At 38.6% G+C, this 144179-nt stretch overlaps 6 protein-coding genes and 1 long non-coding RNA gene across 7 annotated transcripts; 3 read left to right on the forward strand and 4 right to left on the reverse strand.

Annotated features, from left to right (window-relative positions):
* The first annotated feature begins 2762 nt into the window (after positions 1 to 2762).
* LOC140267549 (uncharacterized) lies at positions 2763 to 17203 on the forward strand. The gene is made up of 7 exons (XM_072362868.1): positions 2763 to 3202; positions 9236 to 9448; positions 13276 to 13401; positions 13542 to 13568; positions 14997 to 15023; positions 16424 to 16995; positions 17168 to 17203. Exons 1-7 carry the CDS (start codon positions 3184 to 3186, stop codon positions 17201 to 17203), a joined length of 1020 nt encoding a protein of 339 aa, XP_072218969.1. The 5' UTR covers positions 2763 to 3183.
* Positions 17202 to 36938, forward strand: LOC140267208 (uncharacterized). Its single transcript, XM_072362415.1, has 24 exons — positions 17202 to 18715; positions 19259 to 19390; positions 19635 to 19838; positions 19919 to 19981; positions 20612 to 20650; positions 20776 to 20817; positions 20924 to 20992; positions 21080 to 21115; positions 21196 to 21243; positions 22001 to 22054; positions 22168 to 22215; positions 22312 to 22584; positions 23855 to 23902; positions 23979 to 24017; positions 24197 to 24229; positions 24448 to 24498; positions 25787 to 25834; positions 25923 to 25967; positions 26119 to 26241; positions 26320 to 26355; positions 27285 to 27329; positions 27420 to 27446; positions 30525 to 30569; positions 31985 to 36938. Exons 1-24 carry the CDS (start codon positions 17224 to 17226, stop codon positions 32134 to 32136), a joined length of 3192 nt encoding a protein of 1063 aa, XP_072218516.1. The 5' UTR covers positions 17202 to 17223; the 3' UTR covers positions 32137 to 36938.
* Positions 36939 to 39684: 2746 nt separating this feature from the next.
* LOC140267415 (clavesin-2) lies at positions 39685 to 81520 on the reverse strand. Its single transcript, XM_072362683.1, has 5 exons — positions 80074 to 81520; positions 76428 to 76602; positions 51603 to 51713; positions 51219 to 51451; positions 39685 to 48690 (listed from the first exon to the last, which is right to left on the reverse strand). The coding sequence occupies exons 1-5, from the start codon at positions 80460 to 80462 to the stop codon at positions 48597 to 48599; spliced, it is 1002 nt and encodes a 333-aa protein (XP_072218784.1). The 5' UTR covers positions 80463 to 81520; the 3' UTR covers positions 39685 to 48596.
* A 14953-nt stretch (positions 81521 to 96473) lies between these two features.
* Positions 96474 to 104359, reverse strand: smpdl3a (sphingomyelin phosphodiesterase acid like 3A). The gene is made up of 8 exons (XM_072362328.1): positions 104147 to 104359; positions 103019 to 103232; positions 101293 to 101437; positions 100453 to 100549; positions 99636 to 99799; positions 99279 to 99459; positions 98763 to 98887; positions 96474 to 97101 (listed from the first exon to the last, which is right to left on the reverse strand). The coding sequence occupies exons 1-8, from the start codon at positions 104280 to 104282 to the stop codon at positions 96796 to 96798; spliced, it is 1368 nt and encodes a 455-aa protein (XP_072218429.1). The 5' UTR covers positions 104283 to 104359; the 3' UTR covers positions 96474 to 96795.
* Positions 104360 to 105774: 1415 nt separating this feature from the next.
* Positions 105775 to 107336, reverse strand: LOC140267409 (fatty acid-binding protein, brain). Its single transcript, XM_072362677.1, has 4 exons — positions 107195 to 107336; positions 106916 to 107088; positions 106585 to 106686; positions 105775 to 106052 (listed from the first exon to the last, which is right to left on the reverse strand). Exons 1-4 carry the CDS (start codon positions 107265 to 107267, stop codon positions 106002 to 106004), a joined length of 399 nt encoding a protein of 132 aa, XP_072218778.1. The 5' UTR covers positions 107268 to 107336; the 3' UTR covers positions 105775 to 106001.
* A 19139-nt stretch (positions 107337 to 126475) lies between these two features.
* LOC140267585 (uncharacterized) lies at positions 126476 to 132624 on the reverse strand. The gene is made up of 6 exons (XM_072362898.1): positions 132495 to 132624; positions 131756 to 131808; positions 129659 to 129665; positions 129173 to 129490; positions 128575 to 128736; positions 126476 to 126819 (listed from the first exon to the last, which is right to left on the reverse strand). The coding sequence occupies exons 1-6, from the start codon at positions 132622 to 132624 to the stop codon at positions 126476 to 126478; spliced, it is 1014 nt and encodes a 337-aa protein (XP_072218999.1).
* Positions 132625 to 140715: 8091 nt separating this feature from the next.
* LOC140266674 (uncharacterized) lies at positions 140716 to 141182 on the forward strand. The gene is made up of 3 exons (XR_011907165.1): positions 140716 to 140843; positions 140964 to 141059; positions 141151 to 141182. It is a non-coding gene; the product is annotated as an uncharacterized lncRNA (long non-coding RNA).
* The last annotated feature ends 2997 nt before the right edge of the window (positions 141183 to 144179 follow it).

The following is a 144179-nucleotide window of genomic DNA, read 5'->3' on the forward strand; positions in this document are numbered from 1 at the left end:
CTTTATTAGTCTAAGCAGAACATGTAATACCATAAAGAAAATAAAATATTTAAAAAATAACTCTGTGAGTATGGAAACATTTCCTGTGTCTCATTAATTGTTGATGATTGTTGTAATGCTTTAATTTTTTTTTGGCATTAAGGAATAAAAACACAGGTATTAAAGCTATAAAACTTTTGTGACTAATTGCTCTTTTTTCTTTATTTTAGGGCTGAAGGATAATCCAAAGTACCTGTGTGTCATTGTGATTATAATAGTGGTGATCTGCCTTGTGATAGCCCTTGGTGCTGGATTAACAAACTGAAACTAAGGACACAAGGATCCTCACAAGCCTTAAAGACAAAATGAAAGAGTTGTCATAGTGGGCAAATATGTCTACTATCATTTACACATATCAATAACAACACAAGCCTATTATCATTAATGTTACACTTTTATTACACTATGAATAGATGAGTGGGGGGTGTTTTGAAGCAGGTGCAGGACTTTTAGTTGAATTCTTCTGATCGATGATTTAACATACACACAATAGAGAATATTACGATGATAACAGGTCAGAGGATATGAGGTTTATGGAAGGGGCTGGTTATTTTACAAATGAAGGAAATCAGTGAAGGTGCTTGAAATAAATTTGCTCATTAGTTTAATGGACATTTGCTCCATTGAGGAGCTTAAACCTCTGTATATGGAACGCCTGCTTAAACTGCTTTGGAGATACAAGTTTTGGAACATGTAAATATTTAAATCTGTGTTTGCATGAAATAAACTAAGCATATGTGTTAAAGAATATTATGTTTTGTTCTTTAATGTATATATTTTACAATTCAAAGTAAACACAAGAAACTTGTGCTACAAAGAAAATGGACCAGACTCAGTGAAGAATTCTCTAAATTCAACAATCAACCTTAGCAGCGTTATTATCAGCTACCCCAGCCTCTCACCAATTTCACACCAGTCACAGTGGGGTGGGATACAAACCCTGGTCCGGGTAGGGGGTAGAAATAGAAGAGGTAAAGATAAGTAGGAATGGGATTAGAAGGCCAGTCAAGCAACTCAGTGAGAGCAGTCCACTGAAGTTTTGTTTCTTCTTCTTTTTGTACCCATTCAGAGTTGCCCGTTCATCCACAGGACCTCACAGTGAAAAATATCTTGTCCCAAATGTAGAATGTATATAGACGTATATCCATTAAGTACTTTAAAGAATGCTGTTTGAATTGATAGATAGATATAACTACCATTTTGAATAAATGAATCCTTCAATATTGTATTGATATATTTGCAAACCACTCCGTAACTTTGTGTAATATTTATAATATCATGATTTACGTGATTATTAAAAATAATGATAAAAACTGCTTTGTATATCTTACTAAAAATAGTTTTAGTTTCTCTTGACAGTACTATCTGTCTTCTACATTGGATATAAAAACTACAAAGCACACAATATAATGTATTATCAGCTTCATGGCTTGTTTCTCACTTCAGATGTGATATTATTAGTTCATTATTAATCAGTTAGTGTTTTGGTAACATGTATGTATGTTTTTAATTTGGAATCTAATGCAAAGACCACTGACAGAGATATCCATCTAACAAGACAAGACCAATACAAACTTTTCCCTTTTCTCTGTAATTAAAACTGAAGAGATAGAAAACAAAAACACACCCATGGCTGGCAGAAGTTGAACAATGATAAAGAAAACCTTCTGGACTCATCTAACAGACAGCTGTCACTGCGGCCTAGATCCACCCTTGGGATCTCTGTAAATGGCCGTTGTTGCAGAAAATGAAGTTTCTGCAACGTGTGAATATGAACCTGCTGGTGTGTCACTGCATCCTTCTTTCACAGACTCATAAGCTGGGAGGTAGCGGTCGTTAACCAGGTTTTGGTTAATGGAGTTGCTGATCCATAAATCTGTGTTTCACTAACAGCTGTCTTTTACTGTCAGGTTGAATGACAGGCCAATTAGTAATGGGTGTATTTGTCCATTTATGTTAATGCCAAACTAGCTCAATTATTTAAGACTTAGAATAAAGGCACACATTTGAGAACCTCACCCAATTAAGCAATCAGCAGTTAGCACGGCGAGTAAATGTACAACACAGTAAATACTGCACCTATGAGGTCATAGGGTGTGGAACTAATGCCAATACAATTAACTGATGAATAACTGTGCGAGACAAAGACTACGGAGACAGTGTATAACCATGATACTGTATAAACAGTATCATAATTTTTGCAAGATGCTTGATATGGTTTTCCAATTCCATCTAATAGGCTTAAGGACCTCAGCTGCGCTGTTCTGTGCTATCCTTCTCACCTTTTGATGACAGCTCTTGACAGAGCAGTGGAGATGGATTAGTGAACACGAGGGGCAGTGGGTGGGTGTGATGTTAAGGTTACGCCTCTGGCCTAAAAAGGCGAAGGAGAATACCAGTCGCAGTGAGCTCCTCTAAAAATAACTCCGGGCATGAGGCTTGGAAATATGACGTGAATGTAACAGCACCTAATTAGGTTCAGACTTTTCCAGTTGGCAGATGAATATATTTGACACCAACTAATAGATAAAAAAAGTTTTCATATTTTGGATACAAGTATTAACCTTCTGGTTGCATTTGTTAAGTGTTAGTGTCCATATTGGGGTCATGTGATTCCAGCACCAACACTGGCTGGTGGGATAAAGTTACCTCGAAGCGCTCACTGCTGCTCTCTCTTTCCTCTTTCCCCTCCATCGTCTATCAGTCCCCGTGGTCGAACTAATTCTGTCTTAGCCTGTTGAGGTGGGGGCAAGCTGCTCTATCTACAGTCCAGCCCCAACCAGGCAAAGGGCAAAGACACTGACCACCTAAACTTGCTCTCCGTTTGTCTCCCCAGCCTCATCCACTGGGACGGAAGTCAGCCAGCTGAACAAACTTGCACACATTTGGACTCATCAAGACGTTTTACAATCCAGAACAAGGGAGCAAAGTGCATGGTGAAGCCCTGAGAATGGCAAGGGGAGTAGCATTACCCGCAGTGGTTTAAGTTTTCCACAAAGTCTTGGCACCGGCCACTCTCATTTTGGAATTAAACGGCGGGATTAAACTTTTCACTGGAGTTGAGGATATTGATGGTATTTGTTTTTCATGGCAACATAACCAGCAGAAAGGATTAACTGTTATAAATAAACTTATTTTGGAGCAATGACCGAAACAGTTGAAGGTAAAGTATAATTTTAGGAAGTTGTGTTGTGTGCAGAGAAACAATCAAAGGCATCTAAAAATATGCTGCTATCACGTATCTGCTCTTTGTAATGCACATTTAAGATCTGTGTAACGTCTCCACAGCCATGTTGGAGCTGTCAGCATCAACACTGTGCCTCCAGTTGCATGTAACGATGACAGCTGACACTGTGTGACGCCAATTTTACTTTTCGTCTCTAAATACTGAAAAATGTGTACGTTTAAGCCAAAGGCAAATTGCACTTTAGTTGTAGATGTTACTTTATAGAGAAATATGTGAGTCCCTACAGGCTTATGGGGTCTTCCCCATTGTTTCTGGATATTTTGGTGTGGCTGGGAGATTGAGGCTCTACAACAGCAACGCACGGGTTTTGGGCAAAGTTGTAGAAGAAGTCAGTTATTCAAAAGACTTTGTTGCTGCGGTTGTTAACAAAAATGGCTGCAGCGCTGCAGAAATCAAAGCTGACACATAATTTAAAGGTGAATGGAGAAGTACAGTAGTGATTTTCATCCACCATTAACAGTCGACATTCATAGCTCCATAACTGGATGTTTGAAATGCCAAATTATGCATGTGTGCACCATTTGGACTTCAAGTCACTATATTTTGCAGCACAATTGTGAATCATTTGGACCTGTAAATTGGATGTTCTTTAACTTGGAGTCAGTAACTTTGTCGGTGGGGGAAATAAAATAGGTGTGTCTCAAACAGCTCCTCTTATTTTTACCCTTTTGCTGCTTTTTTGTTAATGGCGGACTTTTTAACATGGCACAGTTAAATTGAGAAAATGCCTTCAACCTTACAGCTATCAGCTAAAATTAAAGCAGGCTTGTAAGAGTGTAGAGTCTTAAATCTTGTTAAGAAGCTGATGATCCTTCGAGAACTCCTCAGCTTCCTATAAAAACAAGATCATTTGTGCATTATATCAGATTGCAAAAATTGTAATAGAAGAATTGACGACATAATCTTAAGATCTGTTTATGTATTTGATCTGTTTGAATATTTTCCAGGAGTCATCAGTCCTGTCTTATGGTTGCACGCTCTCACTGGATGAATGTGGCCATAATAAATCAGAGCAATTCCACCACATTATGAGGGCTGTGACATTTGGTCAAAAACATACAGTAACCTTATGCTTAGATCGATTAGAAAATTTGCTTTTTTCAAGATAATGTTTGAACAGTCACCCACAAATCACTATTTTGTGATTTTTTTTACAATTTAGTGTTACTGTTGTGGATCATTTAAAGCAATATTATCCCAAACATAATGTAATTTCCAAACTTCCTTTAAACTGCTGAATCTCACATGGTGTCCTCTTGGATGTCTCCTGACCTGTCTGGGTGTGGGAGTGTTTTGGAAGCTCTTGATCTTGTTAAAAATATTAATTTGACATATACACAAACATGACACAAGGAACAGATAAATCTGCCCAGTGTATTCTAGGTGGTAAAATAGAATTTTTTTAGGTCATGATTTGCATTTCCCTTCTGTCCAAGAAAGTTTAACTTTGCTCTGAAAATATAAGATGCATGGCAACAGTTTTGGAGTTGGAGTTATAGGGATGAAAACAGGTTAATATAGAAGTGTTGACTATTTGCTTTGTAATCTGCACAAAGAGAAGCAAAGGATAGCTGTGAGTAATAGCATAGTGCAATGGTATATTTTGTTGTGTTTTGGTAGAAGAAGAAAATTTAAAAAGGACATTTATTCCTTGTATTGTTTTTTCTATTACAGCTGGCAGATTGTGTTCAGCTCCACTGGCATAGAGAAACAAACAAGTAGAGTTTGTTTTCGCTTTGTGTATGGTTACCTTCAAACCTTACTGTATTTTAAATTGTAAATGTACAGTCATCCGTGTCATCGCCAACACAGCAGATACAACATAAATTTAAGTTTTCAGCTTGACTAACAGTGCTGCCAGGTACAACCATCTGAATATTTAAGGTCTCTGCTGTGCTTACTTCAGCTACATATGCTGATTAATTCACTATTTTGACTTGACTTCCCTGTATTCTGACTCAGTGGGCAACCACTAGGTTTTTAGGACTGAGCTGTCACGGATACTCAGCGAGAGCAACAGCAGAAATGTTATCCACAGGGTGGAGACAGGTCAGCCATAAAGGGGGGAATCATGCACGGATGGATGATCAAACCTTTTACAGTTTAAAATTGGTTCTAAATTGGGATTGTGTGACTTTGCAAGAGGCCAAAGGATCAGCAGAAAATCCAAACAAGAAAACCCTTGCAAGCAGTTTAAAAAGGGAGCAGGAGAGCAGATTGGACTTGTCCATGAAGCATGACGTTACAGTGGTACCATAATGTGTAAGAGGTTCGGTGAATGTGACGACAATAAGTTCAATACACAGTGAAGATGTGTTACTGTAGACTAAAGTGTTGAATAGACCGACCTGCTTTCAGCTGACACCATCAAAGAGCTGCAGGGTGTCATCAAATTCTGGAGGAGGAGTCGGAGATATTCTATTTCTATTTGATAACTAACACTCAAATATCCTGTGTAGAATATTGTATTGCACTCTATTTTCTTCTATAAATACAACCAGTATATCACAGTCAAACCTCAATTAATCATTTCTACCGGAGGAAAACTGAGCTTGTGTTTGAATATGATGGACGTTGCCCCAGTGACATCACTTATTGGTTTATTAATATAATTTTGAAGTCATAAATTTAGCATTTTAGCTATCAACATCAAGAGATTTTGCACCCGGACACGATGAATCAGAATTTGATCTAATTAAAACAGCTGAAACAATGATTGAGATAATCAATTTATCAAAATGTTTACTGCCATAATAAATCAAGTCGGGTGATTTTACTGCTTTTACAGACAACACTTCACCCTCTATTGGCTTTTAGAAAGAATATAGCTGTAAGGGAACCATGAATTAGCTTCACTACATGGTGATGAACAGCTTCCACTGCACTCAATTTGTTGTGGATTTACACCAAAAATCATAAAAACTAACCAGGACAATGGATCCACTCAGGTCAGTTTGAGCAACACATCACTGTCTAATTTAATGTTACATTCACCTAAGTTATGCAGTTTAACAATAGAGTTTTCTGGCAACTGTATCAAATTTGACTCCCTCAGTGAAATCATACCTGACACACAAAAATCAAACATGCTGCAGATAATTTCATAATCTGTTCATTCTCTCTTTTAGACACAGTGCTTTTTATTTTGAACATCTTCTGTACAAAATGCCTTCGCTTGATTAAAAACACATTTCAAGCTACACAGAATGTCTTTAACATAATTAACGTGTTTTTAGCAGTTGTCAGAATATCTTCTTCTAAACAGAGAGAACTGACTCATCTTTAGGTGTAACCAAAGTGATTAAAGGCTGTTCTATCACCATTTACATGTTATTTTTGAACAGTAATGACTTTACTTTCTCTAGACGAGCAAAAGTTGTGTCTATTAAACTCTCTCCGTGTTAAAACATGTACAGTATGGTGGTATTTTTCAGAACATTAAGTCACTTTACATTTGAATAGGCCTGTTAGAATCAGACTACTGAGGTTAGACTGAAGTGTGTCTGTGTGTGAGTGTTCATGTTTAGAGTGCTGCTTAGCTGCTTGAGTCAGCAGTAACAGAGTAACCTCCAGTAGCTGCCAGCAGTGAGCTGAAAAGAGGCAACAGGTGGCCTGAGCTCCTCTGACATACCCAAAGCAACTTTAACAACTACTCAGACCGGCTTTATGAGAAAAATAATTCCATTCTCTTGAAATTGTTTTGAGAGACAGAAAACTTTTTGTGAGTTAATAGACTAAATAAATTACTGTCATATAAGACTGGGTAAGACTGACCCTGGTGGTTAATATTTACATGCAGAGCATTAGTCAAACTACTCATCTTATTCACAATATTCTGATTATAGTGCGTACATGAAGCTTCACATCAGATGTCCCACTAATATCCCCTTTTACATTTTACAGAACATAGACTGAATATTGATTCATGCCCACATTGCATTCCTCTACTCAGTTGAAATGTTTGCACACGTTAAAGTCTTATCGTATCCAGTGGTGAGAGCAGGGTATACATCAGCCACTTATTTTTCAGTCATCATTCTTAAACCAGCACAGTCAGTACCGTCACAGTGCTTCAAATCTATTTAAAGTTTTCTACAAATGCAAAGTCCTAACCTACCAGTCTCTGCCTTTCAGTGACTAGTACAAGTTGCCTTAATTTAACAAGTTCATTCGGTTCATGCTTGAAATATTTTGTCTTTTAAAATACATTTAAACATAGTTAAAGAACAGAATTGATCTTCCAAAACAAGTCGTACACACCCAGATAACTTGATTATGGGTCGAATCCCTCCTGCATGTAATTTATACATTTAACTAGACTGAAATAGTCCTAAGTGCTCTTTACATGTTCCAAAGTTCCACTTTTTTTGCATCTTTTTGTAAAAACAGCAACATAATTGTTGTCTTATACAGCTGAATTAACAGTAAAGCTGCTCTCATTCACATATTTTTCAGTTTCTTTTGTCAGACTTGTAACTGAAAATCAGCCCATTAAGACTTCATGTCAACTTGCGGTCCCTGAAAGCATTTGGAGACTGTTATCTGACCCACAGATAAAGTTAGTAGCAGCAGAATGTCTTGATCATTTTCCTCATAAAGTCGAGCTGTCAAACATCGTGTGCATGTATACTAGGAAAAGGATGGTGGTCAAATTAAATGGCGAGCTGTGGCTGTACCTTGGCTCTACTGTGCATGTAACAGTTCTAGCCAATTATATTGACATCCCTCAAAGCACAAAGCATCAGCCTAGTGGGGTTTCTCCTCTGCCCCAAAAGTGTGTTTTCTTTTTATTACAACATACTGTTTCTGCACTAAACTCTGCTGGAGTCACTGTTCCCAAAATAACTCCTATTTTGCTTTTAATAATCCGACCTGGCAACTCTGGATCCCCCAGCATTCAATGTACAAGTACAAGTGTATTCATATCTACATAATGTAGAATATGAAATCATTGCTTAATCTGCAGTAATCAGAAAATGCAGTTTACATGACTGTGTCTTATTCAGAGTAAGGTCTTAGACAGCTTAACATCAGAATTAGGCTGTGCATTTACATGTAGACACTGTAAGGAGTCTGCAGAGGATTTAACATTCTTTCTGTCTTACCATTAAAGGTACCTGACCCACATCTTATTTTGGTTCAAGGCGTAGCACAGATAAAGATTTTCAACCCTTTCATGTCTGGCTGGACAAATTGGTAGATCAAATTTTCAGGGTCTAAACTGTATAAAATCTTAGCAGAGGAGAGTCTATCTGAACCACCTCTACCAGTTGGTTTAGGCATGAAATGCTTAATGTGAGTGAAGATTTTCATTCTTGTTATTATTACACAAGATAAATTAAAATGGTTTCTCTTAGCGTGGAAAATAAAGGTTTGAATCACAGTATGTATTCAAACATGAATACAAATGAATGCTAATCCTTGTCTGTATATCATGAATATGCAAGCATGTGAGGCTGATTGACTAGATAACATTACACTGTCATGGAGGTCAAATTTGTTTATGAACAAATTTAAACCATTAATAAAGTCACAATTAATTTTCTTAATGCATCCTCCATTTATTGGCATTCATTCTGCATAGCAGCTCTAAACTTAAAACAAAAAAAAATCACATTTTAAACTCATTCTTCAGTTAAAAAGACTTTGAAAAGCAAAGTTTTAGCCGTTTGTTTGATCTAAGTTGCAGCTACTCAAGTGCTTCTAACAGTAGTGTCCTGAAGTTGTATATAACCACTTCTAAGAAAACTTTACATGTTCGTGTTACAGCCAGAAAAAAACACATCTGCTGCATTTCTCTAAAGCATATAAGCATATATATAAACACATTTGAGAAATCAATGTCTCTGAAATGACCACATTGACATATTTGGGGTATTGGGGCTTATGATACAACAAACGTGTTCTGAGTGGTGTATCTGAACGTGTTTTCTTGTGTTGCTTCCTTAGTGCGGTCGTCGATAACCACCACGATGGTCATCGACAGTAAGAGTGGAGAAGTTGGGTCATCTCCTCCGCAGGGACCCAAGAAAAGTTTTACAGATGACCTCTACTCTACCTTCAGTTCGCCACTGGCTTGGATCTTGGTTCTGGCGCTGATCATAACTTGGTCATGTGTTTTTGTTATTATGTTTGATCTGATGGACTACAAGACCATTACAGGTACAGTAAGAATAGGATTCATTTGACATTTATTTAAAGTGTCCATGTTGCTTTGTTTAGGTTTAAAGTCTCAGGTGGAAGTCAGATTGGCCCAGTCTGACTCAAAAGTAGCTGTTTCTTTGTATGTTGAAAACATGGGGGATTTCTTAGAAATATTGGGACAACTTTGGGGCACCTATGACTCACTTGATGAAACTGAAACTGTCTGTTGATCCAGTAACCATGTATATATACATATATATATATATAAAGCTCACTATGTCATATATGTAAAGATGTGAATTCTATCCAAGTGTGCTGCAATTTTCTCATTTAAGACAATCTTTCTTCCGGCATTACATGTGTCAGATATTCTTGTTTTTATGCTCTTAGATAAACTGAAAGATTGTGTCCCACCTGAGCTAACAGAAAGGCCATATGATTACCATATTTTGCGCACTATAAGGCTCACCTGATTATAAAGCGCACCCTCAATTATGGGGTCCATTTCTGTACTTAACCCATACATAAGGCGCACCTGATTATAAGGCATACTATTATCAAATGTTCTCTGATTGGTTTCTGACCGTAGTGTATGTATTACGTCCCTGTGTCAGCGGGAAATGCTCCGACAGTCAAGGAAAACATCGTCGGTCGTTTTTATACGTATAAACTGCACATTGGTCTGCATCACCCATCTCAGACTGAAGAACAGACTCTCACTGGGACATGGGCAAAAGCATTAACGATGACACGATTCAATCGCAAAGTACAAGCTCGATACAATCCTCACCCCATTCAGAGTGAATGGTTGGGATCCGCCTGACCCTGGATCACACCGAACGCAAAGCGAGCGACGGAAGTGGCCAGTTGCCTTTCATTTCCAATGTACGGAGCAAAGAGGCGCGGCAAAAGTGAACGTGGCGGTGAGCGGCTCGAAGGGAGAGCGGTGAGGGCATAATGCCCCGATGAATGCTCGGCGCTTCCCACGGTAAATTCAAAATGGCGTTATCCGTGACAGATTTTGGAATCCGGTGCACACATAAAGCGCAGCGGATTATATGGCGCACGGCCGTTTTTTGTTAAAATTTAAGGCTTTTAGGTGCGCCTACGGGCGTTTGAAAACAGCATAATCACAAAACAACTTAAACTGTTCATACAATTCTCAGATGGAGTGCTTGAACACTATCTTTTCTTTTTATTTGATTTACATTAACACAAATATAATAAAATGGAGGAATTTTTTGTTTTAAGGGATAAAAAGGTAGGTAAAAGGTAACTAATTTGGAGGAAGGCAAAGATGTTGGGGTAATAAAACAAAGAACTGGTGTCCAAGAAACCCGAGTTTGAATCCCGTCTGCACCAATAACTTTTAAACTCTGTTTTATTTTACATATTCACTTAGGTTTTTACTCATTGGTTGGTTGCGTGTGGGCATTGAAAAAACATGGTTAGGTTTAGGCGAGAAAAACTTCCTGGTTAAGCTAAGGAATCATGGCTTGCCTTCTACATAGCTCTTACATAAATTTCTATTTGCTTCCTGGGATGATGAGTCCTACCCTGTCTAAAATCTACACAAAACATTGTGCAGACACAAGAGTAACCTCCCACTGAAATCCATAACTTTGAAGATAATGTTGAGTGCACAGTTCATCTCCATCTTATTTCAAGCTTATTTCACAGTTTTCCAAGTTGTTTTCTTCAAGAAAGTGAGAGACCAGGTTGTTTAATTTAATTTGGAAAAGGAAAATCTAAATTTCACATCTCTCCTTTCTCACAATCTTTATTTTGTATGTAAATCTTCAAACATTTTCAGCAGTTTTAATGTATTCTTAATGATAATGATAGCTGTACATGGAGCAATATGTTACAGTGGGCCTTGAGAAGACCATATATTGTAATCAAGTCAAGTCCTCAGGGTTAAAATAGTCTCACGATCATTTAAAGCTTAATTTGATATGTTCACTGTGTGAGTCTGGCTGGCTGATGAGGAAAAAAGAAGTTAATGACCTGAGTAAATGCAGTTCTAATTTTAATGATCCACGAATGCAAGACAAAAATAAAGTTAGCAAAATTAGCATCGTACAAATGAGTTTGTTATTTGCCCACGAAGGAAAGTAATTTCACCTTTGGATGCACAGAACACAAAGTTTATAGTGGAATACATCAGTAACTTTGTCTTAAAGATGCTTTAAGTTTATATATTTCTGTCTTGTCATGACTGTTGTTTTTGGATCTTTAGCTTGTTTAACTTTTACTTTCTGTTTCAAACACCTTTTGATATCACTGTGTTAGATTCAAGCTTAATGTCACTTTGTAAGTTACTGATTTTACATGCATACGGTTTGCTTCTGTAACATCACTAAAATATTGGTTCAGTTTCTTATTATTTCAAAAAGCAAAGTCTTTCTTAATGTCTGCTGTGAACACCTACATTCCCCTTCCCCTTCCCCTTCCCCTTCCCCTTCCCCTTCCCCTTCCCCTTCCCCTTCCCCTTCCCCTTCCCCTTCCCCTTCCCCTTCCCCTTCCCTATCCTATGTGCTGAAAGTCTGCTCATTGCAATTGTTTTTCATCCAACCAGGTCATCCACCTCTCATCAGGAAAGTTTTAAAGGATTCAGGGCGTAGAGGCAAGGCACTATTTGCTACTAACTCCTCAGCCTATACCTAAAACTTCTAATTACCTAACACTGATTACAAACATTAGCTTTCAGTGTTAGAAAGTTCTCCCGTAATGTGGATCTGTACTGATATAGAGAGCTGCTACATTAGGAGCTGTTTTCTGTCTGGTAATGCCTTCATGCTTGATGCTGACAGTATTCCACATGACCAGATGTAGAGTCGTGTTAGGAGCAGTTTATCTTTTCCTTTGTAGGAAAGAAACCGGTGATCTGCATGGTTTTCTGCTGTTTCATATGGATTTTATGCTTCCTGCATACTTCTGTATAAAAGCAGGTTCAAATGCTTTAAAAACCCGACAACAGTATTTTGTCTGAAACTAGAAACGATGGGTTTTGGAGATTTGAACTTCAGGTGAGCTTGATTAATTTTACTGCAAACATCATCGCTCTCGATTAGATAATCCATCTGGAAGATAAGATGAGTCAAGCTCCACTGAAATTTCTGTTTTAGTTTTTTTAAAACACAGTTTAAAGCTGTTTCTGTTTTTTTTTTTCTTATTTCCCAGTGTATATTTCACTTGTATCTTATATAGAATAGGTTGCAATAAAGGCTGATGTTAAAGACCTGTTGTGTACAACTTATAGTTGAAAAGGAAGACAGTAAAATAAAGATGACTAGATTTATTTGCACTGGGAACACGGGCCCTTTTTCATCAAAACTGCAAAAACCTCTAATTGACCAGAAATTTGATCCAAGCTCAAATTTAGCTCAAATATAAGCACATGCAAGAGCCTACTTGGGAGATTATATTCAGAATAATCCTATGTTGTTTATGGGTGAACTTTACAGAGAAAAATATAAAAAGATGAATAAGGGTCATGATGACTTTTCAAATGCTTTTTGCACAGCTATATGCTTCTTTATAAGATGCTCCTTGAAGTGGTTAAACTGGAGTAAAATGTACTCCAATTATTGTAAAATGGCACCTGTCAGTTTATAAAATTCAAATTTCAGCTTTCTTGACATCCCATCCCAGTTTAACCACTAACTACATCATTTGGATTTTCTAACATTTCCTCAATCCAGAGGTATGAAAGCTTTGAGGAAATGTTCAAAGAGCTCAGAGACTGAATTTGGATCCAGAAAAAGCAACTTTAATTAAACTAATTGAGTGACTAAAGAACATTTTGTGTTTGTGTGCCTTTATTCATGTCTACGCTCCGGCAGGAGGTCTCAGCAAGATCCGCTCGGACCCCATAAAGGTGGTGAACGATGCTGTTGACGAATCGACAAACCTGGTCACTGCAGTATTTAGCTTTGCTGCCAGCCTGATTGCTCCTGAGGAAGAAGAAGGTACTCTCAGATGCTCAATACAAACGTAGAACCGCTGTGATTATTCCTAAAAAAACTAAGCTTGAAGAAGACATTATTATGTGAGCATGTTGGAAATAATGTTCCAGTTCATTTACTTATTTCCCTCTTTTCCCCTCCAGGAAATCTATATGCAGTGAGGAAAAAAGGTTTGTCTGAACACAGTCTGATCATATAGCCACAGAATAAGAAAGGAAAACACCATGCTTGCAGCTTTTTGAGCTTATTGGTCATGCATTGCTAAAATACATGTTGCTTGATGTATTATTTTTTCTATATGGAGTCGGATTGTACCAATAACACAAACTCCTAATGGAGAAAGCCTTTAAATCCAGTTCATACCTACATTTAGAAATGGTTTAAAGACGTATATCAGTGATTGACTTCTCTGCCATGCGTAAAAGTATTTTTCTTGATACAAATGAATTAAACCAAAATCTTTCTCTGAGGTTTGATGTGAACCTTGCTTCAACAGATGAGATCTTATGGGATGGACAGGAAGCTGCTACTTTTACAGATATACAGTGGTGTGAAAATGAAAGTACATCCTTCTTCTATTCCAAGGTTTTGCAAATAGAAAAACCTTCGGTCATTAGATAAATACAACCTCAGATGAACATCATTTGACATTTTACACAGATTCATTAGTCAATTAAAATTAAGTGTACCCCTTAATTCAGTAGTTATTTGTATGTTATCTGTCTCTGACACTGTTGTGGTGTGTGTGGTCCACTCTTTACAACGTCGTGCTCACACTTACTGATGATCAGTTTATCAAGTGCATTTGATTAGTAGCACCTGGCTCTTACTTCCAGTGGAGGTGGTAAGGATGTTCTTAGTTTTTCACACACTGCTTTTGGTTTTAACCTTAGTTTTTGCAAATAATATTGACATACAGCAATGTTTAATTTATCTGGTTTACCTAATTCTCAGACCTGGTGAGGATTAGAACTATTAATTAGACTTTTGAATTGAAAGAGAATAGCCTTCTTTTTTTTTTTTACCATGGCTGTGTTTGATTTATATTCACTTAATTTAAACAAATCCAAGACGGTTTTATATAGACAAAGCCCACAGAGAGTGACTATTGAAAGATATTCACAAGCCAGATCAATATAAAGTTATTACAACTATTATTGTGGTGGTAGAGCCAAGCTAACCTTATCTATGAAACATCTCAAAGATTCAAGATGGTTGGAGGAGGAGAAGGAGGAAGTGGAGGTGAAGAGTAAGAAACCAAAAGGTATTTGATAAAAAACTTCTGTAAGATAACGAGTCCTGAACCCCACCCCTTAACAGTCGACTAATGGAGGAGACAACTGGAAGTCACAGTCCTCAGCTGCAGTGAAATCAGTGTGTTATTTGTCTTCATGAGATGCTCTAATATAAGAAACTTTTCCTAAAAGAGGGTTGTCTGTTTTTTTTTAATATTTTATTTTACAGTCTATGCTAACTGATCTCACAAAGCATTTAACTCCTAATGAAACTGTGTGGAAATCTAAATTGAAGCATGTCTGTTCCAGTTTAATTTTTGTTGTTTTATTTCTTAATTTTCATTACTTTTACCTGTCTTGCAGGAGAATTTCTACCATCAAGAAGTAAAGGTCTGTATCTCTTGATTTTACTTGGATGCATTTTTAATTTTTTCTCAGTTCTTAAGCTGCAGTTATTGTTACTGCAAACATTTTTTATCATAATGATAAAATGTAAGTTGATGAAGTCCTTTTAATTTATTTTTTCTTAGCAGAAATATATGCTCTCATGGCTTGCAGACATAGAACTGAGTATATTCTCAAACATGAATGAAAATAAAACAAAAAACTTTTTACAAGCAAAGACTGAGAAAAAACATCAAATGTCATAAAAAAACAACAGAAATTTTTTTTTAGATTAGTTTACAAAGAACACAAGGTCGGCCCACCTTAATTGTCCTCAGCACAAGTTTGTTGCTTCATTTTCACTGTTGACATGACTGGAATTAACCCATTTTACTTATTAAAAAGCTGTTTTTTCCCTTTAGGGCTACAACACAGTTACCACATATCTCGAAATTCATGTTTCAACATTTAGCTTTCAAATGATACTAAATGTTAGCTGTCAACATTTAGTGTAAATGAGAGCGTTTTGGTGTGGCTTATAGAAAAAGCCCCATGCAAGACATCTGAAGAGCTTTAAAACAATGTGCCAAAAGCCAAGAGGGGCCACAACTAATGGCAGAGGGCACAGAAAAGGCATGACTAATGTACAATACAACACTCCTGGGAATCATTTTTGTTGTACAGAGGCTTCCACAGTGGAGCTTTTTTGGTGATGCAATGCATCAGTTTATTTATAGACGATGAAATTAAGCCCATGAGGAGAAGAAAATGTGATGGAGGTTATATCATGCCAGGGGCTACTTTGCCTCCATTACTTAAGGCGCTCAGTGTATCAAAAAAAGGAAGAAACCGGAGATTACCAACATTTTATTGAAGAACAGTGTAAAAAAAATGGTTTAAGATAAAGTTTAGCTGCACAAATGAAGGATAGAAGAGAAAGTTATTTTTAATGTGTTTTAATGTGGCCCACATTGACTAAATGTAAACTGCTTTAAAACCTTTTGAAATAGGTTGAAATGTGTTAAAATATGTAAATGTGAAATACCTTGAATGTAAAACAGTGGAGTGTGACTACATGACTTGAAAATTCAATTATCATTGTTTCCATAGGCTGTGCAACTAAATATTAGTTAAGTGACATTGTTGCTGTTGTTTGGACATTTCAGTGTAATATTAAGAATTTTCTGGTATTTATTTCTAAAGATAAATTAAATTCTGCCACTAAAATCCAGAGGACAAAGTTTTTTAGATGTCACGAACCATATTTTTATTAAAGATATTCTTTCAGTGTCGCTCAACATTTTTATGAGAGGAAGAATTGATGCAAGAGTGTTTAAAGATCTGATTTCTACATGATTATTAATGCATAATGACTGCAATTATTTGAACTTGCTGCATTCTCACAGTTGTAGGGATGCAAGCAAAGAAGCTGCCAGCAGTTGAAGTTGAAGAGGAGGAAGAGGAGTTGGGAGAGGAGGAGGGAGAAGAGACTGACGAAGTGGAGGCTGCTGGGGAAGAAGAGGAGGAGGAGTTAGCAGAGGAGGAAGAAAAACTGGAGGAGGAAGAGGAAGAAGAGGAGTACGAGGATGAGGAGGAGGAGGAGGAGGAGGAGGAGTATGAAGAGGACTATGAGGAGGAGGAGTATGAGGAGGAGGAATATGAGGAGGAGGAGGAGTATGAGGAGGAGGAATATGAGGAGGAGGAGGAGGAAGAATATGAGGAGGAGGTGGAGGAAGAAGAAGAAGAAGGGGTAGATGAGGAGGAGGATGAAGCTGAAGAGATGGGGGAAGAAGATGAAGAGGCTGGAGGAGATGAAGAGGAAGAGGAGGAAGAAGAGGAGGAAGAGGCAGTAGCTGAAGAAGTGGAGGAAGAAAAAGAGGAGGAGGATGCTGGAGGAGCAGTAGAGAAGGAGGAGGAAGAGGAGGAGGGGGAGGAGGAGGAAAAGGAAGATGAGGTGGAGGAGGCAATAGTTGAAGAGGTGGATGAGGAAGAAAAGGAGGAGGAGGAAGAGGAAGAGGAGGCAGAGGCAGAAGAAAAGGATGAGGAGGAGGCTGGAGGAGTGGAAGAGGAGGAGGAGACAAAAGCTGAAGAGGTGGAGGAGGAAGAGGAGGGAGAGGAAGAAGAAAAGGATGAGGAGGCGGCTGAAGGAGTGGAAGAGGAGGAGGAGGAAAAGGAAGAGGAGATAGAGGAGGCAAGAGTTGGAGAGATGGAAAAAAAGGAAGAGAAGGAGGAGGCAGGAGGAGTAGATGAGGGGGAGGAAGAAGAGGAGGAGGTTGAGAAAAAAGAGGCAGAGATTGGAGAGGAGGAAGGTGAGGAATTGGGAGAAGAGTTGAAGGAGAAGGAGGACCATGATGAAGATGAAGGGGAGGAAGAGGAAGAAGTACCTGCTGATGAAGAGGAGGATGTTGTCACAGCAGAGGAGGAAGAAAAGGATGAGGTAACTTTGGGGGAGGATGAAGACAAACATGAGGAAGATGAGAAAAAAGCTGACTCAGCTGCACCAGAGGCTGAAGATGATGATGAAGATGAATTGAAAGAGGATGCAGCTGAGGAAGTGGTGGACAAAGATGATGAAGATGAGGATGAAAAAGAAGAGAAGGATGCTGCTGATGAACATGATGATGAAGATGAGGCCCCTGAGGAACTAGTTGCTGACGAAGAAGTTTCTCCTGAACCTGTTTCCACCTCTGAGGATGAAGAGTCAGTTCTGTCTCCTGATTCTGAATCTGATGCAGCCACTGATGTCACAGACAGCGATGAAGACATAACTCTGCCTGATGAAGATGATGAAAAAGCTCAAGAGGAAGATTATGAAGACTTAACCAGCGATGATGCCTTTACTGACACCTCAGACACCAGTGAATCAGCTCTTCTTTCAAGTGAAGAAGAGGAAGCGAAAGAAGATGAGGACGATGAAGACGACAGCTTATTCGAAGGTGTTGCGACATCAGATAGCGATGATGTCATCGCAGAAGACACTGACGATGATTTCAATCTTGATCTTCCTCCTATTGCAGTTGCAAGTGAGGATGAGGAAGATGATAAACTTGCAGAAGAGGAAGAACCTTCTCCTTTACCGCTTGTCGAAGATGATGATGAAGACCTGGATGAGGACATAATAGTCGCTGAAGACACTGATGAGGACATTGATGATGATCTGGACCAATCAGATGACGTTTCTGTGGCATCCTCTGAACACTTTGCAGATGATGAAGATGAAGAGGAGGACTTTAAAGAAGATGACTTTAAAAAAGACGTCCTTGTTGAGCTTGAGGATGCTGAAGATGACGATGATCACGACAAACCTGATGATGTCACTAAAGAAGACCTTGATGATGTTAAGAAGGATGATGAGGAGGAGGAAGCTGACATTCCTCCCTTTGCAAGCTCAGACAGCGGCGTCCTGGGTGACGAAGACGACGACGACATGGATCTTAACAGTGATGAAGAGTCTGTTGGAGAGACTCTCTTCAGTGATGATTTCTCCTATGAAACAATTGATGAAGATGAAACAGATGATGAAGATGTTGATACAAGTTCATTGGAGTTTCCCCTTGATGAAGAGGAGGAACAAGAAATCAAAGAGACATTTGTTGACACTGATGAAGATAAAAATGAACTTGAAGATAAAGTGTCAGAATCTTTAGAAGATGAAGAAGACGAAGATGATGATGGTGTTGATGACATCTTGCTGGCAGGTACTTCAAGACATAAATTATATAATTAAAAAAATTAATAAATAGCAATTTACTGCAAAAAAACCACAAAACATATAGAAAAACAGACCAAATCAAACGAAGGGTCAGAATATTCAGAGCTAGAATTTAGGTGGGAAAAAACTACAAAGTTTTCAGAAATGTTTCTCTTTTTCTCAGTAAAAACATGAAATGACACAAAATATTCCTCCAAATATGTTTACTCTTAGGTTGCTCTTTAATTACATGGCCAGATTAAATTGATAAAATGACACAAATGGCAAAGGTCCAGAGAAACACAAGCAAACAAGAGCCCCCAAAGCAAAAGCAATAACCAGGAGCAAACAAAAGGCAAAAACTAGGGCTGAAGGAACCGAAGGACCGGAAAGTTTTATTTCACTGGGTAGAAATACATATAAGTATACAATATATACTGAGATAAAGATTATTAACTACACACCGGAGAGGAAGAATCACAGCTTAAAGATTAAACCCAGCCTGCTGTGATGCTTATAAATGTGTATTCACCGTCTTGTGTATTTGAAGCTGCCGCTGCAGCGGCCTTCACTGCCCAGGAGGAGGCAGCAAAGACCGAGGAGGACGACGCTGAGGAAAAGGATGAGCTCATAGAGGCTGATGATGAGGACAAGGTGGAGGAGGGCGAAGCAGAAGAAAGCGGTCGGTAGCACATGATCATGTGGCTGCTGTGGGTCACAGTCTGTTAAGCTAAACAGTCTTCTTACAGATTAGAATGAATACAAACACAAATTAAATCATGAGACACATTCCTTGTCTTTACAGAGCAAAAACATATTCTTAAGATTTGACCAAAAGCTTTGAAAAAGTATTGAGTGAATTTCTGAGTTCAGAGTGGCTCATTCATCCACAATGGTTCAACTCGTCTTGCTGCTTTCACCATCAGCTAGCATCCATCCCGCTGCTCTGGAGGAGGAAGAGGAGGAGGGAGAAGCTGAAGAGCCACTGACTGAGCCCCAGAAATCTGTTGATGAATCTGAAGATAAGAGAGAGGAGTATGATGAAGATGACGATGAGGAAAAGGCAACGGTGGATGTGATTAAACCCGTCCCTGAACCGGAGGAGGAAGCAACAAAGATGGAACCCACAGGTCAGAACACGAAGAAGACTACAGGTGTTCTGTCTTACTTGTTTTCAGTGTAACTTTATCGTTGTGCTTTGGGATTTCAGTGTGTCCCTGTATGCACTCTGCAAAGATCAAAGAGTCTGCCGCCAAGACGACAGACACAAGAGGTTCGTGCTCATCTTACAACATCAGACAGACTTTACAATATTTCTAATTTACCACACGGCCAGAAGGAAGACCTTTTTTAAAAGCTGGAATGGAGTTTTTAATCATCAGTGTTAGTATTTCATATTTGACTAGCAGAGATCGGTAATACATGAGAGCAGCTTTGTTTCAGTTTACAACTAACTGAAATAGTAACTGAATAAAACAGATTGTGCAGCATTAAAGGAACACTGTAACAACATGTGCTTGACAGTGGATTCTTGGTCTTCAGCACACACAAAAATCATAAATATGGGAATCAGGAAGATGATCAAATACAGGACACTTGTGCTGTCTCATGTGATGCAAGAAGAAGTGCTTTCTAGATTTATAATGCCATGCGTGCACATGATTCTCTCATCACGAAATGTTACACATGTTGAACCTGATTTCTACTTCTCTGAGCCTTAAACTGCTCTAAAAATGTGTGAATAGATGCCAGCTTGTGTGTAGGTTAAGGCATACACATAGTTTTTGTATGCATGCATCCTTCATGCAGTTGGCTCCTACTGTCTGTTGATCAGTGCTAGAAGTAGAACACTATGTTTCATCATCCGCTTTGTAGCGTCAAGACTTTGATCTCTTTTTTTCAGATGCTCCCAAGAGGGTTTCAGCTGTGAGACGGAAAAAAGGTAGAAAAAAACCTTTGATAATGAAGTCTTAAATAAGTCCCCACCTCTGGATTGGGTTTAAGGAAAGCCTTGACCCTCCTGGTCTAGTCCTAACTTTATTCTTATTTCTTTATTCTCATTTCAAGAGCAGGAAGCTGTCAAGACTGATGAAAAGCCCAGTAGGCAAGGTAACACTGATTTTTGTGTTACCTTTTCATTAAGAACAACGTATTTCTCAAAGTTGACCTTTTTCTGTGCTGTAATAACAACAATCACACATTTACTCACATCCAGCTCTTCCGAGGATTGCAGGTCTGGAGCCAAAAGGCAGGAGGATCAGAAGACTCGGTCCTCTTCTCAAGGGTACTTCAACAACAAAACAGTTCCACAAGGGTTGAATGGAATTGAATTGAATTATCATTAATGGTTTGTATGTATATTTTCAAAAAGCCAAGATAAAGGAGAAGAGCAAGGCCATTAAAAAAGGTAAAGTACCCCACGTTCATGCAAACAAATGGTTTATTTCTACAGCACAATAATCACAATTCTTTCATATTTGCTAACAGAGACAGAGACCAAAAAACAAGAAGAGGTTTCAGAGACTGCTCAGGAAGGTAATAATTTTGATTGTGAATAGTTTTTAGAATAAAATGCATGAACATATGAGTCATTCCGTGTCCATATGAACTATTTTTTTCATGTTTAGTTGTAATTTTTTATATACTTTTTATGCTTTTTTGTATACTTCCCTTACACCATCTATGTGTCTTTCTCAAATAAATACATATATTTGATCTATTTTTCTGGTGAAAGGTAAATCTATATGAAGGAAACACACCACACAGTTAGTTAATAAATCATACTGAGAATTTTTCTATAGAAATTATATATAGATTTATCCATTAAAAGTAACTGCGGATATCTTGAGTAATCTTATGGTTACCACATCTGGCTAAAGTCTAAATGAAATGTGCCAAACTGACGAGTGATGTAGTCGATATTTCTGCCACGCAAGCAAAACTAAGGTGTAAAACATTTCTAAGCAGCATTTTTTAATTAAATCAACTTAACTTGCAGAAAACTTGCAGAAAATGTTGATGTGACACATTTCAGTACGAGACAAACATGTTTTTATCAGACGCATTTATCAATATGATTAGATAAAGTGATCTTTCTTTTATACCTCATACCTCATTTAAACAGTAGTTTAACAGTAGCTGCATGTTGATAAATTGCTCCCTGTGGCTGTGATATGTTGGATTTCTCTGCCAAATAAATTAAATAACAATAGAACTAACTCTGAATGACCCACTTAATTGATCCTTTGTTCAGAAGCAATCACATTAACTCCAACTCCTGTGTTTTTTGCAGTAAGTCCTTGCAGACCTGCACCAGTTTACTGCCCCTCCCCACCCGGCTGGTATGGTAAGTATTTATGGTAAGAATTTAAGTTGAATGCACTGAAGTGATATCGCACATTTGAATGTGATTGTGTGCTTCAGTGATGCTTTAAGATTGAAGGTATTTTCATTTTTCAGTTCATCACATAGTCACAGACAACCCCTACCCTCCTCCGACCATGACAGGTATTCCCACTGACGTCTCATAGGCTTTAAGTGGCTCTTACTGGGACCAGTGTGATTATAGATTGTTCTGCTTCTTCTTATTTTTCTCATTTTCAGCTCCGTCTGCTCCCGTTGTGACTGTCCATCCTGCAGCTCCACAAACACAGCCTGTGTTTCAACAGCAACCTCCTCCACCGCTCATGCAGCCGGTGTATGTACAATATCAACCATATCAGCCGCCACCGCAGCCAATGATGCCACCTCAGCCAGAGCCAGCTCAGCCGCTCCAACAAGCCCAGCCTGAGCAGCCAGAGGCCTCAGAACCAGAGGCTCAGCCTGAGGTCCCGACTCCAGCTGCTGAAGATCAGCCTGCTGAAGCTCCAGTTCAGGGTAAGTAAGAATTTCAGATTTACTGTCAACAACACCTCATCTGTACATTTTCAGTAAAATACAATCATTTAGATGTCACCCTCTTGGTCAATATAATATCAGTTATTCACTGTATATCTGTTATTTGTGACAATCTTAGCGATGTACAAACACCTTTTCAAACAAAACGTTTGAAAGTTTATTTTTCAGATAAGTTTGTATAGCTGCACATTCAGGACAAAATAATTAAATTAAATGATTAAACTGACTTATAAATGACTCAACGCGGTCTCACAGTAGAAAGTAAAACAGCTACGTTGGTCAACAATGCAAAATGTTGTAAAATGACTGTTTTCAGGGCTCAAAAACACTTGCACGCCTACGTCTGCCTTTTAAATGGCTTTAAAAATGTTCCATGCTTCATTTTCAGTTTACACATTGGAACTGCAAATGTTGTAATTGATATTGCACAGATATTAGTGCTCAGAAATGCTTTTGCAGATGTAGGACAGCTGTGTTACTCTGCAGAATGTAACACAAGACAACTGAGTTCAAGCCCAATATGCTTAAATATTCATGATTACATGGTTACAGATTGGCTTCTTGTTGTCTGAACTCTACCCATGCAAACACCATTTCTGTACTTTTATTGTAACCATACTATGTTGTGCACATGTGGACAAATGTACATTACGTCATGCCAAAGAAATAAGGTATTTAACAAAATTCAAGTGTTGAACATGACATCACACATGTGTATAATACAAAGAAAACTTATAAAGAATCTTTCCATCGCAATCTTAAAATTAGTTGGTTTATTTTTGTTCATTTGCATCACGACCTATCAAGTATTATATAAGTACAATAATATTCAAATTACTAGCCAACCGAACTTTTATTAACCAGCACATCACTCTGTATTCAAACCTAGGGAAATAAATATATCCGTAGTGGCCTACATCATGTCAGCAGACTTCTTGAAGTGGATTTAGTTTATACTTGCAGACAAGTCAGTCACTTTCTTGCACTTTCTAGTGACCAAGCTGACAGACCGAGGAGCATTTCCTCATATTCTTGTGAGAAAATGAAAAAGGCAAAAAATATAAATCAATTTTAATTGTATAAAAAAATTTCAATGGTAATTTGATTATCTACTTTGTTCCCCCACATTTTTTTCTCGTTGAAAATTTGAGTTGGTGAGTATTACTCAGTTTTCCCAAACCTCTGATTAACTGGATAGTTAATAAGGAATTTTAAAATAAAATAAGATTTCAATTCTTTGTTCTTTAAGAACCAAAGACTGTTGTGGAAGAAGTGAAGGCCGCCTCCACTAAGAAAGGTAAAAACTATATAATGAGTTAGACTTTAACACGTATATTTGCAGTGAAGAATAATCAATATTTTGTCACTTTTAGCTGCAAAGAAGAAAACTAAGGCTGCTGATTCTGTAAAAGGTACTGCTTGCTCCTCCATTTAGACTAAATGCTTAATTTGCCAGATAACTGAGATATTCCCCATAACAAACTACGGCTGCAGCATATAACAGTGATATACAATGACACAATGTGGTATGAATGCATTCATTAAGGAAAATTTACTCTCCATGGTCATTTCACTGCAATTATCCCCTCAGAGCCTGGAGCGTCCACCGATGAAACAAAGAAAGGTAATTCATGTTTACAGTTGGGTAATTTGGTGTTTTCACCACCGTACCCTTGAGTGTTGTTAGAAAAACAAAGACATTTAAGCTGTGCTTTGTTTTAAGTATGCAAACAGCTTTACACCCTTGATAAAAAATATGTAATGAATAATAAAATAATGATGAATTCTGCATGTTAGATATTCAAATTTGCACATGTATTAATGATGTTTTTGTTTCCACAGACCTGGCTGCAAAAAAACAGAAAAGCAAAATTCCAGCAGTGGCTAAAAAAGGTAAAAGACATGATGGCAGACTGTGTGCAATCATGTGAAAAAGAAAAATGTTAATCCACTTTCAGTTCTTACATGCTGTTCATCAGGAAATCATACAAAATAACCTCAGATTAACAACAACACATGCAATATTACACCATTTTATTATTTATGTAACAAAACCATCTACACCAAAGTGCAGAAGCAGTAAGTGAAAAACTAAATCCACCCTCACTGCTTTCATTTAGAGCTTTCAGGTGTGTGTTAACACAATGCCAAGGAGGAAAGACATCAGCAATGTTCTTAGAGAAGCAGCTGTTGCTGCCCATCAATCTGGGAAGAGTTATAAGCAGAGGTGCTCATGTGCGACCAAAACAAAAAATGTGCGCCAGATGAAACGTTGTTACGCTCATTTGCGTACCTAAGATTTGGGGATAGATAGTTACGCAATATGTAGCACAGGATAGGCCTATGAGCCGCTGTTTTAGAACGTCGTGAAAATGTCAAGGAAGCGAGCTCCATTAAGCGATTGCTTTGGCGTTCCTCCACCTGCAAAGAAATGTCAGACTGAGTCTGAACAGCAAAAGGAAGCAAAAGTGGTTGCAGGAGGTTAGCTGGCTTCAAAATGATGAACGCACAGAGATGTGGTGCAGTATATGCAGTGAAAATCCCACTCTGGTGGACAAAAACGGCGCCTTTTATTCAGGTCCCAAAAACTGAAGCATGCCATGACATTCTGGGGGATAACAGAACCTTAAGCGCATTTGGTTTTCGGTGTTAGAAAAGTAGATATTGGCACATTTTTTTAAATGTGAGGACCAAGCAACAACCCTCGGTTCTCCCCTGAGAACAAGACCAAAAATCTTCTGTGCACCCCTGGTTAAAGGGCCATTTCCAAACTAATTGGACTCCATCATTCTACAGAGAGAAAGATTATTCACCAGTGGAAGTTCACTCTAAGGTTAAAAACCCAGGAGCTACATCTCAGACTCTACAGGCCCTACAACGTATATTATGAGCGGCTAATCCTCAAAAGATGAGCATGTTATGGGATTTTATTAAATCATTTCATGCTTGGTTACAGCATCTGTTTTGTATGGAGACAATTTTAAAAGAGAAAATTAAATCTGTAGCTCCAAAGAAATGTACCTCTCTACTGGGCCAGACGGTGTTGCAGAATTTGTACTTCTTAATAGAATTAGATACAGACAACAACAACCCAATTTGATAAGAGAGGGAGAAGCTCGTATTTTACTTAGAAGATAAATTATTCAAGCTGCTAATCACAACTCTTCCCTCATTATGTCAGAGCCTGCAGCTGTACAACAGAAGAGGAAATCAACGTCTGAAAAAACAGGTAACAAACACACACTGACATTTGCATAAAATCAATCATTATTCAAGAGACATGATTGAAAACTAATTGACTTTCTTCCACTTTGAAGCATCAGCTGTCAAGAGAAAAGTCAAGGCATCTAAAGATAAGACAGGTGAGAATCGCTGAATCAGATACTGTAGTTGGCCGCAAACTTCTTTTCATTCATCTCAGTGAAGTATGTTTTCAGTTTAGCGCATGCAGACGCTAAACCACAACTGGGTTCAATTTCAGTTCAAATGACAACATTTATTGGTGTTATGCAGATGCAGATTTAGAGCCACATCCACAGCCGATAAAACTGAGACCGAGACTTGAAGTAGACAAGAGGGCGAATGTAACAGCTCAAGCCAAACATGAGAAGCACGTCAGATCTGCATCTGAGCCAGGTATCTAATCATTGCCTAATATCATTGCCATGGCCTGAAAGCAGCGGTTCTTAATGCTGGTGTCCTTTTTGTTTCTAGCTAAGACAAGAACAAAAGCAGTGGCAGAGGAGAAAAGTAAGTTTCCGGTTGAATTCTTATACAAATTGTTGTGTTCAGCTGATCACGAATGTGTGCACTAAATGACACGATAATCCATTCAACAACTGAAGAACTCTGCATTAGAAAAACAAATGGTTAGAAAAACATCTTGGTTTGGGCGAGAATGAGGCGAGAACTAAAGCAGGATCAGATTTCTCTGTTCAGAAAATGTTTAACACTTAAATTGCAAGAGCAGGAGAAGGCTTTGAATTCAAAGTGTGGGAGTGGAGTCTTTAAATCCAGTGGGATCAGGATTCAAAGAACAGTTACTCTTACAGGACTCCTCTGCAAATCTTTAAAACGAGACTATACATGATGTCTTGATAACTTCTTCTATAAAGAACCTATTAGTGTTGTTGTAATCCATGGTCGAAGTGATGGAGGTGGATGCAAATTTTGGAGGTTTGTGGGTGTATTTAATAAGTAAAATAACCAAAATTAGTAAGATTTATCCTGTGGGGAACATTGATATCTGTTCAAAAATGAAATCCAACAGAACAGCAGTTTTATTTTTAAAAATCTAGCGAAGCTGCATTGCTTTGCTGGCTTGTGACTCATAATAAGTCACTTTGATATATGTGATAAGGTCAGATAGTGTAGAACCCACACTGAAAGTATAGGAAAAATATTCTTTTGTGCATAGGTTGCTCTGCCGTGCCCCGTGTCTTAGTCATGCCGGCAGTTATAGCAGGTGAAAGATGTTATGTAAGATGTTTTTAAAGCAAATGTATGTATATCCATCTTGGAAACAGACACATTATTTGATTAAACAAGCTGTTTTATGGATGATAAAGTTCTAATTAGGGAAATGTCCCACTGCATTACACTGAGGGAGAATTATGTTGCAGAAAGCCGTCGTTACTGTGAGTTATTTGGTAGTCTGGAATAAGTCTTCTCTGTCACAGGCAAAGCTGTGAAGGCTGAAAAGAAATCCATCAAAGAAGCTCAAGGTATGGACTTTGAATAGAATTAGGAACTGAATCTCACATGTGCCGATTTGACATTGATCAGTTTCTCTTTTCTCTCTTCTTGCATTTTAGATAAAGAGAAACAACCACCACAGGCTCGTAAGTATGAGAGCGTGAAAGATATCCATCTGCAGCACTCTATCTATCGTGGCTGATGTTTTCCTCAAGGCTTCATTAATTCAAACCTTTTTCTGGTGGATGATATCACCTGTGGGTCTGAATTACCACGGTTTATTGTATAAACAGGTGGAAATCTCTAACTGGTGCCCTCCTGAGTCGTTGTTTTGTTTTGTAGAAAATTTCTTGATGAGACTAAGGTCATTTTACGCTTATTTTGCTGTTTTCCATTTCCTACAGATGTCCCCAATATGCGGAACCGGAACACGATACTGAGCTAAATGCAATTTGAGTCTCAGAATAGAAATCTATTATATATGAATATAACTTTACTTACATTGTTCATTTTGATGCACCAGTCTATAAGCAGTGTTCAACTGTTAAAACTGGTCAAGATTGAGCTGGTTTTAACAGTTTAATTTATATATATTAGGGCCGGGTCTCCGTTAAAAAAAATGAATCTAATTCATTAGAGGCTTTGTAATTAATTAATAAAAATTAATCACATTTTAATCGCATATAAATATTTGACCTGAGGACAGTGAGAAGCAATTTTTTTCACATGAATTTTAGTATACTATTGAATAATGACTGAATACATAAGCTTAAGCAATAAAACATTGTCTATTTATTTTCAAGGTGGTAATTAATCAAACTGGCTCTTATCGATGCTTCCATCCATCCGTCTGTTTATTTTAATTGATTTTTTTATGCCTTTTAATGGACAGGACAGATAAAAAAAGACAGAAAGCAGAGAGAGGGGGAATGACACGCAATAAAAGGTCTCCCGATGCGGGATTCGAACCAGGGCCGACAGCAGCGAGGACAGTAGCTTCTATACACGGGGCGCCTGCACAACCCACAACTACGCTACCGAGCACCCCAGCTGTTTTTCAAAACAAAATTTCCCATCCACGGGGCCAACAAAAGCGGTCTCATCAGCTTCTTCGTTCATGTTTGACTATTGTTCACTGTGGTTTGTTGTTGTGAAGTCATGAACGTTAGTTGGTGCTCCAGTATAATCGGTATGCCTGAAACTCATCCAGTGAGAAACTTTGAAAAATAAGTGCGATTAAAATGCATTTATTTTTTTAACGCGTTAATTTTATGTAATTAATTCATCTTAATTAACGCGTTAAAGTCCCGGCCCTAATATATATATATGTATATATATTTGTAATTCCTTGAGATTCCCACCTTTTGAAGCTTCTTGAATTAAAAGAAATCTTTAAACCAAAATAATTCAATTAAGTGCTTGTAAAATGCGAAATCACCTGATGACTCACAGAACAGCACACAGTGGTGTTATTTATGGATTTTCTGATAGTAAAGCTTTATACCGTTTGTTTGTTGTTAATAGAGAATGGGAGAAGAGCCTTTCCTGTAAGGCATGAGGTATTCAGCCAGACTTCACTATCTTTTCACTGCTTAACTCAATATGAGGAGATGTTTAATGTCATTAGCGACGTAAGTGAATAGAACTTAATAAGATGAGCAGCTTTGGTGATGTTCCAGGCTTTTTGAGCACCCTAAATTACTGGTACAGATTATAGATTTATAGCAACAATAACTCTTAAATGGATAGATTAAATCCATGAAACAAAACTCATTAATTTGAGGTATTAGTGTTCTGTTCATATTGAGTCATTCAGTGGATTATCAACACTGCCCCCGAGTGTCCCCACACCCTCCTAATATCTAGAAAATAATAGAAAACTCCAAAACAGCAGGAAGGATCCAACAGACTAACATGAATGGAACACGATTGTTTTATCAGGTTGTGAATCACACCGATACTTTTCCTAATACATCAAGCCAAAATGTCTCCTGTGTGAAAGGTCGTTAAAAACACTTCTTCATCTTAATATCAGGATAGAGGATAGAACAGATTTAAGAACAATGGTCTGTCCATTGTCACCATGACAGGCCATTTCTGTTGCACTTTTCACCAACTATGAAGAGGTTCACCAAGAAACATGTTGATTCATGGTGTTTAATCACTGCATTTAAGCTTTAATGCATTCACGAGAATCAGCATTTGAAAAATGACTGTTTAGTTTTTACAATCCAAAGTTAAAATGCTGTTATTTTATCTGCTGAGCGCCTCAAACATTTTGGTGAGCTACACCACGACTGCAGAAAAAGATTCAAAAGTTTTCTTCTCTCTTTTTTTTTTTTTAAAAAGTGGCACAAAATCAATAACCAAGTGCAACAAATATAAAGAAAGAGGCCGACACAGAAGCCTTGAGAAGCAAGTGAGGGAAAAAAGTCCAGATCTACACTGTTTTGTCATCTGTATTGATTAAATTTCTTTTGAAAACACGCTTAGAACAGTTAAGGCTTTCCAGACACATTGATTTATTAATTTCTTCACGGTATATTTTAGGTTGAAGCCCAAAACACTTTTCGGCCAGACAAGGCTTACGAAAACACTGACTCTGATAGAGTCTCCTCTAACTCTTTCAGCCCTGATTTAATTACAAAGATTCAAAATGTTCATTTAACCTTTATTTAGATTGAAAATACTCAAAGACATGGTAACACGGCCGTGTTATCAGTGAGGTTTGGTGCCTAAACCTGAAATATTTCACTGAAGACATTTTTAAAGAACACAGAAAAATGATCCTAACTACTGTAAATATTTCACCTGTTTTTGAGTTATAAATGCTGGAGAAAAACACAATCCACACTTAGATTTAATGGCTTCTGTTTTATCAGTGCTTCAGCTGTCCCTGGTGTTATCTTGATAATGAACCAGAAAGCAGACAAATAGACAAAAACTACTGGCCTTTGCGTGAAGGAAGAATTTAGAAAATGGATCACCACACTTCTTTTCCCTCATTTCTCAGGGCTTCTGAAGAAATATGTGAATTTCTAGCTGTGGAATTAAAATTTTTTGGCTTAAACAGAACAATGAAAAAGCAATGCAAATGGAAACCACCTCACCTTCATTATTTCTCTTCCTTACAAGCATGTAAACACTTCTCCTCTGTCTTTTCTCTCTTTAACACAGCCACACATATGTCCTATAATCAGTGTGTTTTATTTTACTTCTCGTAGAAGAGTCTGAAGCTGAGGAGAATATAACAGAAAAGAAGAAACCAGGTAACAGTTGCTGAAATCTAATATTATAATTTTTTAACAATATCAATCGTTTCTTAAAAGTTGTAGAAAGCACGTAGGTGGATATATATATATAGGACTGTGCAAAAGTCTTGAGCCAGCCACCTCTCATTTCTTTATTCACTGCCAAGCAAACAGGTGCAATGATTTACTGAGACGTGTTTGAGTTTGTACAATTCTTATAACTCTTTATTCTCCAACACATCCTGAACCCTCTGAGACGAGCTTTCTACCATTTCTTTAAGGAGTCTTCAGGAATAGTTCTCCAGGCTTCTTGAAGGACATCCCAAAGCTCTTCTTTGGATGTCGGCTGCCTTTTGTTCCGTTCTCTGTCAGATGATCCCACACTGCTTCAATAATGTTGAGGTCCGGGCTCTGGGGAGGATTCATCCCTCCATAAGACCTGTTGCCACTGATTTTCAGTCCACTTCTTGTGTCATTTGGCATAGCTCAGCCTTTTCTCCCTGTTTCCCTTCCTTAAGAATGGCTTCTTGACAGCCACCCTTCCATGGAGACCATTTCTGATGAGGCTTGGGCCAACAGTAGATGGATCAGCTGAAGGTCCAGATGCATCTCTCAGGTCCTGTCAGGCCTTTGCTGGATTTTTTCCTCTTTCTTAAGGACATCACTTTCAGATCCTGTTCATCTGCTGTAGATAGTTTTTTAGGCCTGACACTTCTTCTTTTGTCCTCCACTTGTCCAGTTTCCTCAAATGTTTTAAGGACACACTGCACACCATGCTGAGATATGCCAAGTTTTCAGCTAATAGCTCTTTGGGAATCACCTTGTTCCTGCAGAAATCCCATTTTCTGTCTGTCAAACTGTGTTTTCTTTGCTATTTTTCATAGATGGGAACAAATGATGTGTCTCTGTGACAGGCTGCTGGTAACAAAGTACCTAAAGATACCATTTAAGTTGGTTTGTTGCTGAATTGACTGTTATGGTTCATCCCTTCAGTCAGGTGATTTTTTTTTGCTTGAAAGATTCATATATCCCTATTAAGAGGTTTAACAGACCGGGTAAAACCACATTCTACCAAAATGGTCAGGTAAAAAAGCAGCCAATGTCCAAAGCAAAACTTTGACAGACCTTCAGAAAGCCTGGAGAACTGGAGCACCTTAAAAGATCACAGGACAGGCTCTTTGGAAGCAAAATATAAAGCAATGAGGGGTTGCTTGAGAATTTTTGCACGGCCCTGTTAATATACTAGTTTTAGTGATGCTGCTATGATCAAAGATCAGTGCAGTCTCTTTTTCTTTTCTTACCCTTTTAGACCTGATTATGAAAATGGGATAAAGTTTGGGCTCAAGTCCCTTAATTACGATCAGAGGAGTTGTATGTTATAACCTGCCTAAACGCAGACACCCATTGCCCATCTCACTCTGCTGTCTTCTCAGGCCAGAGATACTTCCAGTGCATCTATGTCCCAGGGAAAAATGCACAGTACCCTTTACGGCCCTTCACCCCAGCCATGTCCCCCGCCATGTTGTCCCCTGCGTTCAGGTCGATGCTGGAACAGCAGCGAGCAGCCAGAGCTTCGGGGCAATAGGACAACCCAACTCCTAATAGTGCTGCATCTCCCTTTCCAGCAGGAAGAGATGCTTGAATATTTGGCATCTTCTGTTTCAGAAGACCGCCATGGGCAGAAATGGAAAAACGGACAGAACTATTTTGTCTTTAATTTAATGATGTATTTATTTGGTGGTTGAGCTCCTGGGGTTGCTGTTAATATTTCCTCCGCTTTGGCTTTTCTCTTTTCGCCTCCAGCACTTGTCACTTCCATGCTTTTCTTGTGTCATAGTTATAACAACTTACAGTATAATTCGTCTTTGAATTAGGTTATCATGAAGGTTAATCATAGTGTACATAATGCAAAGTGGTGTAAAGGCTCACTGCACATCAGTGTTTATTCTTTTAATGCCACATTTATTTTAAGGTAAGAGGTAATAGCAACTACAGCCATAGTAACTATCATAACCAATAAGAGGCAAACTTTTCAACTTCTTACTATTAAAGCATCAAATCATTTATAATTGGAAAAGACATCCTGAGATGTTAGCAGAAAAGTTTGCAAAGAAGCCATAAAAGTAAATAACCTGTACTGATTCATGACATCAAGCATCACTCTAGTTTGCATGTTAAAACCATCTGACAGTGCAGGGTTATCTGAGTCCTAAACTGAACTCACAATCTTACTGCCGTGACTTCCCCATCGCGTGCTCATTTGTGCTGCTTTGCTGTGCATATTAGCATGCAAATGTTGGAGTGTCAACTCCCAGGAGCTCCCACATTGATCCCAGCAGCATCCCTGTCACTGAACATCCATCAGTCTCGTCGATATGTCGGCGCAGGATGATGAGCTATGAGACGCCTTCCTACACACAGTCGAGAGCTTCTGATTTTCATATGATTTACTTTTGTTAGTTTATAGTCTTTTCATTTTCAAGATAAATTTCACTTGTTTTCATGCCACACTGTACTGGACAAATGGAATTAAATGTATATTATCACATGCACTGTCTGACCAGAGGTGACACAAAACAGCAATAGAAATACGGAGAGTTGTAAAAATACAGGAAAGAAAATACAGGCTTGCTTCAATGCAAGAGGGAATTAAAAAGATTCACATACTTTTATGCATACATAAAAACATTAGAGAGTAGATGTAGAAGTTGGCAAAATAAACCGGATCTTATGAAGAAGTAAATTCAAATAGAAATAATGGCACCAGAGACAATAGAAAGGATTTTTTTAGGTTTGTATACGAGATAATTTGGAATAGTTTAAGTTCTTGTGTGTCACTCGAAGCAGTGTCCTGCAGACTGTGAGTGATTGGCCTTTATTATAAGCTTATTTATTATAAGGCCTTTATTAGATGTAATAACAAAAATCTATGAAATCTTTTCTTATAAACCAATGCAACACTATCTTAAGCTGTACTACTGAGAGATAGTCTGAGCGTTGAAGGTGACTAACACCTTCTGTGGCTCTGTCACAGCCACAGTTGTTCTAGCTTGGCGTGTTCAGAGACAGGGAATCGGCGTGGGACAACTTTGAAGTGACCAACTCAGGAGACGCTGTGATGTCTGCTAGAGTGAATGAATGTCATTAGCATTCATCATCAGCTGTTACATTTTCATTTACCTCAGTCCTTCATGGCTCTGGTTTTGTGGCGTAGCAACTAGGCTGCCTCATTGGTGCTGCAAGACTGTTGCTGAGCACCACCAGCAATTATCTGTTGTTGTCTTACTCAGCAGAGCCCTGATGTTACTGCAAAAGAACCAAAATGGGATTCTAGCTGGAGCATTCATCCAGTTTGTTCCATGCTGATGAAAAACCATTGGATATGTTTTCTTCCAGGTTTTTAATACCTGGTCAACTGACTTAGAACATTTTTGAACTATGTACTAATGTTTGAGGGACAGCAGCGGAGTGGTGTTGAACCACCGATAGCCGTGTGCTTATGACTTTTCCGGGTTACTCCGAAAAGATGCGTTCAGACAGAAAGTGGATCAAATTTAGAGGCAATGGAATACAGAGTAAATTAAGGTGAGGATGCATCTTACTATATCTTTCAGTGATATCACTCTTTTTAAGGTAAATAGCAGAAACTTTGAGCTGCCTTGGTTGGCAAATTGATTTTGCTTTGAAGTTTATACCAATAGCTCAAATCTGTTATTGTCTGTATAGACACTAATAACTGCTTTATATTCAGTCCATCACTAATGTAAATACTGATATTAAGTAAGTTGATGAACTGATCAAATGCAGATAAGATATTTGCTTATTGTATAAAAATCACATCGATTTAGAGCTATGATATCTTTAATGTGGAGTTTGTTGCAAACTCTGGTTTAATAAGTCTAACACTGAGCGTGCTTAAGGAAGCCCTTCTGTTTTCCTATAGATCTGAGAAATTGAATAGGGGAGAATCATCACGTGTCATTAGTAAATGGGATCTGGCAACCTGTGAATGTGTTAGTTGGAATGGCCTTTCAAACACACCTACAACGCCATGTTTGCTTAATGTGTGAAAGAGACACGTTGCTGTTTGATTTTTGAATGCAGCAGTCTGGTTGTGCTATTTTGCTGTCTGGAGTCTTTTAAAATGTATTTAAAATAGTAGACAGTAATTAGACTGTACAGGTGTGGGTACATACTATAATTATGTTTTTAATTGTTATTACTAGTGATTTAATGTAAGTTACAGGAGGACTATCATCTCATGTAAGGGAAATTGATAAGAAGGAACATGAAGTAATCAGACTGCAGTCTAATCTGATGTTTGTTAAAAATGTCATGTCTTCACACATACTCATGTGGGTGTAGAAATTGGATTGAAACTTGAATACACCGTGTTTTTAAATACATGTGTTTGACTGATGCTGTTAAAAACAATTGACCTGCTTCTTCTGTATGCATGTCACTCGTAGGCGTTATCGCTGATCTTCACTTTGATGGCTCAGTGTTTTACTTTTCTTTCAATCTTTAATTTCCTCCTTAATCTGTAGTTCTCTGTAACTACACAGCAACTTTATCATATTTATTAGACAGATTGGACTGTTTCCATGTCCATTTCAGACCAGTTAAAAGCTCCAAAGAGTCTGTTCAGCTGTGAAACCTCTTGCATACTTATTCCATTGTAATTTACAGCTTTAATCTCTCATTGTTACAACATGCTGTTCTGCCTCCCACTAAGCACTTGACTGCTTTAAATGAATGGTCCACTGATAAGTTTTTGACCTCGGGGGTGTGCAGAAAATCGAAAGTTCGTGAATCAGTGTCTGATTTTTTTGTGTTAGTTAAGCACAGACACAAAAATGCTCATAAATTAAACCGGCTTATATATTGATAACTGTGTACAACAAAAGTGGATCCAAGTTGCCACAGCAGGATTAGATTTTTGAAATCTTGAAATATCAGACCCTCTCTATTTCCTATGATGTCCAATGCTGAAGTTTTGTCAAACCTAGACTCTCTGATGCACAATGTGGGCTTCTGTATCAACTCGTAAGGCATTGGCTTCTGATGCGTTGGCAGGAGTGTTTACTTTTGAACAAGCAACAACATCCTGAGAACACTGCTGGAAAAGGAGGTGGAGGAAAGACGCAGGACACGTAAGATTCCTGTTTCACACTACCTTGGGATTGCTGCTTTTTCACTGCTTGTTTTCAGTAATTGACTGTTTTTGCAAGGTTTTATTTAGTTTGTAACTTGGTTGGGTTTAGATACTAGAATGACTTGGTTGAGTTCATGAAAAGATGTGAATCCGGATGTGACTTTGACACGTCATATCTGGGGATTTCATGCTGTCATACTCCTTCCTTCCTCCTAGGAAAAGGGTGACCATCCATCCATTTTTTATACCCGCTTAATCTGTTGTTTGGGTTGTGGCAGCTGGAATCTATCCCAGCTGTCATTGGGCGAGAGGCAGGGTACACGTGAACAGGTTGCCAGTCCATCACAGGGCCACACAGAGACAAACAACCACCATTTTAGAGACACCAATTAACCTAACATTAACCTAGCAAGCAGGAGTACCTGGAGAGAACCCACACATAGAGGGGGAGAACATGCAAACTCCACACAGAAAGGACCCAGCCAGAAGTTGAACCTGGAACTCTCTCGCTGTGAGGCAACGGTGCTAATCACTACACCACCGTGCAGCCCGGCAATAAGCATGTTTTTTCAAATGACAATCAACACCTACCATGTACAATGTCACCGTGCAGTGTTTCACTTTTACACTAGCATATTAAGTGCTACTTGTGTTATCTTGTGTTATCTTGTGTTAACAGGCTACCAAAAAAGTCGTGTGAAAACCATTTATTCAAATAGATTATACATCTGAAAACCTGCTCAGATTTTCTAGTATGACATGTTTCTTGCTGTTTTCTAACCTCTATTGAGGTTAGACGATTTAAATGCAAGGTTTATGCCAGATTGGGACAATTTCTCCATTGCTGCTGTTTCTGTTTTCTGATGCTGACTCATTCAGCTTTTCCATAGGGAGCTTATCTCAGGTTTGTTTTTGTCATAACATTTACAATATCAGTTAAGAAATGATTCAAGATTTCATGAACAGTAGAATTACAGCAATAAGAGTAAGAGGTGAACGCTGTATTAAAGTTGCTTTGGAGAAAATATTATTTAAAAGCAGAACACTTTGAGGTTGTTTGGTTAATTTAGAAGGTTATTGTATTTATTTTGTTAATGATTTGTAATGTTTTATGCATGATGTTTCCATATCAATGAGGAAAGCAACACGTATTTCAGTTGTGATTCACACATTTTTCTAAAGTTCCACATTAAAATGAACCTAATTCGAAATAAAAGATGCAGATACTCAGATGTTGCACATATAATTGTTTTATTTGTTGCACTCTGAAGACTCATAACTTCACTGGGTCACTCAATTATAGCTAAAGAAAGTTCTCCAGTTTATGCATTGAAAGGTGACATGTTTGTGAGTTTAAAATTCAGACTAATTACACAGCAATGAGAGCAATATTTACAGCTATATTTAAGATGAAGTACTTTTAAACTAAGTGTTACATGTAACATAAAGCAGATGAATTTGATTAATGAGGCAGACAGGCCGATTCAGTCACATTTCAGGAGCCATTTAAATGCCATCTCAAGCCTCTGAAATGTCACGGTGTGACAGACAATGCTTAGAATGTCTGCTGTGAAAGGTGCTGAATACATTCACCACAACGCAGTTTCTGTGTCATAACATGGATCAATATTTTCAGTTTGTCATTATCTAGAGTAATTCCTTTACAATTATTCTAGTTTGTTGACATATTTCAGGTTAAAACCAATTTACTGAGCAGATGTTAGAAATACATGTGAAATATATCTAGTTTCTGCCTGAATTACATTTCTAATAAAGATAGAAAAGGTACTTTTATTGATTATATTAAACACTTAACATCTGTACATAATTAAATAGAACACAGTATTGAGCAAAGGTCTCACTGCTAATTTCTTTATTTACTGCCATTAAACATGCAATAGGTGCAGTGATTAAATGAGACATGTGCACACTTAAATGAAAGTATTTTAGTAGTTTGTACAGTTCTTATTTGCCTTAAAGTGAATATTTGGTCTGAGCTCCTTTATTCTCCAACACAGCCTGAACCCTCTGAGACAAGCTTTCTGTCATTTCTTTAAGGAGTCTTCAGGAATAGTTCTCCAGGCTTCTTGAAGGACATCCCAAAGCTCTTCTTTGGATGTTGGCTGCCTTTTGTTCCGTTCTCTGTCAGATGATCCCACACTGCTTCAATAATGTTGAGGTCCGGGCTCTGGGGAGGATTCATCCCTCCATAAGACCTGTTGCCACTGATTTTCAGTCCACTTCTTGTGTCATTTGGCATAGCTCAGCCTTTTCTCTCTGTTTCCCTTCCTTAAGAATGGCTTCTTGACAGCCACCCTTCCATGGAGACCATTTCTGATGAGGCTTGGGCCAACAGTAGATGGATCAGCTGAAGGTCCAGATGCATCTCTCAGGTCCTGTCAGGCCTTTGCTGGATTTTTTCCTCTTTCTTAAGGACATCACTTTCAGATCCTGTTCATCTGCTGTAGATAGTTTTTTAGGCCTGACACTTCTTCTTTTGTCCTCCACTTGTCCAGTTTCCTCAAATGTTTTAAGGACACACTGCACACCATGCTGAGATAAGTTTTCAGCTAATACTGTAGCTCTTTGTGAATAGAGTCTTTGAAGCAAGCTGCCAATAACAAAAGTGTCTAAAGATATGATTGAATGCCTTTAATGCAAAAGCAAAGATAAAACATAACAAAAAACCAAACACATTCCTCTGAAAATGTTCTGGACTGAAAATGAGTTAAAAAAAAACTTTGCAAAACCTTTAGAAGGCCTGGAGAACTATTGCCAACTATTGAACTAAGTCCACTTTAAAAGATTACAAGCAAATTCAGCTGCTTGAAAGTGAAATCAAGGATATAGCTCAAAACTTTTACACAGTATTATAGCAATCACGGAACAAGCACTGGATTGAACCGTGAGAGAAAACACTGAGTCGAGTAAAAGTTAAATACTTTTACACCCACATTTGCCAACCTCCTCTTTAACGATGCTGAGAAATAAAATGGTGCTAATAGGCATGTAGTGGGCAGTGATATACAGCGCTTGCAGCTTCGGTCCATAAAGATCTATTCCAATAGCGTAAATCAAACTAATAGCTTTAGGAATATGTTTATAACCACAGATGCATCTCAAACATTTTCAGCTGTGTGATATGCAGGGACTGCTGAACAAAGACTTTCAAGGATCCAGTAAAAAGTAGAATAGAAGATGAATGAATGACACCCAAAATATTTAACTACAACAGCACAAAGATGAACTGAAAGCCAGAAAAAATAGGAAATGAGGTGACTAATGACTGATTGACTGCAGGTGTGTGAGGCAGGAACAGAGCAAAGGGATGAACTAAGGTAAGTACTCGCAACGTGTTTCAAAGTGACACAGGAAGCGTTTAACATCACAAGAAGTTCCTTATAGAGGGTATGCTCCCCTGAGAGGCCAAATATTTAATGTGACACCATCTACCGTGGTGGGATTGGGAGTTTTAAAACTTAATATCTTCTTAAATTAAAGGCTGCTGGTCTCAGCATAGATCATTTTGACCTTCTGAAGAATTTGTGTACTATGGAAATTCATATCTAGCCAAAAATGAAGTTTCTTGATATATTTATATGTACCTATCTTCAAATTTCCTTAATTTAATAAAAGGCTGCCCTTAAATAAACATACTAAAAATAGAAATATTCGTTGAACTCTACCAACTCCTCTATAGATTTATAATTACTCTATTTATTCCAGGTGTTATTCTATGGCCTTATTTATCTATTAATAAATTCATTTATCAGTTAATTAATCCATTCATTCATTCGTTTATATAACAAATGGAGAGTATGAGGCTGCAAGGTGGTGTGGGGCTTCGCACCATCACCTTGTATAGAACCTGGATTTTTGATCCCTGCAGTGAGGATTATTTGGTCTAAAACTCAAATAGTAAAGACAGAAGTTGTGAAAAATACCTTAAGACATAAAAACAAGAGAAATAGCACCAGTGAGGAAATCTGCGTGTCCATATTTATTTTGATCATTTACATTTCAGCAAATTGTCTTTGAGGACATTTATACATTGAACACCTGCTAATTGAACAGTTTTTGCTCCTATAATATACTGTCTTTCCATAATAAGTTTGGTCTTCCTACAGCTCCTACCTCAACTATACAATCAAAGAACATTGTTATGAAAATGAAAACAACAAACTGAGATCAAAAGAGTCATTCAGTGTCTTCAGAGCACAAATACTTACTGATTGGAAACAATACATTAAATTCCAAAAGGAAAAAGTGGCTTTGGCTGAAATAGTAACAACATTAGTCAAAGTCAGTGAGAAACAAATTGTTTTGTCGAAACCAGATCATAAAAAATAAAGCATATGATGGAGAGTTTCATTCCAAAATGAGGCATTATTGTGAAAAACTGATCTATAAATCAGAAAATACATTTATATCAGACATCGACTGCGGAAATGTTTTTCTGTCACCTTAATTTGGAACAAACTCTTCATGCAAACATTTGTTTAACCCGGTCTGTACAGTGCACACATTGTCATGGCTGACAGCTTCAACTAGTAAAAAAAGATAAATATGTAGTGTTTATGATGTCTGGCAAACTCAGAGGCACAGGAAAGCAGAGGGTATTTATTGTACATCCATGACAGCAGAAATGTCTTTTCTTCTTTTAAATAGCCTTATAGAGTCAAACCCCCAAGCCAGGTAAAAGCAAACCATTCATATATATGATTTGTATAATGAGATTGTTCTCTCGTCCATACTCTGCCAAACAGGCAGTATTTGCATGGTAATTTGTGTGTTTAAGTCTGGGGAAAGTCCTGGAGAAATGCAGCTTGTTGAACTCATGGAAGCTTTGCAGTCTTATCATTAAATTGTAGAACATAATACGTTTTTAACCATCGTGGAGGTCCAGTTAAGAATTATGTGTGTGGTGAGAAGAGAGAGAGAACAACTTTTAATTAAACTTTGTACTTTGGTGGTCAAAATAAAGAGTGTGATGCCACTTACGGTGTTGCTTTTTTAAAAAAAGTAGAGTTGTGTGAAGTACGTACTGTAGGAGTATTTATCATGAAAGTCTATCTGCAGTAGACGGCAGTCTCAGTTTGGAGAATTGGGGAGCGAGTCTTATGGGAGAGATAAACTAACAGCTAGTCAGAGCTGGGACAAAGAAGAGCAAGGATTTTCTAGATAACCTTTCATAGCAGTTCAATCTGTCCATATCCTTAAGCATGACTGATGATTCCATCCTGTAATGTGCAAGTGGCATGAGGGCAATATGGCTCATGCAAGTGTTTCCACATCACAGCTGTCATCATAGTCACATCTATGGTTTAAAAAGCATTTGGGATTCTCTTTGTGGGAAGAATAAAGGTAGAGGTGTTTAGATGGAGCAGCTAAATGTCATGCTTTTAACCATGGACCAACACATGGTCCGTTAACTGTGCAATAACACTTTACTGAGACACATTTTTCTCACTTTCTGGTTGGATTTAGACAAAAACATCAATTTGGTAACGTCAGGAAGTGACCGTGGTTTGAGCAAAGCTACATTCTCGATTTGCAAGGTTGCCATGGTTACTTGTAAACACAACACACTATGATGAAACTTTGTCATTTCTTGATTGTCTTTAGGCTGTAGCATCACTTGGTTAAGGTCAGAAATCTTGGTTAATACGTGGTTAAGACTGGTGGTGGATAATATGGGATTAAAAAAAGCCCATTCTTTTTACAAAACAACATCGATGTCACAGATGGCATTTATGCTATTCCAGGCTTTTCAGTTAATTATACTGTCTTCTAGTGGGAATTTTGGGATTAGACCAACAGAATTGTTGGTCACAGTCAAAATTTCTTCCTGTTTCTCCAAGCTGAGAGCTCTCTGACTGCTGCAGGTAAGACGTACAACCCCACTTCAGCCCAAGATACCGCTTTAATATCTTAGATTTACTTTAAAAACAATTAACAAGATGGACGTGTCTTTATGGAGTTAACAGAACTCACAGGGGTGAACTTCATCTGGTACGTGCTTCGCATGCTCATTGGGCTTGACCTCAATAGACAATTTGAAAAGAAATTTCAAACCAATTACTGAGGACCTCCAGGATGGCTGTCAAGAGTGTTTTTTAAGTAATCTACAACGCTGAGTCTGTTGCAGCTGGTGTCTGGGATGTATCCAGCAAAACTGGGATCCAAGAACCAGAAGGAGACACAACAACATAGAAAAACATTCAAAATGCTGAATTTTTAAACACTTCATATAACACATACATATCTGACGCTTGTGTAATAAACAAGGTCGATAGCAATTTTAATAAAATGCTGAAAAAAAACTTGCATGTGTGGTTAAGCACAAAGCATCATCCAATAAAGTGTATCTGTAATAAAATTAAAGACCTTTATCTGTGTATCCACAAATACTTTGACTTTAAGAACTATCAGCAGGAGTGAGACTCAGTTTCATTCGGTGTAGCTATGTTCAAGCAGTATACAGATGTTTATTCATGTAAACGTTGTATCCTAAAAACTGGAAGCATCTACAGTGGCTGTGTGAGCGTGTGTGTCCCTGTTTATGGGAGTAATCTTTACATTTCTTCCTCCTGAAAGTCTGACTGGTTTTTCAGATTCTACCACCTCTGTGTGGGTAATATAACACAGAAAAATACATCTGAACGGATCTTTAACGGACTGTTACAGATGTGTGCACAAAATCTGCTTTTACATACACCCCGATTGTGTGACTGGTTTAACAACTGTTAAAATGCAGCAAATAGCAAATTAATGTTAATGGTTTTAAAGTTTTTTACTTATATTTTTGAAGACTGACACCTTCCTCCCAGACGCACACTTTGTGCACGGGTGATAACTGATATAATCTGATCAGGATAACTTTCGGATTGCAGATCAGACTCCAGAATGATTTTATATCAAGACAAGCTTTACTTCAACACTGGTTCCCTCATTATATGTCAGACGTGACAGGATTGCTAAAAACATAACAAGGATCAGTTTTCTGTAAGTTGTTATTGACCCGTTTAGCATCTGATCAAGAGGTTTACAATTGAGCGTTTCATTCATATGTAAAATAGTATGAAAGTATGACATGTTGAGATTATTGTTCATTTTGACTGAAGATGCAGAATATATAGCTTTATCCTCTTTAATCCTCTCTGTGTTATCTGCCCGTCCTGAAATTAGTGAGCCATATGTAACAGATCACCGCATAGAGGTAATTACATGTCAACTCAACCAAAGCTTGCTACATCATGAAGCAAAACCCTGCAAATCCCCCCTTTTTTAATGTATTTGTAAATTTTCAATTTTGTGATTAATTTCTGAGCTATTTTGCTTCATCTTTCACATGGAAGACAAATGGAAAGATCATCTTATGCAGAATACATTTTTTTTTTATTTTAGGAGATCTTTACTTAGAAACATCTAATTTTCTTCAAATCTGGTCAAATTAAAGTTTAGAGGAGTTATGAAATATGATATACCTAAAAAAAACATCTTGATGTGTGTCATGAAATGAGTAAGTTATGGTGAAATTTATCAGTCAAAAAATCTTCTGTTAACCAGTGGTGTCTTTTAAAAAAAGTACTTTCCCTGAAACATTTTCTAACAACTTTTATGCATTTAATGGGGTTAATTTACATACTATTGGCATATATTTAGGTGTGACCCAGCACTGCCACCTTTGACTTTATATTTCTGACAAATAAAGTTTTATACTGACCTTGTAGACCAAATTGACATCTGTTAATATAACAGGAAAAATATTAAGAACCCTTCTAAGTACTCATTTTTAACCTTTTTTTAAGGTTGCTCAATGATTCAGAAGAAGCCTACCCTCTTTAGATGTAGCTGTAACTTAATGAATAATTTAGACTTTGTTCTAATATTCTGAATTTCAACATTAAATAGATAGATTTTCCACAAGGAAGAATCATAGACACTGAACATTTAGGATAGGGAGGTCTTCAAAAGAAATGGTTAAATTGACATGGGATGGGCTGGATGATCGATGTGAAACAGAAATCTTAACAGATGTAGCTTCACAGGATTTAATAAAAAGGGAGAATTCAGTGAGACATCACTCTGGACAGGTTTTTAAACAGTTTTTTGTGGATGCTGTCTGCTGAGGGCGACCGACAGATTACATATTCAGTAAATGTACAGCATCACCACCACAGATAATCATCTCAGTAACTAAACGTCAGTGGAACCAGCGTGAATTGAAGGGGAAACCAGGGCAGAGCCTCTGAGCTGCTCTAAGTGGGGTTGACATGTCATGTACGCTGGTTTGATAGTTTAACATTCCAGCTGTCTGTTCTGGTTGCAGCCAGCCACCTCTTGCCTCCTGCCTGCCGGCTTTTCAGTGATCTGCTTGGCTGTCTATTTGCCAACCTGATTCTGAGCTGCTCTGTACAGTCTCCCTTTTTGTCCTTCTTAACATTCTGTTGTCATACCTGTGCCCTTAAAATGCCTGTGGTGAATGCTTGATGCTGAAGAACCAAAACTACAATGCCAAACACCTTTAGACACCTTCAGATAGTTTTTTCATTTAATAAGCCTTTATGGGAAGTCAGTGTTATCTAAAAAAACAGTGAGAACCAAACATAAAGTCTGTGTCATTTAGACATTTTCGTTTATCTACAGCATACTGTAGCAGTAGCTTGTCTAACTGCTGGGTTTAGATTACAATCTAATTATAATAAAATGATATACTCTAAATATCAATAATCTGAAATAAAGGTACAAATAAACTCTAAGTCATTTAAAACCTCTGTACAGAAAATATTAAGAATATTTTACAACATGCCAATCATGTTTACAGCCCAATCGACTGGAATCCAGTGTGGAATAATAAGTTCCTCACTGCAGATTTAAATATCTGCAGGTTTGTTGTATTCAGGTGCTGTTAGGGACCTTTGACAATTTTAAAGGAACTTGTGGATTTTTCTTGTAAAATAAAAAAAGATCGAGACTTTTCTGCATATTTTAAATCATTTATCTCCAAGTTACCAAGCGAACAAAGGCCCCCAACAGATGCAACATGACACACATCTGTATTCGTTGGTGAATTTGCTCTCGTGATGCTCTGGAACAAAGCATGATACACACTGTCCTGAGAACACAAACCCCTTAGCAGAGCCTAAGATTTGATCTATTGTTTAACCTAAATTCAAACTAGGATTTACAGTGAGGTGGGAGCTTTATTACAACGTATATATTCTCTGCATTTAAATAAACACAGCATGAAAGACGAAAACAATGAGTGCTGTGGGGATCTTCAGATAAAGGAGCGATGTGGAGACCACGGAGCAGGCAGAATATTTTAATGCTGCCTCAGTCATGAATCATGAAAACTGTGTGAGATAGACCGATCTGTGGCCAGCGGGACTATGTACCCATTTATGCTAATAGTGGACCATATATCATACCGCTTTTTTTCACTCCTAACTTGTAGAGAAGCTTGGTCTTGAGTGCTTGGCATGTGTTTTTGTCACACAGACAGGCTTATGATCATGTCTTGATGGGTTTTACGTCATGGTGGGTTGGCATGCTGCTGTGCTAACCCAGGACAGACAGGAGACACTTGCTGCAGAAGATATCAACGGCTGATTTAAAATTGCAGGTGTAATAAAATCAGACTTGGACCACTGAATTAATCTAAATGGAACATAAACTGCTCTTAAAAGTCAGCTAATTGAAGTTTTACTGCAGATCCTGTAGAGTCAGTGTGAGATTTCCACATCAACAAAAGAGTCAAATTTAAGAATATTGTTGCGTGCGATTTAAAAACAAAAAACAACACGACTGACAACACTGACGGGGATCCCAATGCAGCATCAAATGTAAAAATAAAAGCTTGAAAAACATTTTATAACACAAAACCTTCCGCCGCTTGTAAAGTTTGTAGAGCACTGATGAGGTACAACAGCAGAACAAATATAAACGCTCACCTGAGAGATGGCGTGGTAAAACTTATGCCGAATCCATGGATGCTCATGCAGCTAGCACAAATGATAACAACAGACAATATAAAGATGCTAATGAGAAAGACTTTTCCCAAACATAACTCAGCCACAACCTAACAAGGTCAAAGACATTTACAGCATGTTTTTACCCAATTTATTGCTGAAGATTTATGGTCTTACAGTGAGTTCGAAAGTGATGGCTGCTGTGGCATCATACATATTTGAGTCGATGGAGGCAAATAATAGTAAAAAATACTTAAAGTAAATCTGCGCCAGACCAATAAGAACTTTCAAGTGCATTTTTTCATGCTTTTTTCAAGTGCTGTTTTAGCACAGGAAATTCTGTATTTGACGGAAGTAATTCCATAATCATCAATAGCTTGTTTTCAGTTAAAGAAATGTTAAGAACTTTTTCAGAATGCATCAAATAGCACCAAATCATTCTGGACAAAAAAACGCGTTTTCCCTGAATCATACTGCACTCCATGTATCTAGATATACATTTTAGAAAGGGACACACACACACATCCCTTTATGAAGATAATTCAACTCAAACTATAATGTTTTTCTTACTTGTTTTCCCAGAAATTTTGTTGCCTAAACTTAACCAAACAAAGACTGTACTATAAATACATTTACATGGCACAACTAAACCAAATTAGAGTGTAAAATGCATGTAAACATGTTAGTCTGACGACCACAATCGTTTGGAATCAAGCTTCTCAAAACTGAATTAACAAACCCAGATAATGTGTCAGGGTTTGAATCACTCTTAGACTCAACTAGGGTCAAATGGGAATAGGTGCTCTGTACATGCTCCAAAGTTGACTCCTTTTGTATTTTTTTTGTTTCTTTTGTCAGATGGCTAAACGTGTCAGAAATCATGACTGAAAATAATTAATTAATAGTTAATTCAGCCATACTTACATGCATGATGATCTCCTTCAGAGAAAATATTATGTTATTTGTATTTATATTCCACACTTATAGTTTACTGTTTTTGCTACTTTTTTTGCACATAATAGCATATATTTTATGTTTTATACTTTTCATCCTCATACTTCTTCTTGTATTTTCTTATATTAAGACTTTTATTCAGTGTTTGCTGTTTTATTTGAATATTTACTGTGTTGTTAGGGAGACCGAGAGTCAGGAATATGTACTACAAAATTGACAATAAAGCTGACTTTGACTTTGGTTAAACTCCCCTGCATGTATAATGGGAAAAGGATGGTGGTCCTGTGAAATGGCACAATCGTAGCCTTAACTGTGCACACATCTAAGCCAAATGTGATGCCAAAGGCTCCTGACCAAGAGTTAGCATGAGACAAGTTGGGAGTGAAAATGCGTTGGCACGGCTTGTAACTGTAAAAGCATTACACCAGACAATGACAAGTGCTCTCAAACTCCACCGGGGCCTTTTAGGAGTCAGCCGCTAACAAATGATTTAGTTAGTTTGTCCCTGAACACTGAACACACACACACAAAAAAATGAAACGTGAGTTTTGTTCCAGCTCTTAAAAACTACAACTCGTTAGCCTAATGGTGGTGCTGGGGTAAATTTCTCATGAGATGATGGCACATGAATATTCATAATTATTCTAGCATGGGATGCAGCTGAAAGCTCAAGTTGTAAATGTCACACTAGAAATACTAATATTTGATTTTCAGGTGCATTAAAACATTATGAGCTTAAATAGATGCAAAAGGAACTGAACCGTGTAATATTGTATAATGTACATGTGATTTCTTGTAAACAACAAAACACAAACAGTGCAATTAATTCCTAATTCTATAAATCTTATACTAACATTTTAACCCTCAAGAAATTGGAGCTGATGTTATACTGTTGTTTTAAATAAACTGTTGTTTAATGTCTGACTTTTTAGAGGGTTGTTATCAACAAAAATATAGTGAATGTGTCACAAAGTCACAGAAAAGAATCAAACCTTATATTTCTGGCTGCCCATTAGATTCTGAAAACACATCTTTTGGTCATCTTGTGCCAGGCAAACACATAATGATGCGAGTTGTTGTTCAAGAAGGGCCTGCAGCTTTGTACTTTTTCTAATGGCGGGAGAAACCACTGCATTCTGTGATATGTGGGCCAAAAAAGAAAGCAAACGGCTGAAGGGGAAAAAGCAGATGATTCATAGAGCCAACTCTTACCGTAAAGGGAGGTTTGCTTTTCCAAGAGATAACTGGAGCGAGACTGATAGTATAGAAACTATTTTCACAGCAAAGAGGCCAATTGTCCTCTGGAAGCAATAGACGAGCGATAAACTCCTCCTAAAAGCGGTGCCTTTTTGCACGTTTAGGTCAAGGAGGTTGAACGAGCTCATTATCACGTCACGTCTGCAGATTCTGAGCCATCCTGCTTGCACATATGGAGCATCTTCCTCAAATTACTGCACGAAGAAAAAGAAAATGTGAGATCCAAAGGGCTCTTTGAATTATGATTGGCAGTTTCTTCACATCCTTTATCATCTGAATACTGTACAACTGTGAGAAAGACTGTCTTCACACGTGTGTGGCACCTTCGCCATTTGTCCTTTTTGCAGCTTTGCTTGCTCTCAAGTCGCATCTTCCCTGCTCCCCACTGAATTGTTTAAAGACGTTAATTTTCAGTTTCAGGAATTGGCACTTGACATGTAACTAAATAAATAAATATACTGTATAGAACACCATCGGTAGCTTTTGGGATGCCTTTCGGTCTGAGAAAACGTCCCTTTTGTCTCTGGTCGTCTGCTTTTCCTTAAGTTCAAGAGAAACAAATCCAACAGCAGCGGCGGCAGCATTTTCTGGAGGATGGGGTTTTTGCAGGGGCGTGTGTCGCTTCCAGTATGTGCAGAAGTAAATTAGTGTATCTGTGTGTGGAAATACTGGTTTGTGTATGCGTTTGATCTGTTTATATGCAGCTTAGTCCAGCGAGAGTAGCGGCTGCATGTTGTCTTCTTCGCTCTTGACTTTGTCTGGTCTCTTCAGGACTCCTGGTTCCACCACTGACTGAGACCTACAGGAACACAGAACACAACATTTTTGGTTCTAATAACAGAGACATATCCAAGATTTAGTCATTATGACTGTACTTCTGTTTTAATGTCAGCTGTAAAGTGCACAGATAGGTTATCCTCTGTAGTCATCTTGTTGCAGTTAGCCGCTCAGCCTCCGGTGTCACAGCATCAGCAAGTTCCTGATTATAAATCTAGTTGTGCTGTTCTCTTTCTCACAGATTTAACAGCTGTTGACCTCACTTTGTGTAAGTCCTTGAACTTATTTAATGTAAACTAACAGAGATAGAGAGATAGCTGAAAACCGGCTGGGGTGCCTGCTGAGGCTGACACTAAATGTCATTATAACAGACAAAAAAAGCAGTGACTGTCAGGGTTTGTATTGATCTGAAATATCAGATCAGTGCAGCTTGCAAACCCTCTCTGATCCAGGCAGTTCTTCTTACAAAAAATCAATATTTGGCAGTTTGTCCAGGTGTAAATTTTAGATGAAATACAACATTTTGGACAAGAAGAAAGTATATAACACCATTTTCAACTTCTGACAGTATATTATGTACAGCTCCAATGCCCGTATATACTGTTATTGATTAACTAAATTTTGTAAAAGTTATGCACATTATTTCTTTTCTGTAAATTAAAGATGCTATTTTCTACATTACTTAATGAAAATGGTGAATAAGTTACTTGAAATGCAAGAGTCATGATATGTACTTAATTTATGCTTCGTTGCTCTTTCATGTAGATAATTTTTTAAAATAAAGTTTAGTGTAAGTCTGAGTTTTTGTGTTTATTCTGTTTTCATTAACAGCAAAACAGTTAGAGTTAGCCTCAACACTACTGTAGATGCAGATTTTGATATTAGTAATTAAAAAGGTGTCTATATTCATAGCTCCAGGGAACTGGAAATGCAGCTGAAAGGGTTTTTAACAACAGTGTCATTGTCAGATAATTAATTACTGACTAATGATTCATCGATAATTGGGCAGGTTGTGCAGCCCTGCAGTGACAGTCTGCTGTCTCAACTCAGGGTCGTTTGCATCACATAACATGAATGTGTTCGAGTGAATGAGAGTGTTTATGTCCCACAGTGAAGAGATGATCTACTGTCAAAGGGAATTATATTACACAGTGGCCTATAGGGGGGAATGATACAGCACGAAATGTCAAACATGCTCAACAACACTGAGCTAAAGAGGTCTTTACATTAAAGAATTCTTTTTTTTTTCCTGTTTTAATGTCTCCAACTTGATTATCAATTGATAAATGTACTTATTCTACTTTCTGCAAGGTTTCATTTCGTCATATTTTTCCACCTTTTAAATTCAAAGGAGAGTAAGATAAGACATTTTTACTCATGTAGTCAACTCAAGTGTACTCAAGTTAAGAGAAAAAGAGACAGAAGAATGAATCTATGACAAAGAATTAAAAAAATACGTCTTTTTATGAAAAAGTTTGCTGTTGCTCAAACTCGTGACACATTTTAAAGATAACTTGCCTCTTAATTAAATCGTCTTCTTTTGTTTTACAAAGTTTAATATTTTGTTCCTTAAAGTTAACCAGATATAAAATCTAACAGAAAGGTTTCACTAAGTTGTAAACCTCCCCAAAACAGAAGATCGATGAGTAAATCTAGATAAAACGTCCCTAAAACTAATGAACATTTTAGTCAAACACGTCTAAATCTAAATCAAAAACTGCCTAAATGAATAATGGCACGATACAGCCGATGTCGAAAGGAAAGGCCAGTGAAGACCAGTGCAAATCACTGTTCAATTGATCTGATATTTTGCTAAAAGCTTTGCATGGTTACGAATAAAGATGCAGTAGAAATATATTTATACCTGGATGAATTGATGTGAAACTGGTGCTTCTTCTTTTTACAGTCTGGTAGAAAGGATGGATGCTTTCAAAATGAATGGTCACATCACAATGAAAGTGAATGGTTGCTAAGATACAAAGGATGGGTCAACTTTCTCCACTTTCCCTCTATGTTTATCTATTGCTTCTTTTTTCTATCCAGACCCACATGGGTCACACTCATCTTGGATAATGTTTGCTAACATCTTTTTTTTATTATAAAATGAATGAAATAAATATCTAATTGATACAATAAATAGTCAAATGGAACTAATTAGTGCATGTTTATCCTCATCAGCTGAGCCAAAGATGACAAGAAGACCATACTGAGATAGAAATCTACAAATTAGCTTTATTATTGTCTCATTTGTTTACTCTAATTGTGCAAAGATAATCTGATTAGATTCACAACGTACTGCTGCTCTGCTTAACACTGACACATAATGAGGAGATAACAGTAAAGGGTTTGGACCATGCAGCCTCAGTTAAGGACATTCTACGTAGGTTTAACTTCTCCAAATTAGGGCTTATATTAGTTTTAAATGCACTATTTAGTCCTGAAATCTGTCTGGTTCCATTTGGAGGAGTAAAGTTTGGAAGTCAAGTTAGAAAAATACTACACAGAACACATTTCCTGCAGAAAAATCAGTTCAACAGAGGACACACTGACCTCTTCATGGTTTTTGGGGACATGTTTTTCTCCAGGTCTCTCTCCAGGTCTTGCACTGACAGGGTGTAGGACTCGGGACAGTAGTCCGTCTCCTCATCGTAGGCGTGGTCAAGCAGCGTACGAGCCCACGTGCCCATATCATACGGCGGCATCATCCCTCCCAGCTCTGATGGCAAGATCTCGGGGTGGATGAGCTGATGGAGGCTGTTCAGGTTGTTACCATGCATGAAGATCTGCAAAAGGAAGATGGTCTAGATAAAGAGCATGCTGCAGGAGAAGCTGTGGCATTACTGTCTCATGTAACAATAAGACCAAAATAAAGGCATGTTTAGCTCTGTTTAGGTATTTCCAACAACGTAAATGTGGACAAATCTCTCGACGTACCCTCTTCCTGGTCTTGTCTTTGAGGAAGGGTCGAATGACAGTATAGAGAGCGTGGATGTACCAGGGCTGGTTCACAAAGTGGATGCCTCCAAATCTGGCAGGAAAACTGTCCTGTTGGAAACAAGAAAAGAAGAAATTAGAGATGAAATTAACGTTCCAGGCAATAATCCCGTGATGACACGTGTTTCTCAAACGTGTGGAACGTGGAGGTAATGGGGAAATGAGAGACTAATTCAATTATCTATAATGATGATTACACCTCCAGGTTGTTTTTATTTTTCAAACCTGTTTGTGTAGGGCTATAGAAAGGGCGTCCGTCATCAGTAATATTGAAGAAAAAACAAATGACACTAATAAGAATAATGTTAATAGTGGCACAGATGGTAACATTTTTCATCACCTGTTGTTTCGTACAGAAACGTGTTCAGGCAATGTGATGTGATTTTTTCAAGAATATTTAAGTCTAACCATCAAGCAAAACAAATATTGTCCAGCACAATTCCTTGAAAAATAAACTTATTTTGTTTTCAGATGATTAGCAGACAGACAACAGCCAGTTTCATTAAATATTTAACTTAAAATATCCAAATCTCCAACCTGAAAACTGCTTATGGTGTAAAACGAATAAATGCTCCTCTGACTCCAGCCTGCTCTCCATTCCCTGCTCCCGACTCCGCACCTTCAGGGATCGGGCCTTCAGTTTAGCCGCACCCACCCTCTGGAACTATCTCCCCCCAATACACAATGGCCCAACTCTGGACACTTCCAAAACCCTCAAAACTCATCTCTTCAACATGGCTTTCAACCAGTAATCCCCTTCATCCTGTCTGTGGTGTCTTGTGTTCTGCTTGTTTGCTCTATATAAATTAAAGTTATTATTATTATTACCCAATTTACCAGGATGATATAGTTTTGTTCAGCTACACCAAGACTGTCATCTGAATCAGAAGGATTAAAACAGCCTTTTCTCAAACAGAAAAGGCTTTGTGAGTTACAGTAAACGTAAAATCACCTCTGTGAGTTTCCTGTCCCTTTTCATTAGATTAGTTTTGCAAATGGGCTCTAATCTCATAGTCAATAGGAAATGGTCTGGTCTATTTTGGAGTCACAAGGCCTGAGGGAAATGAATCCGTCTTCGGGTAGGTTAGTGTGTGGTATCTGAGCCCATTGCAGTGTTTCCTAGAAGGCTGGACACAATTATCATAATTACAGTCATGATTTGGCTATGGTTCAGCAATGTGGCAAGATTACATTATGACATAAGAGCTGGCTGATGAAAATGGCTTTGGGCAGATAAAACCGTGGCACTGTGTGAGAGAGAAGGAGACAACGACGGTGTCTGAGGTCATGTAGGGTGTCTGCATCAGGATTTGACTGACATGAATCATCACAACCAAAGTCGCAGCAGGAATATCGCTTCAGTAGGAAAGAAGTTAGCTAACGGGCTGTACAAAGTCTGGCTATTTGTGTTCATATTTACATGCAAACTGGTGTTTCCATGTAAAGTGAAAGTTTTCTTTCTGAAGCAGCCTAAATTTTCCATGTTGAGAAGAAACATCACAACTTCTGCGTAAAAGTTTTTCTTTTGTTCTATACAAAATCTAAAAAAACGTAATTTCTGTCAGGTTTTATGGGACATTTTTAACATTTTGTCACATAAACTTACAATCTTCAAGCTAAACTAATTAAGAGACAAATTAACCTTATAAAAAAAGAGAAAATCTAAATATATTTTCCCCCTTATTTCAGGTACCCAAGGTGCTTGTGGAGATACCCCAAACTTTTATCTTACAAAAATGATTTCACATATAGATAAGACACATTTTAACAGTGTAGATATGTTAAAATAGGCTTACTTAGACTGACACCGACTGATCCTATACAAATACTCCTCCTCCCTTTAGGATTAAACTATGAACTAAACACTGTGTCAGATACTAGTGTTTTTGGTCAAATGCTTGTCAGACAGCCCTTCCTGCTCTCCGCTGTTAGCTGCCTCTGGGCTCCTCTGCCCCGAACCTCTGGCCTGGCCTCTACACCGGCAGACATTTTCACTTTGATGAAGGATGCATTATACATGAAAACTGAAAATGGATTATGAGCTGCAGGCCTTCTGTTACAGTGGAGAGACTAGAGGGGGGGGGGGGGGGGGGGGAGTGGTAGCAGCAGCAAATGCACTGATTTGCTTTCAAAGGTGAAGTCTAAAGAGAAAAGAAGATAAGAGGTGTCTGTGTGCACATGGAGGACGATGCACTGAGAATAACAGGAAGTGCTGTAAAGAATATCCGTGGGAAACACGGTTGGGAAAAGCTGCTGATACAAGAGTGTGCATGTCATGCCTATATTACATCCCCCTACGCCAGTGAAATGTGTGTGCCCATCCAAAGTCTTCCATCCAAACACGGAGCATTACTTGGGTTTCTCCCTCACCCAAAAAGCGTCTCCATTCTTTTCTGCTGAGACTCCACAGTGAGAGCTGGCATTGCCAAGTAACAAACCTAAAGCAAGTGAAATTGCATTAAAAAGGCAGACTTGGAAACTGTGGAAATGAAGGAATGTGTAGTAAAGCAGCAATGTGTCCATGAGAGCATCTTTTTAGATTTCTACAATAACTTGTTTATTACAGCACATGACATTAAAAGCTCTTGACCTTCTGACATTGGATCTTTTTGAAAACTCTGGGAAATGTTTATGTCTTTTCATAAGAAGTTCACACGATGGATCCGCATTCAAACATGAACGTGCATCATTTGATGCAACTGACTTGCCTGAAGGTGGTACTTTCACGTCTGTTGATTTCTTATCCTGCTCTGAAGGAGGTTAGGCTTCCAGCATAAGTTGCGATGGAGATACACTCGTTACACAACATCCTGCTTCATAGGCCCCTGGATAGAACTGGCTGGGGACAATCATATCTTTATGAATGTGCCAAATATGGAAAATAATCACTCAAAACCTAAAGAAATGCGAATATTAAGTTTGACAATTCAATTTGTGTCATCATATATAAGCTGAAACATTTATTTTTTATCATAATTTGTTGATTTGTTTAAACTCCTTTTGTTTGCCAGGAATCCAATTTCCAGGAGCAGAAGTAAAAAAAACTATTTGATATGTGAATAAAAATAGTTTTTAGAACCATTATAATGTTTGAACAATACATTAGAAAATGCCCAAGCAAAGACAAACAGGTCAAACAAAATTTAATGGCAATTAAATGACAGATAAATGGATTAAAACCTTAAAATAAATCTGTTTTAGCCACTTAGTGCATTTGTAGGAGGATGGGTTAGATATTTATTCTCCTCTTGTTTTGACAGAGTAGAAAAATACAGCATTTTTAAGAGCACTTTTAGGTTGTTGGCATGTAGGAAGCTTTAATATTCAATAGATGCAAGCAGCCAATTTCTAAGACCACCCAGTCATAACCACTTCAGCATTTTCTTTGATGTTGGGCTACTGGGAGGCAAAAGTCGATCCTAAACAAATGAGTAAGAGAGGAGATCTATTTTTGGATTCCTGCTGCAGGTCACTGCTGAGTATGTTCAGAAACAGCAAAAGGCTGAAGAAGATTACAAGCGACAGAAGATGAGGGTGAGTCTGCCTACATCAACGGGACAAATGTGGAACGGATGAGACTTAAGTGTTTTTTCTTTGCTTGTTTTGGTTTCTTTGATTTATGACCACTACATTTATACATTTTGATGTTTACTCAACCCCCTGCTTGCCCTCCTGGGAGCCTGTGGCTTCATTAGAAATGATTTTCTTTCCAAAGCTTAGTAAAAAAAAAAACAGCATCCACCTCCAGCTTTAAGGCATCAAGCGCTCAGGCAGATTTTCCCCCAAATCTGACCTGGGGCTGCAACCTGCGACATGATTTTAAAATCTGCCAATCTTGTGGGTGATGTTTTTTTTCCTTTTACAGTAATTATAGGAATGACTAAGAATCTTTTTTCACATATGAAAATAGGTGCTGGAAGGGATGAACTCTTAGTTTTTGTTTAACTTTTTCTGGCACACCAAAGATTCAGGCTGATTACGTATTGGTACAATAAATCGTGCACCTTGACCAGACACAACTGCCCCCCTCCCAACTCCCCCACTGGCCATTCATATCTTATTTAAGTTTCACACCAAAGTATGCTTATGTCACCAGCCGTGTGACATTTCAACAGAGGGTAAAACTGTGCAGGTGTCACACTCCTCTGCTGGCCTTGCAGTTCCAGTCTCTGTGCATTTAATGGGCTCAACTGGCTGCAACTGCAGGTGTTGCTATCATGCATGTCTGGTGAGACTTGAAGGGGTTTTCACTACCTTTCTTGCTACTTTCCTGCATTTTATAGACTTTAACTTGGTTACATTCTTCATGATGTGTCCCAAAAGGCAGGATGGGACATGCATGGGGTCTTGTCTGGGATGTGTGGAACATTTTATTTATTTCTTTACTTTTTGTGGAAACCAATACGTTTTTTTCTTTGGTTTCAGAATGACCCCTGGAATAGCTGCATATTATAGTGTAGGTGGTGCTGCCACCTTGCTACGTGTACGTTTCTTAAGTAGTGTTACAATTGTTGGCTGCTATTTGAATGCTCATGCCGCATACTTTAAATTGACCCGTGCTTTTACTATTTTTGTCTCTTTACTGTCTCCTAAGCAGACCAAGCTGTGCTATGATTATTACCACTGTGTGGAGTGGCCTTTATTATATATATTAACATTATATATAATGTTAATAACAATCTAAAAATAGAACAGTTCTAGTATCTTCAGTGGTGAACAGCTCTTTTTTTTTTGTATTCTTTCGTGATATCTAGTCTGCAATGACAATGGAAAAGTGGAAGATCCGTTTTGAGATGTCTACATTAGATTACCGTCTGTCAGAGAATCTATTTTTAAATACTGCAGTTTTTCGGGTATTTTAGGAACCTGCAGGCATCTTTGGTCATCCAGAACAAGTCTGCTTTCTGTCCACAAAGTTTTGAATGGTTTGAATGGTTGAATAAAAGTCTGCTTTTATTTTTTTTTTGGAAATCATACATATGATACAATCTCCCACATAACTTCAGGCTTTTTAAAAACAGAATTATAAGATTTTCCTGTTTCCTGATGCCTTACTCCAGAAGTTGTAATCGCTACAATAGAAAACATAGCATATTTAACCGGAAAGACTAAAGGTTTTATAAGGACTACATTTCAAGGCTCCAAAATGACCAAAAAGCATAACCTTTAAGAGAAAGCAAAGACTTAATTTAATGTCTCAAAAAGACATCTAAGCACTTAATACAGCAGCTGACACCTGATCCTGAGTGAATGACCAGATTAATGACTTGAAAGATAAAGGATTTACAGTAAAACAGTGTAAATCTGTTCACAGATATAACCTTGTCTCACTGAATTAAATGCTCTTCAAAACATTGCAATCTCTTAGTGTTTGACATCAGATTTTCCCCAAAGCAAAACCAAATTTACCTGCAGTGCACATCTTGCTGTTCACGGAGAAACACTTCGGAGTGTGACTGAGAGGATTTGGGCTGTAAAGGTATTATGTAAGTGTCACTTTGGGTGAATATTTAACAACTGTGGTGATGTACCTTTCTCAAACAGTCAGAGATGAAGGGAAAAGCCTGAATGTGACAAGCAGCAGGTACACGGTTATGGGATTTATTCTAATTTACATATTAGGCCATCAAAACACTGCAGGATAATCGTCTATGGGCACTTTTATAGAAACCATGTCAGTCCAAAATGCAAAGCTTTCTCCTCATGCATCTATGCTGTTACCTATTTTTCATTTCTGATTTTTTACCCTCTAATCGAATGCATCAACAACACATTTTCTTTTATCTACAATAAAAATGGTACAATCAAGAGATTCTTTTGAAATGGTAACCACTGAGAGGTTTGGAACTGTGATTGGATGTAATTGTGGTGGAATTGAGGCCCCGCAGCTCAGCAAACTCTTGAAAGTGAAAATAAGTAAACACAAACCCAATGAGGCAGTCTGTATGTGGTGTGGATACAATCAACAATCCAGCCCGTACCTCCAAAAAGAGTATAAAGATTTCAACACATTCATAATTTAGTAATCTCAGAAAGAGCTCCAAACACACATTAGTTCAACAGTAAATTCCAGACTTGAGTGCAGGACAAGTAGCAGAAGGAGGGATGTGCTGATGTGTTTTTGAAGTGCTTTAAAGTCCAAGATTGAACTCTGATTATACTTTATATCATCAAATGTACACAACTGGCTAAAAATGAAAATGTTGCTTTGTATCAGCTGGACATTTAAACAGATGGTGAAAATCTTTTAGTGTTGTGCTTCCAGCTTCTTTCTGCTAATAGATCAAAAAAGTCTTCATTTTTACACCTTAGAAATACGTGAAGGCACAAAAATGGCTTTATAGATGGATCTTTTACTTTCTAATCAATGGTTTGCAACAGTCTTATCTTTCATAAATGTTTGCATCTTATCATAAATATAATGTACATATATCTGGTCATAATTCTGCATAAAGTAACATTAGTTTACATAAACTTCAGGAATAAGATCTCCCTTACATGCTATTTAAATTTAATGAGCAACAGCCACACTGATGATAAAATGTGAGGAATCTTAAAATAACTTTTTTTGTTTCAGGCTTTGTTTTAAAAGAAAAATATATGCACCTGCATCATTTTGGGATTTTACAACTCTCAATTACTGCTGTCTGAATTGACCTTTGAAATCCAATAGTGATGAGGACAAAAGGCCATGGACTTTAAACTGAAGCTGGCAAAGGACGCCGGGTCAGATTTCAGTCAAAGCAGCACATTAGAGGAAGGTGAGTCAGCATCTGAGGCCAAATACAACAACATAGTAAGTACTTGTGATTTACATATACTGTAATCTGACAATGGCAATGAAACCCAAACAACCTTTATATTATTTATATAATAAAATAAAACCAATTACTTCCTCTTGGAGCATTAAGAGCTAATCGATTAAACACTGAAATTGATCCAAAATAAAACTGCAGCAACAAGAGAGGAGGATAAATAATAGAGCCTTTTTCAGGATGACAGAGACGACATAAAAGACAGCACTGACACACCAGCAGGACGAGGAGGAAGATGGATCACAGCTGTTTTGTGGTGGGCGCAGCACATATTTCATGGCTGAACCTCCTGAAGTCGTAACATCAGGTCGCACAGAGCTACATTCATTCATTATTCAGTTTATCAAAGAGAGCTGTGACAGCTACACGAGAGTAGGTGAAAGTAGATGATGGGACCCAGATTCACAACATCCCTGAGTTAATGTTCACCTCCGAGGTGAAATGCAAGCTCACAGGCAGCAAGATCAGGAGTATATAAAACTTTAGCTTTCACTCACTTCAGCAAACTAAAGGTACATCTCTGGCGGATATTATGGTGATCCATGAAAAAAGGCAAGAAACAGGTGTTGACAAGGCATGGAAGATAACCAACACATGGAAAGGAAAAGGAAACAGATACTGTGGCAGACAATGAGAGCGAGGACATAGCAAAAGATCTGAACTGACAACAAACCCTTCTGATGGAAGAGGTAGAGCGAGAACACAGAGAATGGAAATCCACAGAGGCACATCAAAATTAAGGAGCATGACACAAGTAACAACATGCATTTAATACGCAAAACCCATAAACCTATAGATTATGTGCCATAAATGCCAAGAAAGCAAACAAAGAGTCAAAAGAGGCCTCTGCCTCACAGGGCAGATAGGAAATAAGAATCTATTCGACATTCAGTATTTCTTGTGGATAAAATGCCTCATTTATGCTTATACAGTTTTAGAATTAAATCATTCTTGCAATGAAGCCCCTGCTATCTATGATTGATGCATAAAAAACCTTAAATGTGTCAAAATGATGTCAGATTTTGAGTGAAAAATGTTGTAAAATCCAGCGTTAGTCTATCAATGCTCCACCAGCATGCAGCTGAAGCTGATATAACAAAGTCTGACATGTGCCGTCTACCATTCTCTTTGTGCCTGAGTTGTGGTCATAAATCTTCTCTCTCCGTCATGCTTTTTCAGTCTTTGTGCAACACATCAGGTTGATGAGCTCCCTCTATACTCTGCTCTGCTTCTGTCATTTCCCATCCACACAAGGATGAGTTAACATGGCCTCAACAGGGAAAAAGTGAGTTCATGGTGGGGAAAAGATGACATCCATTGAAATGCATTTTTTCAGGCTTTTAAAGTGTAGCCTCCAGTGATGACATCGTTTGCTATCTATATGCCAGGATGTCAGAGTGGACTTAAAGTTGAACTTCAGAAGAAGGTGAAACTTCCTGTGTGTAACAGAAAACTGTGACAGATCTGTTCCACTTCAAAGTAGGTCAAACCTCTCAAACAAGTTAAAAAACAAACCAGGTAAATTAAAAAACCTTGGTCTCCTTGTCTTATTTCTCCAGAGCCTTTTATCCAATCTGTCTACTCAACAGTCCCCTTCCTCCTGCTCTTACTCCATATCAAGTCAATACATTTTCCTCTCCGTCCGTACTCCCAAACCTTTCAGCCAATCAATTCAACTGACATGCTCTCTGATGCTCAAATCATTTCAGTTATCCCATCTGTTCCCCTCTGGGGCTACATTTTGCTTGTACAGAACATTTCCCAATATAGGACTTTTACTTGACATGATTGTTCAGTGACTGTAAATGTTGTATACAAACAGACCAAACTGAAAAAAGCGTCTTATATGAATAGAAATTGGATTTAGGGAAAATAACAAAAGCAAAAAACTATGTATTCCAATAATTAAGTGTACTGTATTTGAAAAACCTGCACTTTTGTGGTTCTTCCTGTATTTGTTATGAGCTTCTTTTATTTTCAGCACCTTTAGTTTGACACGGGTTAAAGTCTGAGTATTTGTACATCGATTTGGGAGTAACAGATGGACAAGCACAGTTGTAATAAGAATAGTTATTGTTGGATTTATGCCATCTTGGCGCCTGATGGATTAGTGATGCGCAGGCACAAAAACCATGTGTACTCTTTTTCCTACACACAAATAAATATCTGTGGGCCCCATTTTCAGAGGAATTTAAGCCTTATATGTGGTGAAAATGGAAAAAGAGGTAATATAGTCTAACATAAAACAAAACAGAGAATTTCTCAGAGTTTTCTCAGAATTTTTTTCTGATCTTATTTCTTACTGTTAATTTCCACCCATCCATTTTGCCAGTCCATAACACGGGCAATGCAGAGGCAACCATGACAGAATTGAACTACAGCTATTGACATAATTAGAAAAAGCAACACCTGAGTCACCGCAGTGCAGGGATGTCCAAAGTTGGTCCTCAAGGACCAGATGTGGACATCCTGCAGTAGTGTGTATTCTGTCCTGGAGCCAACAGAGGAAGCAGTGGCTGGCGCTGGCAGTAGCAAATGAACAATCTTCCGGCTAAAAGTGTGTAGAGATTAGTAATAATTTGTGAAAACGCAGTAATTACAACAATAACAAAAGCTCCCTAGCTGTGTTAATGTGTGCAGCCTGCACATTATCAGCAGTGACATCATAATCAGTGTATGTTTGTCTTATTATCATTGTTAGTCAGCTGTTTTTCCTCATAAAAAATTAAAACAGTTAAGTTAGATTAAAATCAAAGGAACCAGGGGTCATTGAGCCAAAGAAAATAAAACTCTGCCCCCTTGTGGTGACAACTTTTGAATGCAAAAGCTACAAAAAACACCTTTAATTGTCTGCTGGAAATAACTGCAGTCTTGAGTAACGGTTATGCATCAGGAATACTGCTTTGGCGTTTTCAGAGGACCTTGCTAATGTAACTTTAAGAAGACAGCACATGTTGAGAGATTGCTCCGATTTATTGGCACAAGCTGATAATGCATCGTTTTAGGTTTTATGGGACTGCTCTTCTACAGAATGAGGAACTGGGTCTACAGTAGCTTTGTGTGAGCTGATGCACTCTTTGCCTCTTATTTTTAATCAGACCATTTCTTTTCTTTCTTTCTCTTTTTAGTAATGTGCTCTGAGCTAACAGAATTGGTGTTTCGGTTGCAGAGCTGAGACTACCAAATCTTTTCTACTTTTCTTCTATTTACATGTGGTAAAATCCTGCCTTTTTTGTGTTGTTGATTTCATTGTGACATCTATTAAGTTGGAGCGTCTTAATCCACTCATGGCTAAAATCTGAATGGGAATCTGGCTGCATATGTACGATTTTATAAATCTGGTGACAAGATACACAATTCTGCCTTTGTGCTGACACACAGTTTTATGCATCTGACCCTTGATGTGTGAGGTTTTGAACACTGACATTAGACAGTAATAATAACCTTTAAAGTAACAATAATGCCTTGTTTGTTCTACATTAAGTTGCATTTGTGCACCGATTCTGTTTAGAGGTAAAACATGGACAGTGCATGAAGCAGGTCGACATTTTGGTTTCAGAGATTATGTAGACATTTATTTTCAGTTCAGAGTTGTTCTGAATCCAGATAATAACAATAATCTATCATGTCATATCACATTCTTCCTTTGGACTGCAGAGACACAAGAACCAAAAATGTTTAATTACATTTTGTGATTGCAAGTTTAAGACTTTTCTAATAACACTTAATTACAGCTAAACAAATCAGAGCACATAGAGCATAATACAAGAAAAAGTCTTACTGCAAATACTTAGGGACCTTTATCATTTCTGTATCAACATATCAAAATAGGTGTTAGGTTGTAAGCTGTTTCTAATGGTAGTCACCATCCTGTTTAAATCACAACGCAGCAAGTTTGACACAAATGAAGAGGCAGTGATCTCTTGTACAGGTTTCCCAGGTTTCAAAGGTAAGTCTACATTTTGCTTGCTGCTTGAAAATCCCCCTGAGAAAGAAGGTGACGTCGACCAAACTGCAGCCTCTGAAAATACTGCAAACTTTATGAACTAACACTGAAACAGCAACTAAGTTTTTTTTCCCCAACCAGGATCACAAGTGAGTTTAGATTAGTCCATGTTTCAGCTGGTTTCCCCGTAGAGTGCTTCCTCTGACTGATTAAGTAAACAGGCAAAGCTGCCAAACCTAACATTTGAATGCCCTCACTGCAGTGCTTCTTTCATGTAGAGAGGTAATCAGGCAGGTTTAGAAGAGCTACTTCACAGAATTCAATAAGGGAGTAAGTGAAAATCTGTTTTTAAAATATTTGTAATAGGGTGCTGACTCGTTAGTCTGTGCTTGTTTGGTTGAGTTGACCCGCATGTCCAGATTGTGCCAGGCCTCCACAGATCTTGTCGTCCTGCCAAACAGACTGAGGGAGGTGCAGCGACAGAGGACTGGTCATTCTGCCCAGTTCATCACTGCACCATTATTCCTGAAGCATCTGAGCAGCAATTTATACACTGATAATCAGTGTCTGAACAGTGGGGAGGTAAAAAAAAAAAAGGCTACAATTTGCACCAGATAATAACAAAGAAAGGAAAAAGGAAAAATGTGGATTTTCATCTTAGGTTCAGTTATAGAAATAACTGCAGCCTGATTAGTTTTTGTATTGTAGCAATAAGTGGTATAACATGCATGTATAACTGTTAGAGGTGTGGAAATTTTTTGGTTCTAAGATGCACTGGAATACAGATGTGGATGACTCTGTATCAATGAAATTGTAGAAAAATAGTCAAAGGTTTGCAGCCCACGCAGAATTGTGGTATACAATTGCGCATATGTAATTTCCCTGCCTTAGAGGAATAATAAAGCCCATTTACATTAAACTGAACAGCTGAAACATTCCAAAGAAGAAGAAGTTAGGCTACATAGTTCACTTGACTGAAATTCCACAGACTGAGAGATATGGCAGAGGAAGGAAGAGCTCAGCAGAAAGTGATATAAAAAGTAAATATGGACACAGATTGGATGTTATGAACCAACCTTAAGCAGCAACAGGGTGTGATGCACACGGTGTGTAAAATCTACATCTCCACAATGAAATACTGCGGTACTACAAGTAATATAAGGAAATATGTGAGCTGTATCCACCCTGACCAAATGTCAGCAACCTCAAAGAACAAAACCACCAACTAATCTAACAAGTGAAGTAGCCATTGTTTGGATACATGGACTTCTATCACGACTGATTAATCCGTAACATACAGCATGTACTCTGGTGTGATTGATTGTGTTTATTAATGAAAAGGTCAATATGTGCACTTATAAAGTAATTTTAGAAGACATGACGCTGAAATGCATCGAGATGCATCGAATTATAAACAGGTGAATTGCAACTGAGTCCCATCTGATATGCCCAGTCGTTTGCCTTTCTTCTCTTGGCCAACTCTTAAAGCACCGAACACCACACTTTTCAGTCAGTTCAGTGCTTTTCTACATAAAACAGTTTAACCGTGAATGAGTGGCAGACAACTGCTCTTTCTCCTGAGCCACAGCCACCCCTCTGCAGGAGGCTAATTTCTGTGTTTACTTTCAGTCAATCTCAAAAACAATCTTAAAAATATTTTTTTTACCCTATACACAGCCAGCTGTACAAATAACCAACCAGACACAGTAACTATAACCTTATGTATGAGAGCTCCTTAAAACAGGCTCATATGGTGTTTGTTCATGCAGGAATATATGGCGAATAATTTTGTTCAATGAATACGTGACGAACGGAGGTTGTGGAGGGTAAAAATGGTGTCCATGACTGTATGGTCTCATTGTAAAAAGAAGGTTTTCTTAGCACTGATAATGAAAGTTTTCCAAACCTACCCAAGTAGTTTTGGTTTCTAAGCCCGACCCAGTGATGTTATTTTCTAAAGCAAATAAAAACAGCTTTTTGATGTAACATGTAACCAAGGCAACCAGCAAAAAGGTATCAAAGACGATGACAGTCCCCTTGGCAAAAATGTTTCAGTAAAGTGTTCACTTTACAGCTCATTCACTCCGGTAAGGACGTCCATCGTACTCAAAGTTGTTGTCCACGTCGTCAAAATCTGAGAAATATCCTGCCATGTTGCACAAAACTATCAGCAGCAAACTCCGTGCAAAGTTAGCCGACTGTCACAGGGCACGGAGTAAATAAACTGTGCTGCAGCAGTGTGCATCGATGACGTCATCCCAGTAGACGAGTGTGTAGAAAGCCCTCTATAAGCCCCCCGATAGCCGCCAATAACAGCAAAGCAGCAGCTATGACCTAACAGAGCAATAGTACACATTCATTCTTTCATTCTTCTTAAAGTATTGGTGAAATAAAGACAGATAATGTCTTATTTAGAGGCTGTATGGTCAACACCATGTTCACTCGTTATTTGGATATACGCAGATCTCAAGTAATCTAAATATCTTCCGAAGGAGGCCGACTTTCACCAAACTGCTCTCGGTGAGTAGATGAACATATTTCATGCCAGAAATAAGCTCTAGGTTTAAAAATACCAGAGTTCCCCTTTAACCTAATTTTCCTGCATTCATTTGCTGTCTTGATTATATGCTTCAGATATTTAAAAAAAGCCAAATTATAGGATGCTTACAAGTGCCCCATCAATTCTATATGAGAATTATCATTATAAGGATAATTATAATAATTCAGTAGGTTGGAATCAATGTTCTTGAATATCAGACTTCTTCCTTCTTATTAGCAGCTATCTAATAAAGTGTTCAAACATTTTGAGCTGCTTCCTAAGAAGATACAGGAGGCCACTCTCAACCTCTTCATTAATATTCTACAGCCATGTTGGCACAGTTTTCACGAAAGTACCAGTTATTCTGGAGGGGTCTGTATGTTACATAACAATGCTAATGCGGAGTTAATCCACAGGGAGTTCACTAACTGGAACTGTAGTCTACTGTATATGTTAATGTGGTCTGAATAGCTGCACATATTCAGGCTTTTTTGGGGACAAACGCACATCTACAGAAAGGAAAGGAAAGGAGCACAAGTATTAAAGATGTTCCAATATCACAAAATGTTAACAATAAAACATACTTAGAATTGTTATTTATAAATTAAAGATTAAAAATTAGCAATTTAGTGTTAAAAAAGCCATACATCTGTGAGAAATAACTGTGCAGGCATCAGTTCCACAGACTAGAAATGTACAAAATATAAATAACAGTTAAATCTATATAATATGATATAATAATAATAATAATATAATATAAATATAAATAACAAGCAAACATTTTAAAGCTGCCTTAATCTCATTTAACCATTGTTTTCAGTTACAGCTGTTTGTATTTTGGGGCTTCACTAGATTATATATCCCTCCTGGCCTGGGGACGCCTCGGGATCCCCCAGGAGGAAATGAAGAGTGTCGCTGGGGAGAGGGACATCTGGGTTTCTCTCCTTAACCTGTTGCTTCTGCGATCCAAACTTGGTAAAGCGGGTGACGATGGATGGATGGATGGACGGATGGATGGATGGACGGACGGATGGATGGATGGATGGATGGATGGACTAAATTCACAGTTGCATGATTCACTTTTAAAGAAATACATGTTCATCTGATATCGACTGTTAATGCTATGTTCATTCATTCCTGAAACAACAAGGCATCTGTATCTGATCGTCAGCCTGAGCTTCTGGCTCACAGGGATCTTTTACCGTTTCTTTTGTTATTTTTCAACTTTGGCCATTTCAGATATGAACAACTTACATTATGACATCAGATCATGGTTAAGGGGTGATATACTGATGTGCAGCTTTTTTCATGATCGCCATTTAGTTCAGTTGATGCTAAATGTTAATTAGATGTTAAATTTACCTAAATGTTATTACTTTTGCATGTATTTAATGTAGCATAACCAACATTTCTAAACCAACCTGATGATTTGCTTTTTCAGATCCATCATGGATCTGATTTTGTGTTAATCTACATATTCGACTTAAATTGTTTTTCTTTAAACAGATTAACCTGCTAGAGTAGGTGGCCTTCAGAAATGACAAGACCATCAGTCCATCCTATAGCAGTCAAACATTTAATCCCAAAACAAAAAGGCTTCAATCTCAAGAGCAAAAATCAGCAACACCAATATGGTTAAGATAAAATGGATAAAAGACATAAAATATAAAGGATTTCTTCTCTTTATACTGCTTTTGTGTCTGACAATAGCTTGTCCGTGCAGGGCCTGGAACAACACACACACACACAATACATCAGCCAGTTACATGACTCATACTGATTTTACAGTATTTTGTGTTGCATCAACTGCTGTCACTTAATCAGCCGTCCGTGAGCTTCTGTGAGAAAAAGAAAAACGACAGAGAAACACGGGGATGTGCGTCTTTGTCTCGGCACACACAAACACAGAAACACCCAACAAAAGAGAGCCCATCATGAGGAGAGGGCAGAGCAGATAGCGAGGCAGTATGACGTGTTGCCGTGGCAACGTAGCGAGGGTGGGATGAAGCAGGAGGGAGCCAGGGAGGGCGGAGGAAAAAAAGAAGGAGGGGGGTAAGATGAGGCACACTGTGTCTTGAAACTGTCTGCTGATGAAGATAATGATGATTCTTCTTTCAGGTGAAAAGCAAGAAAAATCATTTTTAAAGATGTTTTGGATGATTTGTTTAGATTTTGAACTTGATTGTGTTTCCACAGATGAGCCGACTTTTTGGTGATGAATAATTGCTGCAAATACCGGTGAATCTGTGTGATTACTGTGTTCATTTTTAAACAGAATGAATAATTATCTCAGTGAGAGTTGAATGCTCTGGCTGCTGTCACTCCATTTAAGCTGCTCTGCCACTATTGTCTCTGCTGAAAAAGAGATGGAGTGGCTCAATTGAGAGTGGGGAGAAGGATAAAAGGGGGAATGGGAGGGTGATGATGTTAAGGACAGAGGTGGGGGAGGGTGAAGAAAACAAAAGTAAAGAGGTTTGGGAGGCCAGAGAAGAGGGAGGAAGAGCAAAAAGAGCAGATGATACGTCACTGCTTACTTTTTAATCAAATTTTTTCTCTTACAGCCTAATTTGCTTTCATACCTTTTTAAAATTTCAAACTTACATGGTGACGTAACCTTGGAGGTGTAAAACTTTTTTTTTTTAAACAAACTGATTTTAATCTGACAAAGTTTGACTTATGAAATTGTTAAATTCATGCCCAGATGATTCATCCTCTGAGAATCATGAATATCTGTACAGAACTGAAATCCATTAAAGCGTTGGACCAGCAGCACACTACCACCATGTTGCCATAAAGATTTCCTCATTTACGCTTTTTGACTAAACCAGTTCGAGTACTGGTTCACAACTGGTGCTAGAACCAGCTCTTAGTTGGAACTGGAACCAGAGATCTATGGAGTGAGAATCCTGCCAAAACCTAGCAAGCAAGCAAAACATGTTTCACTCGCGCCCAACGATTCACAAACAAACTTAGTGTGGTTTGCAAAGAAACATATATCTTCAATTGCAAAAAAATGTCCTTCAAGTACAAAACTAAAATATTTCAAGTATGAAACAATTCTACAGTGAAAAACTGTCACATCACTTTTGGGAGTAACTTTCCGCTTTGCAGATCCGTAATCAAAGGCAAACTGATTCGTGCACAAATGCCTGTAATTCGCCCTCCACAACACCAGGTGGCGCTGGTGATTGAATTTAAGGACGACTCCGCCATTAGGAGCTACCATTTCTTGGCCGCCTTTCTGTCGCATGGACTCTGGCGCCTGCTCTGACGGAGGAACGCTACTGTGATGGATTCATATAGCGTTGTTTTGTACTTAAAAGATTTTAATTTTGTACTTGAAAGATTTTAGTTTTGTACTTGAATAAATATGTTTCTTTGCAAACCACACTAAGTTTGTTTGTATTATTTATAGTATTCTGAATTTTTTAATAACACCACAGTGCAGGGAGACGGTTGTTTCAAAGATTCACAGATTAGTGATCGTTTCTTTTTTCTTCTTAATAAACCCAGTTTTAAACAGCGGTCAGTGTGAACACTCAATGCTGCTGACCAGCATTCTCAAAAGCAGACCGGTATTTATAAATGCTGATGCAAGCAGGATTTATACATGCAATTTTGAGTGGGATCTGTAAACTTTAGCAACATTTCATTGGTCTCTGTAATCCTGCCCCCTTCCCCTGATGTAAGCAGTTGTTTTAACCGGACAAACAAAGAGCCGGCGCTGCTCTAATCCCAGTTTTTTGGAGCTGGAGACGAACCTTTGGTAGTCAAAACAGAAACAACTGGTTCTAAGTTTGACACTGGCTCCCAACCAGCACTGGAACTGCTGTGGTGTAAAAAACCCACTGCTGCCGGAAAACAGGGATGTATTGATGTGTTCAGTCAAATAATGGCCTCAATTAAAGAGGCTTTAGGTTACTGACAAAGCGTGACCAATGCTTTATCAATAGAAGCATAAATCTTTCTGGATCAATATATTTTCTTTGCATGTGACTACTGGCCACACCAACCAACCAACATAAATATATGACGTGCATTGTCTTCGCCTTGGAAGTAATTTGGATTGTTGTATCAATAAAAGACAAGCAGAAATTTAGAATAGCCATCTTATAATAACAGTGTGGCAGCATTATAAATATGTCATATTTATTGGTATCAGTTCAGCAGATAAACAAGATTTTGGTTTTGACTTGAGAGAAACTTCTCCGCAGTCAGAGTACTTTTTTGTTGATTTTCCACCAGCTGGGATTAACTAATCTACCACCTCAGGCCGACAAATAAAAAACAAACATTTAAAAACAAGAGAAAAACCTAAAAGTGATGCAAACAGATCATTTGATCTGATCTATAAAACAGAGAACTAAAGACAGAATATCAATGCTGACAGCAGCATGAAGTAGCAACACAGGGTGATTGTTAATACAGAGTCTGCTGGGACTAACTCATAAATTAGGCTTAACAGCCCATTTTTATCCATCTCAAGAGGCATGCAACTCCAAGAATTCAGATAGGACACTTTCAGTTATACTTTGACATATTTAGTCATGCATTTCTGTTAAAAAAAATCTTACAAAGTGTTTCATAAAAGTTTTCAAACCAGGTTAAACTACATAATACTTCATAAAAATTCAATAACTTCAGTGTGTTAACACTAGTGATCTGTTGTTCATGACTTGTACGTGCAAAGGAATTAACGTGTAAAATGGCTTTAAATATTTAATAAATGATGAGCTTTGTATAATTTTTTTCCCCTTAAAGCAAAAAAAAAAAAAGCATACAGCTGTTGCTTTTTCCCCACAAGCACTAAAATGTGACATTAAGAGGTATGGCAACAACAAAAACTGAACTGCTAATCTAGATCACCATCAAACTCTGCACAGCTCACCCCTGAGTCCAGCATGATCTGTCAACACATATGAGCCAGATCCTGCTAACAGACAGATGAAAGAATATTACTCTGGGTCACATCAAAATAAGGACACACTGCAGATTTAAATGCACATGTTGCACTGGTGTTGTGTTCACTAGCCCTCTGCAGTTGGTAACTCAGGAGACTCAGGACAGCTCATTCATTCATCTGAGTGGCAGGTAGTTGATCTGCGGTCAGGTGGTGTCATGCTGTGACAGATCACCTTAACAAGATGATGTACAGCCCTGAACTCCTGAACAAGACGGCTCTAAAACACGAGAACGCTCCAGTCCACTGCCACGAATAACAGCTTGTATATAGAACAAAACATAAAACTTCAAGCATAAAAGAATCAATCACAAGAGGAAGAACTCCTTTCATATCTAGATCAGGTTTTCTGTTCTTTGAATTTCTTTGTCTTCATTAATCATGTAAAGCACTTTGATCTGTTGTATAAAACAAAGAATCTTTTTGCCTGCAGAACACGAGATATTCTTGCTTTTATGTTGTTCAGAATTGATTCCTTTTCTACAGTCTAAGCTTCTTTTGTTGTCTGTGGGGCTGTTTTTTGAACTCCTGAAATGTTGGCATTTTGAGGTTACATTTTTTAAAACATGAATAAGCATCAGAATAACATGATGATATCATAACTAATACGTACATTTTAATAATGGCTCCTCAACATATTTGCCAGACAGCACAAATAATGTTAACAGATAACTTCGAACATTGCTTAAAAACCTTTTTTTTTTTTATTGTTTAGAGAAAAAAACAAGACTTTACATACTTGAAACGTTAATCCCTCTGGAACATTGTAATCCTGTAGGATTATAACCAAATGGGTTTGGATCCCATCATGCACAGTGTCTCACCTCCTGTGTTTTCCTGGACTCTTCAACATAATCTCTTTTTATGAGAGCAGAAGAAGCGTACATTTAATGCAACTGGTAAAATGATGTATGTACTGCATTGTATTTATTGTATGTGAAAGATACTATAACTCAAATCCCAGACAGAGCAGTCTGTCCGCTGCAGAAACATTGAAGCCGCATGTTAAAACCAAGGTTCATCCTGAGGACACAAACTCTGTTGTGTCAGCTTCCAAGTTTGCATTCAAACCTCATTGCCCATGACAGTTTCTACTGTTTCTTTTTCTCAACAGTAACATAAAACGCCAGTCAAAGCAGGATGCTGCATCTGACAGCCCCTGGAACCATACGTCAGATGTCTTGAACTTGCATTAGATGCGACCACAAAGTCAAAGACGGTGCATGTTTGAGATTAATCTCTTATTCAAACTTAGGTGAGGTGTGATATCAAACAGTAAAGTTAGAAACTGTGGCCATGACAGCAAGGAACCCCACAGACTTGTGGTGTTTTTCTAGAGTGCAAACAGACAAACATTTAAACTCTACTGTGTCTTCATCAGAGTCAAAGTGAACACAGAATAGAGGCTGGCAGTTATAGGTGATTTTAAACAGGTGTGTAGAAGCCATAGGGCAGGTAATTGTACCTCATTACAAACTTACTGGACAGCCAAAACACTATTAATGTACGGCACGGTTAGTCATGTCCTCATTAAGTGTCTCATTTTAAGATGTCTGTCTTTTATCTTTGTATCTTTTGTAATTTTTGAAGAATTTGTTCCTTTGTCTCTGATGACACTACAGGTGTGTTCTGTGGATACTTACAAACCAAGACCCACCCTTGTTCTGGCTGTCCAATAGGCCTGTAATGATGTTTCACGAGCTGTCCAATTACTAATGCACACCTGTGTGGGATTAACTATAATTGCCTGCCTTCATTTTGTGTCCACTTTGACTGTTGAAGACGTTGAATCAGGAGTCTGTTTGCACGATTAAAAACTGCATAAGAATCAGTGAGCTCCAGCCCTCTTTTATTTTTTGATAGTTGATGATCAGCTAAGAAGCATCTGATTTAATTGCAGTCTGTTGGAAGCTTCCTTTTGCTCTCACAGTCAAACCAGAAACCACTCTGTCATTTCCTGCTTGGGTTTAGACTAAATCTTCCCATCTTCCCAAATCAAAACTACCTGGTTTGAATGAACGAATTTCCTTTTCCCAATTCACATGCAATTGCTCCCACCACTACTACAGGTTGCCTATTCCTCAAGCAAATATATGCTGCTTAAGTCTGCCTGAACAAATGCCACCTTGGATCGTATTTTAGAGGAGGACAGTCTAGTCTTATTAGGACCTCTGATGTCACTAATTGACACAGTAGGAATGCCTTAAGCGTGACTCAACTGCACACTGGCTAAACACAGAAAAAAGCTTTATTTCCATTAAAAAGCGGACCCTTAAAGCAAAACAGTGTTTTGCTTTAAACTGACGTTATTATGGTGACAATCCCTTAACATCTTGCACGACTCTCAGTGAAACTAACAATTTTAGAGTCATGACTGTTAAGGCACTGAGAACTTTGCTGTCAGTTTCCTATTCATTGCCTTGTAGCTACAGCTGCAAGTTCTTGACTAGTAAACCTCAAAGATTAACCTTCCGCTCATCTCTTCCCATGTTCTCAGTCTATTCACTGACTTCGTGCTTAAAGACAAAAATGCCCCAAAAATAATCCTAAGAAAAGAACTTCCAGTTGGGACGTAAAAAACACTGAAGCCTCAAGGAGCTGCCAGCAGGAATCCAGACTCAAGCTCACGTCTGCTGTGATCTTTACATAATACTGAGCTGCAAATTAGGATCCCAAGGCATGTGGCCTACATGCTATTTGTATTTGCTAAAAACCAACATTGTCAGGGTAACCATGACATACTTTAAATCACAACCGAGGCAGTCTGAGCAGCAACTGAAGAGCGTCATGCAACTTTTTTCACGATGCTATAGACCTGTTCTCCTTTTTAAAGGATTATACAAAATGACCAATCACAGTTTGAGTTAGGTTATTAAGCATATGCCACTTTAACTAATCTTTAGAGAGCAGAAAGAGCACAAACAGCTCTTCAGAAATATAACATAAACGTACAAGACAAAAACACCTGTTTGAATAAACAAAATGAAGAAGAGATGAATGCATTTTGCTGTAGCATTCACAAATGCTCACACCTTAAAGTTTTATCAATATATTTCTCATGACAACTGATCGTATACTTATGTCAACAGATCAGTAATAACAGCACAAGCCGTGCCCTACAGGACAGCAGTGGGCCCTGCAAAAACTACTCAAGAGGGCCTCAAAGACCACAACAAATAGACTGAGGGATTCATCCAGCCTCCAAACTCCCCAAACACCAATCTGATGGCGTCTGTCGGAAGCAAACCACAAAGATCCCTTTACACATTCCACAGGATTCCCAAGCATCTCCACTCAAAGCACTTTTGGCAGCATAAGGAGGACGTATTTAATACAGGCAGCTGGTCATATTGTTATGGCTGATCGGTGTATGTTTGTTTTGACATCACATAATCCTCTGGAAAAACTGAAAAATCTTCAGAGATTAAAAAAAATCAAGGATGGCAGCAGCAGATAGAAAATTGCTGATGCACACAAAAGATAACTGAGTGCTGTGGTCTGTGTAAATCGGCCATCGCGCTACATCAAACCCTTGTGCAGAATAAGCTCTGCACGGCTGTCCTGCGTAAGCGTGATTCTGCAGCTGTTGAACGCTTCATAAGCAAACCTGCTCTGACTCGATGTCGCTGCTCAACAATCAGATGTCTCTATGTGCGTGGAAATGATTCAGACCAACACGCCATACAGAAGCTGAAACTTCAATACAGAAAGCTTTAGCTATCTTTTATTTCATTCAAAAAGGACAACATGAACAAAAGTTCCTTAGGAAGACCCAGTGTAACAACGGTTCATTCAAATGGGGTTAACCTTCAAGCCTACTTGATTCTACTCAAGAGATAAACACAGGTTTATGAAAGACTGAACAATTTCCAATAATAGATGGGCGCTGTAGCTTTCAATAAATATGTGTTTACAGGAGACTATTTTCAACTGAGAATTAATGTAGATTTGGGGCTCTAATGGATATTCACAGCAAGAGGATTTGTATGTGAAACTGAAATAAATTGCAGAGCTTGTGCTCGAGTTATAAAGGATCTCAGTGAGGAGGCCTGTTGATGTGTTTTTAATAGTTTGTAGATGAGAGTGAAGCTCCATATCACAGAGCAATGAGATCAATTTCTTATCTTTACATCCTGAGGAAAAATAACTTATTGCCCGATCCCTGATGTTTTAGTAACATGCTTTGTGAATTTTATATGCCAAATCAAATTTAATCAAATTACCCTTTTAAACCTGTTCCCCTTGTCTTCTGCACCCACCAATGAGCATCCATCTGAGTGGGAATGACTCAGGGCTCAGCTAATAGCTCCCATCAATAATTCAGGCTCTAATCTGTGTCTATAGAGGCGTCAGAGATGTGTTATGTATGGACTCCTCACGGTGATGCACTGCTTGAATATCCTGTTGTTCCCTCAGTCTGAAAACCCTGTGCTGACTGCATAAAACTAATATTTACAGAAAGTGGAGGAGGTGAAAGAAATATCCCGCTAATACACAAATAGAATATTTATTCAAGTCTTCTTGGGGCTTCAGTTAAAACAGATTAACTGAAGACAGTTTATTGCTCAGAAATATTTACATCTTTCCCTGTAACTGAGGAGCACTTTACAGTCTGTCCTAAAAACAAATAAAGTGAATCAATGAACTATTTAACGATATAACTGTCTTTTACTGCTAATTGTTACACATGCGAGAATCATATCATGAAAATATAAAAATAAATTATTTAATGTTTGTGGTAAATGCAGCATTATTTTTCATGATATATTGTAAATTTTAAGACATATAAGTATTTAAGGATTCACAAATAACCAGGTCAAAATACTTCTTTGAGTAAATTCATAATAGAAAACTTCAACTTTGAGACTTCAAAACTGATCAGTTTTCTTCAATCAAAAAATATCTAAACTGCATCAGGTGACAGGAACTTCCATAATTCAAATAGATCTGTAAATAAAATCCGACTGAAAATGAACCGCTTATTATTGAATGTTTTAAGAGGAAAAGGAACAGGTTCAACAGATCTATAGAAATGTCTCATTCAGTGCTGATAATCATGAAAGATCTCAAAGATCACCGGTTCATAGAGCTGATCTTTCCCCCCTTGCTGGTTTTATTTTAGCTCTTTTTACTTTTGTTAGTTTCTTCAAACTTTTGAGCAACTTAAAATACATGAAACAAAACCAAAGTGCCCACATTAGAGTTGACATTTATTAGCTGTTGGTGCAATAAAGGCAATTTGTACAGAACCAATATTGTAAGATAAGTGACCTGATAGCTATCCTTATTGTTACTGTTTCACATCCATAATTGGTAAAGTTTAACATTGTTGTATGTTACTAAAGAAATTTTAAATGCAAACATCTGCAGTTGTAACTGTGAAATGTAAATTGAGAGTAAAATTCACGCAGGATGCAGCCGTGACAGTTTGGTATCCATCAGAAACGCATCAGATAATCCCTCAAACCACTGCTTCTTACCAGATTCCTCCCTCAAGAAACACTTCTCCTTAGATTTCACGTTGACTAATGGAGCCCAAAAATAAATTGGCAGATGATTCATAGGTATGTTGAGAATGCAATAACAAGTCTTTGTTCACACACACGCACACACACACACGCACACACACGCACACACACACACACACACACACACACACACACACACACACACACACACACACACACACACACACACACACACAGAGCAACAAGCAAGACATTTCCTCTCAGGATTGGCTGATTATCAGAGGATAGCTGCACTTTCTGCCTGCAAGTCTTTTCCTCCAGTAACTCATTTCTATAACGATATTAAAGGTGTCCTGACAACTTAGAAGACTAATGTGTTTCCATGCTGTGCAAAATCCTGAATAAACCAACACAAGTCCAGTGAGCAGCGTCACATTTTTCTTAACTTCTTTTGTTAATGCCAGAATAACCCCTCACGTCACAGGAGGCCAGAACTAAAGGAAATATTGCTAAATTGAGGCAGTGAAAATTCCCTTTATTTGCTTTGTATACCAGCCAAATAGGGGTAATCAGTACATGTAACCAAAATGGAAATGTCATTATTCCTTTCTATTGCGCTTTAAACAAGCTCACAGCTTTAGCACAGTGCTCGACTGGTTTTTAAGTGGTACGTTTGGAGTACAGAGAGGATAATGGAAGGGGAGCTGGAGGTTTGTCATCCCACTTCAAGAAGAAAAAACAATACCATGAGTGGGGTAAAGAAAGATATCTAGCTTTTTCGTCATCTCTGAAATAAGGAGAAATGAAATAGCAAATGAAAATGACAAAGCTTTTAGCTGCAGTGTCAGCTAAATTCTGCCAATAAGAAAAAAATGCAACATTTCCATGTGTAAAACACAATAATTATCAGTCTATATAGCAGTCAGTGATGATATGTTCATATCTTGGGATGAACATCTACCCTTGAAGTTAAAGATACTTCTGTCTGGCACAGGCAACTCCTGAGCAACCCAACAGAATCAGCAAAGCTTTCTGACCTGCAGCCCCTCGATGGCCAGCCTCAGCATGCTGGGGGTCAGCTTGGACGCCTGTTTGAAGGTGAAGTTGCTCCAGTCGATGATGAGGATGAAGCCGTTGACCTGCAGCTCGGGATCTTCTATCATAGATTCCAGTGACAGTAAAATTGCTCTTAGTATGTCCACGAACGTGTATCTGGGAAAAGTTGGACAAAATTTTGATTTGTTAGCACATGGAAGCACATGGCTTAACAAATTAACAGAATAGCTGGGCAAGAATTATCTGAAAGGATGTGATGACTGACAGAAATAATCTAAGCAAAGACAATGAATTGTTCCTTGTGTGATTTATTTAATACATAATTAATTGTTTCAGTTGTTGTTTCAGAGGAAAATGTCAAACATTGTCTGGATATAGCTTCTAAAAGGAGGTTTGCTACCATATATAATTACAAAGTCACCATCTTTGGGGTTTAGTTTGACCTAATTCAGTGGATCATGCTTTTTGAGTGCTTCAGTTAAACAAAAAAGATATCTTACATTTGTCAGTTAAGAGAATAATCATTAGTTTATAGCCTGAACCAGGAGCCATCATGTTTTTAATCTCATGAAAGAGCTGGAAACAGTATCTGCTAGCCAGGCTGACAAGGCTTTGTCAGTAGAATTTACTGATAACCTCCCACACAGTTTAATTTAGCCTTAAATCAATTAGGCCTTAGATCCATGTTTTAATTGCTTCTGGTGCTCACCATGTGGCTACTGGTGCCACTAGACGTGATTTGTTTCTTCAGTGCATCCTTGAGGATTTTCATCCACCTGATGCCTCAGATTACTCACTGTCCTCTTCACTTGTCACGTCTATTTGCTCTTTCTGTCACCTCCTGTGGCCTTGTTTTCATTCTATCTATCTTTCATTTAATGTAATTCAATGTAATTTGTGAGATGACAGCCGACTGTCATACAAATATATTTTACAACTTTCTGCATAGTTAATAATAAAAAATATTAAAAAACCCTCCACCCTGAGGAAATGGGTTATTCTGTATGAGTTACGTGTCACCGACAGCAGTGGTTTGGGAGGTGATAAAAAGTTAGTGTTGTTTTGTTGTCCCTGTTTTTGATACAGAGCAATGCAGTAAATCTATGATCAGACCCAGTAACACCGAGGACAAGGGTCAATGTGTCTCTAAACTCTGGTTACCTAAACACTAAAACTGGCCTGATCCCTTATTAGAGCAGGACAAAATCATGATCTGGTCCTACTTATACCTTTAACCTAAGCCTAGATGCTAATCCTGATCAGACCACTGCAGAGTATGTGCTGTGATTTATGAGATAGAAAAGCACAGGACAAGGTGGAAGAACGGTGATGCAGTCAAGTCTTCAGTCAAACAGGAGGAAATAGCGCAAATGTATCCCAAACAGATCATTGATGACATGTAATTTCAATACAGCTGTATCTAATAGAACCACTAACTCATAATTTAAAGTTATGAAGGTACCAAATATTGTGAAAATATAATAAAACAGCGGTAGGTAACTTCCCCTTAATATTGCATATGTAATTTCATTCTCTCCACTTGATTTCAGACCTAAACCTTTTTGTCATTCACAGCCTTTTATTTGATTGCTTTAATTACCAAGTACTTTGCAGAATGAAATTTTTACCATCAGTGAGCAACGGTTTCTGGATTATCAGTGGTTTCCAACCTGGTGGTCAGGGATTTGTGATGATTTGAGGATACAAAATAGCAAAAAGCATGGAATTAAGCCAAGAAAGCAAGCAGCGCTTCATTTCAAGGGATCATGAGATAACAAGACTGAAGGCAGACAGCCATGCCGGCAGCTGTGTGATGCTGTGCTTTGGCACACTGTTGCTTTGAGAAAGTAATTTTTTTATATTTAACAAGTGTAATGTGTATTCTCAATAGTCTCAATCTTTGTTAGATACATTAGCGTTTGTATTGCAAAGATCAATTAGAAAATAGAGGTCCAAATAAAATGAAGAAATATGGTGTTTGTTTGTAAATCCAAGAAGCAGAACATTCTAGGTATTCTAACATTCAGATTGTGGTTAAACTTTGTTTGTTATGACGGAGACAGACGTCAAACTATGCATCCTATGGACCTGTGCACTATGAATATCAGTGCACTTTCTTAAGGCAACCCCTCTTACATTTAATAAGAAAAAGAAGTCTTTGTTTTTAGTCACTTAAACATTTCTACATGTATTGAGATTAGCTATGACACAGAATCCTGGTTCAGATAGTAACAAACCCGTAGTAACTGAACCACCAGAACCCCCAGAGATACTGAGACGTCATCTGTCAACACACTTCTGTCACTGGGCTGTTTGGGGATTTGGGACTCGCCTCTTAATAACACACTGGATGAATTAATCTGAGTATAATTGCTCTTTAAATTGAAAGGCAAAGATTCACTCTATATCTTGTAAGAATTTTGCACTTTTCATATTACCATCAATCTATGCAAGCCAAATGCAATAGGAGGATATTCTCAGCCTTTTTGGTAACTAATGAGGTTCTTCAAAGTAGAATACTGTCACCTGCTCTTTTCAGTTTGGATCTGGATGATTTAAGAAATCTAAATTAATGTAAGACTGGACATATGATGGATAATTGTTTTATTAATCTTCTGGTGTATGCTGATGCCTCTGTCACTCAGTCTACTTATACTGAGGACTTACAGCAACTTCTTAGAGTCTGTGCAAGTTATTTTATGCTGTATGGTATTTGTCTAACTCTACAAAGAATGTTGTCATGATTGGTACATCAAAAGATGACAAAAAGCTGAATTTTTAAGTGTTAAATGTGGTGAATGAAGTCAGATACTGGGTCATATCATCAGGAATGATTTACATGATGATGATGATGATGATGATGATAATTATGTCAACCATCAGCGCTGTAAATCATAAGCACTAACAAATGTGCTGGCAGATCTTACTGTTCTCTTAATATAAGTAAAGTAAGTAAAAATGAAAAAGCTTCAGAGGGCATTTCATGATTCATTCAGGAGCCTGGTCATGCTCCCAAAGTGGACATGTGCAAGCCATATGTTTGTCTCAAGTAATGAGATGCATGTGTCGATGGATAGGTTAAAAAATGCAGTCATAACAGCCTTAACTGTGCCAACACTTAGTGACACGAAGTATTCTTCTTGCTTTTGGATGTGTGCTGCCAACTTTGAGGAAGCAGTTTGAGAAAGGCTCTTTCCTGTTTCAACATGACTTCTTTCAAAATGCATCAAGTCTGAAAGAAAGACTAAGTCAGAGAAAACATTTCACTGGACAGCACCACTGAATTGCAAAGCCAGTCAATCTCGTCTATCAACTTTCAGACTAAATAGGTCAGTTCAGCCATGACACATGGATGATCTGTTCAAGTGTCCATAAACATTTATCTTCTTATGTACGTTTCTTTCCGTTTTGGATTGACTACATTATTATAAAATGTCCACAACTTGTTAAAGATGGTCGATGTACTCTGGTATCAAGAAGTTTTCTGATTAACAGTAACTGCGTGGTGCTGAATGGACAGCTCCACAAACCAGACTGATATCCATGGATTTGAAAAGGCTGTTTTCTACTTTTCATTATGGCCTATTTTCCTTATAGCGGAAAAGACCAACTGAAATATATTATTACCTGCTCTGGTCCCAGTTGGCAGCGAACAGGACGAGTATTTTCCTGCCGTATCTGTCTAGATTCGAGAGGACGCCGGGGAAACCATCCTTCAGGGCCTGTTTGATGCCCGGGTCAGTGGCTTTCAAGTTCTTGAACATGTCCAGATTTTGCTGTCTGTACTCAAAATACTGTGCCAGCAGCCGAAACGCTTCGAAGTGGTTGAATTTCCTCGCCCGGAGGAATCTGAGGATAAACGCGTCGTCTGTCCTGAGGAAACCGATGTCCGGCCGGGTGATGATCATGTCCCGGACCTCTTGAATGTCCTGGTGTAAAGTCTCTGGGTTTTCTTTCAGCTCCACCTTGGCCTTCTCCAGGGTCTCCGGAGAGAGGCCAGCCTGTAAGTGAGTCATCTTTTGCAACAGCTGTCTCTCCACAGGAGATCACACCACACCAGCTTCCAATACAACAGAATAAATTGTTACTTCCGGCAGCAACAGGGCTGGAAAGTATACTAAGTGGTTTTCTTGATGGTTCCCTGATCAGTAGCTGACTTCAGACGGAGGCCTGCTGCTCTGTAGACGTAATCCACCCTGAACTGACACAGACGTTGATTCTATGATGCTCCTATGATGCATTATCAACATATGGGCCATTTACTTTTGCGCACTGAATCGTTTAAATTCCACGTCCAAAAAACACAACAACTTTATCATAATTTCCCACCGTGTATATAATGAATCAAGTCCTTCAGGCTGTACATCCAACCTGCTGATCCCGGTGGCCTGAGCTCAGAACCGACAAACAGCCGCTTCCCTCCATGTCAAAGCCTCTCCTCTCTTCCTCTCTCTGTTTCTGTGACACAGTGACGACGACAGCATCACCGTCTCCCCGGCGTCGCTCTCGGCGGCCAGGCAATGCGGCACGAACCTGAAGCACCTGCTAGATCATCGTCATCATCATCAAACCTCCGCCTTCGCAACGCATCTCCATCCGGCTGGTGCTGGTGGCGCCGCCGATTTCGCCGCTGGTTTCCCGTCTACATCCCAGCTTTGATCATCACTCAGCTCGTCATCTACAATTTGGTTGTGAATTTAGATCATAAGTAATTTGTTTAAAAAAGCCTCAGAAGAGGGTATCCAACAGCACAGGTGTCCGGCGAGGTTTTGTTCCCCTCCTGCCTCTGGTTTCAGGGCTTTGAAAAGGGGTGGGGTGGATGGAGGGGGATTACTGTCTCCGCTCCTCCTGCTGCTGTTGCTGCTGCAGCCGTCTGTTTGCTGGAAAAGTGACTGACATCAAGAGTGTGTGCTCCGGTCGGTGTATGGACACCACCAGCGGGGGGAAGGGAAGTGGTGGGAGGAGGGGGTGGAGTATAAGATGAAAAGGCAACAGAGATTCCAAAAAAAGGATGCGAGGATGAAGAGAGGGAAAGGTGGTTTAAAGATGGAGAGACAACTTAGATGGAGGGGTTATGGAAATGTACGAAAGGGACAGGGGAGAGAAACCACCCAAATGGAGGGAGTGGAGGACTACCAGTGAAGGTAAAACCTGAAGATGGGGGCGTGGACTCTGGGTGTTAAAAGCCTGAGGCAAACTTGGGGGGCCCCTGTGTCAGCCTTTTCTTTTCTATTTTTTACTTAAAGCACCATGTGTTTGGAGGATTTACCCTCTAGATCTATCATTCTCTCGATATTCCTGTGGACCACTTTTAGTCGCAGACTAGAAAAATATGCTATGGTAAGTTTTCTGAGTGTTTTTCATGAGGATATTTTATCTTTAAAGAAATGTGAATTTCTCAACTCTTAAACAAAGAAAGACAAATGACTATGGATGCCAACATTTCATGAACAATGAAGGTCAAGTTGTATTTGAATCAACATCACTGGCTTTAAGTTTAGGACCTGAAATTGAGGTTACTATCCCATATACCTCCAAACTTTATAAAATGCTTGACATTTCCCAATTTCTTTATAGAAATCTATCAATGTTTTTAAGCACAGGGGGAATTTGAGCTGATGTGTGTCACAGTCTGCTCTGTCACAGTCTATGTCATGTCACAGTTTTTGTTTACTCAGGTTATGTTCTAGTCATGTTTTTCCCCTGTCACGTTCGGTTCACTCACGTCACCTGTCTCATTGTTCACAGCTGCACCTCATTCACTGATCACTGCCTTCACAGTATTTAGCTTCCTGGTTTCCTTTCAGTCACTGCAGAATCCTCACCATCCCTTCATGCCACAGAAAGCTATGTTTGGTTTCCTGCCTCATAGCGTTGTTAAGTTAATCATTGTTATAGTATTTATTCCATAGCCTTGTTTTGTTTTCACAGTCTTGTTAACTCGCCTAGTTAAGTATTTTTGATCCAGCTCTGCCGCGCCTTTTGTTCCTGCTGTTGCTCCCCGTTTTGTGGAATAAACCTTGCTTTTTTTTAACCAAGAGAGCTGCATCTGGGTCCCTCACCACCCGTTCCTGACAATGTGCTCCAATGTTTTCAGACCATTGGGAAATATCCAAAATACATATTTAGCTGCCAAATCAGCTCTTGTTTAATGACATTAGGCCTTATCTATATATTTAAAACATACAGTATAACTAAAGAAGCTTCATGGTGATATTCTTCATCTGTATCTTTAAGGTCTGATCGAGAAATACTGACTTCAGTTCACAGAATGTAACAGTCCATATCTTATTGTAACCTAATTTATACAATATTATATTTCTATAGCTGTAAATAAAATGTACTTAGTTAAACTAAGTTTTGCCTTATTGCATTTGACAATATTTTCCTTTTTAAAAAATACCCTAAAGGGTAAATCCCATAAAGTAGCAGCATGAGTGCTGATAGGCAGCTTTTCTCAAGCTACAAAATCTTATTCTATGAGACAGGTGTTTTATTCAACATCTTTCCTGTTGTTTTCTTGCCTTTTTTCTGCTATGTCAATAAAAAAGATTTATTAATTTATGTCCCACAAACAGTTACAAGAATGTATACAATAAACTTCCTCATTAGGCTTATGTACTGTCTATCTTATGAGGGCAAATTTGCTAAAACAAATTTGGGGTTTGTGTCGTCTGAAGGTTCCAGGCTGGTATGTGCGAGAATACTTTGACATAGCATGGAGATGAAGGGATAAAGCAACATAAGAAGTAGATCGAATGAGTTCAAGATGAAGGCTGACTGCTGGTCCTAGCCTAGGATGGAAAAATGCACAGACTAAATACCAGGAAATAGCAAAGATCTGTTTTTTAACTGAAATTATGATGGCCAACTATAGTATAAAACAAGTTGGGATGGAGGGAGCTTGAATGAACAGAGAAATTTGGAGAGGGAAAGGGGGAGGAACTGACACCTGCTCAGCAGCCACCAGACAGCTGCACTTTAACATGCCGAATTAATTTCTATTGTTTCCGCCTACTTATTTCTCCCCTGGTTTACTGCGTCAGTATCTACTGTTGAGTGTTCAGCCCAGTTACCTTCATTGCTGCCAAATAAATCAGCATATTCATGATATTTCTCTAACAAATGAAGCATGTATAAGGTGCATTTAGTGGAACTAGAGCGCTCAGTTTTTGTGTGTTTGAAATCTACTAAACCTGGAGTCAGTGAGGGATGACAATATGAAAGATGGCTTGAACACATCTGCTTTAATATAATTTTAATAGGTTAGTGCAAGCATGTTCATGTGTTGATAAAGTTCCATATATTGTAGAACACTGTAATGGTCTAAGCCAAAAGAACCGCTTCCCGGTACTGTATAGAACCGTGATGTGTTACTGAATGGGCCAAGTGGGCACAGGGTCAGGGGCCCAAATAATCGATAGCCTGTTGAGCTTTAAATCCAAAATAACATGAAAAAAGACACACAATGTCAGCAAGCAGAAGCAAAGCAACCAAAATAAACAGCAAAGTAAAGGCACACATTACCAAAAAAGACACAACAGAATGCTATAAAGATGACACATTTACAAAGAAGAGCTCAATTACTCACTGTCAATACTCAGAATGACTATAGAAAACGGCAGAGACACCCAACAACAATAATGCAGATGTCAAACACCAACAGAAAGAGACTAAACAACCAGAAAGAGACACAGAACAGCAAAAGGGGTAAACGTAACTGCATGAATTCACAAGATGACAACAAACAACCACAAACAGAAACACCGTGAATAATTTTTCTGTATCCTAAAATATGAGTTACCTAGTGATAACAAATGTCATTATGAGGTGGTGACTTATGACCAAGCAACAAGGCAGATGAAGGGGAAGTGTGGGAGAGTCATAAACTGAGAAACAGGAGACACATTCAAGACTGCAACTGAGCAGATGTTTTTCAGGACAAATAATGACCAAAACCCAACATGACTGCTGCATGGGAAACATAACCACAAAGACTAAAAAGAAAAGGTGCAAACAAGGAGGCACAACCAGAGACAGATGCATAATGGCTATAAAGGGACAAATATGCACAGAGACAAGAGCCATTTTGCTCCTCTGCAGTAGGAGTGAGGTCCTATTGAAAAATCCTCCAGACACATATAGAACCCTGATACACACACCAACTTCCCATCCTATCATAGGTGTGCTTTTATTTTCTGATTAATGTCCTTTGATCTCTAAACGGTTCGGTTCAGCATAAGGAAAGGAAAGCCATGTCAGAGTACCTGATCCATTCAGTGATCCATTTAATGCAGTCAAGCCTTTAATTGAGGAATTCATTTTTAGAGCACACATTTCCTACTGAATTAAAAACAAATTAAATGACCTCCCACTCACGAAGATTCAAGGATGCTCTGATGCAGCACAAGCTCTTTCAGTCATGTCCTTGTTTTTCTGATTTTATTTATTTATTCATTTTTCTGTGCAAAGAAATATTTTTCTCCCAAATATTGTCAAGCCATAAAAGCATCAACTGGGCAGTGGGTGGAGACCTAGGTTTGGATAACACAGCTGGGGGATGGTAAAGGATAAACCCTGAAAGAAGTGGAGAGAATCTAACGGGCCCCCATGGGAGGCAGGGCCGGTGGCAATAAGTGCCCTTAGCTCTGATGGGCTACTGTAGGAGCACATTAAATGAATTGTGCACTTGCATTAGAAATTGCCTCTAGTTGTCAGACACAGCTGCCATTTTCTAAAGTGCTCACATAATTTAGTTTTCAGTCTCTGAAGGCCAAATTCACGATTAAGAAATGACAACCAGACCTGCAAAGTTCAAGCAGCAACTGTCCAGTTGATTCAGAGGCTCTGCTCATTCTGCACACAAAAAATGATTGTGCCCGTCACGTAAGTCAGTTGATCATTCATTCCAGTCTGATCAGAAAAACATGCTTAGCCTGTAATGTTGATAACAACCGGCAACTAGGCACACATGAGATTTCTAGTCTAAACATTTCTGATGTGCAAACATGTCGGGGACAGTGCCAGAATGTGGTGGAGGGAGGCTCTTGCTCCCTTGTCAGAAAAACATCTCATATTAAGACATTTTAGATTCAAGACCTGCAGTTAAAACAAACAAAAATAACAAAACAACGACTCACGGTACAGAACATATGTACACACACACACTATAAAGGAACAGATTAAGTAAAATTGAGCTTGGGAGCTTTTGTTTGATAGGTTTCAGAACACAGAACCAAACACAGTGGTGTCATAGCGCCCTCTGCTGGTCAATATGCTGTAAGTCAAATTTGCTTGAACATTTATAAAATACCATAAATTCAAAAATAATTATAGTCATTCAACGAGGTCCAGAAATCTTTTAAATGTGACACTAAGTTGAGTTATTTGTATGCCACCAAAATAGGCTTAAAATGATTCCATCAGAAGGCATTCAAGTGCAGATTTTAAACTTTTATTCAAGAGGTTGAACAAAAATGTTAGGGTTGGGCCCATTAACGCACTATTTTTGCGTTAACTAATTAATTAATTATCGCCGACAAAAATTTGTCTCCCATTAATGCAGTTTTTATTATTTATTATTTCTATTGTAAACGTCTGTTCCACACTGGCTTTTATTTTGAAAAGGTCCATCGTGAGCCTAGTATGTTACTACTGCGGAACTCACAGGAAACAGTCAGAAAAGGAAAGAATGGCGGATGAAGCGGGCTAAACAAACACGGAGAAGGCTCTGGATCTTTTACATGGCCATTTTCATTTCAAAGTTCTTCCAGACGGCGCAGTCGACAGAGCCAAAGATATTTGTAAGCACTGCAGCGTTGAAATGTCTTATCACCGGAGTACTTCGATCATATGACTGCACAGTTCCAATAAAAGTGCATTATTTGCTAGTTTTGAATTCATTATTGGATTTTGCATATAATAATGTGATTAATTGTGATTAATCACAGGAAATCATGCGATTAACGCGATTAAAGAATTTAATATTTGTCCAGCCCTAAAAATATAAGACAAGTATACGTAATTAATTCCACAGCCCCTTCTTTTCTCAGGCACAGACGTAAACTGATGAAAAAACATGATTGCCAAGTGTTCATTTTTGATACCATTGAGTCATTTTCAGGCAGCCTGCTGTAAATCTTGACCTGCAGTAACTCCTGAGTTGCTTTCGCACTGTCCATCTGTAATGTGAAGCACAGTTCAACCAGCTTTATAATTCAGAATCAATCCTCCTCCTGCTTCTATCCTCTGTCACATCATCAATAAACATTACTGACCCAGTGAGGCAACGCATACCATCATGCTGCCTCCTGGTGATTTACAGACTATGTTGTAGCTTTGGACCATGAGATGTTCAAAGCCCTTTCAATACTTTTTGTTTCGGTTATAGGTTGATTTTACTTTTATCTGTCCAAAAAAAATGGCCTTTTTTTGTATTAGAGACTTGAATGGTTTGTACCTTGTGGATAATCCTCTATCTTAGCTCTCAAAGTCCTCTTTTCAAGGGAAACTTGAACGATAATATGTCTACCACTTGGGATATTTTAATCACCTGCCTGTTTGTTGTGAGGAGGATCCTGGGGTTAATTTACCACTGTTGTCTTCCAGGGATGTACAAGCCATTTTATATTATTGAGCTCAAAGTGTGCTCAGAATAAACTAAACTGTTTTATATGCTCCCAATGTTTCTGCTCTTTGAGTTTTTCTTATTTTTTTCTGCTTAGGTGTGACACGGTTCTTTAATGTTGAAAGCTCCTTTCACTGCATATTGTAGGTGTACAGGAAGAGCTTCCAAGCGTAAATGTTACAGTTTTAATCAACAAATTCACACTAGCTTAAACCATTAGGGAAAAAAAGTTCATGAATCATGAATGACCCAAGTCAAACATCCAATGACAGTTTAAGACTCTGAGAAGGAGATTCTGTGCATGTAAAGAGCTGTAGTTGGGAAAGTGTTGCTCCAATTTGGATGTGAAAACCCCAAAATAGAAGCTGAGAGTTTGTATTTTAATTACTGTAACGTAATGTAATATTGCAGTTAGCTCTCAAACCTTCACAGCATTTCCCTTCATTGTGACAGAAACATTGTTTTGCTGCAAAGGAAGCACCCCCCCCCCCCCCCCCCCCCCCCCCCCAAAAAAAAAAAACAACAAACCACTGGTAGAACTGCAGATGGCAGCATTGGAGCATTAAAAAAAAACTATATCTGAAAACCTCACTTAAGTCCTTTACCAGAAAGAAACGTTGAACATACCAGGATAACTTGTCATTGAGTCACTGTGACATATCTACGTTAATCTAGAGCATTTCTCACTATACACATAACACACATGCATTGGCTTTAAGATATTCAACAGGTTTTAGACTATAAATTAGGTTTAAGATATTTTCTACCCCTCCTTTTTACAAAAGTGTACAAAAATTTGGAAAATCAACACAACGTCCCAACGTGAAAACAAAGAAGGGATCAAGGATGGGAAAAGAGGGAATTTCTGGTGAACTGCCCTCCCCGTCTACCTCCACTGAGCCCCAAATGCAGATGTTTCTCCACATGGGGTCGGACCACAAGGTCAGTACAGTGCTCATCAGGTGGAATAAAATGGATTGTAAGCCCCACAGTGATCAAAGACACTGGTCAACACGCCACACCCCTCTACCCCTCTCCTCCTGCACAACCCTCCCTGAGGGCAAATCCACTGACCCCTGCCAACAGAGTAGACAGGAGGGGTGGAGGAGAGCTGGGTGATTCACGGAAAGAGGGAAGAATGGATGTATGGATGAACAAGATTAAACATTAGGAGTTATCTTAACATCATTTCATCAGGGAATGAATATCTGTTGTAGGTCCTTGCAATATGTCAGGATAGGAAGGCTTAGCAGGAATGAAAGAAATTAATAGTGTAGGTCAGTTTATTTAGTTATGGAGATTTGGTTTATCAGTTTATATTTGTCAAAGGAAGTTAAGTTCATTGACTGTTTAGATGGATATGTGACACCTTAATTTGTTAAAGCAGATAAATGTTTGAGACTAAATTTAAAACAACATAAAAGGCAAAGAGAGCCAAACCCTCCTCTAGAGATTAGGACAAAGCTTAACTGCAAAATCTGTGTAATTTACATAATATTTTCAAGTATGAGCCAAATCAAGGTATTTCTTTGTCAGAATCGATGTTGAAATCCATTACACTGACTGTATCTCACAGCCTCGGTCACAGCACAGCTAGCAGATGCTACAATGAAGCTCTTTGCCTTATTTAAAGTAAATGTGTCACTTGCAGAGCAGCCATTATTAGATTGACAAGCTAATGATTTACAAGTAATCAAAAGTAGTGACAAGCAATGAGACCTATATTTTTCGTGAATTGGATTTCAAGCATTGGCAACTTCTGCAGAACTTGGTAGAGATATGAGTCAGTCATTTGAATCAGGTGTGTCCCTGCAAGAAGATGTAAAACATGTAGGGCAGGTGTGATTCAAGTTTAACACACAAACAGACGTAGAAATGAAAAGTGGCAAAATATAAAACTTACAAGAGCTCTAAGGTAGAAATGAAGACTTAGATCTGATGACCAGCAAATGAAAGTGTGGTGCTAAAAGTACAGAGTGGGGTAATGACAAAGCAAAGGCAGGTGTTGTAATAAGCAAACTGAATCCAGGTGCATGGGGCGAGCAGGAGGTGAGACAAAGTGTGAAAGCCTTACTTGTCAGAAGCTACAGATAGAAAAGGGAGAGGAAAGCATCAGTGGAGATGTTTAACCCAACACCTGTCAGTAGTATGTGATCTGTGTCCATGTTGGTGAGGTTACACCCAGCAGGTAGTTAGATGGGTTCGCATAGGGTGGATTATGAGATGTCCTTGGCTCTAAATTGACAAGCACCCAGCATGAATTGAAAGAATTGTCTGAACCCAAAAAGTCTTTTATATGTAAAACTATTGTATTAGAACTGTCACTGCTCAGAAAGCTCCAAATAATGCTGGAACGTATGCTGCTTTAGTCTTTCTCCTGTAAAGAATTCCACACTCACCAAGCGTTTCATAGTATGAAACATTTCTTTTATAGGGAGGAAATTGATACTCCAGTTTTGTACAATATTTTCATTTATTGTTTCTCAAACTACTGTTTCATAATAGCCCGTCACATACATGGAGTAGATCCAAAACACTGTAGTATAATGACACACATTTCTCTTTTGTGCTCATTCATAAATTCATCTGCACCAGAACAATCGGAGCTTTGTGCTCTGGTACAAAAGATTTACTCCAGTGGGAAATGTACAACTCACATTATGGGTTGAAATTTTAATTAGAAGTGGAGACTCAACAGTGCAGTCGAGATGTCAATAGCTGGCGTTCTTCCAACTCGTTTTCTGAAAGTTCACATACACACATGCAGTAACACAGCCTTCGAGGAAAGCCCCTCTTCAGCTCTAAGGAGTTTTATTCCACAAGGGTTAGGTATGGTTTATTGTAATGTTTTTTCAGTCTTTAAACGAGTTAAACTTGGTTTATTTTGGATTAAACTATCTGGTCTTCATAACTGAAGCTTGCTGGGACATGGAAACATTTCGTCATGACACACAAATTGCCAGTAAAATTGAGTTGTTACTCTACTTTACTTATTAGTTAACATTTACTCACATTTAATCACAGTATGGATAGTGTTCAAGCATGCTGGAAGATTACACCCAGCTGTCACTCATTCTAAAAAGAGGTAATGGAAGCTGCCCCTGGAGAAATGGTCTTTGTATTATGAAAACAACGGGTGCATCTACTTGGGAGGATGACATATATATATATGATAGTGAGAAATTTTGTGAGAAAATGTCTAGTTTTAATCTGAGGTGTGATAACCGAAAATAGTTGTTTTAGAGATGCAGAAGCCACTAGATTTGACTTTTCAATATTTACAAATGAGCATTTTATCAGGTAAATGCGAGCTTGTGGGAAGGCTAGGAAGACACACAAAATCTCAAAATTCATTACAAAACCTTTGGGATTCGTGTGCCTCTGATCGTGGAAACTGTGTTGTCAGGAGAAATGGCACAGAGTAGGCTCTCCCGTAGCAGACTGGTCCACAGGGAGACGCTAAACCAAGAGAGAAGACAAGAAAAAGCTTTGATAAAGAAAAATGTGGAGCACCATCTTCAGGGAGAGGCATTGGGGTTGGGCGCACTGGAAGTTGGGGAGTAGGATTAGGCAGGGACCAAAGTGTTCACAAACTTTAAGATCTTGATCCTGATAGAGGGTAAATGAAGGATATGATCTGCAGTAATGCAGCCATATTACTAAAGGTGATGAGGATGGAGTTGAGCCAGAAAGCAATCTACATTCCAACCACCACCTAAAGTCATAAACCTGGCATAATGACCTTTAGCTTCAGGCCATAGTGTAAGGAGCTGTGAAAATGGTGCTTCTGGTACATAATTGTGATTCCCTGAGGGCGTCTTACTTTGGAGGTTTTACATTCATATGCAGCTGGAAAGAGGTCCCAGAGAAAACCCAGAATTTTGTGAAAGAATTACAGCGTGGCTCCAGCACCCCCCATGACCCTGAGTAGGATAAAGTGGGAATGGAAAGATGAATGAACTGATTAAATATTGGTCAAGTGGAAACTTTGGCCCAACGATGGAATCAAAAGAAAGGGGAAGGTAATCATCCCAGATACATTGGGGTCATCCTGCTTAACAGGGTCATTCCTGCTTATTTTGGCCTCCCTGAAAATCAGAGGGTGGACAAGTTGTGTTAATGTGTTTGTCTGCATGAAGAGTCATTATGTAGTTCCACCTTAAAAATAAATCTTCAATGATGTAAGCAGACATACTACGCTGTCAGAAAATAAAGACAAATGGACATCGCATGTTTGTACAACCCAATGCAACAACAGTATACACTAAAGGAAGACAAAAAGGGAAAACTAACTAACATAAAATCATAAAAATAAGTAGAAATTGTTCTTCTCGTCGTGCTTTCCTGCTCTCTTCAAATTACCATTTTATTTGGGTGGACCCTTGTCCAAGTTGGCTCTACAATCATTAGAGTGAGGTAATGTGTTCTGTGGAGTCTGATTGGGTGCTGGGAAACTGCCTATGGTGGTCCCATACAAAGGAAAGATCTGGGGTACAAGGGGTTTAAAGCAAACTCCTGTCTGAGAGTGGACCCCCACTAGTGTACACACATGTACACACACATACACTACCCTCAGATTCCCTGTTGCTGTCGCTGATGAAGGAGCCCATTCATGCCCTCTGACAAATTACTACTGAAGCATGAGACTAAAGAGACCCCCCCCTGCCCTCTGTCTCTGTCTCCACCTCGCTCCATTATAGACTGTGTGAGAGAATATCACACAGGAGAACAGAGCTATGAAAGGAGCTTTATGTTTAGCTGCTCTGGACATCAACAAAACTCTGCCAGTCAAGTTTTGTCATGGAAATGTATTGTTAGTGTACCATAGAACCTAAAAGCGAGGCTTGGTGTTTATCTGAAAATAGTAAATATAACTGAATTTGTGACGCATGTTTAAATAATTGATTAAATAGCTTTCAAAGATGGTGAAAAAAAATCAATTATACAGACTGAAAGCTGTCCTGTCCATACTATGTCTGGCTGTCCCTAAGCTTTGGTGTTTGCAAAGAATGTTTCCATATTAGTTTCAACTGGGAGAAAACAGGATTTTAACAAAAAATGAAGAATTTTTCATTCGTCCCCATCTAAAGTTATTTCTTTATCTTATGTGGTATCTTTGTTAGATCAGCTCTGTCTTACCTGCACATGATGTAGCTTTAGGGCAGAACATTTTGTTGTGAAGTTGAATCAACGCAAAGTTATTCTCTCTTAATAATTCCACTTGTACTTAAAAGCATATCATGACTAGAAAAGTTGCATATTTATGGACAGATCTAAAGTGAATGTAAAAAATAGCACTAATCACTTTAAGTCCAGACGAACACAGCGTTACACTGAAGGATTAGACGATGTCCACAAGGAGGATGTGAGCTGTGGTCACAGGTCACTGCTGCTGTTACACATGAGGAAAAAGGTTAAGTTGCTGATGTACGTGATAATGCAACAAATAATACACAATATACAGCAGTTATTCAGCATGGCAGAAGCTGTTTCAGTGGTTTCTGAGTTAGATACAGTGATTGCATCCTCATTTCCTACCGCTGGCCCATCGGTTACCAGCACTGGTGTATCACTGACCAGATCGGATGGCTGGCTTTAGCGAGGATGTAACCTCCTGAATAGCCATGGTAATTTGCAAGTAAAAGATATCCTCCTTCAAACCTTGGGAAATTAGCTTAAAAGTGATTCATGTCAAGTCCACGCAAACTAGTCTGATTAGTGACTATTAGGGTGAACCCTCAATGTGAATGTTTGTAAAGAAAAAAGTTTTGACTTTTGTTGGTTTCTTAACATTATTCAAGTGGGGAAAAATGCATCCGCCTTTAGTAAAGGATCATGAGAGGCTCTAATTAGTAAACCGAAAATCTTTTTTTAAGTTTTACGTGCAACAAATCGGCTCCCAATTAATTAACTTTATTAAGATAATCAGAATCTTCTTCTTAGTAGATCGTGTTTAGCTCTTTAAGTGATTAGATTTGCCACAATCAAACTGAAAAAAATGCAGTAAAAAGCACACAACTTTAAATTGAATAAAGTAGGTGACAACTGGCAATTAAACCTTAAGAGAGGGGCAGCTTTTAAAAACGTGAAGATGAGAGGGATTAGGTGAGCTAAAAAGCTGAACGATAATGGTTATCTGAACCATGCACACACACACAGATTCCAGCTCCCCAGGAGAGAACTGTTGGATGGCTATACTGTCCTGACAGTAATCCTCAGATTAACTGGTTGTGGGCCTCCACCAGCCAACTGGAACAAAAGCAGAAATCTATGCAAACCTGAACATGTGGGTCAGTCAGCCAAACAGAGAGCCGGCCAGTCGGATGATCATTTAAGAGGACAGACAGTTGAACAGCAGCGAACCAGCTTATAAAAGGGATTCTAAAGTCCTTCAGCTACTGGATCACCTCTCTTTCACCCTGCAGATATTATTTCTTTCATATGGAAGTCACAGCTTTTTATCTTAAAAAGGTTGATGCAGATTTACAAATGTTCATTAGCCACTGAACTGGAAACTTTGACCTGATTATGTTTCAGTTTTCAGGTCAAAGCCTCCAATTAATGAAAAGTTAGGCAATTGCTTTGCAAATTACCTGCAGAAACAATACAAATGCATGATAAAACATTCGACTGTTATAAAAATTGCATTTGTGACATTTAACTTAAATCAGCAGCATCAAAGTCATGGAAATATTTGTCAAAAAGTCCCTGAACATAAGAATAATGGGGCTTCTGAAGGGCTCTATTAAAAATGGGGGCATTTTACTTGCATACGTTGATATGTTTCACAAGATTAGAGGTAAGATATGTGACTTCTAATTACAGATGACATAACATCAATCAGAACCATGACAACATAGTACCATACTGAGAAGTAATTTGGTCACTGCAGTACATAAAGTGTGCTTGAAAATCTTTAAAGAATCATTTTTAATCATTCAACAGAACGTGTGTATGTTTGAATAAACTGAATGTACAGTTAAATAACTCGTAAGAGCTACAGCAGCAGCAGTCTGTCAATGCACACTGCTATTTGCTTCATCTACTTGGTATGTCAGTAGTCGAATAGTTGCTAATAATAGTGACCGAAGAGATGAATCCAGATGATTGGGCGCTTTACACCCGTTACCAGGGCGATGGAGTCCTCTCCATCACCATTCTCGCCACCAACTCTGTCTCCAAGGTTACGTTCTGGCAGAAACTGAGTGGAAGGAGGCCAGGGTTGGACAGGAATAACAAAAGCAGAGGGGGCACATGAGGGGAAAGAGTTTAATGCTCTAAGAACAGATTCAGTGCTAAAGAATATTCAGATAATCCAGAATCCAGATAAAAAGGAGTTTTAAAATATCTTATAAATACCAGTAAACTTACTGTTTTATCATGACTAATTTAAGCTATGATGATGTAGATGCTGCATGTCTGGACTTCCCTCTAACATAGGTTTCAATTGGTCCTACATTGTTTCATGAGATCAAACTGGTCCAGTAATCTGAGAAGTATGAGGACCAATACTTCCACACACCACTGAGAACCATTATAAAGTAGATTGTTTTGATGTTATGAAGAAATGTGACCTAAAGACACAGTATTTGGACACGGGACTGTTGCATTACAAAATAAAAAAAGTCTGGCAGTGAAGCAGTAAAAAGTTCACTCAACATTTGGGGAGGGAGGCAATCAGACAAAAGAGTCTGGAGGGTGGAGGACCGGAGGAGAGGGGTAAATGCTTAAGCTGGTGGCTGAGAAACGAGAGTACTTTCTGGAAAGTTTGAACAAGAGAAGAATAAGATGGGGGGGCTGATAGTGGGAGGGAGTGAACTTGAAGCAGCACGGTCATATGAGGTTAGTTGTTGTTGCTGTGTCTCCCCTGCAGACACAAGTTTTTGTGCAGCTTTGTAAGTTAGAGACTTACAAAGTTTTCTTTTTTCAAAATTGAATTATCTCTGCAGAGACACACATTATGGTTTAAATGCATAAAGATCTTTATTTAATACAAAAATATACAACATTATTAAAGTCATATTCTCTTTGATATGTAACATTGCATATATTCCAATATCTGCAGGCTGCTTATCACAAAGCAATTGACACTTTTTGTACAAATTAAATGTACTTCTTCCACACTTTACCATAAACATCTCAAACTTTGTTCCAATCTGTCTTTAACAAGCATGTGCTTTGGTGACCTTTTAGTATCAGCAGTAAACGCTGCATCATATCAAACTGAGTCTAAGAGATTAATCTCTGCCCTCAGACATAGTAATGATTTCTCAGCACTGTCAGATGATCATCGTTTAGCAGCAGTTAGATCATTCAGAGTATTGCACCAGTTTCCATTCTGACGGCGTTGGGTTACGTCCCTTTATCAAGTCATACTTGTGTAAAAAGTGCAACGTTTTGTCTGTTCATAAGTAAGCACCTCTGCATGATGCTTGCTACAACCAGCACCAGCACCAAAGGTTACTGTAGGTGCATTTCAACATTCAGCACCCAGAGGTTAAAAAGCCCGGAGCATTTTTACAGGAGCTAAAAGATCCTTCAGCCTCGGGTCTGTTACATTTCCACTGCAGTCTCGGGTTTAGGGTGGATTAGGCAAATTAAGCTGAGGTTAGCGTCTGCACAGCTAGGATAAATGACTTGACTGTATTAACTCAAAATCTGTCCATACAGCATATAACTTTTATGGTTGTTTTTTTTCTGTGCCTTACTTTCTTATCACGATCGCTGCTGCTGTGGTAGCGTTGGCAGTGCCCTGTGGATCAGATCAAACATTTCGATGGGGTTTTGGATGCTTTTCTTCATGTCTTACTTATTTGTGTCTCTCCCTGGTTCCTAAAAAAAAGGTTCCTGCGGTGGAAATACAGTTTTTGTGTGACAAAATGGCAGAAGTAGAACGGATTGGAGTTAAGATAAAAGAAGGTTTACGTGTTAATAAACTTACACGATGGATTAAGATGCTGCAATTCATTCTGCAGAAAAGACCTCAACTGAAGGACAGCACTTTATAAGCTTATTAAGGTTATCCCCTTATCAGTCACGTGATCTAATAGAAGTGTGGGGAGGTGGATTTCTAAGCAGAGACACAGCCCTTTGCCTTTGTTTTATTCTTTATATGAATTTTGCTGATATTTTGGGTGTTTTCCTTTGGCTGTAGTGGGTGTTTTGACACCCACTTAGAAAATTAGAAAAATGTTAACATTACTGTGTCCTCCCTCCACGCTGGAGGCCGAACTCAATTACACATACAGGCTAACTCGGTAGAAAAAGGGACTTTCACATATAATTCAGCAATGTGGCACCTTCCCGTGGAGGTGTGCTTTAGATTCTTTGATTTATCGCTTTGTTCTGTGACTGGCCCCAATATATTTCTTAGTATGCCTTTTATCTCTTTAAGGACAAATATTAACGAGGTTAGCATGAAGTGATTTCATGGAAAAGTCAAAACTGAGCAGGTGACAAAATGGAGAATTCTTTTTTTTTCTTTTATAGAAAAAGATGAAGCAACTGCATCTCTGTATCATCAGTGTGTGTGAATATAGTATTTTCCTCTATTTGTTTACTGCCATTTATGGTCTCAAATGCATATATAGGTCAAGATTGATCAGAAAAAGAAAAATTTGTCTGATATTTGGGCTCAGTGGAGACTGTTCATGGCATTTCCCTTTTTCCCTTTCCGATTCCAGCAGAATTAAGAAATACTGTAAAACAATCAAAACTTTTTGCTACCATTCTCCGTTTGCCAGACATCTGGAGTGGGATTGCTGGTCCAGACAGAGCACAGCACACACCTGATTGACCTTACAGCTGCCACCACAGGTTATACTACTGTTATAGTTGACCATGAAGTGATTGAAATATTTTTCAAAGGCTTTTGTCTGCGGCAGCCAGAAGCTCAGGCCCAGCTGAAGCAGGCTTTGTGGATGGAGGTCAGTCAGTCCAAAAGCCTCAGTCATGATATATTCAAGCCTCCAATCGGATCTTTGTTTCTCGTTGGCTTCCGTCAGATTCAAATAGTACTGCCAGATATCCTTCAGAGAGAGAGAAAAGCACCAAAAAGCAGAGAGGGAGAGGGCAGAGAAAAAACTTGAGTCTTTTTGAAAGCCAGAAACAGTTTTTGTGTGCTGATTGACACCGTGATTAATCATCACCAAAGACTTGTTGATTCTGTCTTTCAGCAGTGAGATAAAAGTTGGAGTCTGTGTTTGAGTGCAGCATTTTTGGTTGGACCTACAGTTGCCATTACGCTTGCCAGCTTCTCCCCTTTTTCATCTTTCTAATGCATCTTTACAGACTGAAAATTCTGCAGTTGACCCAAAACGCTGCAGCGAATAATAACGGATACTGTTAACAGAGATCATATCCCTCCTGTTTTAGCTTCTCCACATTGATTCCCTGTAACAACTACAACAGAACTTAAAATACCTCTCATCATGACAAAGCCCTCAATTACTCTCAATCACCAACAAGAGCACCTCACACTCAGACTGCAGGACCGTTTCCAGGACAACAGGAGGCAGAGATTTTAGTTTTGAGGGTCTTTTGTGTTGTACTAAATGCTGACAACCTCTCTGCTTTAAACGCCAAGCTTCAGACATATATTTGGTTGAAGAGCCCATTTTCATGTCACTGATCTTTTTGTGCAGCACTTACATCAATATGCTGGTTTTGGTCTTTTGTATACTTTTAAAAGCACTAGTTTTCAAACCTAAACTGCTTTTTGCAGTCCTTTTTCTTAAAACTTGTTGGTTTATCTGTCAAACTTTTCAGACTATATTTGTAAATCCTCCAGAGTTTATCTTGCAATAAGTTTAGACAAGTGATTTAAATGTCTTTAAACATGTTTTATAAGTTGATTTGATGGTATTATGTGTGTTAGATGGAGGTTTTGTGTTCTTTACTGGTCTGGGTCACAGCTCTTTGGTCTCATGAAAGTTCATTTCAATGCAGAAAGATACACATGTTAGCCCGGTTTTTTCATTGGAAGCCCAAGAACAAGCTGGAGAAATCGTTTATTAAAAAAGTATTTATTAGTGGTCACAAGTAGAGTATATTGCAGCGCTGGACTCGGAGTGCCAGAGCTCCCGCAGGAAATCCGTCAGGCCGAGCCCCGTTATCCGGAAACATGTCATATTTATATTCAGCTTTATCTCACAGAAGTTGTTTTCACACTTGTCAGAGTATAATTGGCCAGTTTTGGGTGACATGCTCATGCCAGCTGCTGTCCTTGTTGTGTTCTTTGGATGTGATAAACAATGTGTACCAGACCTATCTGCCCTAATAGAGATATTTTGTCTGACCCAGTTGTTTATGTCCTTCTAAGGTCTTGGACCATTTAAGGTCATCTGTTGTGCAGTATGAGCAGAGTGGAAAAGTACCAGCTAGGAACATAGGTTATTTAGGAAAATACAGAATATGAATTTATAATGTCTAAGATCAAAGCCAATTATAACACACATTTCAGACAACAATGTTGTTTCAGAAGTTTGTGATATTACAATGTCAGCTTTGAGGAAGACCCTGACTGCACAGATCCCTGGAATCAGCTACACTAATCCTACCTTAAAGATGTTATTTAGCAGTGACGGGGAACCAGAATTAATTGTCCATGAGTACTAAACATCAGCTGCGACTGAATATGAACAAAGTTTTTTGGTGAAAACAAGTATGAGTTGATGGTTTTGCTTCTTACCAACAGACTGTAGTCCTTGCTGTTGTACAGGTACATGCGGAAAGCTGGGTTATTGGAGAAGGGCTCCATAATGTTTTTGATTGGTGTAACAGCCGGTGACACAAAAAGAGAATTCACTGGTTCACCTACAGAAAAAGATAGAAAACAACAGTTGAACAATTGGAATAAAAAACATAACGAAAGCCCTTTTGTAACACTTTTGCAACAGTATGTTCTGTCATTGTGTTCACTGGGACACAAATCCAAGCCCCATCTGCTGCAACGTTACATCAGTTTGATCAGTGTGTTCTTTTCTTTATTCACACCAGACTTTAACTAATCGCATTCCCATCGGTTAAAGCCTGGATGTTTCCTATGTTGATTTCTGAGCCAAAATGAGTTAAATCCAGACATGTAAAATTCTATCAAGTCAAATCTCAGCCTTAAGTGAGATGTCTGTGGTTGGAGACTCATCCATCCCATCAAAGTCAATGTGATTCTTTCAACTCAACACGACCAAAGTCACACATTTGTCACCTTGTTGGTCCAGCAGCACCATAATGCTGTCTCTGTGGGTGTGGCCGTAGAAATGTCCTGCAACGACACGGCTGAACTTCCTGAAGATGGTGACCAGCCTCTCATTGTGGCGTTCTCTTATAGCAGTGGTGTTTCGGACAAAGGGCAGATATCCCACTGGCACGTGGGCTATGATGTATACCTCGAAAGAGAAAATCTGATCTTTTAAATGTACTCCACGCACATTCAACATTTTGATTCATGTGTTAAAATAAATAAATAAGTGATGACTCGTGAAGGTGTGCCGATTATTAGCGACTTTAACATAATCAACTCAATAAGACAGGGTTCACAGAAGATAGACAGAACATTTCATACCCGCTCCAGGCTCTGAGCAGCCTTCTCCAGAGTTTTCTCCAGCCACTCAAACTGTCCCGCTGGGTCTGTCATGTTACTTGTAACTTTATCGGGACCATAGTAAAGAATTGTGTTGAGACTAACCAACCGTAAACCAGGCTTCACCAACTGGGAGTAGAATCCACCTACAGGAACACACCAAAGCACAAAATACCATCAACCAAATGATGTTATGAGACTCCAACATGCTCACATTACTCATGTTAAACATTCAAGAAGGCCAATTAACATATATTGTGGTTAATTCAATAATTGATTGCCCGACAGAATTTGAACTGAACTGTTTGCCCTGTCGACATTGAACTCAATATCTTTGGAATGTTTTAACAAAACAAGCAATGAAAAGATGCCACATTGCCTGATTCCTCACATCTTACAGAGTAAGCAGCAAAGTGAAGGAAGAACTGACTGATTCATCATTTATGAAAACAGATGTTAGCTGCGACTCTGTGGCTTACATTGGGAACATTATATGTCTTCCTTTTTAGTACAGATGTCTTGTTTCACATCAGCTTCTTTTGAATTCCAACACAGCAAGTTTGTGTTTGAGGGCTTAATGGTAAAATCAGCAAAAGATCTGTGGTTTTCTCACTTCCTCATGTCTTTATGCACAAACCTCACAGTTTACATACGCAGTATGTGGGATTACATTCATTTAACTGTAAGCTTTAAAGTAGTGAGAATGCAGTCGGACATGAATGCACGTTAAAAATGCAAAATGTGTCGATTTAATGTATTTAAACCACCGTCTGTTGATGAGTGATAGCAGTAAATCTACCCTGTGAGAGGGTGAGCAGAGCCTCAGTCTGTAACCACGGTTTCCAGAGCTCGGCAGCAGCTTTGTAGATGGCATTAGTGGAGTCTGGCATCTGGTCCTGAAACAATGATGCAAACACTTAACATCTTAAGTGACTTTCAGATCCTGTTCATCTGCTGTAGATAGTTTTTTAGGCCTGACACTTCTTCTTTTGTCCTCCACTTGTCCAGTTTCCTCAAATGTTTTAAGGACACACTGCACACCATGCTGAGATATGCCAAGTTTTCAGCTGATAGCTCTTTGGGAATCACCTTGTTGCTGCAGAAATCCTATTTTCTGTCTGTCAAAGTGTGCTATAAATAAAAACAGGAACATACTATGTGCCTTTTGAGAGATTATTTAAGATTAGCTCTTTGCTAAATTTGCTAATTTTCAGTTGGACTGAAAAAAGACTGGACTGAAAATATGAGAAAAAGCAGTCGATGTCCAAAGAAAAACTTTGAAAAACCTTCAGAAAGTCTGAAGAACTACTGTTCAAGACTACTTTAGAGGATTACAAGAAAGTCCCTTGGAAGGAAAAATATAAAGAAATGAGGTTTAAATAAAGACTTCTGCACAGTAAACATGACTATCCAGCTGCATGTTATGCCAACATATCATAAAGCTGAGATTCAGCACACATTCAACAGCAGTTATGAATTGGTGAATTCATAATTAAAATGAATTTCATATCATTTAGATGCTCAAATAGCAAGTAGTTTACATTGGGTTTAAATATTTTAATATTAGCAGAGTGATAACAGAGGTCATTTTTTACCTTCATCTCTGAGCAAAGCTTCACATAATTCTTGCCGTACGTACCTGTGGCCAGTAGTCATGATTTCCCAATGCAGGGTAGACTGTCAGGTTGGGGAAGTGCTGTCTGACTGTCTGGGTCATATTACTGATAACCTGGATCACCATCTCTGTAGAAAGCTCGTCTGGAGGGACATGAGGTGGACTGTCGCTGTGAGAGAAGCAGCAAAGAATCCAGTGTTAGAAGCCAAATGAGCCACAGACAAGCTGAAAGACATTAATATTGATTTAGTTTAGTTTGATGCTGTGAGTTCAAGTTAAAACAACATTGTAAAAGATCAATTACATTTGTTTAATAAGGTCCATGAGGTGCTTCACTCAAAACCACAGGGGACATCATAAAGTGGGATTGTGGCCACAAAGGAGGAAGTGATACTTCTGTTTGGTTTCATGCATGAAAACACTTTGTGTCAGAGGAAATTCATTGACAATCATAAACCACATTACTGCCTCACATCTTTAACTATCCTGGGAGTGGTGTCTGGGAGATTTCTCCGACACCACAACGACATCAATGCAAAAATACAAGTAAGATGTGAGCCGAGGAAAAGACGCGTCTTCCAGATGTGGAGTCTTTACCGGAAAATGAGGCTTGTGCCAGTCCTTATACTGAATGACTGAATTACTGAGCCTTTAGAGAGAAATGGATGGCGAGAAACTGGAAGAAAATAAGTCTAAGTCTGAGTCTAAGTCCAAACCTTCAGTTTAAACAAGAGTTCGGAGCTGTCAGAGGCCTATACTGGCAGCAACAGCAGGTCTCGATGTCATACCATCAACAACTGCAGCTCTGTTTCATTGACCGACTCTTTGTTGCTTGTTATAAACTGTAACAGATGCCTCATCATCACCACTTCAGTAGTTTTTTCTAACCATTTCCTAACAGTTTGAACAGAGATGTTCCCAGATGTTTTCTGTCAAACAAAAGATCGGCACATCTGTTTGAAACACATGTTTCCTGGTTAAAATAGAGATAAAACTAATGATGGAGAGGCAACATTTTGCTTTTCAGCTCCAAAATTACTTTGATTTAGTTAGTTTTAGTTTGAGGAACCCTTCTGCAAATAGTGTTGGATAGAGCACCTTGAATTTTCAGTGAAATGCTTATGTTACATAACAATCTTTCTTCATTAATCTAGTCGCTTACATTATCCACAATGAAACTCAACCATCAGCAGGTTGGACTGAGTTTGTTTGTCTGCTCAAACATGAAAGTATGAGGTGAATTTGCTCAGTCTTGATACACTAAAATAGGGCTTTGTTCAGCAGTTCAGGCAGTGTTCAGAGCTTATTTTCACTTAATAGTATTAAACATAAAGAACAGTTGAGGTTGATGTAAAAGCTACTTTTTTTAAGCAACTTAAAACTGAATCATATTACTGTTGAATTTGAACTCGATGGTTATAATTCTGGATGAAACTGAGTAACAGTAAAGCTAACATCTGCACCACATAAACGGTCATCCATTTCTCTGTTAAACAGACAGAACATCAAATCACCCTAAAATGCTCCGACCTTCAAAGAACATCCTCCTCAGCTTTCTGCTCCAAATAATCCAAAAACACAAGTACTGCATAAACAGGAAGTGAAACAACTGACATATTTTACTGTGAACTGTTTCAACTGCTTTGCTGACTGACTGAAACTGTTGTGTGTTCAGAAATAGTTTTGCATCAAGGCAGCGTGACTAAAACCTTGCAGTCAAACCCTCAAAGAAGAGGAGGCAAGTACTGACCCGGTCCATATGATGAAGTCCTGCGGCTGTGTGAGCGGCGCCATGTTGGAGAAGGCCGACTGTATGAGGCTGTAAGGGGAGTCGCACAGGAAGTCTCCGTATATCCCGGCATGGGAGGCAGGGACTCCTTTGGAGGAGAAACAAACCTTTGTGGGGTCTGGGGCCAGGTGGTAGGTGGGGTCCAGGTGGAGGTCTGTGATGTGCCAGAACCTGCCTAAAAAGATGCCAGGTGGTAAATAAGGATTAAAAGGCTAAAGGACAGTGACAATAAAAACTTTACTTGTGTAAAATTGATTAAATTGTATGTTTTTGTTTTTTTTAAAAAGCCCAGAAAAGCTTTGAATCTGGTTTTCTGTTTTAGGGTTTTTTTTGTTTTTTTTTAAGGGTGGGCTGAATTAATTGATCATTGTTTGGAGGGTTTCTTTGTGCAGATGTTCTGATGTCTTGAGCTCTAAGAGGCAAAAGTAAGAAAAAGAGGCTGGAAGCAATCGACTTCATTGAAGAATATTATTTTATAATGTGACAGGAACATGCAGCTTTGCATGCAAACGATGTAAAAACAAAGAACAAAGAAGCCAGTTCCTTTTTAGAGCCTTATGTATGTACAGAACAACATGTCGACTTCCTGGTTTCTTTAAAGTTCTTTCAGGCGTCTGGTGTGAGACCACCTCAGTCTGGTATAAAGTAGTCATATTTGATGGCAGATAATAAGACAAACTTTTGTCATTCAAATTGTGAAGGTAAACATTCAATTGACCTCTGTAACCCCCAATAAGTAGGGAAAAGAAACAGACTTCGTTTAAAAATCTACCACTTTATTACGTTTTCAACTTTGGCTAAACAATCTGAAATTTTACAGTAAATTATAACGCTTATTTTACATCAACAGTGCCTTCGTGTAAATTCGGCTAACAAGACACGAGTCAAACAGAGCGATATTTATCAAAAACATCTTTTACTATTGGTTGAACTCGCAACGAAACAACGTCGTTTATCCTGCAAAGTAAATCCGGTCAACTAAACTAAACATTTCGCAGCAGATCACTACAAACGCAATCTTTATATAGAGTCGCAAGATGCAAACACACGGAGTTCTGATCAGTGAAAATAGTCGGTGCTTCCTCTCACCTGTTCCAGGCAGGTAGCTTTTCCGAGTCGGTGCTGCAGAGCCCGGAACTGCTCGGCAGCTCAGCAGCAGCAGCAACGAACACAAAATGGGTTTCATGACGAGTTCGAGCAGACAGTACGATGTATCACATACCATTTATATGAACTAAAGTAGATATATACAGCAGGTCCTTCTTCTCAGAAATAAACAGGAAGTGCAGTGGCCAATTGATCACGTGACACCTGAGTTCTGGCGCCTTCAGGGGGAGGAGCTTGTGAAAACGGAACCTGTGTGCAAGGTGATGGGAGGTAACCGAGTACATTTCTTCAGGTACAGTAATGAAATAAGACAGTTTAGTACTTGAGTATGTATGTACCTGTCATACTACTGTGGTATTCCTCTATGTATTTTAGATATTGCACATATTCCTAATTTATCTGACATAAACAACACACAAGTCAAAGCTTTACCTTATAAACATTGGATTTTTATGTATAAAATGAGAAGTAATATAACCTATAAGCCTATCATAGGTTTAACCACTTAGTATTGATGGAATAATTTCTCTACCTCAACCAATTTAAATCTAAACTATTATCTGCTGATAGGACTGATTATCTGCCTCATTGTTAATGATTTGGGTACATTTGGTTAACAGGTATACTTTTACAATATCAGAATTCTCAATATCTGACAAATATTTAATGGTGTAGTAATACTAATTGTTGTATTCATAAATACTTTGAAAACTAATTAATATGATACCCTTTGTGATTTATACAGCCACCTTCTGTCCTATCTTATCCAGTAAAACTAAAGTATGTTCAGTTAATCCATGTCACACAAGAAACTGATTTTCTTCCTCTCTCCTATTATTAAGAGAATTCATTCAGTTTACACAAGACAGTAAAAAACACATGCCTTAAATCTGTCAGTATTCTGTAAATAAACTGGTTTTACAACACTATCATTCAGTATATGGTAAAGTCAACATTTATTCTTGTAAAAAAAAAAAGATTTGCATTTAAAACAATTGCTTTCAGAGGTTTTTGAAGACAGAATTAGAAAAAGGTCCACCCAAAATTGCTCCAAAAACACTACATGGCTATAGTAGCATCTATTTTGCAGCATCAGGTCAGTTATCCATCTCTGATTTATCTTTTTACACCAATAATGGCAAATAGAATTCAAGCTGTAATGCTCCCAGTTTTGATAAATTAAATAACATTTACATTTGCATCAACCGAACATTTTCTGATTTTCTGTGGTATTCAAATCAGTTACTAGTTGACCAACCGTTTTAAAGCAGAATGATAGTTAGTTTGGAGAATTGTCTGTGTTCAGGGGATGAATGTAAGTCATATATGTTTTAGCTCAATTTTTGGTCCTCACCAACTCCTGGAAAACTTGGACTTTATGGTAAGTCTCTAACAGCAGAGCTGCCCAGAAGAACAGCAAATGCTAAGAAAAAATTCATTTAGAAATAAGATATACATTTTTTTACTTTTGATGGAACAACATGTTACATCTTATGACTTATAGCCTTCTCTTCTGTGTAGAAGTCAGAAGTTATACTACAGAATTTTCTCCAAGTTCACATTGAACAATTGATTCATTTGAACAAAATACAGCAAGGAAGAGACAAAGATTAGTTTTCTGCATGTTTTAATGTTTATTTCATGTTCACATAGGGTTGCAATGACAATCAATCCATCATGACAGAAATGTATTCATATAAAAAATCTTACAAAACATGTGCAGCTTGCAGGCCTTGTACATGTGGAGGAGGATGAAGTGCAAAGAGTAGCATACAGTCCACAATAATTATAAAATCAACAGTTATTGGCCGGTTCGTGATGCTGTCAGTCTGAGCACTCATGCCTTCTCATATGAACGCACCGAATGGATATCTTCAAAGGTCAAATTCTGCAGGAAAGAGAAACAGTTACCCAGTGAGTGTTCATTTTCTTGCCAAAACATTGAAAAAAACCTCAGGACAGATCTAATCTGGGAAGGTTAATCTACAAAAATGTCAGTCAAGCTGTTCGTTGTTCTCGCAACATGGAAAAAAATAACATTTATATCACATTTTCTTTATTTACCATCTTACTTTTTTACATGGAAACATTACTGATATATCAAAATAAGAAAGTTGTGGCGAATGAAGCGTTGAACAACAATTAAACTGTCAGTGATTGGTAGGATTGTGAACTGGTATGAAAATGATTTGCTTGTTTCATCACAGTAATTCCATAAAACAGTTTTTTTTATGTTGGTATATTTAAATAATGCGTAATAGAAAGATAGCTGATCATTTTACTGGATAATCATTTTGGCCTTAGTCTACTTCAAACCTTTTGCTTTTTTAGTAAATCTACTCAATTAAAGTCTCGTATTGTGAAAAAGTCAAACAGGATTGGAATCAGAGGTACGTGTGAGCTGCATCCGTCTCTCTTACCATGACCAGCTTGCCATCCTTGATCTCCCTGACAAACTTGGTCTCCTTGCCGTCCCACTTCTGGACGTGGACCAACTTGTCTCCCTCCAGAGTCACAATGGACTGAATAGAGAAAGATAGAAGGAGGCTTTCAGCATGAGACGTGGAAAATTGGTGCATTGTCATGCTGCCATATGTTGATCCAACGCAACTTAACTTCAGAATTTCAATAACTGGACAACAAGTGGCTTTTGCTTTTCTTCAATTTCATACACGCTCCTGCATCTTATTTCATATGTATAATCATACGTTTAACTGAAGTTGTAACCCATAGTTTTAGTCTTTTTCTTACTTTGCAGTTCCTGTCATCAGCTGTGGTTTCGTCAAATTCCTCTCCCAGTTTGAAGGAGATCTCAGTGTTTTTGAAGGTGCTCTGGGTGCGGATCACCACCTTGTCTCCCTCCTGGCTGATGATTACAGTCGGCTTGGTCACATTACCGACCTGCCTGGTGGCAAAGCCCACACCTGGATAATGGATAGAGGGGACATATTGTTGTTAGCAGCCTATTTTACGACATTCTTACATATGTGAGTCAATTAAAAAAGCTCAGAGGGAGAGGTTTTTACTCACCAAGTGCTTTCATGTACTCATCAAAGTTCTCACTGTCGACCAGTTTCCAAGTAGCACAGAAGGCGTCGACCATGGTGAAGGTTTGCAGAGGGCCAAAGTTATCTCCAAAGCACACTGAGAAAGCTGCAGCTTTTGCAAGTTTATTCCCTACAGTTATTATTCTGCCTCTTATTATTATGCATGCAGGTGGGTGGCACCAAGCATCCTATTGGCTCAGGAGATTTTCACTAAGTTGTGATTGGCTGTTAAATTGGGTCACGCTGTACACCAGCAGAAGGGAAAAAAAGGATTAGGCCATTTGTATGCTTAATGGTGTAATTACTCTCTTTCATGGGTGTCGGTTGGGTTTGGTGAGGTGGTCCCTGCCATATATTGTAAGAAATTCACATCACTTACTTTTTGTTTGCATTTAATAAAGATAAAATTAATTTGCTAACAATTTACAGGAAAAACTTCTTTCTGAGTTTATACTTTGTTTTGTGTCCGAAAAAGAGCATGTTGTCTGTAATTCATGAGTGAATGAACATAAATGGGCTCAGAATTTTGTGGATAATGATACAGAAGACTAGCAGAACAGACTCAGACTGCTCATTTCTGAACGAATCCACATTAATGTTTCAGTTAATTGTTAATTCACTCCTGGTCAGTTGGTGGAGACGGACCTTCATGTGTGTGAAATGTGTCGTGTAGGGGAGCGTCACTGAAGCAGAATCCCTTTGTTTGACAGCCTTTTGTCCTTAACTGCCTTAAAACTTTGCCCCCAAGTGCAATTTGTTCATGCTCAGCACACACACTAATTACTGAGGCTAAATGTCTGCATGCGAGACATCTGTGTGTGTGTGTGTGTGTGTGTGTGTTAGAGACTGAGGAAGCTTGTTCACACAAAGTAAATGTATGTAAAATAATTTCTGCTTCAATTTGAAATCTTATGAATAAAAGAGGCAAACTGTGGCTTCCTCATCACAAGTTACTGATGTCCATATCTTCACGTGTTCATGATTCAATAACAGAATTTTTACTAAGGAAGTTTTACTGTGTTATTTTTAATTTAATCTTTTTTTTCAGGTGTCTTTCAATAAAGACTTTTTAAAAATATTGACTTAGTTATACATTTCAGATATATTTTGTACTTGCTGCCTGTTTTTGATATAAAATAAATATTTTACAGTCATTCACTTGTAAGAAAGTCTCAGTCTGGGTACACATGTTGGAGAGTAATCTTTTAATTTCCTCCTTCCAGCTTTTGTCTTGGTGATACCTCTATGCATCACTTCTGGTCTCTTGGAGAATATACTAAATATACTAAATACAGTGTAATAGCTAAATATTCTTTATTTCCACTGCCTCTGAGATGTCCAGGGTATGAACTTAATCTACAGTAGAATGAGTTACTAAATGTTGCTCCAACTCCTCAGGATTTCACCCAAAAGACAATAAAGAAGCCTTTTTCACCATATAATACGACACCAAAAGGTTATGAAATGAGATGGTCGCCAGTTGCACATGTGCACGGGTATGTGCATACTTTTGGCTATAGGGTGAATGTACAGCCATGACCCCTGCATGTTAAAGGATCTCTGGTGCCACTCTCTGGTAAGACATAGAATAGAAAGAAAAAGGTTTGAATCTGCTCTGACTGTATGTTTTAGATTGATGTCCTGCTGAATCAGTGTTCTCAAACATCCAAAAGCTTCTTGTTGAGCTCCTGAAAATTCTTGTGAGCAAATTATGTTCTGCTCATTCACTGCTGTGGATCAAAACCCACTTCTGTTAAATCTTCACCTTCTTGAACTCCACAGAAAACAAAGGAAAACACCGGGAACTAAAACAACTACTGACAATGACATTTTCCTCCCATCTGTAATGTTTTCAAAACTGAACACGATTTTTGATTCTGATTCTTCAGAGACAGTTTTACAAGATGAATAAAGTGACTGAATATAAAAAAGATTCTGTCTTATCTGAAAAATGTGTATATAGTTATTCACTTGCTTTCAAAAGTTTAAATCCACTAAAAAAGGTTTCTGTGGTTGTTCTTTAAATGGTTTGAAAGTGACTGTAAACAGGCCCTAAAAAATCCTTCCTGGTATTTTAAATCAGGACTGGAGGGGGGCAGCTCAGCAGCTTCTCTTTGATATCACCACATATCAACAGAATATCTCTTGATCTGAAAAAAAACAGTGTGATTAAATAAGTAGAAAGTCGTGTGCCTGACAATGTCCAACAGGATTCAATCTACTCAAAAAATTCAGTTTTTGTAAAGACAATCTGAGGTCAAGCAACACATTCATATTTTCCTCCTGCATGTTAATTTCATATCTATGTAAAAGAAAGACCAAGTGGCTACAGGGTATGACATCAAGAGAAACATTGTGTTGGTGTTTTAGTGGTTAGAGAGGTGTTTGTTTCCATCAACAGCTTAAATTGTGAGTGAGAACAGCTCTTTTATCTGTGCATCTCAAGCTGGTGAAGGACAAACCAGCACCTGTACGTATGATGCTGAAAGACATGAGAGTAAATGGAAGTTTGCTTAGTTTTATAGCTCATTTAATTGGATGCATATTAAAGAGGTATGTTAAAAACTTTTTCTTGAACTTTTATTAAAGACAAACAGCACGGAACAACTGTCTTAAAGCTTGATGTCATGGGACACTTTGTATCTGTGGTGAATGAGGTGTTAGTTTCTGGTGGCAGCTAAACTTGTCTGAATGGGGTGGTTTCCTTTTTAGATTAAAACTTCCTCTTAAATGGTCAACATTTGGCATCTCACTTAAGACGTCAAACCATGCAGTTAAAAACATTTGCAGCCAAAGACAGTAAACATTGGTAATCTTATTTATTAAAGTTATCAATATTCAGTTAATTAGCAGATAAAGAGGATTAAACAAGCGTTAAAGAATAATAAGATGTATAAAATATAAAACATGAGGAAACAGTATGCAAAGTACCATATTTACTACAGTGAAGCTTCTCCTATTTCTCAGACTCTCTATCTCTAGAGGATCTCAGCTTTGTCGCAGCTACATGTCTCAGAAAGCAGATGCTGTAAAAGGTGATCTGCACCATGTGTGCTGTATCAGCCCCTCTAAAGCTGGTTTACGGGCTGTATTCACACTGTTCAAACCTTTGTTACACATCCTGTCAGTAAGATACTGTGGTATAATGGGAGTTAAAGGTGATCCACTGAGAGCCTGATTGACATTTATGTACGGGAGGCAGCTGATTCTATGACAGCAGCATAATAATTGAAAGCAGGCCATGATACTGCACCATCCAACTCTGTTTGCTCAAGACTGAGTAAAGGTGAACAATGAGAGCTGAAAGTATGCATTTTTGCACCAATTTAGCATGTCTGCTGTGTGAAAACGTCTAATGCACATAGAAAATGACAGAATCTTTCACAAAGATGATATATAATGTAAGTTTTTTCTATATATACTTTATGATACTCTACACATTAACATTAAAAGTATATGAGCAACACAATCAGGCAGCATTCCTATTGAAGAAGCAACATTTTATTACTTTGGTTAGTTGACGGTAATATAGATGCTGTTTGGATCAATGGAAACTCCAGCAGAAGAAGAGGTAGCTCTCACAGTGCTGTAGGTCACAGAGTCGGGGACCTAGAAGGAAACATTGCAACACAGACATTAACATTAGAATTTCAACAGGTCCTCAAACCCATACAGAGTGATGGCTAATTTTCTCTAAACTGCTGCTACAGATGAGAGATGCACTCTGTCTGAAGGCATGGGCATGTTCCAAGATGTCAACGCTGACACTCATTGGGCTCAAAATGTAGAGGTTGATGTGGAAATGAAGTGATTCAAGGAGTATGAGACAGCATTTAGTTTACACCCATCTCTTTTATCGTCAGTACAAGATCCAGGCAAAAAGAAAACAATTACTCCTCTGGATGGAAATTAATGTTGTGACTCTCCATGAGCTGATTAAATGCATGTTATAAATAAAGCTAAAGGCGGCCCAACAAAATATCGAGCGTATCACAGCACTTATTTAAGACTATAAAAGACGTTTGTACCCTAAGTCATGAAAGGTAAAAGCAAACATACCCTGATGCATTTGAATAGAATATCTGGCTGCAATTAGCATATTTACATGTTTGGATGAAACAGGCTTGAGAATTTTAATAAAAGACCAGTGCTTGACGACTGTTTAGCTCAATGATGGATCTACTGTGCTTAAAGGATGTTTTCCAGCAGTGGTAGAGGGAACATGTTACTGGTTTACCAGCAATGCTCGGACAACATTTTGAAAGCTATGCTTTTGCAGCTGCTATTATAATATATTATAATTCTCACCCGGCTTTTTTTCTTGATTTTCTTGGTGTAGCTGATGGAGGCGTAGGAAACCTCAGGATTATCCTGCACAGAAAACACAACAAAATTCCTGCTCAGTGATGGATGGATGGTGCTGCCTCTCACACCTGTTGATGGAATCAAATTAATTTCCATCTTTTAATCATTAAAGATCATTCCTCTTCTCTGAATGACAAAAACCCAACTCTAACTTTGCTGTTTAAAATGAGGAATTTGTGAATATTTCATGATTCAGTCGTTCAACTCACAGGGTTTTCTTCCTTCTTCCTTTCATTTCCTGAAAAGAGAAAAGAGTTGAGTTAGTCTTCCACATTAAGAATCCAGTGATAAACATCATGTTAAGGCTGGGGAGGACTGGATCCAGAAGCAAACAGGAGACTGAAAGGCCGAAAAATGGATTTATTTAGGGAGGGGAGTCATGATGCCAGTAAACGAGGAAAAGATCCAGGGTCCAGGGAAGCGGGGAAGGAGGCTCTGTGTTCGGGTGCAGGATCCGAGGGGAGTGGGTCTCGTGTCCAGGGGATTCCGTGCAGGGGTGGAGAGGCTTGGAGGTGGGCTGCTGACTGGTTCGGTGGAAGGCTGGACGGGACACTGACGTCAGGCTGGGCGCTAGAGCAGGCATACGCACAACACTGAAAAGAGACAATTATCTGGCACAGGAGCACAGGAGAGAGCAGGCTTTAACCGGTGCTAGACTGATAATCAGCCACAGGTGAGAATGGTGAGAGAGCGCTCCTCCAAGGCGTCCAGCCTGGAAACAAACAAAGAAAACCAGCCAGCACCCAGGACCAATAAAAATATATAAATCAATAAAAGCAAAATCATAATCACCACACACCATCTACATAAAAGGAGGCCAGATGAGAGCGTGTATTCATCTGAACTAACAACCTTCACATGTTCTACTTCCTTCATTCAGGTTATGATCAAGTCATTCTCTAGTTTTTCCATCACTGTAAAAGTCTGATTCTCAAACACTATGTTAACACTTGTTATCAGCACAATGAGAGAAGTGATCTCATCACTAATGAGGCTTTAATCAGTGGAGGTTCTCACCTTTAGTTTTCTTCCATATGATGATCACCACACCAACTATTAAGAAAACGGCGACACCCACAGACACAATAACAGCCCACCATGACTGACCTGGAGGGAGAATTAAAGTTGGAGTAAAGTCAGTCGTCCTTCAGAACATGTCTGTGAATGTCAGACTGATATTCAGACTAAAAAATGAGAGATTCTGTCACCGCTTTGTTGTTGGGATGGATTGTTGGTTGTAGATGTTTGCTTGTCAACTGATGTTGCTGTTGGTGTTTTTGTCGTAGCTGTTGATGTTGTCCATTTGGGTCGTGTTGCTGTTTTGGTTGTTTTTCTTGATTTTGATGTCATCATCGACTTTGTTGTGGTGGTCAGTTTTGTTGTTGCTGTTGTTTTTGCTGCTGATGTCACAAATGTTGATTTAGTTGTTTTTTCATCTTTACCTGAAGAAGAATTAAATGTAGGAAAGAGTTTATGAGACCATGATCTGAATAATTTACCTTTAAAATAACAGATTTTAAAGAATGACTCGAGAACAAAACTCCACTTTGTGTCTACAGCGATCTTATTCCAACACAGAGCAGAACAAAGTGACTTTATCATTGTTGTTGTATCGTTGTTGAGAGAAACACAACAAGAGTAAAATGAACTTCATCACTGTGATCATAATTATTGTGATGTTTCAGTGTGTTGTTCTAACAAGACAGTTTGAGCTGAAAACTTTATGATGTAAATACTCACTGTTAAGAACAGACAGATCAAACCATGAGTCTGGTCCTTGTTTTACTCCTGATATGAACTGTCTGCAGGTGTAACGACCATCATCCTCATCTGTGACCTTCTTTATAACCAGAGAACAGTTCTCTGTAACACTCAGTCTGTCTGATTTAGCTGCTGCATCTCTGTGAATCTGTCCAAGTTCAAACAGCACTACAGTTCTCATCTTATTACCGAACAACCAGGTATTTCTCTCACAGTTCTGCTGATAATGTTTCTCACTGTAACAAGGCAAAGAGACGTCGTCACCAACTCTGACTCTGACAGAGGACAGATGTTTCCTGTTTACAGCTGTTGACAAAAACAGAACAAAAAGTCAAATATTATATTAATTCAAACATAAATATTTTGTTAATAATTAATTTCACAATAATAAAACAATAGCAGTTGTTTTAGTTTCCTAAGACTAAAGAAAATTAATTATCAAAAAGAAAAAGAACAACAAAACACTGCTCTCTCAGTTAAAGGAAGAATACATCTAACAGTATTATTTTTATTCTTGTTCTATAGATTATTTATTTTAAACTGAAGCATCAGCTTCAGAAACTTTGTTCATCTCTTTTAGTTGAGCTCCTATAGTCAGTCTCACTTTGTTTGATATTTAAGATTAAACACACGTAAAGTACATTTATTAGCATATTTTTCATATAAATACAAATAAGAAAAAACAAGAGCGTCCAACTGGTTTTAAGGTATGATGCCAGACAACAATTATTGTGATAAATAAAGACTGAACTGATTCTTTAATGATGTAAATACTCACTGTTAGTAACAGACAGATCAAACACAGAGTCTGGTCCTTGTTGTTCTCCTGATATGAACTGTCTGCAGGTGTAACGACCAACATCCTCATCTGTGACCTTCTTTATAACCAGAGAACAGTTCTCTGTAACACTCAGTCTCTCTGATTTAGCTGCTGCTTCTCTGTGAATCTGTCCAAGTTCAATCAGCACTACAGTTCTCATCTTATTAGTGAACAACCAGGTATTTCTGTCACAGTTCTGCTGATAATGTTTCACACTGTAACAAGGCAAAAAGACGTCGTCACCAACTCTGACAGTGAGTTTTTGATAACTTTGCCCAACAGCTGCTGCTGTTAACAAAAGACAAAAAGGAAAGAAGTGTTCAATACAAACTGCAACATGACTGTTTGTTTTCAGAGTAAGGATAATTTTTTATAAAAACACAAGTTTGTGTCTCAGAAAGTAAAGCTTTCAAGGTGCTTTGAGTTAATATATTTAACATGTTTAATTTGTATCCTTACCTGTAAACTGAAGCATCAGAATCAGGAATAAAGACATTTTAATCCATCTGAATGTAACCATTGTGATTCTCTGTCTCTCTTGTTGTCTCATTAACAAATGACTCAGTCTGAAGGGATTTCTTCTTTAACATGAATACGTTACCTGCTTCCTGTGGTTTGTGAGGCGTCACTTCCTCTTTGTGATCACTGAAATCATTTTACCATTTCTAAACTTCATGAAGATATCAAAGAACTGTAAAAATGTAGAACTCTGTAAAATCAGGATCTTCATTGTACCCCTGAAGTTTTTATGTTCTATTTATTCATTTTCTTTGAGCTCACTGATTTTATGTTCTGTGCTGGCCAGGAACAACCAACTGGCTTAAAGGTTAAACGTCATGTGACACATTGCGCTGGTGTATCTGTGGTTATCGACGTGTTAGTTTATCTTTGTAAGTTCATTGTTTGAATGTGAGAACATGACTTTTTTTAAATGGTTGAACTCTAGCTTCTCATTTCGTCAGTTTTTCACAGCAAATACTAAAATCACCAAGCAAGTTGTGAGGATTTGTTCTTCCAAAGCATGAAAGAAGAGTAAAAAAATCTCACAGATAAATAAACTAAGGTTCAACTTGTTTTTCACTACAGGGGACCTTAGATCCATTTTTACACATTGCTGTGGTTTATCGCAGCAACAAAGAGGTCCATGTTAAGCTGCTGCTCCTCCCCTTTGGTCGCTGAACAGACACCTTAGTTTATCAGTGAGTGCTTACATGTAGCGAGCTGGTGTTGTTAGAGCGGTGTATTCAGGTGAGCTGGCTCCCCTTCACGCTCACGCCTTCACCTGGTGGTGTAAAAAGGGCTTTAAGCAGCCGGAGGAGAAACCAGCAGCAACACATATTGATAAAAGGCATGAAAGTGAACCATGAAACTTTCCATTGACTTTATATTTCTTTAATTGCTTTCTTCTTAAACATGAATACGTTCTCTGCTTCCTGTGGTTTGGGAAGTGTCACTTCCTCAGATTTCGGTCACTTGACGTATTAATCTTTGATTTCATCGTTCTAATTTGGTCAGATATGTTTTTAACATCTCAACTTTATGTGTTTGATGTCCTCATCGAAGCTCTGAAGGAACCTTTTCTGACAGCTGAAGGGGTTTCTGTTAAAATATGGAGACAACAGCAACACAACTCTGGAAGTTTGACCTTTGACCTCAGTCTCACTTAAATCTGATTTAAGCCACCTCAGGAACAGGAGAAGGCAAGCCCAGCTGGACCCCCTCTGGATCAGAAGCAGGAAGAGGTGCGCTTGGCAGAGCCACCTCAGGAAGAGGAGAAAGAAGGCGAACCCAACTGGACCCCCTCCGAAGCAGGAGCAGAAACTGCCGTGGCTGCAGGCTGTGACATGGCGGGCTGTGGCTTTGGAGGCTGTGACGTGGGAGAGACGAGGGAAGAGGCGCCCTTGGCCACCACCTGTGCAGACCCCAGACCATAGAGCTCCTTCAGGGCTGCACAGTTGACCCTCTCAGCCTCCTCCTGGATGTATGTCACATCGGTCCCCATCTTGTGGACAGGCTTCTCAAAAAAAAAGTCAAGGTTATTAGTCACCTTTAATTTTTGAAGAGGGCCGGAGTCTTGCCCCTCGCAGGTCCAGAGGGCACCGACCAACTCCCAAAACTCCTCGATATCTGCCGGGTCCATTCTGGCCAGATCTTCTGTCACAAAGGGTTAGCTGTGGTTGCTGTGGAGGTAGGACCCGGAAGCAGATATATCAGAAAAACTTGATTTATTTTTAAACACAAACAAACAAACTATCCAAACAAAAGTCAAAACAAAACATGACATGAACTATGACTATGGGATCTATGTGAACAAACTTTAAATGACCAACCTGAACACATGAATGACGGTGACGATCTGGCAAAGTGTTAATGAGAAACCTGGAAACTAAACACTGAAGGGAGGTGATTAGAGATGGAGTGCAGCTGAGAGGAAAAGCACAGGTGAAGTGAGTGAGATAAATGGCAGGGCAAGAGAAACTAAGGAAACTATGGCAAAAACTAATGACTTAAACATACAACAAAACTAACAGATGTGACAAAAGGAAACTATGGCAAAACTAGTGACATGACCAAGAGCTAAAACAAACAAAATAAACAGGAGTGTCTTATTGCTGTTCAGTTTTAAGTAGTTCTTGTCCATCCAGGCTTTTATGTCAGAGAGGCAGTTTTTGATGGTGGAGAGGATGACAGGGCAATGCATTTGGTGGAAATGTAGAGTTGGGTATCATCTGCGTAGCAGTGAAAATGGAGTCCTGACGCCTGATGATATGATTGAGGGGAAGCATGTAGATTCAGAAGAGGAGGGGGCGGGGTACCAAACCTTGCGGAACACCATGGTTAACTAGGTAAGTATTGAATTTGCAGTTGTTGACTGAGACAAAATTGTGACGGTTGGACAGGCAGGAGGTGAACCAGAGAAGTGCTGTGCCAGAAATGCTAATTGATTGTAGGCGGTGGAGGAGGATGGTGTGATCAATGGTATCAAATGCAGCAGAAAGCTCCATGAGGAGGAGGATGGAAATGGAACCAGTGAGGAGGAGATCGTTCCACTGTGTTGAGAACGAACTCCAGATTTAAATGTTTCGAACAGCTGGGAGGAGTGAAGATGTGGGGAAATATAACAGAAGAAGAAAGAAAAAATCTCCAGAATTTCACTGATGGATTCAGACATATTCAGCAGATCTACAGGGGGAGCTTTGCACTTGGAACAAACCCTGTTTTGGACATGAAAAATCCCTGTTGGTATTTACTAAGCAGGTGCAGAGGTGGCAGGTTTGTGCCTGGAAGGTGTGGACACTAAGATTAAGCACCTGTACTTAGTTTACCTTTGAGGGGGCTGTGATCATTGCTGTTAGAGGGACACACAGGATCTCAAAGCAAAATGATTAATTAAAAGATAAAATAATAAAAAGATTAATTATTGTGTCTTTAATCTGCAATTTGAGACAGTTTTACATATTTTTTTCTGTGTAAACACATCAGTTCACTTCATAATCATAAAAAAGAAAACCACCAGCCCTCTGCTCCTGCTGCTGTTCCCACACTAATACAAGTTTACCTGCTAATAGAAACAAACGCCTCTCTAACCACTGATAGAAAAATGTATCACATGACATCATACCTGAAAGCCAGTTGGTCCGTTTGTTCACTTTAAATTTATCAACATGGGAAACGTTGGTAGTCATGAAAAATAGTCTCACTTTCACACAAGTTTAGCCACAATAAACGCCTCTTTATCACCTCTCTACCCACAGATACTAAAACACGATGCACCAAACGACATCATACCTTAAAGACAAATCCTGTTTGTATTTCTAAGTACATAGAATTTATTAATATTTAAATAAAATCAGATTATATATGAGCTATTAGCTGTGTTCCAAAATCTTGAGAATTAACCTAAAGGATCTGTTCAAGTCCTATTTTTATCTTTTTCTTTTCATCTTGTTATTCTGCAAGAAAAAAGCCTGCAGTGAATACTGTTGGTCAGGCATCAACTTCTCTGGTGATGAGGAAGTGACGCCTCACAAACCACAGGAAGCAGAGAACGTATTCATGTTAAAGAAGAAATCCCTTCAGACTGAGTCATTTGTTAATGAGACAACAAGAGAGACAGAGAATCTCAATGGTTACATTCAGATGGATCAAAATGTCTTTATTCCTGATACTGATGCTTCAGTTTACAGGTAAGGATACAAATTAAACATGTTAAATATATTAACTCAAAGCACCTTGAAAGCTTTACTTTCTGAGACACAAACTTGTGTTTTTCTCAAAAATGGTCCTTACTCTGAAAACAAACAGTCATGTTGCAGTTTGTATTGAACACTTCTTTCCTTTTTGTCTTTTGTTTACAGCAGCAGCTGTTGGGCAAAGTTATCAAAAACTCACTGTCAGAGTTGGTGACGACGTCTCTTTGCCTTGTTACAGTGTGAAACATTATCAGCCGAACTGTGAGAGAAATACCTGGTTGTTCACTAATAAGATGAGAACTGTAGAGCTGTTTGTATATGGACAGATTCACAGAGAAGCAGCAGCTAAATCAGAGAGACTGAGTGTTACAGAGAACTGTTCTCTGGTTATAAAGAAGGTCACAGATGAGGATGTTGGTCGTTACACCTGCAGACAGTTTATATCAGGAGAACAACAAGGACCAGACTCTGTGTTTGATCTGTCTGTTCTTAACAGTGAGTATTTACATCATTAAAGAATCAGTTCAGTCTTTATTTATCACAATAATTGTTGTCTGGCATCATACCTTAAAACCAGTTGGACGCTCTTGTTTTTTCTTATTTGTATTTATATGAAAAATATGCTAATAAATGTACTTAACATGTGTTTAATCTTAAATATCAAACAAAGTGAGACTGACTATAGGAGCTCAACTAAAAGAGATGAACAAAGTTTCTGAAGCTGATGCTTCAGTTTCAAATAAATAATCTATAGAACAAGAATAAAAATAATACTGTTAGATGTATTCTTCCTTTAACTGAGAGAGCAGTGTTTTGTTGTTCTTTTTCTTTTTGATAATTAATTTTCTTTAGTCTTAGGAAACTAAAACAACTGCTATTGTTTTATTATTGTGAAATTAATTATGAACAAAATATTTATGTTTGAATTAATATAATATTTGACTTTTTGTTCTGTTTTTGTCAACAGCTGTAAACAGGAAACATCTGTCCTCTGTCAGAGTCAGAGTTGGTGACGACGTCTCTTTGCCTTGTTACAGTGAGAAACATTATCAGCAGAACTGTGAGAGAAATACCTGGTTGTTCGGTAATAAGATGAGAACTGTAACACTGATTGAACTTGGACAGATTCACAGAAATGCAGCAGCTAAATCAGACAGACTGAGTGTTACTGCGAACTGTTCTCTGGTTATAAAGAAGGTCACAGATGAGGATGTTGGTCGTTACACCTGCAGACAGTTCATATCAGGAGAACAAGGACCAGACTCTGTGTTTGATCTGTCTGTTCTTAACAGTGAGTATTTACATCATTGAAGAATCAGTTCAGTCTTTATTTATCACAATAATTGTTGTCTGGCATCATACCTTAAAACCAGTTGGACGCTCTTGTTTTTTCTTATTTGTATTTATATGAAAAATATGCTAATAAATGTACTTAACATGTGTTTAATCTTAAATATCAAACAAAGTGAGACTGACTATAGGAGCTATAGGACTATAACAGTGAGTAACTATTAACAGTGAGTATCATAAAGTTTTCAGCTCAAACTGTCTTGTTAGAACAACACACTGAAAATCACAATAATTATGATCACAGTGATGAAGTTCATTTTACTCTTGTTGTGTTTCTCTCACAATATCTCCATCTTCAGCAGTGACTGAACAGCAGAACAATGATAAAGTCACTTTGTTCTGCTCTGTGTTGGAATAAGATCGCTGTAGACACAAAGTGGAGTTTTGTTCTCAAGTCATTCTTTAAAATCTGTTATTTTAAAGGTAAATTATTCAGATCATGGTCTCATAAACTCTTTCCTACATTTAATTCTTCTTCAGGTAAAGATGAAAAAACAACTAAATCAACATTTGTGACATCAGCAGCAAAATCAGCAGCAACAACAAAACTGACCACCACAACAAAGTCGATGATGACATCAAAATCAAGAAAAACAACCAAAACAGCAACACGACCCAAATGGACAACATCAGCGGACAAACAAACATCTACAACCAACAATCCATCCCAACAACAAAGCGGTGACAGAATCTCTCATTTTTTAAAGTCAAATCTGAATGTCAGACTGACACTTGGCTGTTGGTGAAGATTTTCTCTGATCAAGTCATGATGAAATAAAAACATCACTGTTTCATTGTCAGATTTTCCATATTTGTTGAGATGCATCATCGTGTCTGTGGGTTTAGCAACAATGCTTATTTCTGTTGTCATCGTCAACATGTGGAGAAAAACTAAAGGTGAAAAACTCACAGAGGAAAGATTTCATCATTAAAAGTGGATTTTTACTGTTGAAGCTCATGTCTCTCTTTTGTCTTTTTGTTGTTTCAGGAAGCAAAACACAGATGGAAGAAAACGCTGTGAGTTTAAACACTGATTATTCAAATGAGAATGACAGTAAATTACTCTCCAGAGCAGAACTCATGTTTATTATATCAGTTTATTATTAATTGTGTTCCAACAAAAGTGAGAAGATGGCAGACAAGAAAACACTGAACTGACCGTGTTGTTGAATTTAAAGGGGAACTCTGGTATTTTTAAACCTAGACCTTATATGGAGTTAATGGGGCAGGGATGATGCAGCCTCTAAATAAGGCATTATCTGTCTTTATTTCACCAATACTTTAAGAAGAATGAATGAATGAACGTGTACTATAGCTCTGTTAGCTCATAGGTGCTGTTATGTGGCTACTTGTAGCTATAGGAGAGCTAACGGAGGGATTTCTACACAGGCACTGTGCAGGGGCATCCCTGCCCCATAAACTCCATGATATGGATATAGGCTGATCGCGAGTTTTCTAAATAGCTTTCAACGGACGCCAACTTTCGCCAAACTGTTCTCAGTGAGTAGATAAACGTATTTCATGCCCGAAATAAGGTCTAGGTTTAAAAAAAAACGAGTTCTCCTTTAAGTGGTTATCTGAGCAAAGGATTCACTGTGGTGGAAATCTAGATCAAAGACATGTAACAGAAAGTGAAGAAGATGCAGTTATGAGACACAATGTATAACCTGAGTTTTACACACAGTGTGTTTTGTGTTGTTTTCCTCAGGTGCACCATGATGAAGATGAAGGTTCAGTGTGGTATGAAAACACTGAAGAGCCTTCAGCTTCTGTCAGACTCCACTGAGCAGTAACTGAGTCCAAAGCTGTTAAAGATCATCTCATCACGGTTCTATACTGCGCTTGGATGACACCGGTACATTTTTTTTTATTTAAGTCACCACGTGACGTCACCGCATTTTATTTAAGTCCCAGGCGAGCAGCTTGGAGCAGCAAACGGAGCAGCTTGGAGCAGCAAACGGAGCAGGAGTCGGGAGAGGATGGCAGCTGCTGCAACCTTCACCATGACGCAACTCGTAGATCAACCAGGTGCACAAAGTGCTATCTGGAATTACTTCGGCTTTAAAACAAATGAGCTCGATGAAGTCATTAACACCGAAGCACCACTGTGCAAACCGTGTTACAAAACATGTCATTGCCAAAGGTGGAAACACTTCCAACCTGGCAAAACACGTGAAGGACAACCTGCATAAGGAGTTCAGAGAACGACAGGAAATAACTTATATACCCATGAAAAAAAGCAGCATTCGGTGCTAAAAGTAAGCAACGTCAGCCTCCTTCACTCTGCACTAAAGTAGCTCTGGAAAATAATTAAAGCTGCATTGCAATTAGCTACAACTTTGGTTTAAATAGCGTATTGATATTATTTTATTTATTTTAAATTTGTGCATTACATAAAGCCTGTCTTTGTGGTAGTTTATCTTATTTAATGTTGCATAGTTATAGTTCTAAGATTTTCTATTAAAGTAAAGTCAATAATGACATTTTATTGATTTTTAATCTTTTTATTTTGAAAAGTATCGAAATACATGTTACGGGTATCGATACCAAAATGTGACAACACTATATTATATATCATCTTTGTGAAAGATTCTGTGTCATTTTCTATGTGCATTAGCCATTTTCACACAGCAGACATGCTAAATCGGTGCAAAAATGCATCCTTTCAGCTCTCATTGTTCACCTTTACTCAGTCTTGAGCAAACAGAGTTGGATGGTGCAGTATCATGGCCTGCTTTCAATTATTATGCTGCTGTCACAGAATCAGCTGCCTCCCGTACATAAATGTCAATCAGGCTCTCAGTGGATCACCTTTAACTCCCATTCTACCACAGTGTCTTACAGACAGGATGTGTAACAAAGGTTTGAACAGTGTGAATACAGCCCGTAAACCAGCTTTAGAGGGGCTGATACAGCACACATGGTGCAGATCACCTTTTACAGCATCTGCTTTCTGAGACATGTAGCTGCGACAAAGCTGAGATCCTCTAGAGATAGAGAGTCTGAGAAATAGGAGAAGCTTCACTGTAGTAAATATGGTACTTTGCATACTGTTTCCTCATGTTTTATATTTTATACATCTTATTATTCTTTAACGCTTGTTTAATCCTCTTTATCTGCTTGTTAACTGAATAGTGATAACTTTAATAAATAAGATTACCCATGTTTACTGTCTCTGGCTGTAAATGTTTTTAACTGCATGGTTTGACGTCTTAAGTGAGATGTCGACTGTTGACCATTTAAGGTTGAAGTTTTAATTTAAAAAGCAAACCACCGGACTTCTGCTGCTACTGCTGTTCCCACATTTAGACGAGTTTAGGTGCCACCTGAAGCTAACACCTCATTCACGCCTCTCTAACCACTGACCCGTTTGTATTTCTAAGTTCATAGAATTGATCAATAATATGATATCAGTTGCATGAAAGATATTAGCTGTGTTCCAAAATCTCGAGTTTTCATCATGTTTTAGTATCAGTGGTTAGAGAGGCGTTTATTGTGGCGAAACTTTTGTGAATGTGAGACTATTTTTCATGACTACCAACGTTTCCCATGTTCATAAATTTAAAGTGAACAAATGGACCAACTGGCTTTAAGGTATGTCATGTGATACATCATGTTTCTCTATCAGTGGTTAGAGAGCTGTTAGTCTCTATTAACAGCTAAACTTGTCTGAATGTGGGAACAACAGCAGCAGAGGGCTGGTGGTTTCCTTTAATGATTAAAACTTCAACGTTTTAAATTCTGACCGAAATTGGGAAAAGTCATGTTCTATTTAGGTAAATCCAAACAAAAAGTCAACTGTTAAGAAGGACCTCACTTGCCATGTACCGTTTAAATAATTTATTAAAAACAGTAGAACCAAGACACCACAATGCCTACAAAAGTACAATAAAATTGTAAAAAGAAATAAAGGTGGATTATAAATCACAATTTAAAAAAAAGATAATATAATCCAAGGGGTTGAGGGGCCCCATGTCTGTCCGGTCTTTCCTTTGCTCCGGCACTGTAGCTCCACACCGATTTCTCTTCAAGCTGTTGCTGTGGGGGACAGATGATACCAGGAGGTGACAGAGCACACATAATGGTGGGGAAACGCTTTGTACACTTTCCTTTACTTATCGTTCTGTAGGCATTGAACCAAGTCTTCTCCGGCCTCCTGGCTCGTTCCAGGGTCACCACAAATTTGTAAGGGGGCAGTGGCCACCTCTGAGCACCCCCTACAAATTTTCTGGCCACCCCACTTGCCAGTCACATATTTGGGCCAAATGCACAGTTTCCATTTGAGGGGGCTGTGATCATTGCTGTTAGAGGGACACACAGGATCTCAAAGCAAAATGTTGCCAGTGTTTGATTGCCACCTTTCATGTGGGTGACAAGGGTTCAAATCCCCTGCATGAAAGGTATTACCTCCAGTAGGTGTCCTCAGGCAAGACCCCCTTATCCTGACTGCCTACCAATGTAAGTCGCTTTGGATAAAAGCGTCTGCCAAATGCATAAACATAACACATAAACCCCTCCCTGCACCGGCACAGTGTCACAACCGAGTGAGGTTGTGTGTGGAGGTAGGACCCAGATGCAGATAATTTCAAAATAAAACTCGATTCATTTAAACAAAGAGAACACAAAGTGCGGCTGAGCCAGAATACAATAAACTAAACTGTGGAGGACAGACAGACAGACAGACAGACAGACAGACAAAACCTGACAAGACAAACCTGAACACATGGATGACGGTGAGGATTTTTCAAAGAACTGAAGGAACCTGCAAACTAAAATACTGTGGGGAGGTGATTGGTGATGGAGTGCAGCTGTGAACAAAGACAGGTGACATGGATGCAAGAGTGGTAAAACTAATGACTTAACAGAAACCTAAAACATGAAAAACCTAAAGTCATAACAGAAAAATCAAGAACTAAAAACAGAACAAAACCAACAGACATGACAGTTACAGGATAAGCCAAAGTCAGCATTGGACATGTGCAAAACTAATGAAATAATCCTGTGATTCTGTTGTTGTGTACGGGTGTAAAACATGTTGAGATGATCTTTAACAGCTTTGGACTCATTGTTATGGTGAGTGGGTGTTTGTTCCTGGTCAGTGGAGTCTGACAGAAGCTGAAGGCTCTTCAGTGTTTTCATACCACACTGAACCTTCATCTTCATCTTCATCATGGTGCACCTGAGGAAAACAACACAAAACACACTGTGTGTGAAACTCAGGTTATAGATTGTGCCGCTGTCGTTTTGAACTGTCTTATTCAGTCATGTTTGTCTCATAACTGCATCTTCTTCACTTTCTGTTACATGTCTTTGATCTAGATTTCCACCACAGTGAATCCTTTGCTCAGATAACCACTTAAATTCAACAACACAGTCAGTTCAGTGTTTTCTTGTCTGCCATCTTCTCACTTTTGTTGGAACACAATTAATAATAATCTGACATAATAAACATGAGTTCTGCTCTGGAGAGTAATTTACTGTCATTCTCATTTGAATAATCAGTGTTTAAACTCACAGCGTTTTCTTCCATCTGTGTTTTGCTTCCTGAAACAAAAAAAAAAACAAAAGAGAGACTTGAGCTTCAACAGTAAAAATCCACTTTTAATGATGAAATCTTTCCTCTGTGAGTTTTTCACCTTCAGTTTTTCTCCACATGTTGACGATGACAACAGAAATAAGCATTGTTGCTAAACCCACAGACACGATGATGCATCTCAACAAATATGGAAAATCTGACAATGAAACAGTGAAGTTTTTATTTCATCATGACTTGATCAGAGAAAATCTTCACCAACAGCCAAGTGTCAGTCTGACATTCAGATTTGACTTTTTAAAAGAATTGTAAATTCAGTCATTACTTTGTTTCTATAGTTCACTATAATGCTGCCAGTGCATTTAATGTTAGTGAAGTTGATTTAGCTGATGTCTGTGCTTAGCAGATGCAATCACAAAATGCAACAACCTGTGAAGTAAAAACATCCTCCATGCAACCTCTACAGCTGATGTGACATTTAAACTTTAAATCCTTCAAATGAAAAACAAATGTTTTCAGTTTCTCACCTGTTTTCTCACCTGAGGCCTCAGAGCTGAAGGTAAACAGCTGCTCTTTTTTAGTCAAACCATCCGTCACTTTACACTTGAATAACTCATAAAACTTTGACTTCTGATTCAGGTGAGATGTTGTAAATGTCACAGTGGCAGAGCAGTAAGGTGATGACATCTTCATATCTGAGGATATTTTCTCTCCACCCCCATACAGCCACTGCACTCTTTGTCTACAGTGATGATATTCCAACACAGAGCAGTTCAAAGTGACTTTATCATTGTTTTTCTGTTCAGCCACTGGTGAAGATGGAGATATTGAGAGAGAAAGACAACAAGAGTAAAACTTCATCAGTGTGATTGTAATTATTACAATGATTCTCTGTGGTTTTCTAACCACAAACTATAAGAAATGGACAAGTCATATGCTGTCAAACACGTCTAAAGTGCAGTACCACTCACAGCTGGTAGGTGCAGGCTCCAAAAACTCAGTAAAATGAGAATGTCTAATTGCCGACTTTTGTTCACGATGCGTTCTGTTTAGTGTGCTTGTTGAATTTTTAATAAATATTGTTGTGAAAGATATCTAGTTTTCTCCAGTCACCTACAAAGCTCCTGTTTTAACCAAATCAAGTCATTTGGAAAAGCAGCCAAATCATGAGCTTTAGACTTTAAATTGATGAGTGACATCACGATGACTGCTTCCATTGCTTAATTACAGTCTAAGACAGCTTCAGCTGATCACATTATACTCACTGTTAATGACAGACAGATCAACCGGAGAGTCTGGTCCGTTTTGCTGTCCTGATATGAAGTGTCGGCAGCTGTACCGACCGACATCCTGATGTGTCACATGTATGACCAGAGAACAGTCCGCTGTAACACTCAGTCTGTCTGATTTAGCTTCAGCGTCGCTGTGAATCTGTCCAAGTTCAAACAGCGTTACTGCCTCTTCTCTGTTGCTGAAGATCCAGGTCGTACTGTCACAGTTTTCCTGACCATCTACATTTTCACAAGGCAAAGTGACTTTATCTCCAGCTCTGACAGTAAAAATGGATGGATATTTCCAGAATGTAGCTGTTGGAGAGAAAAAGGAAACAAAAAGGTGAAAAAGAAATGTTTGTCCAATTTAATGGAGGAATACTTTTACTGTACATCTATTAATCTGTAACTATAATCTAATTGCAAGAAATTAGTTCAGCATAATTTATTATGCTGATGAGCTTGTGGTTGTTGTTCTGTGTATGAACAGCGAGAGCGGCAGGTGTTATGTCGACAAATGCATCCCCATTCGCGGGAGCGCGCAAAGCAAGATTTATCGATCATTCCCGGTGTTATACCGAGAAATGCATGCCTGCTGGTAATGCTTTAAAGAGAGTCTGGAATGGAATGATATAACTACATTATAAGTTTGTTTATCTGATTGAATTAACAGATGCGAATTTCAGCAAGTCCAAAATTGTCTCTAAAATTAGGGCTAGGACTTTAACGCATTAATTAAGAATAATTAATTACGGAAAATTAACGCATTTTAATCGCACTTATTTTAGCACCGCGAAACGTTTCTTATTGGATGAGTTTCAGGCATACCAATTAGACTGGAGCACCAACTAATGTTCATGACTTCAGACAACAACAAACCACAGTGAACAATAGTCAAACATGAACAAAGAAGTTGATGAAACCGCTTTGGTTGGCCCCGTGGATGGGAAGTTTTGTTTTAAAAAACAGACAGATGGGGTGCTCGGTAGTGTAGTAGTGGGTTGTGCAGCTCCCCTCAATGCTGTCAGCGCTGGTTCGAATCCCGCATCGGACGGCCTTTTACTGCATGTCATTCCCCCGCTCTCTGCTTTCTGTCTCTTTTTATCTGTCCTGTCCATTAAAAGGCATTAGAAAAATTAATTTAAAAAAAATGGACGGCTGGATGGAAGCGTCCATAAGATAATATGGATAATTACGAAGCCTCTAATTAATTAGATTGATTTTTTTTAATTGAGTCCCTAAAAATAATAAAAAATAATTAAATTTCATAGTTTTAGATTCATTTTTGGATTATTTCATCCGGGCTATACTGAGTAAAGATTGTACAACCATAAAATAATAGGTGAAAGCTCTAAAAACTGTACAATTGTCGGATTATCACAAGTATACATGTATTATTCATCTACATGATGAAATGAGAAAAAAAGATGAACAAATGAAACACCATTGTCAGCTTAATATTATCACATTAACTTTTATGGATAAATGTAATAATCCACACAGCGCAACACTGATGTCATTGAGCTGTTTAACCATTTTATGTCTTGCTATACCATTTGGTTGAGGACATTTTTAACTGACTGTAGTGTGTCTTATTGGAAATATGTGTATGTGTAAGTAAATTTATGTAAATAATCACTTGGATTTGATTTCTGCCACTAGAATTAAGTATGTACTGCTAAAAGAAATACAGAATTTTTGCCATTCATTTTTTTCAAGTCACACAAAAAAATGTAAAGATAATTTTCCTTTGCTTTTTTATGTCAGTGCAGGCATTATAGAGTGTGTTCAAGTTTTGCATTGTACACTTGTGAGTTTGCAGCTTCACAAGCATGCACGTTCCATCCCTTTCATAAAGTGGATGGATGCTAACACCTGTCTGTTGTTACTGAAACACAGTGAATGCAGTGAATAACCCAATAGCCTGCTGAGAATTACGATGATGAGGAATCTGACTGCTGAGGTGACTGGTATGAAATGATATATATGGAAATATAAAATATTACAGTTTAGTATTTTATGAGAATTCAATCAGACTTTAGACTTCAAAGAAAAAGATTGAGTCACTACCTGTTGGATCGTTGTTTGTAGGTGCGTTTGCGTTCGCTGATGTAGACCCTTTATTTCTTCCTGCTGATGTAGTTGTTCTTTTTGTCGTTGTTGATGTCAATCTGGGTAACTTTGATGTAGGTTTTTTTGTGACTTTTCTTCTCGTTTTTGTAGTATTATCATCTGAAAAAAAATTGTCAGTTTGAGGTGATTTTAAACAGTTCATCATGTTCTCACCTGAGGACTGAGCTGTGAAGGTAAACAGCTGCTCTTTTTTAGTTAAAACATCATAAAACTGTGATTTCTGATTCAGGTGAGATGTTGTAAATGTCACGGTGACAAAACAAAAAGGTGGTGATAAACAAAAAGAAATGCTCTCTCCACCCTCATACAGCCACTCCACTTTGTGTCTACAGGGATCATATTCCAACACAGAGCAGAACAAAGTGACTTTATCATTGTTCTGCTGTTCAGTCACTGCTGAAGATGGAGATATTGTGAGAGAAACACAACAAGAGTAAAATGAACTTCATCACTATGATCATAATTATTGTGATGTTTCAGTGTGTTGTTCTAACAAGACAGTTTGAGCTGAAAACTTTATGATGTAAATACTCACTGTTAATAACAGAGAGTTGAACACCAGAGACTGGTGCAAGTCGTTGTCCTCTGCAGGTGTAACGACCAACATCCTCATCTGTGACCTTCTTTATAACCAGAGAACATTTTGCTGTAACACTCAGTCTCTCTGATTTAGCTGCTGCATCTCTGTGAATCTGTCCGTGTTCAAACAACGTGACAGATGCTGTGTTATTGCTGAAGCTCCAGATGGTACTGTTGCAGTTATTCTGACAATATGTCAAAGATTCACAGTGCAAAGTGACTTCATCACCAAGTCTGACCGTGAGTGGTGTCAAATGTGGTCCATTTGCTCCGGCTGAGGAAAAAAAGAGGGAGAAATAAAAAACAAAAATGGAGCAACATGAAGATTTCTGTTCATCTTTACTTTCAAAGAGTCAACTAAAATCATCAGCTTTAAAAAAACAAAGAAAAACGTGACTGTAAAATGTAACTCAGTCTAATGCATGTTAATTTGTATCCTTACCTGTAAACTGAAGCATCAGAATCAGGAATAAAGACATTTTGATCCATATGAATGTAACCATTGTGATTCTCTGTCTCTCTTGTTGTCTCATTAACAAATGACTCAGTCTGAAGGGATTTCTTCTTTAACATGAATACGTTACCTGCTTCCTGTGGTTTGTGAGGCGTCACTTCCTCTTTGTGATCACTGAAATCATTTTACTATTTCTAAACTTCATGAAGATATCAAAGAACTGTAAAAATGTAGAACTCTGTAAAATCAGGATCTTCATTGTACCCCTGAAGTTTTTATGTTCTATTTATTCATTTTCTTTGAGCTCACTGATTTTATGTTCTGTGCTGGCCAGGAACAACCAACTGGCTTAAAGGTTAAACGTCATGTGACACATTGCGCTGGTGTATCTGTGGTTTGTGAGGCGTCACTTCCTCATAATGACATCACTATTTTTTCTCACCTTTGTCAAGCGAAGCCTTGATTAACAACATCTGAATCTTTCTTATCTTGATGAACCTGTTAAAAAAATACATTTTAACTCACTGCAACATTTAATGTTCAACATACCCCTGAAGTATTTATCTTTTTTTGTCTGAGAACTATTAATTACCATATTAATAACCAAGAACCACCAGCTGCCTTTATGGTATGATGTCATGTGACATCCTTTTTGGTGGATCTGTGGTTGTGGAGGTGTTAGTTTCTGTTGGCAGGTTAACTTGTATGAATGTGGGAACGTGACTTTGCATGTTAAAGTCCCACTGCACACGTTCACTCAGACTTTCTTTATGCTGTTGAGGGGCTGTGCATGTTTGAATTAGTCAGCAGTTCTCTAGAAGAGGATGCTAAATGCAATTGGTCTTAAGCAAGTAGAAGAATGAAAATGGTCATGTATTTGCTTTCAATCATTTTTTCATTCATTTTTTAAATTGTAGCATAGAGTCTTTCAGCCATATTTACACATCACTGTGGTATGTCGCTGCAAAACAGAGGTTGCTGCTCCTCCTCTTTGTTCGATCTTACAGACTCATTGGTGTGTGCTTACATGTCGGGGGCTGGTATTGTTACGGCAGCTCTCCTTCCCCGTCATGCCTCATTGAAAAAGGTGATGGAGCACTATGTCCAAGACTGCCAACTTTTGTTTGGTTCATTAATACAAAGTAAACAAACTGACTGGGTCGTGTGAGGTCATGTGAAACATGATGGTGGTGTATCAGTGGTTAATGAGTTGTTAGTTTCTGTTGGCAGCTTAACTGAACTAAACTTAGTTAATGTGGGGACAGCAGCAGCAGAGGTCTGGTGGTTTCTTTTTATCATTAAACCCTCAACATGAGTAACTCAGGCAGAAACTCTCAAAAGTCACATCACACCTCTTAAAAGCCTGAGGCATAATGAAGTAACAGATCCATTAGCACATAGGCGGCCAAAACATTAGAAACTCTGATGACACTGTGATCGTGGACACCACCAACTAACAGACTGTCATCTCAGACTTTAACATCTCAGACATTTTTACAGAGGTACAGGCAGAACTGTCTTGACCTCAGCACCTCCAAAGGACATGGTTTATTTATTTAGCAGACACTTTTTATCTAAAGCAACTTACACTGGTAGGCAGGTAAGGGGTCTTGCCTGAGGACCCCTACTGGATGTAGTACCTTTAATGGTGCAGGTGCAGGGCTCATTTAAATATGATTTGCATATTTAAGTAGGGGCATTGACAGGGGTAGGGTACTCCAACATGTGCGCTGAATGCCACATTGATTGGGATGTACAAAGGAAAGGTGTTTGGATTCATGCATGTGCACAGATTCTTACATCTAGATATTTTTGTGCTTACAGCGTTTTCTGAATTTGAGTGTATGCCATGTTTCAGTAGGAAAACCACGCAAGTCTTTGGCCCCAGGTTATTTGTAATTTTATCTTAATATGATGCATTTATGTTTTTAATCTTAATTTACGACTATTTTTAAAGAAGAGGGGAGCAGTAAAAACATCTCCTAAAAACAAAACTGTATATGTGTTACTGTCCCTTTAATAGAGGTGGCAGTTGTTAAGCGCTGTTCTCAGTGAGCCAAAAGCTGACAGGAGTGTGCATCTTACCTTAGCGCCGATCTCTGAGTACCTTCGTCCGATGCGTGCTGTGTGAGTACATGCTGAAAGAGAAGAGAAGAAAGAGGAAAAATAGAATTAAAGAATCAAAAACTCAGAAGTCAGGAAACTGAAGAGAAGAGACAGAGAGTTAAAAGAGACTATCGGCGAGCTGCGAGTTCGAGTCATCTTTTCCGCTCTTTTCATGTACTGCTCATTTAAACAGATTAATTATTGGGTTTTTTATCTGCAGTTTTTTTCTGTGTAAACACATCAGTTCACTTCATAATCATAAAAAAGAAAACCACCAGCCCTCTGCTCCTGCTGCTGTTCCCACACTAATACAAGTTTACCTGCTGATAGAAACAAACGCCTCTCTAACCACTGATAGAAAAATGTATCACATGACATCATACCTGAAAGCCAGTTGGTCCGTTTGTTCACTTTAAATTTATCAACATGGGAAACGTTGGTAGTCATGAAGTTTAGCCACAATAAATGCCTCTTTAACACCTTTCTAACCACTGATACTAAAACATGATGCACCACACGACATCATACCTTAAAGACAAATCCTGTTTGTCTTTCTAAGTGTAACAGAGATAGAAATGCACTTTATCAATTATTATTTCCAATTTGTATTTGTAAGTTTTATTAATAATTTCATGATTATTTTGGGTATTTATGAATTTTATCTCTAAGAGTTATTTTCATTTACCATTATTTTACACATTTTCCCTGAGTTAATTACCGTCCTGTACTCTGCCCTTTTCGTTCCTCCTGGGCTTCTGTAGCCCCTCCCCTCTGCCCTCACAATCCCGTTGTGGTTTCCTGAGGAAAATAAATGCAGGAAAGTAGCATCCTGAGTCCTCTTCCTCCATGACCCAAACATACACCCGTTACATAAGTACATAGAATTAATTGATATTTCAATAAAATAATAAAAGGAGTTGCATGAAAGATATTAGCTGTGTTCCAAAATCTCGATCTGTTCAAGTCCTATTTTTATCTTTTTTTCATTCTGTTATTCTGCAAGAAAAAAAGCCTGCAGTGAATACTGTTGGTCAGGCATCAACTTCTCTGGTGATGAGGAAGTGACGCCTCACAAACCACAGGAAGCAGAGAACGTATTCATGTTAAAGAAGAAATCCCTTCAGACTGAGTCATTTGTTAATGAGACAACAAGAGAGACAGAGAATCACAATGGTTACATTCAGGTGGATTAAAATGTCTTTATTCCTGATACTGATGCTTCAGTTTACAGGTAAGGATACAAATTAAACATGTTAAATATACTAACTCAAAGCACCTTGAAAGCTTTACTTTCTGAGACACAAACTTGTGTTTTTATCTAAAATGATCCTTACTCTGAAAACAAACAGTCATGTTGCAGTTTGTATTGAACACTTCTTTCCTTTTTGTCTTTTGTTTACAGCAGCAGCTGTTGGGCAAAGTTATCAAAAACTCACTGTCAGAGTTGGTGATGACGTCTCTTTGCCTTGTTACAGTGTGAAACATTATCAGCAGAACTGTGAGAGAAATACCTGGTTGTTCACTAATAAGATGAGAACAGTAGAGCTGTTTGTATATGGACAGATTCACAGAGAAGCAGCAGCTAAATCAGAGAGACTGAGTGTTACAGCGAACTGTTCTCTGGTTATAAAGAAGGTCACAGATGAGGATGATGGTCTTTATGCCTGCAGACAGTTCATATCAGGAGTAAAACAAGGACCAGACTCTGGGGTTATTCTGTCTGTTACTAACAGTGAGTATTTACTTCATTAAAGAATCAGTTCAGTCTTTATTCATCACAATAATTGTTGTCTGGCATCATACCTTAAAACCAGTTGGACGCTCTTGTTTTTTTTTTATTTGTATTTATATGAAAAATATGCTAATAAATGTACTTAACATGTGTTTAATCTTAAATATCAAACAAAGTGAGACTGACTATAGGAGCTCAACTAAAAGAGATGAACAAAGTTTCTGAAGCTGATGCTTCAGTTTAAAATAAATAATCTATAGAACAAGAATAAAAATAATATTGTTAGATGTATTCTTCCTTTAACTGAGAGAGCCGTGTTTTGTTGTTCTTTTTCTTTTTGATAATTCATTTTCTTTAGTCTTAGGAAACTAAAAAAAACAGCTATTGTTTTATTATTGTAAAATTAATTATGAAGAAAACATTTGTGTTTGAATTAATATGTTTTAATTTTGTTTCTGTTTTTGTCAACAGCTGTAACCAGGAAACATCTGTCCTCTGTCACTGTCAGAGTTGGTGACGACGTCTCTTTGCCTTGTTACAGTGAGAAACATTATCAGCAGAACTGTGAGAGAAATACCTGGTTGTTCACTAATAAGATGAGAACAGTCACACTGTTTGTATATGGACAGATTTACAGAGATGCAGCAGCTAAATCAGAGAGACTGAGTGTTACTGCGAACTGTTCTCTGGTTATAAAGAAGGTCACAGATGAGGATGATGGTCGTTACACCTGCAGACAGTTCATATCAGGAGAACAAAGACCAGACTCTTGGTTTGATCTGTCTGTTCTTAACAGTGAGTATTTACATCATAAAGTTTTCAGCTCAAACTGTCTTGTTAGAACAACACACTGAAACATCACAATAATTATGATCACAGTGATGAAGTTCATTTTACTCTTGTTGTCTTTCTCTCACAATATCTCCATCTTCAGCAGTGACTGAACAGCAGAACAATGATAAAGTCACTTTGTTCTGCTCTGTGTTGGAATATGATCGCTGTAGACACAAAGTGGAGTTTTGTTCTCGAGTCATTCTTTAAAATCTGTTATTTTAAAGGTAAATTATTCAGATCATGGTCTCATAAACTCTTTCCTACATTTAATTCTTCTTCAGGTAAAGATGAAAAAACAGCTAAATCAACATTTGTGACATCAGCACCAAAATCAGCAGCAACAACAAAACTGACCACCACAACAAAGTCGATGATGACATCAAAATCAAGAAAAACAACCAAAACAGCAACACGACCCAAACAGACAACATCAGCAGCTACAACAAAAACACCAACAGTAACATCAACAGCTACGACAAAAACACCAACAGCAACATCAACAGCTACGACAAAAACACCAACAGCAACATCAGCTGACAAGCAAACATCTACAACCAACAATCCATCCCAACAACAAAGCGGTGACAGAATCTCTCATTTTTTAGTCTGAATATCAGTCTGACATTCACAGACATGTTCTGAAGGACGACTGACTTTACTCCAACTTTAATTCTCCCTCCAGGTCAGTCATGGTGGGCTGTTATTGTGTCTGTGGGTGTCGCCGTTTTCTTAATAGTTGGTGTGGTGATCGTCATATGGAAGAAAACTAAAGGTGAGAACCTCCACTGATTAAAGCCTCATTAGTGATGAGATCACTTATCTCATTGTGCTGATAACAAATGTTAACATAGTGTTTGAGAATCAGACTTTTACAGTGATGGAAAAACTAGAGAATGACTTGATCATAACCTGAATGAAGGAAGTAGAACATGTGAAGGTTGTTAGTTCAGATGAATACACGCTCTCATCTGGCCTCCTTTTATGTAGATGGTGTGTGGTGATTATGATTTTGCTTTTATTGATTTATATATTTTTATTGGTCCTGGGTGCTGGCTGGTTTTCTTTGTTTGTTTCCAGGCTGGACGCCTTGGAGGAGCGCTCTCTCACCATTCTCACCTGTGGCTGATTATCAGTCTAGCACCGGTTAAAGCCTGCTCTCTCCTGTGCTCCTGTGCCAGATAATTGTCTCTTTTCAGTGTTGTGCGTATGCCTGCTCTAGCGCCCAGCCTGACGTCAGTGTCCCGTCCAGCCTTCCACCGAACCAGCCAGCAGCCCACCTCCAAGCCTCTCCACCCCTGCACGCAATCCCCTGGACACGAGACCCACTCCCCTCGGATCCCGCACCCGAACACGGAGCCTCGTTCCCCGCTTCCCGGACCCTGGATCTTTTCCTCGCTTCCTGGCATCATAACTCCGACCTCCCTAAATAAATCCATTTTTCGACCTCTACCTTTCAGTCTCCTGTTTGCTTCTGGATCCAGTCCTCCCCAGCCTTAACATGATGTTTATCACTGGATTCTTAATGTGGAAGACTAACTCAACTCTTTTCTCTTTTCAGGAAATGAAAGGAAGAAGGAAGAAAACCCTGTGAGTTGAACGACTGAATCATGAAATATTCACAAATTCCTCATTTTAAACAGCAAAGTTAGAGTTGGGTTTTTGTCATTCAGAGAAGAGGAATGATCTTTAATGATTAAAAGATGGAAATTAATTTGATTCCATCAACACGTGTGTGAGGCAGTACCATCCATCCATCACTGAGTAGGCATTTTGTTGTGTTTTCTGTGCAGGATAATCCTGAGGTTTCCTACGCCTCCATCAGCTACACCAAGAAAATCAAGAAAAAAAGCCGAGTGAGAGTTATAATATATTATAATAGCAGCTGCAAAAGCATAGCTTTCAAAATGTTGTCCGAGCATTGCTGGTAAACCAGTAACATGTTCCCTCTACCACTGCTGGAAAACATCCTTTAAGCACAGTAGATCCATCATTGAGCTAAACAGTCGTCAAGCACTGGTCTTTTATTAAAATTCTCAAGCCTGTTTCATCCAAACATGTAAATATGCTAATTGCAGCCAGATATTATATTCGAATGCATCAGGGTATGTTTGCTTTTACCTTTCATGACTTAGGGTACAAACGTCTTTTATAGTCTTAAATAAGTGCTGTGATACGCTCGATATTTTGTTGGGCCGCCTTTAGCTTTATTTATAACATGCATTTAATCAGCTCATGGAGAGTCACAACATTCATTTCCATCCAGAGGAGTAATTGTTTTCTTTTTGCCTGGATCTTGTACTGATGATAAAAGAGATGGATGTAAACTAAATGCCGTCTCATACTCCTTGAATCACTTCATTTTCACATCAACTTCTACATTTTGAGCCCAATGAGTGTCAGCGTTGACATCTTGGAACATGCCCATGCCTTCAGACAGAGTGCATCTCTCATCTGTAGCAGCAGTTTAGAGAAAATTAGCCATCACTCTGTATGGGTTTGAGGACCTGTTGAAATTCTATTGTTAATGTCTGTGTTGCAATGTTTCCTTCTAGGTCCCCGACTCTGTGACCTACAGCACTGTGAGAGCTTCCTCTTCTTCTGCTGGAGTTTCCATTGATCCGAACAGCATCTATATTACCGTCAACTAACCAAAGTAATAAAAAGTTGATTCTTAAATATTGTTTTTAGGAATGCTGCCTGATTGTGTTGCTCATATATTTTTAATGTTAATGTGTAGAGCTGTCACAGAATCAGCTGCCTCCCGTACATAAATGTCAATCAGGCTCTCAGTGGATCACCTTTAACTCCCATTCTACCACAGTGTCTTACAGACAGGATGTGTAACAAAGGTTTGAACAGTGTGAATACAGCCCGTAAACCAGCTTTAGAGGGGCTGATACAGCACACATGTTGCAGATCACCTTTTACAGCATCTGCTTTCTGAGACATGTAGCTGCGGCAAAGCTGAGATCCTCTAGAGATAGAGAGTCTGAGAAATAGGAGAAGCTTCACTGTAGTAAATATGGTACTTTGCATACTGTTTCCTCATGTTTTATATTTTATACATCTTATTATTCTTTAACGCTTGTTTAATCCTCTTTATCTGCTTGTTAACTGAATATTGATAACTTTAATAAATAAGATTACCCATGTTTACTGTCTCTGGCTGTAAATGTTTTTAACTGCATGGTTTGACGTCTTAAGTGAGATGCCAAATGTTGACCATTTAAGAGGAAGTTTTAATCTAAAAAGGAAACCACCACATTCAGACGAGTTTAGCTGCCACCAGAAACTAACACCTCATTCACCACAGATACAAAGTGTCCCATGACATCAAGCTTTAAGACAGTTGTTCCGTGCTGTTTGTCTTTAATAAAAGTTCAAGAAAAAGTTTTTAACATACCTCTTTAATATGCATCCAATTAAATGAGCTATAAAACTAAGCAAACTTCCATTTACTCTCATGTCTTTCAGCATCATACGTACAGGTGCTGGTTTGTCCTTCACCAGCTTGAGATGCACAGATAAAAAGCTGTTCTCACTCACAAGTTAAGCTGTTGATGGAAACAAACACCTCTCTAACCACTAAAACACCAACACAATGTGTCTCTTGATGTCATACCCTGTAGCCACTTGGTCTTTCTTTTACATAGATCTGAAATTAACATGTAGGAGGAAAATATGAATTTTAACAGTTAGGTTAACAATTTACTGTCCACACCAAAAAAAACTCTCAACATCAATTGATATTGTTTTCTTTTCAATCTGACAAAATGGGTATTGCTTGACCTCAGATTAGCTTCAGATTGACCTCAGATTAGCTTCAGACTGACTTTAGATTGACGTCATATTAGCTTCAGATTGACCTCAGATTAGCCTTAGATTAGCTTCAGATTAACCTCAGATTAGCCTTAGATTAGCCTCATATTGACCTCAAATTGACCTTAGATTCACCTCAGATTCACCTCAGATTCACCTCAGTGTGACCTCAGATTGATTTAAATTTGACCTCAGATTGACCTCAGTGTGACCTCAGATTGACTTCAATTTGACCTCAGATTACCTTTACAAAAGTCATTTGAAGCCTCATTTTGAAGCTGAATTTTTAAGTAAATTGAATCCTGTTGGACATTTTCTTGCTCACAATCAGGCACACGACCTTCTAGTCATTTAATTACACTTTTTTTAGATAAAGCATGAAAATGGACATCAGGACATAATCTGTTGATAATTAGTGATATCAAAGAGAAGCTGCTGAGCTGCCCCCCTCCAATCCTGATTTAAAATACCAGGTGGGACTTTTTAGGGCCTGTTTACAATCACTTTCAAACCATTTAAAGGACAACCAGAGAAACCTTTTTTAGTGGATTAAAATTTTTGAATATGGCATCTACCCTAAATAAATCAAATTAAGATTAAGTGTTTTGTTTATAATTACTTCAGAGCTTCGATGAGGACATCAAACACACAAAGTTGAGATGTTAAAAACAAATAAGAAATAAGAAAGATGAAATGAAAGACGGCAAATCTGAGGAAGTGACGCCTCACAAACCACAGGAAGCAGGTAACGTATTCATGTTAAAGAAGAAATCCCTTCAGACTGAATCATTTGTTGACGAGATAACAAGAGAGACAGAGAATCACAATGGTTACATTCAGATGGATTAAAATGTCTTTATTCCTGATACTGATGCTTCAGTTTACAGGTAAGGATACAAATTAAACATGTTAAATATATTAACTCAAAGCACCTTGAAAGCTTTACTTTCTGAGACACAAACTTGTGTTTTTATAAAAAATGGTCTTTACTCTGAAAACAAACAGTCATGTTGCAGTTTGTATTGAACACTTCTTTCCTTTTTGTCTTTTGTTAACAGCAGCAGCTGTTGGGCAAAGTTTTCCCACGTTCACTGTCACAGTCGGTGACGACGTCTCTTTGCCTTGTTACAGTGTTACACATTATCAGCAGAACTGTGAGAGAAATACCTGGTTGTTCAGTAATAAGATGAGAACTGTCACACTGTTTGTATATGGACAGATTTACAGAGAAGCAGCAGCTAAATCCGACAGACTGAGTGTTACAGAGAACTGTTCTCTGGTTATAAAGAAGGTCACAGTTGAGGATGTTGGTCGTTACACCTGCAGACAGTTCATATCAGGAGAACAAGGACCAGACTCATGGTTTGATCTGTCTGTTCTTAACAGTGAGTATTTACATTATAAAATAATCAGTTCTGTCTTTGTTTAAACATCATAATAATTGTTGTCCGGCATCATACCTTAAAACCAGTTGGTCGGACTTGTTTTTTCTTATTTGTATTTATATGAAAAAAATATGGGGTTGTATGGTGGTGTGTGGTGTTTAGAACCGTTGCCTTACAGCAAGAGGGTTCCAGGTTCAATTCCTGCCTGGGGCCTTTCTCTGTGGAGTTTGCAGTTTCTCTGTACACGTGGGTGTAATTGGTGTCTCTAGATTGTCTCTAGAAGTGAATGTGAACGTATATGTGGTTGTTTGTCTCGTTTGTGACTTTGTGGCCCTGTGATGGACTGCCACCCTGTCCGGGGTTTAACATGCCACTCGCCCAACGACAGCTGGGATAGGCCCCCCCCCCAGCCCTACAGTTGGGCTGAAGCGGCTATATAAAAATGGATAGATGAACATAACATTTATGTTTGAATTAATATTATATTTCTAATTTTTTTCTGTTTTTGTCAACAGCTGTAACCAGAAAACCTCTGTCCTCTGTCACTGTCAGAGTTGGTGATGACATCTCTTTGCCTTGTTACAATATGATACATTATCAGCATAACTGTGAGAGTACTCTCTGGTTGTTCAGTAATCAGATGGGAACAGTAGTGCTGATTGAATGTGGACATATTCACAGAGAAGCAGCAGCTAAATCCGACAGACTGAGTGTTACAGAGAACTGTTCTCTGGTTATAAAGAAGGTCACAGATGAGGATGATGGTCGTTACACCTGCAGACAGTTCATATCAGGAGAACAACAAGGACCAGACTCTATTGTTGATTTGTCTGTTATTAACAGTGAGTATTTACATCATAAAGTTATCAGCTCAAACTGTCTTGTTAGAACAACACACTGAAACATCACAATAATTATGATCACAGTGATGAAGTTCATTTTACTCTTGTTGTCTTTCTCTCACAATATCTCCATCTTCAGCAGTGACTGAACAGCAGAACAATGATAAAGTCACTTTGTTCTGCTCTGTGTTGGAATATGATCGCTGTAGACACAAAGTGGAGTTTTGTTCTCGAGTCATTCTTTAAAATCTGTTATTTTAAAGGTAAATTATTCAGATCATGGTCTCATAAACTCTTTCCTACATTTAATTCTTCTTCAGGTAAAGATGAAAAAACAACTAAATCAGAATTTGTGACATCAGCACCAAAATCAACATCAGTAACACAACCCAAATGGACAACATCAGCGGACAAACAAACATCTACAACCAACAATCCATCCCAACAACAAAGCGGTGACAGAATCTCTCATTTTTTAAAGTAAAATCTGAATGTCAGACTGACACTTGGCTGTTGGTGAAGATTTTCTCTGATCAAGTCATGATGAAATAAAAACATCACTGTTTCATTGTCAGATTTTCCATATTTGTTGAGATGCATCATCGTGTCTGTGGGTTTAGCAACAATGCTTATTTCTGTTGTCATCGTCAACATGTGGAGAAAAACTAAAGGTGAAAAACTCACAGAGGAAAGATTTCATCATTAAAAGTGGATTTTTACTGTTGAAGCTCAAGTCTCTCTTTTGTTTTTTTTTTGTTTCAGGAAGCAAAACACAGATGGAAGAAAACGCTGTGAGTTTAAACACTGATTATTCAAATGAGAATGACAGTAAATTACTCTACAGAGCAGAACTCATGTTTATTATATCATTTTATTAGGGCCAGAGCTGCAAGGCAGTGAAGCCCTATCATTCGTTATTATTATTCTTTGTGCATCCATCCATCATCTACAGATTTTCTGGGGGTCGGGTCACGGGGGCAGCAGCTTGAGCAGAGAAACCCAGGTGTCCCTGTCCCTGGCCACTTCGTCCAGCTCCTCCGGGGGACCCCGAGGCGTTCCCAGGCCAAGAGACATCGTCTCTTCAACGTGTCCTGGGTCTTCCCCAGGGTCTCCTCCCAGTGAGACGTGCCTGGAATACCTCACCAGGGAGGTATACCAGGGAGAATACCTAACCAGATGCCCGAGCCACCTCATCTGTCTCCTCCCGATGCGGAGGAGCAGAGGCTCTACTCCAAACTCCTACCACATGACCAAGCTTCTCACCCTGTCTCTAAGGGAGAGCCCAGACACCCTGCGGAGGAAGCCCATTTTGGCTGCTTGTATTCGCAATCTCGTTCTTTCGGTCACTACCCACAACTCGTGACCATAGGTGAGGGTAGGAACGCAGATTGACCAGAAAATTGAGAGCTTAACCTTCTGGCTCAGCTCCTCCTTCACAACAACGGGTCGGTGCAGAGCCCGCAACACGGCGGACGCCGCAACGATCCGCTGTCAATCTCTCGCTCCATTCGTCCCTCACTCGTGAACAAGACCCCGAGATACTTGAACCTCCACTTGGGGAAGGATCTCATTCCCGACCCGGAGAGGGCAATCCACCCTTTTCTGACTAAGGACCATGGTCTTGGATGTGGAGGTGCTGGTTCTCATCCCAGCCACTTCACACTCAGCTGCGAACCGCTCTAATGACCAGACCGATTGGGCAAACTCTCATGCACCCTCCGGGACCCTGCTGGGGGTGTACAGCTGGTCCACTGTTCCACAGCCAGGACGAAAACCACACTGCACCTCCTGAATCCGAGATTCGACTATCCGACGGATACTCCTCTCCAGTACCCCCGAATACATCTTACGAGAGAGACTGAGGAGTGTGATCCCCCTGTAGTTGGAACACACCCTCCGGTCCCCCTTTTTAAAGAGGGGGACCACCACCTTGATCTGCCAGTCCAGAGGCACTGTCCCCGATGTCCATGTGATGTTGCAGAGGCATGTCAACCAAGACAGCCATACAACATCCAGAGCCCTGAGAAACTCAGGACGGACCCCTGGGGCCTTGCCACCGAGGAGCTTTTTAACCACCTCGGCAACTGCAGCCCCAGAAATGGGAGGCCCCGTCTCCGAGCTCTCCGACACTGCTTCCTCTGAAGGCGTGTCGGCAGGATTGAGGAAGTCCTCGAAGTATTCCCCCCACCGACTCACAACGTTCCTAGTTGAGGTCAGCGGAGCCCCATCCCCACCATACACGGTGTTGACGGTGCGCCGCTTCAGCCCCCTAGGACGCCGGATGGTGGACCAGAATCTCTTCGAGGCCGTCCGGAAGTCATTCTCCATGGCCTCACCGAACTCCTCCCAGGCCTGAGTTTTTGCCTCAGCAACTGCCGAGGCTGCGTTCCGCTTGGCCTGTCGGTAGCCATTAGCTGCTTCCAGAGTCCCTCTGACCAAAAAGGTCCGATAGGACTCTTTCCTCAGCTTGACGGCTTCCCCAACTGTTCCCTAACGGTTTGGGGGTTGCTGCCATGACGGGGGCTCATTACTGCTCGCCTCAAAACACAAATTAACTTATAACTTGTGCATACATTTTCCGATCTTCACCAATCTTCATAGGCTTGCCGCAACTCTAACCTGACTGCTTACATATATACGCTTACTGACACTCACCTATAGTGCCACCTGCTAGTGGTTGGAAACGTCACTCTGTTTCCACACCTCGCATATGATCAAACTCCTCCTACAGATGTAATGTTCATGGCTTCAAATTTGGTCTGGTTACTCTTTGGCCATGGGGAATTAAAAGTTGTGATGAACTTTTCCTGAGTCTGATGGTTGTGTTCATGACGGGGCGGCGAAGGTCTTGTTATGGTGTTTGTGGTTTGAAAGTCATATCATCATCGCAAGGTCATGAAACTTGGCACATACGTCCTCACTGACGACCTTGTACGTATGTAAAGAATATCGAGTGTGGCCAGAGCAAAATGGCTCTGTAGTGCCCCTACACATTTTCTAAATACCCCTGCCATTGGGGTTAGTTTTGTGTAGGCTGGCCACAGGAAGCCATTTTGAGTGGATGCAAATTGGTGCCGTTTTGCCTGCTTCCACACCTCACATATCAAACTCCTACAGATTTAATCTCAATGGCTTCAAACTTGGCCAGATTACTTTTCAGCCATGGAGGATTAAAAATTATGATCAACTTTTCCAAAGTCTGAAGGGTTTGTCCGAGGAAGACCCTCAAATTTTTACAACTCGCTACTGCTCGCCACAAAACACAAATGAATTTAGAACTTGTGCATTCATTTTCCTATCTTCACCAAACTTCATTGGCTTACCCGGGACTCTGTCCTGACTGCATACATATGCGCATACTGACACTCGCCACCTGCTGCTACTTGTAAACCCTATCATCATCGCAAGGTCATGAAACTTGGCACACATGTCCACGCTGACAACCTCCTACGTATGTAAAGAATATTGTGTGTGGCCGGAGCAAAATGGCCACATGCCCACACGGCAAAATGCGCCCCCTACGAATGTTCAAAAACCCTGATGATGATGTATTGATATACAAGGAATTCCCACAGCCTGCTTTACCCTTGACGGATAGCTGTGCTGTCCGATGCGCGTCACCCGGTGTCCAACAGCTACCCCGACGTGCGCACCAGCTCAGGCCCGATCATCGCTACTTGCAGCTTTAATTATTAACTGTGTTCCAACAAAAGTGAGAAGATGGCAGACAAGAAAATACTGAACTGACTGTGTTGTTGAATTTAAGTGGTTATCTGAGCAAAGGATTCACT

Source organism: Leuresthes tenuis, unplaced genomic scaffold (genome assembly GCF_036924035.1).
Source record: "Leuresthes tenuis unplaced genomic scaffold, fLeuTen1.0.hap1 SCAF_13, whole genome shotgun sequence".
Lineage (NCBI taxonomy): Eukaryota > Metazoa > Chordata > Actinopteri > Atheriniformes > Atherinopsidae > Leuresthes > Leuresthes tenuis.

What these genes read in the sequence shown, in the direction of transcription:
- LOC140267549 (XM_072362868.1), top strand. An exon ending in TGCTCCTGAGGAAGAAGAAG is followed by an intron (nt 13,402 to 13,541) that starts GTACTCTCAGAT and finishes TTTCCCCTCCAG; the next exon opens with GAAATCTATATGCAGTGAGG. An exon ending in TCTACCATCAAGAAGTAAAG is followed by an intron (nt 15,024 to 16,423) that starts GTCTGTATCTCT and finishes GCATTCTCACAG; the next exon opens with TTGTAGGGATGCAAGCAAAG.
- LOC140267208 (XM_072362415.1), top strand. Translation starts at nt 17,224, where the DNA reads ATGGAAAAAAAGGAAGAGAAGGAGGAGGCAGGAGGAGTAGATGAGGGG. An exon ending in TGATGACATCTTGCTGGCAG is followed by an intron (nt 18,716 to 19,258) that starts GTACTTCAAGAC and finishes GTGTATTTGAAG; the next exon opens with CTGCCGCTGCAGCGGCCTTC. An exon ending in GAAACAACCACCACAGGCTC is followed by an intron (nt 27,447 to 30,524) that starts GTAAGTATGAGA and finishes TACTTCTCGTAG; the next exon opens with AAGAGTCTGAAGCTGAGGAG.
- LOC140267415 (XM_072362683.1), bottom strand. Translation starts at nt 80,462, where the DNA reads ATGACTCACTTACAGGCTGGCCTCTCTCCGGAGACCCTGGAGAAGGCC. An exon ending in TGGCCATCGAGGGGCTGCAG is followed by an intron (nt 51,714 to 76,427) that starts GTCAGAAAGCTT and finishes TGTTTCCAACAG; the next exon opens with GACAGTTTTCCTGCCAGATT. An exon ending in TCCCCAAAAACCATGAAGAG is followed by an intron (nt 48,691 to 51,218) that starts GTCAGTGTGTCC and finishes GTGTTCCTGTAG; the next exon opens with GTCTCAGTCAGTGGTGGAAC.
- smpdl3a (XM_072362328.1), bottom strand. Translation starts at nt 104,282, where the DNA reads ATGGTATGTGATACATCGTACTGTCTGCTCGAACTCGTCATGAAACCC. An exon ending in TCTGCTCACCCTCTCACAGG is followed by an intron (nt 99,800 to 100,452) that starts GTAGATTTACTG and finishes GTGTTCCTGTAG; the next exon opens with GTGGATTCTACTCCCAGTTG. An exon ending in CTGCTCAGAGCCTGGAGCGG is followed by an intron (nt 99,460 to 99,635) that starts GTATGAAATGTT and finishes TTCTCTTTCGAG; the next exon opens with GTATACATCATAGCCCACGT.
- LOC140267409 (XM_072362677.1), bottom strand. Translation starts at nt 107,267, where the DNA reads ATGGTCGACGCCTTCTGTGCTACTTGGAAACTGGTCGACAGTGAGAAC. An exon ending in TGAGTACATGAAAGCACTTG is followed by an intron (nt 107,089 to 107,194) that starts GTGAGTAAAAAC and finishes TCCATTATCCAG; the next exon opens with GTGTGGGCTTTGCCACCAGG. An exon ending in CTGATGACAGGAACTGCAAA is followed by an intron (nt 106,687 to 106,915) that starts GTAAGAAAAAGA and finishes TTCTCTATTCAG; the next exon opens with TCCATTGTGACTCTGGAGGG.
- LOC140267585 (XM_072362898.1), bottom strand. Translation starts at nt 132,624, where the DNA reads ATGGAGGAAGAGGACTCAGGATGCTACTTTCCTGCATTTATTTTCCTC. An exon ending in AAAGGGCAGAGTACAGGACG is followed by an intron (nt 131,809 to 132,494) that starts GTAATTAACTCA and finishes CTTCTCTTTCAG; the next exon opens with CATGTACTCACACAGCACGC. An exon ending in TCAACTCTCTGTTATTAACA is followed by an intron (nt 128,737 to 129,172) that starts GTGAGTATTTAC and finishes ATTTTTTTTCAG; the next exon opens with ATGATAATACTACAAAAACG.